Here is a 144,179-nt window from a genome sequence, read left to right on the forward strand (position 1 = left end):
TCTCCGCCGAATTATCGAGGCATTGCGTGTTGAGTGGCGGAGCTCAACGCTGTGCTTATGCCTTGATACCAGAGCGAAAAAATGAAAGTATTAATAAATTGTAAATTAATTACCCCGAGTGGGAATCGAACCCACAACCTGTCGCGTTTACAATCACACGCCAATAACGACTGGCCTTAATAACAATAAATTTATTATTATTTAAGTAAAACTAAAACTTTTATTATTATTTAAGTAAAACTAAAACTTTTATTATTATTTAAGTAATGTGGTGACTCTCTCCGGTTATTTATTATGAAAAATCCTATATCATCAGTACTCTCCACTTCGCAGGTTAAATACAAAGTCATCACCAGTAGAAATTTGAGCTTCGCGATCAGATCAGATTTACGGTGGTTGCGTAGGTGGAAGAACCAACGCTATGTTTCTGAAACTTGCTGTTCCCATGCTTACGATCATAATTATTTTTCGCCTGTTTGTTATATTTTTTTTTTGTATTTCTATGTTAGCAAGAAAGTCAATATAAAATAATTTACAATAACAAAAATTTTAACAACGTACCTAAAGGCCCAGAATTCTCACATTCGACACAATTTATTAAGATTTAACTTGAAGTGTAATTCCCGTAGTTTAAAATCACGCTTGTTATTACGGAAACTTTCAAGCTGCTGATTCTTCTGTAGATCAAACTCTTTGTTTTCTTTTCAACTACTAGGTATATCAAATGTTACATAAGCATACGCTTCTATAAATTCGAAAATCTGTATTTTCTCGTACACTTTGAATGAGTACTTGCTTTTTTTGCTGGTGTTTTCAAAACGATAGCGTTCTTAATGAAAATTTGAAGTTGGTGTGTTGAATTCGTGAGATTGTTTGTATACAGTAATTTACACTTTGAAGTTTTTAGTATCCTGCAGGATATTGTTGAAATTGTAGTTTTTTTTTTTCATTTTACTCTTATATGTTTTAATTTCGCTTTAGATTTTCGTAGTCGATATTAGATCAAAATAATAATACCTTATTTATCAACGATCGAGTGAATTTTTTGAGCTTCGTCCCATATGATAAGATCGGCATTACATAGATTTTATAAAAATATATTTTAAACAGTGTTATTTACGAGTATACTCGTATTTTTAGTGTGCCATAATATTCTATTCTATTTAAAAGTCTAAAATGTTATATATGGAAGTTGGTTTAAAATCATAATCAAATAAATTTACTGCACTAAAACTGTATAAACATTCATATAATATTTATATGAAAAGTTCTGAAAACCACAATTTGCGAAGCGATAAAATAAAATAAAATAGTAGGAGAGAATTGAGTTTACTCACAAAAATAAATATTCCAGATATCTTTTTATTATCTTTTTTCTATACCCCAAAACCCAAACTTCTAGAACATTCCAAAAACATTTTAATATAATATCGACCCAGAGTTCTGTCTTTAGCTACGTTTCACTAGAGCGATCTCCATTTTACAATCACACTGAACGATGTGCACTTTATCTCTTCCCCCTGAATCACGCTCTCACATTGTTTATTTTGCAGATTGGATGTAAAAAATTCACTATATGCAATATAGTTAATTGTAATATTGAAACTGTTTTATGTAAATAGGTCAGTTTTACATTAATTTACTCATAAGTTTACTGATATACTGTTTTTGTTGCATTTATTTATTTTTTCACAAATAAAGCAGCGGGAACCTAGTGTTAACACACTCCGTTCAACACTTTCTGCCGATTTTTGAAGGCATTGCGTGTTGATTGGCAGAACTCAACGCTACGCTTAGCCTCGACACCAGAGCGAAGAAATGGAAATATAAACGTAAATAAATATTTCACTTCCTCGAGTGGGCATCGAACCCATAACCGTCGCGTTACAGTCACACCCTTGTGCCGCTGCGTCACGACGGCCTCAAGCTTTTCGAATATATATTCACTTTTTAGTAGTAGATTTCATAACTAGAAATACGTCTGTAATGAAAACGTCATCATTTTATCATTTGATTTTTTATATAATGTTACAAATAAAGAAACTAAGAAATGGGTTTGATTCTCAGTGGGAGATTTGTATTTTTTCATTTTCTCCTCTCTGTTAAGATCACGTCCGGTGTACGGCGGCGTTGAACTCCACTACGTAACACGAAACCTTACCTTAAACCTGTAATGGTAGTAATGCTAAACGTGGGACCCTTAGTTTAACCTTTAAACAAATACAAATATCTGCATTCCATTAAATTTTCTCAACTTCGGAGTTCTTAATATCCTCGTTACTGTAGCGAATGGTTATTATTACTCTATTACAAAATAGTTAAACTTCATATAAACTGAAAGTGATATAAAGTTTAAATGTGTGTTCATAAAGTTGAGAAATATCGCATGAGAGTGGCTTTGAAGTATATAACTATATTACCTTCTATGAATTTAAAAAAATCGCAAGTTTAAAAATATATTAAAAAAAATAGTTATAAATATAATTGCATCAAAAATATATATTTGTACTAGTGGACCCGAACGCGGCTACGCCCGCTTGAACTATACGAATATGTGTGTGGTGACGTTTTCTAACAATATCGTTGCTTAGCAACGGCGTATAGCGACGGTTGTTATTAACATGGCGGAATAAATTGCATGTCAAATTAATAAGTATTTTAATATATTGGTATGTATCGAAAATATTACTAATATGAGAAAAAAAAGTATCCTATGTTCATCCCGAGACCCTCAAGTATCTCTATGTGAGTATTTTATCACAATTGAATTAGCGGTTTGGCCCTGATTGCGTAAAAGACAGACAGACAGACTATATAGGTATGGATATACCGAAGACATTATAAAAATCAAAAATCATTCCAATATATATAGAGATTTCATATAAATTTTAAAGTGACTGAAATTATGTTTGTCTACACCAATTTATTGCAATAAGATGGCACTAACTCACAAGCTTATAGTTGGTAAAGCGCTTCCATACATTATACGAAGATTTATACAAAAGCTAGTGATTTAGTTCGTCTCGAATGATCTATGCAGCCATTGAAAGCTGAAACTGATAATATAGAAAATATAAGTTATGGAAAATATATTCTTAATTTTCCTTTTTTTATTAAAAAAAACTATCACCCGCATTTTACAAAATTCCCTTTCTTCTTCTTCGTGTCAATGCTTGGAGAATTCATATCATATTTTGCAAGTATTTACCCACGTCGACTACGGCATCCTGCCTGCACCTGCTCACATGACGATCTGATGCCTCCATCAGATCGTCATGTGAGCAGGTGAATGGACATTTCGGGCAGGAGAGTAAGTGTGTCATCGTTTGTGGATTGGCGCCACAGTCACAGGATTACTTATCCCTCAGTTCGTACTTCCATCTCACGAGAAGCTCTTTGCATCGGCCAACCTGGCTCCGTAAACGATTAAGCGACGATTAAACGACGTAACGATTAAAATTTCCCTTAATTAAAATGTCTAAATAGTACGAATAGACTACGACATAAATTTCGACATAAATGTCAGACATCAATGTATGTACTCTTACACTTGTAGGTAAAGTGAATAGTGTCTTAGTTGTTGTAAGTGTACAGAAATTATATCCGAGATTTCCACACGTATGCTGGTGGTAATGTATGCGGATTCTGGTGGTATTTGTTCGTGGTCTGGTTGTATTGAAAATCTCAAACACGTTTCCATTTCTTTGCTCTGGTGTCGAGGCAAAGCGTTCTCGAGTTCTGCCACTCAACACGCAATGCCCTCAGAATTTAGCAGAAAGTGGGGAACGGACTAGGTTCCCTCTGCCTACCCTGCTGTGTGCGGAATACTGATTTTTTAATTTTTTTTAACTTAATCAACTAGATTAACTAGAAGCTGAAAAATATTTATAAAAAATCCATTTTTTTTATACATGGCGTATTATAAAAAGTTATTAAGTTATTACATGATAAGCACATTTTGATGTAACATTAAATAAAAAGGACATGAGGAGTAAAATGAATGGTAAGAAATGTCACAATTTGTAGCCTGTAAATTAATGAATCTACTCTATCTTTTATAGCTCCTTCTATGAAATGAAACTATAAAATGTCGTAATTAAAAAGATTAAAATGTTGAATTAAATAATAAAATAAAATGTCAGTAAAGAATTTAATTATAAATCTAAATTATTTTTACTCTTATAAAAATGGTTTATATACTATTTTAAAATAAATATGAACTTAAAGTCAATATAAGATTAACAAGTAAATTTACATAAAAATCTAAATATAAAAAATATACATAGAATTAAAAAGAAATAATTTTCCATAATATTGCAAAATTTAAGTATTAAATGTTGTTTCTGTTTCCCTTTAACAATAGTAACAGCAAGTTAAAGTATCAGGAGACTAAAGTTAATATGAAACAATTTTTCGGTTGTTATTGTTGGATGGAGTTTGAACAAGCTTCTAAATGTGCCTAAAGTGGATATAAATTATGCACTTTATGCTTTTACTTGCACAAAACACCGGTAAAACAGTATAACAGTACGTAATTCTAAAATATCCTTTTCGTCGACATTTTAAAAATAGCTTTTTAGTATTTTGTAGTTCTTTTAAAGAATATAACAAACTTAATAATAAATCACTCATTTGGTGGGTAGTTCTATATTTCTTTGCCTTTTGTCTAACCGGGCTAGGAAAATATTTTGTCTAAACGTACATGTATATATTAGTATTTTACAGCGTTATAATAACAGCGTCTAATTGTAAACGCGGTGCTAGTGGGCTCTCGGGATAATGATTATGACTAAACTATTCTCATTTCTCCGTTCTAGTAGACAAAGCACAGTGTTAAATTCCTCCACTGTGGAAAGCTGGGGACAGAGTCTCTTAATACTAGTAACACTCTGTCTACACTGGTATATACAGTAAAATGCGTGATGGTAAAAAAGAGAGATTTCTTATATCCAATGGATTTAGTTAAGAATATTCTGTCTAGAACGGTCTTAAAAAACGGAAAATATTTCTACGATTGTAAATTATTAAAAAAAACGTTGTAACGAGCAAAACTTATATAGATAGGTAGTATTTAGAGTAGTATTTTATGAAAATTGTACTTTCATGCGAATTTATTCGTTATTTTAAGCGAGCCCAGGTGGTGCTAACGGGTATTGTTGTTGCGGAAATTGCTGTCGGTTAGGAACTTACAGCATGCCCACGTTTTAACTGTAGCAGAACAGCATTGAAAATAAAATTATACACTTCTGGAAGAAAAAAATATAAGAAACATTTTATTCACTTTTGTTTTAATTTGTAATACTTTTAACGACGTTCAGTTACGGCACTCAACAAGCAATGCCTCGAATTATTCAGCGGAAAGTGAAGAAGGAACGAAGAAAAAATTTTATGCATAACTGCTTATTCCCAATATAAAATTAATCCAACAAATTTTTTGTTAATGTGAAAATTTGTGATGATGGATGTTTGTTCCACTTTCACGTAAAAACTATTAAACGGATTTTAATGTAACTCTACAGTTTTATAGCTTATATCAAAAGAATACACAGGCACAGTCAGTCAAGAACACATTTTGTATAATTTATGTTATAATATAACAATAATCTAAAGCAGGCGAAGCCGCGTTTGAATCGCTAGTTAATAAGAAGCATTCATAACAACATTTAATCCACAAAAGTGGTAAAACAATGGTAAGAATAATATTTCAGTATCCACTAACTACTTCCATCAGCAAATGATACTGAATCCATTATTTTTGTCCACAAACAGCCATACAAATGAAGAAAGTCCATTAAAACAATAGACCGCTTAGACAAATTGATAGTGATGCAAATGGAAAGGCACCGCCCTGGACTTCAGAACTTAATGACCTCAGTCAGGAGGTATGACGGCGCATTAACTAACAATAGCCTGAACTTCGAAGAGGAACTGCACCTCACGTAGCCCTTTATCCACCGCAGTAAACAAAAACATCTAAACTAAAAGCTTCCACATAGATTCACATTGTGGACGTTTCAGTTATAATTGTTAGAGTCGTTATATGAATTATTACTCGAGTAATTGTACTGTCGGTTTTCTGTTGCAAGAATTGATAATATAGATATACTAGCGGACGCGCGCAGCTTCGCTTGCTTATTGCTTAGGGGTGAATTCTAATAAACTTTGAAACACGTGTTCAATAAAATATTTTTAAGAGTCTCAATTTCAAATTTTATAAAAATCAGTGGCGATTTAAAGATTTTTCTATATAAACTTTCAACCCCTTATTTACACCCCTAGGGGATGAATTAAAATAAACCACGAAACTTATGTTCAATGAAATATTTTTAAGAGTCTAAATTTCAAATTTTATAAAAATCGGTGGCGATTTAAAGATTTTCCCATACAAACTTTCAACTCCTTATTTGCACCCTTAGGGGGTGAATTCTAGAAAACCATGAAACACATGTTCAATTAAATATTTTTAAGAGTCTAAATTAAAATTTTTATAATAATCGGTGGCGTTTTAAAGATTTTTCCATACAAACTTTCAACCCCTTATTTGCACCCTTAGGGGAAGAATTCTAGAAAACCATGAAACATGTGTTCAATTAAATACTTTTAAGAGTATGAATTTCAAATTTTATAAAAATTGGTGCCGATTTAAAAAAAAATCTATACAAACTTTCAACCCCTTATTTGCACCCTTAGGGGGAGAATTCTAGAAAACGATGAAACACGTGTTCAATTAAATACTTTTAAAAATATAAATTTCAAAATTTATAAGAATCGGTGCCGATTTAATTTTTTTTCCATACAAACTTTCAGCCCCTATTTTACCCCTTTAGGGTTAAAATTTTTCAAAATCCCTTCTTAGTGGATGTCCAGATTACGAAAGTAAACATCTGTCCAAATTTCACGTTTCTATCATCAGCGGTTACGGCTGTGCGTGCGTCTTACCTCAGTCAGTGAGGACAAGTCCTTTTATATATATAGATTATCAGTAACGTACTCGTACGTACGTGAGGCAGAATGTTCCTTTATCTATAGCGTAATAAAAGTTATATATGGCAGCAACCTATTTGCTTGTATATTAATGGCAAGTTAGAAATTGGACAAATTAGCATTATTACTGTTAAACGGATGGTTTGGTCCTCAATATGTGTTCGAATAAACTTGTTTTTAAATTATATTCAATTTAGTTGAGGATAAAAAATATTTATTTTAAACATGTGGTACCATTTGAGAAAATGAAATATTAACGTAACTAAACGTCGCCAAAACAGGATCTGGTGGAAATAGGGTGGACGATCTTAACGTGACGAAAAAGCATCAAACCATGCATGAACCTATATGAATTAAGCAGTTTTTGATAATTATACCACTATCTCTGTCTATATACCTTGTTATTTACATACACATATAGGCATATCTAAAAATAACTTATTAAGTATTTTGCGAAATAATTACAAAATTAGTAGGAATATAAATATTTATAAATCTCGTTTTAAACTGATGTCGACTTATATAATGGTACGAATAGACAACAACAGAAATTCCATAAATGTCAGACACTATTGTATGTAGTGTTTACACATGCACAGATTTTTTTTATCTAGATTGATTTCTCGATATATGGCGTTTCGAGCGTGCCAGTTGAGCACAATTCATTTCGCCAATGTCACGTTGTATGGAAAACACACGAAGGAAATTGACCGGTAATAAAAAAGATAAATATACACAATTATAGAATACATGTAAAAAAAGAGATCCTTTTTTATCTAAGTTAAGACTTGCCACTTGACACTTGCCACTTGACACTTGCAAGAGTTGACATTTGCCAATTGATAAGTCAATTGGCAAGTGTACAGAAATTGTATTGAAAATGTCAAAGGTGTTCGTAAACATTTTAACTAGACTAGACACTTGATAATCTTCATACAGTGGCTGATGCGATTATAGAGACACTCGTGTTCATACAGAGACACTCGGTGTATACACTAAGTGTATCGTGCGTCGTAGTCCGTACTTTAATATAGGCTTTAGGCTTTTAGATTCCTCCGTATTGGAAACTCTTGCATGCTATTTTGGACTTTGGCCGAGGAATTTCCAAACTTGATATATGAAGACGGATTTAAGATCCTTACGTTAGTTACTTGTAAGTTGAGGGAGTAAAGTTCGAAATTGGGACAAAATTTTAGTTTTAATTTACCAGATAATAAACGACAAATATATGTATTGTACATACGGATATCTAACGAAGATAACTAATAACGTATAAAAACTTATTATTTAGTATTTAAAGAATCTTTGTTTATATAACACTATTTTATAGTCTTACAAAAAACAAATATAGTATGTGAGTCATAACAGAGCAATGCTTTTATAGGAAATTGAAGAAAACACGACAGGATGTTCGTAGCGAATGCTGAATCTATTAACAGTAGGTACGGTACGGGCTAGCATGTCAGTCAGGTAATTTGTGGAGGAATTTCATATATGGGCACAATTTTTAGGAGATAGCGGTCAATTGGATAAATAACCTCATTCTTAGTATTAACTTAAACTTACTTGATAAATAATCTATTTATTCCCAGTATTTCGTATATTACTAAAAATATATTATAAAAAATATTTTATTACCAAAAAATGTTTATAAACAAAAAAGAACTGAAATTACTATTTAAAATTATTTTTCATGAATAATGTAATATTCAACAGTCACAATTGCCGAGGAAGTCATTAATTAAATCATTATGTACCTTTACTAATATATTTTTTTTTATAAATTATAAACATTGAATAAATTTAGTCTATCTTTAGATTTACCTCTACATCTCTATAACCAGCTGGCTTTAACAAGTACTTAGGTAGGTACAGGTTTACATCTCACGTTCAAGACTAAAGTCTATACTAGGTACCAGCTCGCTAAGTGCTGCGGTGCAGAAAGCCGCAGGCGTTAGGAGACGACAACATGTAGTGCATCCAACGCTTCGCACACTTCGACAAAATTGAATCCCTGTCGACGCCAATATGCGCACGTGAAAATTAGTCTATGAATATGATCGCCTTTGTAGCTTTTATGAAGGTAAATTCATTTAGAACCTCTTAGTAAGACTAACCTAAGTCTTATGTAAAACCTAATGGATGTACAAAAATAATATAGATTAATTATTATTTGTTTGTTTTTGTAAATTCTAATTATATAATATTTTATTTTTATTTAAGCATAATCGCTTTCAGGACAACAGAATTCCATCATCGCTGTGGTTGTGGATTCGATTCACACTTGGAGGAGTGAATTATGATTTATAAATATTTTAATTTCTTCGCTCTGGTACCAAGACAAAAGAGTGGCGTTTAGTACCGCCACTCAACACGTAATATCTCGAAAATTTGGCGGAGAGTGGAGAATGGAATGAGGGATGTAACGTGAAGTTGAAAAATAAAAGAAAAAAATACATATAACATTCTTTGTTTAGTAAAATACAAACCTAAAATCATTTGATATATTTTGATAAATAAAAATCAAAAGTAATATATAAAACGGTAAATATATTTAGATTCATACAAAACCCGACCCTCTTTAAAAAACGAGTAAATGGGCACTACCTAGGTAAGCATGCTCCACCATCGTTCGCATCGTCACTTACCACCAGGCGAGGTAGCGGGCAAATGCTTGCTTGCTTTATTTACAATAAAAAAAATAAAAAAAATAAACAACGTAAAATTAAATTTCCTATAATTTTAAGTGTACATTAACTTACTAAAGGCAGAGTAGAGTACTGCCATAAATTATTTGCAGTGCCTATTTTCCGCATTCAATATATTTTAGTCTTAATTGAACCTGGGACCCTTTAATTAGAAAGCAACGCTTAATGGAAAATCCAGCTTCTTTACTGCTGAATAATCATGGTAATAGTTTCGTTGAATATATACACATTAGCTATATTAATTAGCCTTCTATTTAAACCAAGTTTTAGAATTTCAGTGGATGCGAAATTTATCAAGACGGCTGGTAGAAAGGTCTATTATACTAGATTACTTTGGAACGTAAAGGTGACATTTTGCGTAGGAAAAGTGTTTTAAATAATATACTATCTTTGTTCTCTTTTTTTAGTGAAACATAATTCTTGTGTCCAAATACATATTTGTAGTAGTTGGTCTAATATTAGATTCACTCTGTATCCCATATAGAAGAGAATAGAGGGAACCTGGGAACCTAGAGTTAAGACTAATAAAGGATAATACTCGCGAACGTTTAATGGTTAATTGTACTATTTGTGGGTTAATATCCTACTCTCCGAATAGATATTTATGTTTAAAATATTATTCGTTAATTATTGGGTAAGTGAGAATATATAACAACTTCTTTATAAAAGACATCTTAAACAAAAAATATTATATCACTACTAAAATCGCATTGGAAGAACAATTACTTCTCTTAAACGCTTCCATTCTCTTCTCATTATATTTCTACGACAATGAATGTTAGAAAACAATCCTTCTATTTCCACTGAAACAAAAGTTTCTTTATACTTTCTATTGTAAATCACTTCCGCAATTTATGTTTTTTCCTAGAAATAATAACTTACGTTCTTTTTTATGGAAGCACAATCGCTTTCAGGAAAACAGAATTCCATTATCGCTGTGATTGTTTATTTTTCTTATGGGACGTACGTACGTACGTCATAACGCTTTTTTTATAATGGAATAATAAAAAAAATCGGTTAAACGTGAGTTGGACACGTCATATTAATAAAAAGCTATTTGTAGCTCCGTCCTCCACCTCAGACCTCGGTTTACCTTCGAAAACGCAGTATCAAAGATACTGGAGGAAGGTCATGTAAAAAGCATGAGTATCCCCCGGAGTACCCCGAAGCATGAGGATCCTCTCTGAATACCCCGCTAATATGAACGTCTCAGATTTTTTAAGTAAGTTAATTTACTACATAAATATAGTAGAGGGAATTCTGCCTGCCTCTGCCTATTTTGGTGCATGTAGGATACATAAGAACTCTGTACTAACATAGTAACTGTATAACGTTACATTCTGGTTAATTTACCCCTTTTACGCAAATTTTATAGTATTTTGTAATAGCTGTAAGTACTTTTATTAGGGCCAATGAAAACTATATTTTTCCTTCATTCCCACAAAGGTCCCATAACGAACTGGAATAGCCAAATAAGAAGGTCTTAATGTCGCTGTTAGCTGAGAATTCTCCCTTGTGAATGCTGGGTCATTAGCGCTGTGTTATTGCGAATTACCAACGGGGACCTTACTTATAGACTGTTCGTGTTTGTAATATATTGATTATTATTTTCGTTTTTTCAATTTCAGGCAGTATCCCGCATGTATTATGTAGAAGAAGCCTAGTGTTAAAATATTCTGCTTTCTTTTTCCATCGATTGTGTGCTTAGTGGCGGTACTCAACGCTGCGTTTTGTCTCGACACTAGAGCAATAAAATATAAGTACTAAGTATATTTATTGAATATGACTCAAAATTAAATGGAACAATAGTTAGTGAAAAATCATAATTTTCATCACTATATTGAAAAAATATGTTGTTTATAAATAAAACTAAATGCTAGCAGCCAAAATAACCGAGTTTTAATGTAATAAACTACAAAAAAAAAGTATAACGAAAACATTTAAATACTAAGTACCTGAATAAAAATAACCTGGAAGACTATCAGTAACAGACGGTATTCCTAGTATTCCATCTTTTGTGAATGTCCCTATGAACGCAGGACCCGAAACGGTTCGCAGGATGTCGTGTTTAATCTAAATTTTCCGTATATGTTGATACTTTGAGCTCTATATGATATTCTACGAAATGGATTCTGTTTACATACACAGCTAATACCCTATTCATATTAGGTATATGTATGAATTTTAAAGGATTACTTAGACTGAGTTAATATTATTTAGGAAACATGATTAATTAATATTAATTATTTCATCATCATCATCATCATCATCATCATCAGCCTGTCCTCGTCCACTACTGGACAAAGGCCTCTCCAAACGCGCACCGTTGAGCTCTTCAGCTCTTCGCACTTAGTTATTTAAATATTTTACTCTGATAAAGAAATATACAGATTTTAAACAGAAAACAAAAGTTGGTGCATTTTTTCTTACCATTTAAAATTTACCCTATATTAAATACTAGCGGCCCGCCCGCGGCTTCGCTTGCTTGCGTAGTTCACGGTTATTATTAATTTCTGTCTCCATGAGTACCTACGTCCTATAAGTGACGTCCATGCAAAATTTGAGACTCCTAGCATTTGTAGTAACGAAGTTTCATACAAACTTTCAACCCCAAAAACAACCCCTTAGAAGTCGAATATTGCAAATTCCCGTCTTAGCGAGCACCTACTTCCTATAAATAACTTCTATGCAAAATTTGGGATTCCTAGCACATGTAGTTTCTGAGGTTTCGTAATGAGTGAGTGACCTTTCGATTTTATATATATAGAAGACTATTAAAAGCTGAAGAAAACATATATTTTTTCTCCATTTTACAATCTTTTTACTGTATTAGTATATTAATATTATAATAAGCCCAATTTTGTATTACCCAAAGGAAAAAATAAACTTTTTAAAAATTTGATTAAAACCTTGATTAGAGTGTTAATTTTTAAAAGCTAACAAAGGCCTTAGAATCCATCAGGCATGTCACCGATCTTATTTAGATAAGTAGCCGTCGAAAGCTGGCCCACTTAGCGCCTGACTGATTACTGGTAATGAATGTCTCACTTTAATCTTTACGCAGCCTTCTAACTACAATGGTGCCTTGTCCACAATTTTAATACTGTTTTTGTTTATTTATAAGAGACTTAAAATAAAGAAAAAAAAAATAATAAATTTATTTTATTAACGAGGCTCTCGTAGCGCAGAGGCCTAGTGTGTGACTGTAGTGCGACGGTTGTGAGTTCGATCTCACGACTCACGAGAAGACAATCGCCTTACTTTTTTATTAGATGATGACTATATAAACCAAATATAAATCTACATAATTATTATATCAAATTACATAAAACACACTTTCCTTGTAGGGACCTATAAAATTTGAAGGTTACCTTCGATTTCCCTGGGATTTCATCACAAGAACCTGATTTGACGGCAATGATTTGCAAAGAACAAAATTCTTTCAAATAAATCAAAAATATTAAAAATTGGCTTACATATGATGGACATGGATAGAAAAACTTGTAGAATAGAGCCTCATCTTTTTTGAGATCGGTTAATTAAATAAACGTTCATGTCAAATACAATACAATTTTATTTTTAAAATAATTATTATAAAAATAAATTATTTTAAAAAGAAACATGTACAACGATTTAAAGGAACACGCGAGCAAATTATTAAAATTATTCATAATATTAATATTAATTCTAGGTACAAATCAGTATACGAGTACGAGTAGTGCCGACCGCTATAAATTCAATTTGTAGGGGGTGCGTGTTAAGCAAGCATTGGCGCTTAAATAAATTAAAGTGCCATCGACGCTACCAAATTTAGAGTGCTCGAATGTCACCAAAACAAACGTAAAGCTTTATTTACTGCTTCCATTTAATCATTTGGTAAATTACATGCACTCGATATTTCCGGTGGCGTAAATCATAATAATATTCAATTACTTGATGCTTGCTGTCTATACTGGTTCACGTCGTATCTCATATATAGTAGAGTAAGCAGAGGTAACCTGGAGACATAGTGTTAAGACACTCTGCTCTCGTTATGATATTTTCGTTTACTATTTTCCGCCAAATTTTTGAGAGATTGTATGTTCAATATGTGGGGATCGAACCCAAAACCAGTCACATATACACTTGTGCCCCTACGCTATGACTCGCCTGATATACGTAATATTTATAACAAATGAAAAAAACTAAAGTTTTTTTGTACTTATCACTTAATTACCATGCTGGATTAGAATATGCATATTTGTTACAAGTATTTCATATTCTAAATGTAATATGAAATTTATGATTAAAATGGCAAGTGTAATTGAGATAATATTTAATTCAAATATTGTATTTTTTTATAAAAAAAAAACACTAATTACATGTGTAGTGATACTATATTTAAATATAATAATATTTCAATATTTGTAGTTTTGCTAAACGTAAACTTTTTTTATAAGCTCATCGTTTAAGCCACAAAGCTTTCAATTAGAATTTGAGCTTCAATTTTCATACATCTATACATATAAATAGAATGGATGTGTCTGTCTGTGATTTTTAAACAACCTCGTTTTTTATGTATAACAAAATAATTTTAAAATTTTGTCTGTCTTTCTGTTGTTGTTTGAACAGCTGAACAGATGGTTATGGGATTTTCACTGATAGATAAAAGTGGTTATAGAGCAAAATATAGGCTTCTTTTTAATCCAGAAGTCCCGCAGGATCGCCAACCATTTTCACCCAAACCAAGCCAAATATTCAAACATGTTTATAAAATACTTAAATTATCTATTATTAAATAAATAATCGTATAGTTAAAGCGGACGAAGCCGCGCTGGATCCGCTAGTATTCAATGAAAATGTTATATCAGTGTACAATTAGTTATTGTCCAATTTCAATGTTGAAAGTTAAAATGCTATTACTATTTTCATTCTAACATCTAGATTACTTTTTATCCAGAAGCGATGTTATTTAAAGGAAAAAAAATAGACTTTGAGTGGTGCGGAACCACAACCGTGTAACACGACAATTGTGGTTCCGATCACCACTAGGGAGAATTAATTATTAATTACTTACTTAGCTATATACCTCTTTCGCCTCGTCCACTGTTCTCAACCTCTTCATACATGACCTCCGAGGGGTTCTCATGCTTTTCTTCTCACGTGACCTTCCTCCAGTATGTTTGATACTGTTTTTTCGAAGGTCAGCTGAGGTCTCAACTAGCAATGCCTCGAAAATTCGACAGAAGATGAGGAACGGAATCTCTTAACACTAAATTCTCTCTGCCTCTCCTTGCTAAATACGAGATACAGCGTGACGCTGAAAAAAGCTTTATTTTGTAAAAACTTAATATAATCATAAAATATAATAATTTATTTAACCATCCCATTTTCTACTTGAGCTTCTCTAAACAATAAATCCAAACAAAATTATCCTTTTAAAATATTGTCTAACCAAAATATTTGTTTGCTTTTATCTAAAATGATAAGGTTCCTCGCCTCCACCCGCGGGTACCTATTTTAGTCGCAGACGTCTACACAGGCAATTCAGCCTGAGCTTTTGTTATCGTTGCGTGAATAACGCAGGTAACGGCCGCAGTAACGGCGTACGTGCCCCGACATTCATTAGAACTGGCTAATTAAACCAGCCGTTGAGATTCCAACGAATTTGCCTCTAAGATACCACTTTCTTTGCAATTCTTAGGTGAACGTTTTATGAAACGGTGCCAGCTTTAAGTCTTTGCTGGAACTTGAATAATTTAGGAGGATATTTACGGTGTCTTAGGTCTGATTTCGAGCGTAACTCTATGTTAACTTTATGGGAGGTTTGTTCTAAGGAACTTAAGATATAAGAACTTGGAAAGTTATAAATATTATGAGAACGTTAATAACGTAGTTAATTATAACTGTAAAATTAATAAAATATAATTATAAAATGTTAAAATATAATATTAAATCAGCTTTACGCTGTATTCTAAAGAAAAGAAAATGTTTTAAAAGAAAATGTTTATTATTTTATAACTTATGAAGAAAATAATGGTTTCTAATATCTCCCTTAAACTTAAGATTTTACATTATTTTTTTTTTACTTTTTTTAAACAATCTTAACGTTATAAAATTTGGTTAAATTTATCGAAATAAATGACATACTCCTAATAAATTACTACTGGACTGTGAAAGTGACTAAAGTGAATCAAACGTCCACCGGCATCGAATATACATAAAACAAACCGAAGCCTTTCAGTTACTTCTCTAACAACATGCATGTTGCATTTGAAACTCGAAATTCTGACTCTCTGAACTAATACTGTACAATTGAGTCTATAGTTTTTATTTGTATTTTACCTTCTATAGCTAAAAAAAGAACCATAACTTTTAGTGAAACAAGAGTTAAAATGAATTTCATCATCCAGTTAATTTTATTCTAAATGATAAGGAAATTAGATAAAATTTAAATTATATTTACGTAATATCCTCAAAGCACTCTGTTTAACTAACTAGGAACGAACTCCTTTTAGAAGGGTACCTCGCTGTTATGATTATGCTTTGGATGAAAGTTAAACTTCTATTGAAAAGTTTGCTTATTAAATAAATTTCCAAACATTATGTATTTTTACTGGAAACTAAAATTTTATTAACAAATTATAAATGCTAGCACGGCTATAGTTATCTTCAGATCAATTTATATTTATTATTCATTTATTTCAATGGGAAACAGAAAACTAGCTATACATTAGTATATTATTTAGAATGCAAAGGAAAATATTTAGCTCGTAACGTGGGATTGACAAAATATATAAAGAAAACTTGACAGCTAAATATCTTTCACTAGTGGACCCGGACGCGGCTACGCCTGCTTCAACTATAAGAATATTTATTAAATATATTCATGAAATTATTTTCAATTTTCAATAGAATTAGTAAGAAAATATATAAAGAAAACTTGACAGCTAAATATCTTTCACTAGTGGACCCGGACGCGGCTACGCCTGCTTCAACTATAAGAATATTTATTAAATATATTCATGAAATTATTTTCAATTTTCAATAGAATTAGTAAGAAAATATAAATTAAATATTAAAATTATTTAATTAATTTAATAATTAAATAATCAAAAGAATAATAAGTAGATACACATTATTAGAAAAAAATATCTGAATTATTGAAATGAACCAACAAAAGGATTAAAAGTAACTAAAGGATAGGTATTCTCAATATTAGAAAAAGTACCTAAAGTTTTCCGTGCGTGCGTACATAGATATCGACTCTACGAAATAACTAAACATTTCTCTCTATTAAGTAGGATAATTTTAGCGGGCAATATCAAATAAAATAAGAAGAGAACCAAAGTGTAGTTTGAATTAATTATAAACAACAAATAATTACATAAACATTTACAATAGTTCGAAAATTTATAAAACCGTCAACGTCATCTGCCCGTTCGCGTCGGTCATACTGTGCCGCCCGCTAGGTGGTTAGGTCATTTGGAATCAGTGACATCTCCTTAATTATTTATTAGAATGTTATACAGCAAACTATAATTTCAATCTAGATAAAATGTGTGACTATTATATTTATGTTCATAAGGATGAATATCAAAATGTCGCGGTAACGGTTGCGTAGCGACGCGACGGTTGTTATTAACATGGCAGAATAAATTGCATGTCAAATTAGAAAGTATTTTAAAATATATTAGTTTATATGTGTAATGTAATGTTATATAGCCTATAGCACTTCGGAAGAATGCAGCTTTCATACAAAACAAAAACAATGAAAATCGGACCAGTAGATCCAGAGATCTTAGCGTTCAAACAAACAAACAAACAAACAAACAAACAAACAAACAAACAAACAAACAAACAAACAAACTCTTCCGCTTTATTATATTAGTATAGATCAGTTTTAAATTTACCCTTTCCTCTTCTATTAGATAACTTTTATTAGAAGTTTATAGAACATAACTGACAAGAATTGAAAGCCTGGACGGGAGTCCATATGTATTATCGAATTCAGTTTTACCAAACGATTAATAAACATCAATTTACAAAATAAACAAGTCATATAAAATAATATAAATAAAAGTAACACAATTTGTATACGCCAGTGAACTTCATGGGTGCCCTTAATCGTCAATAGACGCGAAACACTGAAGTCAACTGACCGAGGTTCCATTATGTCCTAGTTATCCTCTACACGCTCCACTCCAAATGATGACCCAATTTTATGATGTAAAAATTTTATCAGAGTTATAATGTAGGTTATAGTAATAATTTTACATGGGCTATCAATATCTCGTGTTTATTTTTTTCGACTTAAATGATTTAAACTTTACCGATCGATAAATATTATTTTATATGTTTTTTTTTTAAATAATATAGTACGAAATATAATCTATAAACATGTTAAAAGTATGACTGAAAGACTGACTGATTGAACTTAAAAAATGACTGAAATAAGTACATCTTAAGTCGGTACAACTTTCTTTGAACTTAAATTCTCTAAATTATCTCAAAAGAAGGCAAATTGTAATTGGCAATTGCCCTAAGTAGCTTACAATTGGACCCTACCCTGCTACGCCACGATGACATCATTTTAAAACATAATGTATATTTATGGTGTCAATATAATATACAATTAAATATACGAAGAAAATTATTTAATTTAAACCCCAATATGTAAATATATAATTACTTCCCATTGATTTTGAGTAGGTACAAGCAATATTGCGCTGAATAATTTCTATTATAACGAAGCTACGAAAATATTGAATTGGATATGAACACTAACAAATCAAATTATATAAGAATTAAAGTTTTTTTAATCATCTTCACTCTGTATCCCGCAATCAGCAGGGTAGGCAGAGGACAGAGAATTTCCGCCGAATTTTTCGAGACATTATGTGCTGAATGGCGAAACTCAACTCACTGAAGAAGAGAGAAGAAATGAAAATAGTATTAAATTAGTATTCCTTCCCTCGAATTGGGATCGTATTCACAACCTCACAACCACACAACCTAGTCTGCATTTGTTAGTCAATAAACTACGCCCACCAGAAACTCTAGTAAAATATTCATTTAAAAAACATATTTTGGCCTTTAATAGATTTCGATTATTATATTAATAGTATTTGTTATAAATTAAAAACTAAAAACAATATCCAAAAGCAACGACAAATTAGAATTATAATTCCCCAACCTATCTTATATTCAAAACAAGCAAGGCGTAATTAAACGCTTTCGAGTGACAACAAAATGTTACGCTATCCGTTGCAAATTAAATTAGCACTCGAGACTTGTTCTACGTAAACACTCCGGCCGGGGTCCTCAAACTGTCGACTTGTTTGTTGAATCAACGGAATTTAATTCCCTTATTGTCCCCAAGGTTCCGTTGGCCTTATAAAAGTTTTCACGAAATTTGGTTTCTACAATGGAAGTTAAATTATCATATAGATGTGTTGAACAGCATTTGTTGCGTTTGCGGGTGGGTGGCTATTACCAAATCGATCCACATTCGCCAACTTTGCATAAACGGTTACACGATATTTACATGAGAATAACACTTGTATGGATTATAGTATATACCGTACAGCAGGCGATAAAGCTTTATGAGGTAATGGGAATATCAAATTATAGATGCTTTGGCTTTTTTAACTAAATTTTCATTTCGGTTGCTAATTTTCATTTCGGTTGCTAATTTTTAGCGAACATTTAAATCATGGTGTAAATATCATCCTCTTAATATTAACAGTAGAAACTTACCGTGAAAACGTATTATAAAAAAAATATATATTTTATTTCTCACAACGTAGCACTTACGTAATTGAGTAATCAATGTTTCGGCTTTGTTTCAAAACAACATTACAAATTATTAAGAGTTTAAGAGGACACCCATAGCAGCAATTCCAGATAATTTGCAAGGGCTTATATCTTGTAAACATTATTTATTTTACTATCGACTTATACTTGTATTTTTATTCTTCTACTAATACGTCGATATGGAAGATGCTTGGAAATAAAGAAGAAATGATCCATCATCGACTGTATTTAGAAAATTAGATTAAAAAATCTTTGAAACATTTGAATATACAGCCAGACACTTTTTTAACGTTAGCGGTACCTAAGTGCATTATTTTTGCAGAGAAAAACTAGTGTTAAGACACTCCGTTTCCGAGGCATTCAGTAGCAAAATATACCAGAGCGTTACCAGAGCGAAGAAATGAAATTATTCATAAATAATAATGCATTTTCTCGGGAATCGGGAATCAAACCCATGCCCTAAAAAACTACCACTAACTAACTACCATATTAAACTGGAAAATGAAAATTTTCAATTATTCATATTTAAGGTTCGTGATGACATGGATATGGTTATGGGAACACTTTTCTTATTTTTGACTCACACCGACTCGATCTACAAGCAACTAGTATTGTGGATTAAAGCTGACGAGGTTGAAGAGCTTTTAGATATAATGAAAGGTGGTATTTACAATTTACTTTGTGCCAAGTTCAATCAAATAACATTTATTTTAAAAACTACGAGAATCTAGCTTCACGCTCTATAGCTTCACGCTGTAACCCGCACACAACAGGGTAGGCAGAGGGAACCTAGTGTTAAGAAACTCCGTTCCCCACTTCCTGCCTAATTCTGGAGGTATTGCGTGTTAAGTTTAAATTGCGCTCTATGCTCTATAAGCTCTATAAATATCATAATTATAATCCTGATAGAAACAATTAACAATTAAAATAATTTTAAAAAACCCTGTAAAATTAATTATTAAATTCCATCTTCTATAAAATAACGATCGAAAGATATTATGCAAAACCATTTATTTTATTTATATTTAATTTAAAATGTATACACTGTCTTGTCTTGTTTACATCTTTCATTTCCAGAGATAGAAATAGATAAGGTACGATAGAAAGAGAAATAATGGGTTATTTAATAAGTTTATGTAAATTATTATTGAATTTAAATTTAAATACAATAAAGAATAAACACTATTTGGTTTTAGGTCCGCTTTTCAACCAAGGAGAAGACGATCACAAGACGTATTTGCTTCAAGCAGCTTGTACTAGCACATTTCTACTAAATACAGATAATTGTTTAGCTCTGGCTACTTGTTTTCTGTGGTCGTTGCTACCGTTTGTATTGCATTTACAAGGGAAGTCAGTGGAGTTTGCAATCTGGTTCCCTTTTGACGTCAACGTCGACCCTGCGTAAATATTATTTAATGTATATTTAATAATGTTTATATATCAAAATGTAGAAAAGAATATTAGAATTATAAAGATTTTAAATGGGGAACGGAGTGTTTTAACACTAGGTTCCCTCTGCATACTGCTGTGTGCGGGATAAAGCACGAAGCTGATTTTTTTTAAAGATTTTAAGTTTGAAGTTTTTCGTGAGCTACTTCACTTCTGTAGTTTTTTACTGAAATGGATTATAATATTGGCTTATTTTATATATATTTTTTTGTAATATATAATAGGTTTTATTTCTTACTACTCTACGTTTGGTTTACAACATCATGGCTTGCATTTTGTAACACCACCATGGATGTTATGGTGTCCTTCCTCTTTGGACAATGTAAGACTCAATTGAGTATAGTAAGGTAAGATTTTGATTATACGAGTAAATAAATTATTGTATTTCCCATGGTGAAATTATATATTCTTTTATATAAACATATAAATTAAATAATTGTAATTTTAAAATAATCGTCTTATTTACAATATGTACATAATTATTTTCACAATAGTACTCGTAAAACACAAATAAACAATTTTAATTTTTTTGTCTGTATGTCTTCCTGTTGGTTCGGGCTAATCTTCGTACAGCTGAATCAACTTTTATGGAACTTTCACTGATGATTCAGGGGGTTGCGTAGCAACTTATAGACCTTTTTATCCAAGAATTCCCGTAGTAAAAATAAATGGACGTGGAAATAAATAAAAAAATACAATAAATGTTTTTATAAAAAGAAGAATATAGGGAAAGGGGGCAATGTACTATAGATTGATAAGAAATCTACATAAAACATCTTACTAATATTATAAATCTGAAAGTTTGTGTAATACTTTCGCACAAATACGTACCTACTACTGAACGGATTTGGATGAAAGTTACAGTAATGAGATTTATGTAACGATTTTGTTTATAACAATAATAAGTTTAAGCAGGCGAACCCACGCGCAGGTGGCTAGTTAATTAATATATAAAACACAAATTTTATGAAAAGTAATAAAAATATAATATTTCATTTTAGAAACGACCTCTTAAATTTAACTAAGAGAAGCCAAGAGGAACATTTAAGAACTGGGGAGTCTCGCACAGATATAATAAGCAGACGTTTTAGAAAGATATTACAGCATCACGTACAGATAGTGTAGTGAGTCCGAATAAGATTGTTCTAAATTAAGTTATAACTAAGTAGTGCAAAGAATATATATTATATAGTAACATTTACCCTTATAAAAATTGATATTTATTTATTTATTTCTTAATTTCTAAGCTATTTTTTATTAAAATTATCTACTAGATACCTCTACAAAAGTAAAATTAAAATTATGCATTAATAATACGCATAATACCTATATAATTTAATTTTAAATTAGGCTAAGGCTTTACCTTTAAATTCCAGTTATTGTAAATACAATTCAAATATATGGAGATATTCAAAACAATGTAAATTCTATATAAAACTCTTTGTGGTGATAATATATACCACAATTAATCGTTGCTTGTTGACCGAACAACGATGCTATAAATTATAATTCCAATATAATTTTCCCACTAACCACGAATAGAATTTAAAAAACATATTATTTTACTATAAAACGTTTTATATTTTTGGTTTAAAAATTTTATATAATAAATAAAAATAGTTTTTATTTTCTATATATTAGGAAAATATTTAAAAAACAAATATTTGCACACTCTTTATTATATGTAAATTCAATTGATTGTCAAAAGTTAATGAAACAGGTGTCTATTGGCCTTATATCATACAAAAAAATAAAACATATATATTTGTAATATTTATTTAAATTAATATATTATTATAGTTTCATACAAAAAGTTGAAGATATATTTAGCACTGCAATTGCCTACCAGTTTCTAATAAGCGGATGGATTATATGTACGTCGGTGTATAGAATGGTCGACGTAAGTATGCATTTGATGAAAGCTTTTATATTTTCATAGTCTTTAAGCCCCTATTCAAAGTTTCATCTATCTAGACTGAGAACTCAAATAGCTAAAAAGGAAATATGCAATAAATCGGCCGTTCTTTCGTTATAGGTATACCTACGAAGCGTAAGTTAGTTGTAGATCGTTTAGAAAACGTATAAATAATAATAAACGTAGCGAGATTCGAACCTGCCTACCCTGCCTTCTCTTATGCTTTGTGCAGGATACAGTGTGAAGCTGATTTATTTTATTTTATATAAATCAAGATTTTATTGTTTTTTTTTTAAAGATGAGTCCAGCATCAGTTCAATTTCTGTCTATGGTGTTATATATTTCTTGTATATTGATCCAGATATTTATGTATTGCTACTATGGAAATGAAGTTACGATAGAGGTATTTTCTTTGTTAATTCCTAAATATAAGATAACAAATCTGAGGCCAGTTAAGGCGCAGGAGCACAGGTGTGTAACTAACGTAAACGCTAGTTGTGGGTTCCTCACTCGAGGGAATTAAGTATTTATTTTAATCTGTATTAGCATTTCTTCGCTTTGGTGTTGAGATGCCTCCAGAACTCGGCGGAAAATAGGGAACGGAATGTCTTAGCACCCTGCGTGATTAAGCGTGAAGCTGATTTATTTAAGATAACGAAGCTCATAAGACGATAATAAAATTTGATGTTTCAGAGTGAGAATATTACAGTATCTGCTTATTCGATGAATTGGCTAGAGATAAATTTAAAGCTTCGACGTCATGTTATTTTATTTATGGAAAGAATAAAAAGACCAATACAGCCATTAGCAGGTCGCATTATTCCATTGTCGAATAACACGTTTGTTTCGGTGAGAAAGAAAATATAATTACCTACATGAATTATTATTGAATAGAGTTAAACATAACATTTACTTAAGTATAATAATTATTTTTACAGATTGTCAAAAATTCGTACACGTTCTATGCATTGCTGAAGAATACGAACGAATAACTTAATCACGAAAAACTATATATCTTCATAAATATCTTCATTGGTTGTTAATGTAAATAAAAAAATACATTATTCGTTTAGTAGAAAAAAAAAATATATTATTTTCTTTTTTAAACTAATAGTGACTAAATATAGCTATGAAAACCAAGGCGCCTAACAGTAAATAAATATTGTAGTATGGACCTACCTGTATAAAATTATCTTGCATTCCGATAATTAAAAAAATATTTATCATCCGCAAAGTGCAAGCATTAATTAAAAAATATCTATAAATAGAAAACTTTGTAATTTTTCTACTTCATGATTCTTACTTAAATAAAGTTCTACGCACCTACGCTAATACGTTTTTTTGCTTTTTAAGGCTAATTTTTTTTTATTTAACCACAAATGTATAGTATAGAAATAAAAAAATATTCACAATAATTGTCACCTTTCATTATATTAAGCAAACATGATACCTTAGGTATAGAAGATCGATATTTGTACACATATATTTAATTAGATAATTTAATCGTGTTAAATTACAATTTAAATGAGTATTAGTATTTAGAAAACAGATTTAACAAATACTCAATATCATGGATTCATTATTTCACTTAAAAATTATTGATGATTTCACCAGTCATAAATAAAATTAACAAAAATAGTTAAATTATAATTTTAAAAACTTTTCCAGCTTTGTGTCTATTCACCCCAGTTTACTAGTATCGCACTTTGCTCATAACATATATTATCTGTTTCAAATAATTTACTTTATGTAATCTGTATGATACTGTCAATACTTGAATAAAATTTGGTACCTATCTATGTCATAGAAAAAAGCATTTTGTCAATAATGCGATATTAGCCCAGTGTACCGTTAATCTTGGATAATATACAATAAAACTTTACGGCGAATTAAATTTTCATAAATAGTTAATCATGTTCCAATATATTTTAACGTTAGTATTATTTAATACGTATTATCTCAGTTTCGGATTACCCATGCCAGCGAAGGTAGACCATATACCCGTAGGAAATAAATTACAAGCTCTTGCGCAAACATGTGAAAATGTAGTTATTTCTAGTCTGATTAAAAGCCAAGTTGAACGTTGTAATGTTAGTTCTCCATTGGATATATATCTGGAGCCCAAATGCTTAATGTTCTTTGATATTAATAAGCAACTTTGTGAAACATTCGATAAATCCAAATATGATATACAAAGTGATTATTCATCTAAAATGAAAGAAGCACAAAATGTCCAAAGCTTATGTGAGCAAGCTGTATCATGGAAACCCAAATATCTACAAGAATACCCAGAGTTAGATCTGGAAAAAGTGTTTCAAACTGAAGTTATATGTGTAAAAATGTGTGCCACTAAAGAAAATCTCCTAAGTGTAGATGTCAATTTCTTTTGTAAATATTACAAGTGGGGGTCTGAAGCGATTAAAAATGTTACAGCACCACTAGCACAAATAAACAATGAAAAGGATACTGGGACTAAAACAGTAGAACCAGTAGTAAATCAAAATAATAAGGCTAATGTTGACATTTTACCAACTCTGAATAAAATTGATAGCAGCACACCATCTAAAAATGACAGTGAAGTTAAACAATTGGAAGAGAAACCTTTAAAAATAGAAAGTACTAAATCAAATATTCCGAATGCAGATGCCACTACAATTATTAATCATAGTTCAACCAATGGCATACAACAACAAAAGGCAGACATAGATAATCCTGTTAAAACTGAGCAATCTGCTGCTCCAATTGTGCCAGCTGTTAAAACTGAAATTGAAAAACCAATAATAGCATCTGAAGAGAAAGATAGTAAAAAAAATAATGACATAAAAGATAAAGATACTGTAATTGATAATCCTAAAGATGATGGTATTATAGACGATGATCAAGAAGATGATGAAGAAGATGGTAAGTGATGTTTTATTATTAATGTCATGATTTATTATTCTTTTTACAATGTTTTTTTAGTTTCACATTATTAGTGCTAAAACATTCTGTTCCCCCACTTATTACCTAATATTTGAGACATTGTTTATTGCATGATAGAACTTAACACCATGCTTTTTCTTAGAAATATTAAACATCTATAAACAAACCTTAGGTATACATGTGCCCTGTGCTTTTTTTTAAATTTTATAACATTATCATACCATATTGGGACACCTTTTCAACACTTACACAATTCTGAGTACTCTGATAACAGTAACTGTTGGATCCCTCTGTTTGATTTATTTTCCTTACTGTTTTTCAGCGTCTAACTGTTCATATGTCTGTTTTTCAGATCATCAATATGATCAAGATGGTGGCATACCCAAACCAATGTCTAAGTCCGAGGTGGATACTAAGATTGAAGGAAGTAAGTGTTTTTTTTTTCAGGTTACAGAAATAATCTAATTTTAATACTGTATTTCAAAATATTTGGCAGATGTGAATTTGATTATTGTCATTATTAATATATGTATGCTATATTTTTTCTTGCTATCTTATATTGTATATATACCTAACTAATATTTGTATGTTACATTAATATAATATTCGATTTGTCATTATATTAAGCTATGATTTCTAGAAGACCATCATTTCTCATTATAAACATTTCTAAAAGTAATTTAATAATAATACTTTCAGATAATAATGATTTGCTAAATTTAGCCCAAAATAATGATAACAAAGCAGAATCAGAGACTGGGAATGATGAGAAACGGAAAAAAAGTAGGATTGAAATTGAAAATGACACAACGTTCAAAATTTATAGCGGTCCGCAAATAGGTATTTAGTTCCTGATAGTTACTTGATGTACCAAAATTATTGTTAAGAACACTAATTTTCTATATTGGTCTCTTATAGTAGATTTTTTTTTCTAGCTTTGTTGTAAATGTTATTTTGGAAGCTTTTTAATCATTTAGCATTTTTTTTCTTTACTTTCTACTTAATTTTTCGCATTGTGTTGTTACCATAAAAAGCAAATTAAAATATATCACATCACCATGCCGAAATGGAACTCACAACCATTGATTCATAGTCATACACGGTGCTCTACTGATTCTCACTCGCTGATTACAGACTTAACATATAAGTTTATTAGTGCCTATTTATTAATTTTCCAAAAAAATATTTTATAAGGGTGGTAATGTTTAGTTTAGTATATTGGATTTAAATTTTCTTCTTTTTCATTATTTTAGTATTTTATACACAACCAGCTTACTGGGTCTAGGTGCATGTATTTTTATTTTCTTTGCTATGTAGTCTTTATATATTATTATCATTTTAACACTATATATATATATATATATATATATATATATATATATTTGTTATACATCTGCATGAATATGTAAGTAATAACAATGGTGGTGGTTACTACTGTATCTGAAACATGAAATAAGTAGGTGCAATACAGTCGACGAGTTGTGGCCCCCCCGAAGCTAGCTGTAGATGTTTGCTCAAATTTGATTTTAGGATTTTTATTACTTTTGAATATTTTCTTCAGGAAACTTAATTTCAGGGCGACTACGACTCGATGTATAGAGAATAAATAGGTTTTGCGATTTTTGTTTTACAATGCTTTCTAAAGTCTTTTTTGGAAATAATTCATAAAATGGTATACATTTTGTGAATTTCAATTATTGCATATTCGATAAGATTATCATGTATCATGAAGCAGTGCAATTGAGCATTAGTGATTTTCGGCGTTGATGAAAATTATCTATATATAATTAGTTTTATCGTAAAAAGAATATAAGTACTTACTTATGTTAAAATTGACGATAAGATATTAATTATCCTAATATTTAATCTATATAAATGTTACCTTTTATATTATGGATAGACTGAATCCCCAAAAATTAAAAAGCAATGAGTGATTAATGTCATTACATTATTTGTGAAAAAAAAAACAATATTTGTCATTCATTTTAAAACTGTTATTAATACAAATTGTAATTTATTGCTATTTTCAAAAAATATTAATGCTTCATAATTTGCATAGCAAATCCCTGAAATTTGACTGCTAGTTTATGTAGCACTTTAGTCTTAATATTCTTAACATACTTATGAGAAACAATTTCTTTATCATACTTTAACTTAGATTAAGAAATATGTCTTAAGATGTCAATGTATATTAATTTGTCAATTCTTATAAAATAGCCATGTATTAAGGAATTATAACAACAAAGTACATGGTTGATATCAATAATAATTACTGATTGATATCAATAGTTGTTATCGATTTTATCTTTACAAATAAACACAATTTGTGTATATATTTAATCAAGTGTAGCCTTGAGGCTATGTAAACATAATGCTTACATGATTTGGATGATGCTTTACTACATTTTATAAAATTAACATTTGATGAAAATAATAAAATTTATATTATACTTACTTTATTGTGCTAAAATATATAATAAATATGTAGTTAAAAAAGGTAAAAGTTAAAAAAATTATATTATCTCTTGTAAAACTAATCTTTGAAAAATGCAACGATTTTATATTTACCATAATTTTATTATCTTATTGTAGTTAAATTTTTATTGTAGTTATATAAATTTAATAATTAATATTTAGTACCGTATTTTTATACGCTTTTATGCAATCAAAAAAATCCAACATATTCCAGTAGTACAAAGAGATTTGTTACTATATTATAAATATGAAAATGTTTTTTTTTTCAGTTGCGGAAATATTTCCGAATTCAATGCAAGATTCCCTGAATGATGACGATGACCACTTCTTCCCGTTGTTCTTGACAGCGGTCGTCATCGTGATTATTCTATACATTGTGTATCATAACAAGAACAAGTTTAGTAAAGTGGTAAGTAGCCAATTTTTAGGGTAGTACAAGATATTCTTTATTTCGCTTGAGAAAATAAAATTATGTAAATATAAATATAGAAATTAAGTTTTACAATTAGATTGTCCTTTAAAAGTGGTTTCTTCTTGCATACAGTGGGATGATAATATGAATAAAATTAAAATAAGACTTATTTTAACCAATTTTTTGTGGTTATCCATTTACTGTATAAACTTTACTCAGTAAAATATGATAATTGGTAGGCTAACGTAAACAAAAATGACATCAGAACATATTATTTTACTTTTTAGATATTCTATGTTTAATTGTGCCTATATCAAATTATAATCGGTAAGATAAGAGTAAAAATATATTTCTAATTGAAACTTCTAAGACTGAAGTTAAAAGTTACAATTTTATTTAATAAACAGTTAGTCTCTAGTTATTTATACGTGTTTATACAGTTATTCATTGTAATTTGTAAATCGCAATCCACGATTTTCCGTGGTCGTTAAATTTGTTACGGCCTTAAAGTCCAATCAAACATTGTAATGGGTATATTTGTATTTTATCTATATATATAATCAAATTGTACTATTAACATTTACTATATATTTTATTTAGATAGATTCATAAATAAAAAAGTTATATCAATATAAATTATTTGGCTCTACAATGGAGAATAATCACAAAATTTAAATTCTAGCTCATCGTATTGTCTTTTAAAAACAAAAAATACGTGTGAAAGAATTATTTTGATATGTCTATTAGTTTTTGAGATATTGTCCTTTAAAGTAAGCGCGCGACGCGAGATTCCGTCGGGCCATAACCGACTCGCGTGACGTCACAGGTCTTGCAAAACTCGCTCGCTTAGTTCGTCTTCGTTCACTCGCAGTTCGCGCTCTTCTTTAGCTGGCGTTCCACCACAAATTTAGTTTCGTTTAATAAATAATATATAGATATATTTTTAAAATCTTTTTTTTTTCACAAACATAATGTAATAGCGAGCATTGTATTTTAAGATATTGAAGTTTTGATAGTACTTTGTCAAAAAAACAGTTCTATCTTGCTCGGTTTCATGGCGTGTTGTACCAAAATCTTTAGCTTTGATTATTTTTATTATGGTATCGATACTAGAAAGCTTGAATTTTTTCCAACAACACTTGGCTTGGCTTGAGCGTTACCACAAACTTAATCAGTACTTTAATAGAGAGACTACTCAGAACTTTGTTGGATTCATACAGGAAAAAAAAGAAGAGCTCTGCATTAGATTTGCGGCCTTTTTAGATTTGCAGAAGGCCTTTAACTGTGTGCCTCGTCAATGTATTTAGAGGGTATTGCGATTCAAAGGGAGCCCTGAGGCCTATATTGAGATTATTAGGTATATGTACCACGATCCCGCTTTGCGATTCGCGATGGTTAGGACGGCTGTTGGCGGCACCAAACCTTTTAGATCACAGTAGGGGGTTCACCAATGCTCGGCTCTTAGTTTGTTCTTATTTATTGTAGTGCTGGATACTGTCACGGCTCACATCCAGGACCAGCCTCAATGGCTGATGATGTATGCCGATGACATTGCACTCATTGAAGAGAACCAACTGATGCTGGAGCGTAAAGTGAACCTCTGGAAGGGTGCGCTTGACTTGAGGCAGTCTTAAACAAAATGTGTCGAAGTCCGAATACAAAGCCTGAGTCCTCATAGGTCCTGAGCCAGGCGTTAAGTTGAAAAAGTTTCAAGTACCTTAGATCCGTTATGCGCTGCCTGGGCCAAATGGTGGGAGGTTACTGGTATGGTCTGCGACCGCAGAATACCACCCAAGCTGAAGGGGCTGATATATAAGAGCATCATCTGACTGGTTCTTTTATACGGCAGCGAATGTTGGCCAGCACTATCTCGGCATGCTGAGGATCTCCACGTCACGGAAATGAAGATGCTGAGGTGAATGGGCGGCGTAACGCCGTCTGACGCATACGTTACATATTCATTCGAGGTAGTCTTGGGGTCCATGACGTAGCGGATAAGCTCCAAGAGTGTGGCCTAAGATGGTATGGCCACGTTGCGCGCCAGTTAGGAACTGTGTTAGATGCTGGTGCCCTGCTATGTTTATCCTGTCCCTGGAGCTAGACCTCCGAACGCCCAAGGATGCGGTGTTTGGATGTCGTGATGCAGGACATGAGTACCAATGGTCGAACCACTCAGGACGTTACAGATCGTGTAAAGTGGAGTAGGTTAAGCAGGAAGGCAGACCCTGGCAACATACGCCGGGATTAATGCCAAAAGAAAGAAGACTTGGTTGCAGTTGTTGAAGACTTGTCGCTCCGACGATGTAGCCCATTATAAATGTGATGATGATATATTGAATGATATATTTACAATCACATCTGCTGGCGGCACAATCTTCGCAGATTATTAGACGTATAAACTTATTGGTTCTTTTCATTGCATTCTAAACTGCAATAATATGGTTTAATACGTGCGCGGTGTTCTGCTGTAATCTACATTTGGCAATACATACATTACATACCTACTCTTTTAACTTATACGTACGCAATAGCATCATAGTGGCGTAGCTAGGGGGATGCGAGCGGTGCCGTCGCACCGGGCATCAAAAGGAAAAGGGGCATTAAAGTCAACGATTACTTTGTTTTTCTTTGTTTTTTTAGACTTTAAAGGGCACCACTACCATTTTAAAGGGCATCAAGTCCCCTAAGCCGCACCGGGCATCAAAAGGAAAGGGGTATCAAAATCGACGATCACGTTTTTTTTTAGAACTCACGAACGTCGACGATCACGTTTTTTTTTTAGAACTCATCAACGTCGACGATCACTTTGTTTTTATTAGACCTTAGACCATTTTAAAGGGCATCAAATCCCCTAAGCCGCACCGGGCAGCAAATACCCTAGCTACGCCACTGTAGCATCTTGACCATAACTCTCTCTTGCCGATCTACAATAATCACAATAAAAATATTATTCAGATATACATATATAAAAATATTAAAAATCTACATAAAAGTAAATGTACATCTGCTCAACTTACTGCATGTATTTAGTTATATTATTATTATATTATTTTCACTTATAAAACAATCTTACTACTTTGAACTGGAATAAAAGGTTTGGTACTTTTAACGCAAATAGCGCTACCTACAATATGAAACTAGTTAGGTTGGGTTACATTACAGTTTTAAATAAATAATTTCAAATAAAATAACATAAGATATTATTATCTATCCCTACCCCAAATCGACATAATATTACTAGTTATACAACAAAACTTATCTTCGCATTTTTACTCCTCGCATTTCTGCGGCGATGAAATCACTATTATTCGATAAATAATCGGCAACCATAAATCCATCTATTACGGGTAGGTTATCCGAATCCCTCATCCATTTTAATTAATTGGATTAACACTTTAGCACAGGTAAGTATCAAACAAACAAAGTACTGCGCGAGATCTCCTAACTATCACCGGCGACTAGCGAGTTGCAAGACCTGTGACGTCACCGCCGGCCGCGGGACTGTTAGCGGCATTTGAATTTTTTGCAAACTTCAAATGCCTGTAAAATCATAACTACTTGGTTTTTTTTAATGAAACAAAAACTAGTGTATTTGTATACGTAAAAACTTTACTGTAACGAACTTTGAAGCATTATTTCATACCTATTACCATTCCTCATTAGGAGCTACAAAATATATATTTTTTTTAGAATTATAAACTAGTTTTCAATGTATGGAATATTGTCTATAAAGGCTCGGAAATTAATTATTTTGACCAGGGACGTTATTTATAAATACCGGAACCGTTACCGGAACTATGTATCCGAAATGAAAAAACGATCTATAGCTGTAACCGAATTCTATATAAGTACAAATTTCTGATAATGGCGGAATGTAAATGAGATTTATTATAACAGGTAGCGATAAATACGACGACTCGACGACTCTGCCTGTTATAACAATCCTTATTTACATTCCGCCATTTTTGTTTGGAATTGATAAGTACAACAATATATCACAAACAGCGAAATAACTGTCACGAAACAAGAATGTTAAAGTTGTTGTTTTTAAAAAAAAACATATATTTCTATAAAAAGTATCCTATGTCCTTTCTAATCTTCCAACTCAGATTGATATTTATAATATTACTATGATCATTATCATCAAGTAACGTTTTATTACAGATTCTGGGTCTAATAGTAGAAGGAAGACAACCTGGCAAGCGTCGAAACAGCCGTGGACACGCCTACCGGCGTTTAGATACGTTAGAACAGGCCATGAGCACTAACACCGCCGCACCGCCAAGTAAAATTATATATTAAATGTATATTATATTATATGTATGTACTGTAGTCTATTAGATCACTTTTAGATAGAGAGACGATGTTCTTTTCATTTATTTGATTTTTTTTCTTTCTCTTATTCAATTAAAAAAAATAAACCAATTAATTAAAAAAATACGTTGAATTTAGTTTACTGTCAACGTTTTTATCTGAGTTGTAATTTTTTTAAGAAAAATTTACTCATTCAGGGACTATTTAGATATAATTTAGGCCATTAATAATTTCAAATGTATTTCCGTTCGTCTTTCAAAAACTTTCCGAAAATTATTAAAATTAGATCGAAATATAAATTTTATTGATAGAAAGCCATTGTAAAGCCGAATTTATGGTGGAATAATTATAATTAAATAATCTCACATCACCTAAATCAAAGTCCTTCATATATAACAAATCTATTGTAATTGATATAAATAGTACTAAATGCTTTAAAAATCATATTCCATGCAATAATATATATAAGTATTACTTGTTTTTGTCACCATATAAAATCTATTATTATTATTAAATAATTTTCTATTAAAATAACTCATACATAAATAAATGTATGGAAAATACAAAAAATACTAATGGCAAGTACAATAATGTGTGTTAATTACAAAAACGCCTCGTCTGTGATTGGGTTGAATTAAGTTTATTTAGTTATATAATTTAATTAAGTCGCTGAGATATTTACGCTTACTTAAACATTAGTTTTACTTCGATTCCAATATTTGGAAAGGTGTTTCTTTTAGATCTCAAGTTTCATTATAATTGACATCTGAATAAGGACATTTTTATTTATTTGTTAGCTTTTAAGCTTCGTATGGTGTGGTGGCTTTGAGTTTTTTTTTATGTAACTTTTTAAGAAAGAAATAAATACTTAACGAAAAATATATATCAATTATTCTGTTTTCTTATTTTTATTAAGAACATTATATTTTCTAGTCCACACCTAATAAAGTTAATTTTGACTAATAATTATTTAAAAAATAAACAAAATAAACCTTTTACGTTAATAATGTGAAAGCTTGCCCTTATAAACTTTATTATAATGTCAACATCATATGCATTAAGCTTATGTTTAAGATTTTCCTATTTTCCTTCAGATCATATAAACTACAAAGTAAATAAATCACCTGTGGATCTATATCCTATATTGATGGTTAATATAATCATAGATATAAGTACTTCAATAGCAATTGTTAGACATTTTCTAAATAATTTAGGAAATAAAAAAGCATACTATAATATTTCTTTCATATGTTTAGTGATTATTTTCTATATTAGTTATAAATACATAGTTCTAAAATGTTCGATTTTGATTTGTACTTTTTATTCTAAATAAAGATTTAATCTTAGATATTTTATTATTTATATAAAACATTAATTAATTACGTCCATTTCCTTTTTATAACAAATATATTTAAAAAATCCTACCATTTTAAAACAGGATGTTTATGTAATGAGAAAAAATTAAAAGAATGTACTACTAGTATGTTAAAATTATGATATCATAATTTTAACGCAAAATTGAAATACTATTTAAAATAGCTGTATCTGTTTAACACTCTCCGTCGAATTCGAGACATTGCCAGTTGAGTGGCGAAACTCAACGCCGCAATTTGCCTTTTTAGCAGAACGAGGAAATAATAAAAAAAAATCCCGAGTGGAAATCGAACCCACAGACGTCACTTACAGTCATATGCTTGTGTCACTGTTGCCGCCGCCACGGCTTCTATTATTTCATATAAAGCGCCATCTGTTACGTTTTATTTCAACCAAATTATATCTGCTTACAATGACAATAAGCAGTTTAATGTGTACAAATAGATGGCATTATAATTAGTTCTCGTAATGGGTAATTATATTAATTTCTAATGATAAAAAATTATGAGAGTCTATTTTATAAAATTATTTTGTAGTTTCTAACTTATTAAAAAAGTAATATCATTAAAAAAGAATTCTCGAAGTACCTGGAATAATTCATGAAAAGCTGGACCATGTATGTCCTGCTCGGGACATTTAAGTTTTGTCCTAAAAACCGGGATGTCATACATATGCTGCAAAAACATTACCATCCTTCTAGTAGAAAGACCAGCCACTGCTTTTCGACTTTTTGTAATATTATTACAATATAATATTGATATTATTGTCATGAACATTAAGATTTTATTTTGGGTTAACGATAAAAGGCAAAATTTAGAAATTGGAGTATATAATTATTATGACTTTCAATGGAGTTATATAATATACTGGTTAATAAGCGAGGCGGCTAATTTACTATAATAATAAAAAAATTTATGAATTTTTTAATACATTTTTATATCTACACCTACTAGTTTTCGATGTTGTAAGTTCCAGTTTACTAATTCATCAATATTTTGTATGAATAATCTGTTAATATTAAAGGAAGACTAGATAATTTTAAATCGTCAACAACGTTATATAAAATATATTTTAGTAATAATTATTTTTCTTATATTTTTATCTTCAAAATTAATATCAAATGACGTTACGACGAAAATAAACATAAACAAAATTTAAGCCATTATAATTTTTTTTGTTTTGTCAACACTCATATTTTACCTGTCCCGTCACTATCATTTTCAAAGGTCTTTGAGATTAAAATATCGTTGAGTACAAATCCTTCTTATCTTAATAGAAACGAAGTTAACAGACTTTGACCCTTAACAGTTCGTTTGAATGAAAATTATTAGAGGGATTTCAGTAATATATTTTTAAATATTTTATGAAAAGCTTTCTTAGTATTGTGGTATGAGTACCTAAATTATCAAAGACATTAATATTATTTTGCTTTCAATAAGAATCTTTTATTTTTTAAATGTGATATTTAAATATGACCTATGATAAATACATTGTCTGTTACTTAAAATATATTTATTATTTAAATTATTATTATATTCTACAAATATTTACATGTAGGTTTTTTTTATAGAAAAATAAGACATTTTTTATAAGTTATGAAATGAATAAAAAATATTTAAATTTATTATAAAGTTTTTATTAGTCAAGCACAAATTTTACAATTTAGGCCAAAACAAAGTGTAAAACGTATACAGATAAAAAATATCATTTTGGGTTAATAGAAATTATGATTATGAAATTCTATGCCAATCAATTTCGCCATTGCGTTACTTGTTTTCGTTACAAATATACAAATTATAACGTAATTAGCATTAGTGATATCATAATTTCCTAATAAAAACAGAAAGATATTTATTCAATACAAAAATACAAACCCGCTACATGAGCTAACAAAATATCTGTATAAAATTATATATAAACTAATTAGTTATCCCTCTGTGGCTAGTTACAGGTAATTTAGAGCACCGCTATAGCTTCATTGACGCTCTAAATAGTCTTTAGGTTGACAATAAATAAGGCTATGCTTTACAAATATATGACAACACAAGCACAGGACTATATCAACGGCTATGCTTCTGAGTATTTATTCTTTTATTTTTGACAATATAAGTAGAGTTTAGAAAGAAAAATCAGATAATAAATAATAACAGCAACTGATAACATACCTTATACCTATTAATTATGTATTTTTAAAAAGTTGGTACTACGGTAGGTAGACTGTAGACTATATAGATACAGATAAAAGAAAAAATATTTATTTATAAGTTAGTTTCTACTTACAGTACTTTTCTATATGACATTATTAATAGGTTCAATATTGTACCAAGAACCTAAGCTATTTCTAGCTCTAAATCTCTGACTTTTATGATATATAAAAGTTATCTTACTTAAGTACCTAAAGTTGTTGAATAAACTTGATTTCACCTTTCCATTGAATATATGTTTAAGCACATATATGTAGTTATTTTTACTAGGCCAATGTAGGTCTTGTTCCTAGGCAGTAATAAAAGTCTACCTAAATGAAGCTACCTGTTACATCCAACTTTAGTGCTTCATTTTCTATACTATCTGGCCTGACATAGTTATAGTCCAAGTTTTGTAAATGTTATCGAAAATGGGTTCGACTATCTTTATAATTCATTTGTGTCCTTTCACGTTCGTCCTTGCAAATGTATTTCTTTGTTATTTTGATGACAAATCATAATTATGTTTGTTACATATATCTTTGACTAGAAATTACTGAATTGTTTGTTTTTCTGACTACTCTAGTCTACTGTGACTCTGACTAATCTACTCTAGTCTTATCTTACCTTATCTTAATAATATATAACTAAATGGGTAAGTTTTTTCCACTTTCACACCAAAAACACTGAACGGATTCAATTTAAACTTTGCAGTAATATAGGAGATATTGTGCCCCCCGAAGGCATGGTCCCTTGGACCGTGGACGTGGACTTAGAATCACGCTTTCCAGTGATTTTTTTTAAACGCAACATTAATATGACTTCTCTATCATTAATGGTTGTTATCTTTAAATTCAATACATTTAATTTGGCTAAAGGGGGGGCTATATAACCATCACTTGATTTACATATATATTTTTTAATATTCTGTCGATTTTTTTTTATTCCATAGTAAAAAGTATATATATATATGATAGACAATTAAATAACAAAACCATAAGCATAACCAAACCATGAAGTCTTATCCATATTTGAAAATATCTACTTGTTTCTCATAGTGAAATAATTTATTATGCATACCTTATATGCAAAATTAAATTTTTCAACAATGTATTAAAGGATGTTTTATATAAGCTCACCGGGGTATCTAAGCTTTGAACATTGTCCATTTTTCCAGCCAGAGAATTTTATGACAATATTGAGAGTTCAGGAAAATTTATGAAAAGAAAGCTACTTTGCCAAGCAGTTTTCCGATGGAATATAAATATTTAGGACATATTGAGACAATATTGCTTCACAAATAGATATTACAACGACGTCCATCATAATATAATGTTAATCTTAAATACATTAATAAATAAAAACATTTCAAAGTATTATTCCATACTAAATTTACTTAGAAATCGGATAAAAAAAATTTAGTACATTGCGATATTTGAACCCCGATTTGTATGTGTAAATCACATAGCTAATTTTTCTTAGGTTATTTTAAATTGTGGAAAATTTTATGTATATTAACTTATTATATACTTATTGAACATAACATTTACCAGATATACGTAACACAAAACTGTCTATCTAAACTGTCAGATCGATTTCTTAAAGGGAAGCTGATACTGATGTATACTTAATTGTCTAATAATTGAATAGCTTTTGTACAATAGAATATTATAATTGATACTCATGAATGAGAAGGTTTATCTTAAGACGAAGGTAAACAGATGTCATATTTTTAATTAAAAAATTGTTTTGCTTATTTACGTTTATTGCGTTTGCTTTTTTTTTAGGTTCTATAAAAATATATTTTTTATTTTCAAATTAAATCTTAATGTTTAAAAGATATTTTTTGTTTTTCCACGCTCAAAAGCAAAGTACGACAGTAAGAACACACCTTGAACCAATTTTCAAAATTCTTGAGATCCGGGGCGATCTTTTTAGAACTGAAGTTATTGAATAAAAAAAATATTTAGAAAATATTGAAAATAATTAAAATGGTCTTCCATGTTTAAAAATCTTAAGAATGCCGTCTTAATAGAAATATGCATATTAAGATTTTTAAAACATATATATATTTGTGTTATCTCGGCACCAGCATCTTCTCACGTTTCTTTGTCACAGATATTTAATAACAGGGAAGATGAGCTACGTTTCTATTTTAGAATTCTCTCATAACTTAGTATGTTAGCCTAGCCTAGCTGTTGCCTTCGATTTTTATATTTTTTTATTATTTAAATAGATTTTTATTCTTTTTATAATTTTTAATATAAATTCAATTTGGAGCAACATAGCATAAAAAACGAAAGTGTATCGTTGAAAAAAAAGTGGCGTAAATGTTAACAAAATGCACATTTTTGTGACAAAAAATAAAAACGACGTAATTATTAATGTTGAAATCTAATAATTAATTTGAATTTAGATTAGGTTAGTCTTAACAAGTTTAATTAGTTCCAAACATAGTATTTTTAATTATCTAATGAACAAACTTATCTACCACGATTTTTATATGTACACTCTATATATGCGTATAATTTCACTGAGTAGGTGTTAATATTATGGAAACTTGAGTTTTATTAATATTCTAATATAAATTTTTCAGCCCACGCTGAGACTAGGATCTACTGTCCTGTTAGTGTCACTTAATATATTACTTACGTCCTCACTTTCAAGTTAGAGACTATATGCATACAGTCTTAATTACATATTAGACTATTAATCCTCAAAATTTCAGCTTTGCTAAAATGACGTAGGTCTGGAGGCCCTGGGATCTCAGACTATATCTATATGTATATTATTACACTATATGCACATGTTTCAAAACTTTACAAATTATAATCGTTGTCTTATTTTTACCAAAAACAATACGATGGCCTTTTTCAAAACAATAATGAAATTTATTTGATAACTGAATAGCCTTGTTTATTTTATTAACAAATATATTATTTTGAAACTTCCATGTTTTCATACGTGTCCAATAAATATTATTCCCAATTTTAAAAAAAAATCACTACAAATATTTACTTATTTTATGGTAATGTACTATGTTAGTTAAAAGACAATTTATATGACAGTAAGATACATATTTTTAAAGATTCTACATATAAACTGTTATGAAACGTGCTAAAATCGTGCAGATATTGTTTTTTTAAATGGCTCTGCTATAAAGAGAGCGGTTATAACAATTTCTTGAAGAAGACCTCATACATGCGTCGGCTTGACCCCATAACTTTTCATAAGCTCTCACATTGCGTATTGCCCAACATTACTTTTATTAAAGTCAGTTCAATATATGTAGGTACTTGTTTATTTCCGAAGGGATGAAACTTTCGATATCAAGAAAGTTTAAGAGTTTCTTATTAGTTGTCTCATACTTATTAATAGAAAATCAATGAAGGAATTTGAAAATCGTGAATGAATTGTAGCTAGAGACACTACTACAATACTACTACTACTACTACTAGTTGTCAAGCTGAAATTAACATGAAATATTCAAGTCTATGGTCCCTTGAACCACAGAAAAAAAATCAAGCTTCTAAGTCAACAACAATCAAAAGATATGAGAATCGATTATTATGTATGTATCAATTATACTGAATTTTGTATCAAATTCGCCGCGTAGTCATTATCTCTAGAGTATTTCCCGTGGGTATTTATGAAATTTTCAATAAAGTTAGAACTTATAATACAAACAAGAAAAAAATATATATTACAAATTTATATTTGTAGTGCATTTCATAAGCAAATTTCAACTTTAACTTTCAACTTTTATAAGTTGTACTTCTCGCCGACGCGACGTACAATTCTGTAATTGGAACGCATTCCTCGGTGGGCGATTCCGACTCGCACTTAACCGGTTTTTTGTATAGGTACATTCATCTAGTCAAAGGACGAGTCAGAGGACGAATCATAAACGGAAAATACATAAGCCATTAGGTAATGTGTCACAGAATATTTTGTTTTTCCCATAAGAAGTGGAAAATTTGCAATTATGAAGGTAACAAAAATACATTAAAACGATATAGGAAAAGTATGTAAAGGGTTTAAAAATTTTTTATTGTAATAAATTAAATGTATTCCAGCGGAATGTCGGAATTCTGTCTTGAGCACAACGCCCTGTTCATTCCGTTAAGCAAAATGAACTAGAAATGGAGGAATAATTAAAACACATAATTCTGAAATATCTATTAGATACGAGGCATAGGGGTACCAGTATGTAATTGTGAAAGCGACAGGTTGTGGGTTCGATTCTCACTTGGGGCAATAAAATATTAAATATTTTAATTTTTTTCACTCTGGTGCCCCTAACCTTTGCCTTTGCCTCCAGAATTCGGTGACAAGTAGAGTAAAAAATCTATTATATTATAACAAAATTTATTAAATTTTCTCTAATTTGTCAATAATAAATTCAAGAAAGACGTTATTCGCGTTTGTATAATTAATTATTTTTCATTGAAGGTAGTATAATAAGCATCTAGTTGTGAAATAACTATCTATTAAGAACACTATTTAACTTAAGGTTAAGTAATCGACTATGGTCATAAAAAGAGCATTATTCTTTAAACATCCTGACAGAAATTGTTTTTTTATTAGATATTATCTACAATTTGAGCGAAAAATCAAAAGTAATTAGAAGTATTTGAACAGTATTTTTCTACCCAGCTATATACTAAATATTGAAGAGATATTTCCTACGAAATTCTACAAATATAAAAATCTTTCATTAAAGTAACGAGGGAAAAAAACATATACCACGACCCCACATTTCAAGATTTAGGCAAACTTTTGAAATAATTTGAAATATTTCAGTTTGATGAATTTTTACTATAGTGAATGTAATACAAGGCTATCAATTATTACGTTTTCAATGAAAATATGATTATAATCTAAATCTTCAAATTTTATCGCTTCGGAAATTTCCCTGGTCTTTTGTGGTCGCTAAATGCCCCACTTGGACCCCAGCTCATCGCGTTTTAAGGGCTGTACTTGGTAGAGACCTCAGTATGGTAAGTACTGGTCTCCTTCTGTAAATCAGTTGTTGCATGGGGGTGGCCGTGAGGTGGATGCAAGAATTAAGCGTGACTGGCACTGCAGCTGTTTTCCAGGGGATAGAATAAGGCGATACGCGCATCTTGTTTGTTCTCTTATCGTACGACGATCATGATCATAGCTCGAGGAAGGCATCGAAGTTTTGGGTCTCCTAGGATTTCTGAACCACACGTAAGGCAACGTTTGCCTACAATAGTATTTATATAGGTGGAGCACTTTTTCTCTGCTTGAAAAAAAAATCTGTGAAACTAAGTACATGGCGAAGATATAATTAGATTTTTCTATTTTACTTATCAACTGTCACAACTCCAACGTACGAACTATATTGAGATAACGTTGTCTAGAGTTAACGTTGTGTAAACATTTAATGACGTCCTTTTACTCTAAATACTGAAGAACTACTTTATGTAGGGAAGTTGATGCAACTGTTGACCGCTGCAATTATATTTTTAGCTTCTTAGATCTTTTAAGTCTAGCAAGGTGGCCAGGGGGAACCTAATGTAGTGATATTTCATTCTCTAGTTTCCAACGGGTTCCTGTAAGTAAGTCGCGCTTTGACTTAGCACAGCCATTCAGCCTCTCGGTGTACCTCCCATATCACAGGGTAGAATGAGAGAACATAGTGTAAAGCCACATCCCGTTCTCTACTTTTCGGAGAATTTTCGAGATATTGCGTATTGAGTGGCGGAACTAAACGCCGCGCTTTTGTCTTAGTACCTTGGGGAAATTAAGAATGAATTATTATTTATTAGTTTCCTCGCTCTGGTGACGAAAACGGTGACGGTGACGGTCACTCAAAACGCAACGTCTCCAGAGATCAGCAGAAGATGGGCAATGGTTAAGTAATACCAGGTTCTGTCTTCTTTCTGCCTACCCTGCTATTTGCAAGCCTGCTGTGTGCGGGTTCTGATATGTACAAATATTTTTTACTATGACAATTATAATCTCTTCATAGAATACTTTGCAAATATGTTAGGTTTTTTTATTAATATCGGATAAAAAAGTAACCACAACGTTGACTCTTATTATTGAGCAAGTATACACAATATAGGTGCTTCATCGCACGTACGCTATCTTCTAGGTAATACCCGTCTTTAACGATTTGGAATATCACATATTTAGAATTTTTTTTCCTCCATTCTCTTATAATGAATATTAGTTTTGTAACATTTTGTATTAGATATAGTGAAGTAACAGAAAATATTATTTCATAAACATATTACGTATATGTCTATACGATAAACACTTGTTTAAATAATATTCCGATGCTAGTTTATTTAGTTATATTAATATTCTGGTATACGTAAATGACAATAAAAGATTCAAAAGATGTTTGTTTATAAAAAATTCCTTTAAAATACAAAAGTTTTCATTACCATATAGAAATCGTGTTTACTTAGAAGGACAATGTACTGTCGTTTAATTCGCTATTTACCAATACATATTCTAGTTTATAATATTGTATATTGTAAAACTTATAGATATTATATATTAGTGTAGGCGAAAGGAGCCTAGTGAAAAGACTCTCCTCTCATCGATGTCTATATTAGGTCGTCGTGGCGCAGCGACACAAGGGTGTGACTGTAACGCGACGGTTGTGGGTTCGATCCCCACTCGAGGAAGTGAAATATTTATTTACGTTTGTATTTCCTTTTCTTCGCTCTGGTGTCGAGGCAAAGCGCGGCGTTGAGTTCTGCTACTCAACACGCAATAATTCCAGAATTGGGCAGAAAGTGGGCAACGGAGTGTCTTAACACTATGTTCCCTCCGCCTACCCTGCTGTTTGTGGGATACATGGGTATAAGTATGTACAATTGTACATAAATATAGATATATATGTTTTCCTTTATATCTGCGTACAGTGAAATGATTCATATCAGGCAATCTAGTAATTGACTGAAAAACATCACTTTGAATTTATTACTTGCAGTTAGGAGGTTCTTCTTTTTTTTTGTTTATATCAAGATTAATTTATAACTATTTCTTTATATACATTGGTTAAAATAGTGATCGAAATATTTCTAAATCCAATAGGAACTTGCATTACCTAATTTGAATTGTTAAATACTGATACATAGCGAGTAAATTTAATTTAATTTATTTAAATTTAAAAAAATGTAATAAAAACAGAGTATTTTATATTATTATTAATATATATTTATTTACATACCTTGTAAGAATTATCAAGAATATGAGAATTATATATATTGAAACGGAATTTTTCTTTCCTATTACAAGTAGATTTTAATCTTAGCTTGTGCCTTTAAAGTTTAACGCATAATATGCGGGCTTTGAATTAAACACAATTTAACTTGATTCGTGAAATGGTGCGTGGACCGCTTGACAATGAAGAAGTAAAGAACCTATATAAATTGTTGCTTACGTCTAATATTACTGCATAGTTTTTGAAATGAAATTTCTTTATCCACATTTGTAAGAAATCTTTTAGCAATGTTAATAAAATCGTTACACTTTTCGACGCCATCTTAAAAAAAATCTATATATTTCTAGTCACTTTAGACTTAACTAAGACTTTAATAATGAATATTGAGGAATAACTTAATAAGAAAATATTTTAGTGATAGCTAGCAACATAATAAATAGAATTATTAAAATTAAATAGTGAAAGAGAGATATTTTTTTTTTATTGTTTTAAAAAATCATCACATAATTATGATTTTAATATATTAACTTTTCCTTTGTCTTAAGCATTAGCAAATGCTTTAATTTATTAAAGCTATCCATCATTTAATAATATTATGACTGTCAAGACATTAATTAATTTAGAAAAAGAAAAAAAAGAGGAAATAAAAAAACGTAACAAAAAGTTTCACTTAATTCGTATGTAAGCATTAACACACACTTTTTACTTTACTAAAGTTACATTTGAAGTTAAAATAAATGTTACATAAAGAGAGTTACAAAAATAGTTATAATTTTTAAAGAAGTAGTCATTATATCTTTTATTACCTACGAAGCTTTGTATTTGCAGCCAGTATAACACAGATTTGCAAAATTACGTGACCTCATATCTACGGTGTTAGTAATTCAGTTTCATCTTAATTAGTGTTTTGCAATGTAATCTTTAATCTTATAAATTTGTAGCTTCATGCTATATCTCACATTATAGCAAGATAAGTAGAGGACCCTGGGAACCTAATGTTCAGAAGCTTCCGTTTCCCATTTTTCTCTGAATTTTCAAAACATTGCATGTTGAGAGGCGGTACTTAACGCCGCGCTCTGCCTTCTTACCAGAGAGAGATTTCCTCGAGTGTATATCGAACCCACAATCTTTCACGTTTATCCCCACGCTGTTCCCCAGCGTCACGACTGTCTTACACTTTAAACAGTTTCAAAATTATTTGCAAAATTATACGAAAGCTTATGTTACTTATCATATAAGAAATTGCTATGTCATTGAATTAATTATATTACGCGACAGGAACAGATGTGCAATTTGATTGTATTACACGTGTTTGTTAGATATCTAAAGGATTTACGAAAGTAAAATGTTTTACCTACTCGCCATCCCTGGAGGGAGTGAAATCTAGAAATTTATTCTTACCACGATTTTTGAACAAATTTATTAGATTCTCAGGTCGTATAAATCAACAGCAGGTTTTGTATTTCAATAAGAGAATCCTTTATAGAAGTCAAATATTTAAAAATATGCATGAAATGTTCAATGTTTCGTATTCTTTATCTAAATCACGGTAAATTTTTGGCATTCCTTCGAGAATAGAATCCGTAAGTATACTGCTAATACATACGTACTTCTCAACTGCGCTACAACGGTGTCGCCTTCTTTCACTTATTATTTCAGATTTGCTTGTTTTATTAGTAAGGTAGGCAGAGGGAACCTGAAAGCTTAGCGTTGAGACACTCCGTTCTCATTAAGGTACGTATGTTCCCCACTTCTAGAGTTTTGACACTAGATTCATCTGCCTATTGCTAATGTAATTATTTATTTTTATTTTTTAAATAACCAAAAACTAATTAAATAAAAAAATTACATAAGAATAAAACTTTTTGCAAGTAAAAAATATGAATTTACTATAAAAAAGAACGTCTTAGTATATTTTCAATTTACATAACATATATTTTTTTCATCTTTTTCAGTTAATTAATTAACTACTGAGTATAAAACAGATAGTCTATCCCCGTTTGTAGGGTATATAATTGTTCGACCTCTCTTTGCGCACCTTAGTACGTAAAAGGTGCGCGGGCGCAAGAAACAGTGCCGCAGTCGGCGTTGTTACGCTAATTTTCTTTTATATATAAATTTATGTGCGCTGTGTTGTGTTTGATAAGATAATCGAAAATAAAGGTAAGAAGTTTAATTAAAAAATTCTATTAAAACGAATTCATTCAATTAAATGTGATTTTTCAATATATATACATTTTTTATTTTGACGGAATTCGGAATTTGGAATTCTACGTAGTAATTTTTTATGTAAAAAAAATTAATAGAAATCTGTATACAATACCATAATAAAATATGCACATTTGTACAATAATTATAACTAAATAATTATATATGAACAATTTTATATTTTTCTTAGAATATATTTTATTAAAGTCACATTTATAGAATAACTTTTAAAAGTTAACTTTAAAGATACGATATATTATGTAATATACACACGTAGTTATTGTATCGATCGCCTATAGAAAAGGAAAGAAATATATTTGGTAACAGAAATTATTTTGAACTTAACACTAATACCTATTTAAATTTATTGCTATATAATAGTCTTTTTATTAACATATAATATTGAATTATTTTCTTACGTTAATTTGAATATGACAAAAAATATATTATTTATATATGTATATTTACTATGAAAATAATATTTCACTATCGAAGTTCACTACTCCAAAAATCACAAATTTTGTTATCATTTTTAAAATTCAAATACGTATATCAAATAAAGACTAATCTTAATATTTTTTTTAAATGTAAGAAATATTGTTAAAATACAGTATACTTTATACATATCAGTAACCAATTCTTATACCACTAACTAATAGAGAAATGTCGATTGCATTACCAAAGCATATTTATTTCTATAAACGTTCACACGCAGTTGTTAAAAGTGAAACCATAAAAAAAATTAAATTAGTATGCTTATCTGCCCAAAATATAAAACAAAGGACAAAATAAATTAGATAAGTAAATAAGACAGGACAAGGACAAAATAAATAAGATAAATAAATAAGACATAAATTGTCTTGAATCGTTTTAAATAATCTGAATTTTTTTTGTAGGTAATTTTAGTAGCACCATTAGTCAAGCCAAACTCTGTAAAATATTGTTGTAGTTAATTGTATAGTATTAAAAAAATAATAATCAGCGGAAAAGCGGAATTCTGGAGGCATTGCGTGTTGAGTGACGGAACTTAACGCCGCGCTTTGCCTCGACACCAGAGCGAAGAAATGGAAATATAAACGTAAATAAATATTTCACTTCCTCGAGTGGGGATCGAACTCACAACCGTCGCGTTACAGTCACACCCTTGTGCTTTCGCTGCGACGGCCTCCAAAAGCCAGCCTAAAAAAGATATAAAGTAGTGATATCTCACAATTATATCACTATTGAATATTCGACACAGTCAGGTTTACATTATTATTGGGCACAATGCTTCATTATTCTCTGTTCTCGCACGTTTTTCGTCTACACTGTTATTACGGCTGATATTGTACGATTACGGGCGATTGTGAAAGATTGTGTTTATTTATTATCCTTCAATAAACTACTTCCTATGCAATTTTCCTTGATTGTTTGTCTATTTAATAAATGATGGAGAGAAAAGAAAGTAGATCACAGGTTCGATTCTCAATCGCAACAAGTAATTGTGTAACTATATGCCTTTATACTTCTATAGGTATATGTATCTGTAGAGTTAACACTCTAATATGTTTTTACAAGCTGCCTAATCACAATAATTTCATGGTAGTGTTAATGTAATTAAATTTCAATGTTTAAGTTTAACTTAAATTCTGTTATAGAGTTACGGCTTTTTGCTAGAATTTTGAAATTTGTTCTGGAAAATGTCATTAATATTTTTATTTTTAGCTTCATGCATGTAACAAGGTTGGGTGGCAACCTAGTCTTAAAATATGCCGTACCCCAAAACCACTTAATTTTCGAGACAGTGAGTGTTGAACGGTGGAAATCAACCTCGAGCATTGTCTTGATATTAGAGTGAAGAAATGAATATAATTCAAAATTCATCCAACCGAGTGGGAATCGAACTCACAACCACTGCACCAAGACAGCCTCAATAACAATTTTTTTTAAAACACAGTATTATAACTTTCGGAAGTAATAAAATTATATATGAATCCAAAATTCATTATAATCTAAAACCAACAATATAACTAGAATAAGGTCAAAAATATTTAAATTTCGTAGAAAATTGATAAAATATGACCTTGAAATACCTACATTTATTTATTATGGTACTTATGCGGTAAACACTATATATGCACCATTAAAAGATTTGAACTCGAGGTCGATTGAATGTGATCATAAAATCCCACACTATTATTAAAATAAAGGTTAGCGTACTAAATTACTTTTGTATTCGATAATATGAGATTGTAGAGCATCGTACTATAAGATTCGAAATAAAATAAGGAAATACTTTCAATATGAGGTCGGTTTAAACTTTACTGCTTTCTTTGAACATGGTTAAAATTATATGCAATTTTATTAATATACTAATTTATATATTCAGGCCTAAAAAGAGAAAATATTTTTATTGTACATAGGAATACGATAAAAGTTTAAAAAGATTTTTTATTTGTGTACTTTAGTGTAGGTATATAGAAGAAATTTAATTTAAAAAGTTGCACCACTCAATACACTATGTCTCAAATTTTGGGTGGAAAGATGAGAATGGAGTGTTTGGACACTAGGTTCTCCATGCCTACTTTACTATGCGGAATAAAAAAGAAAAACTGGAAATAAAATGTTATTTTATGTCCTTACATAATTACATAAAATAACATAACATCAGAATGTTATGTTATTTTATGAAATTACTCCATAGTAATGTTAATATCCTGACAGTACCTTGTTAAGGAAATAAGAAAATTTGATTGATATTTTCCCACGCCATTTTCTACTTATGCCTATGTGGAACGTAACTATTTTAGTGCAATTATATTTCTTGTACTGTGTGGTATGCTTTTGGAATGCTATGATCATTTTATTCATATGAAAAGTACTTTATACATTCAGTAAAAAAATATGTATGACTTATTTTAGCATAAAGTTATTATTATAAAGAGTTTTAGAGTAGCTCATAATATTTTCATCTAATCTTTATGTAATGTCTTGTCTAGTTTTTAGTCCAGTATATATAAAACCACGAAATATGTATGTACTGTTGTTTTATGTATTACTATTTTAAATAAATATACCATATTGTGGTGGCGCAGTTTTATTTATATATCTTCGCTCTCCAGAATTCGGCAGAAAATAGGGAACGGAGTGTCTCAACACTAGGTTTCCTCTGCCTACCCTGCTGTGTGTGAGATACAGCGTGAAGCTGAAAAAAAATTATATTACAATTATGTAATTTTATACGACTTACATGTAATATAATGACTTAATTATGACGAGTTAATATTCAGTCAGTCATTCAGTCAAAGTTTTTATTGCACTTTGCATAAATAGAGACATTAACGCTTATTACATGTATTTTAACCAGATAAATGTCTTGAATAACTTGGCAATGTTTTTAAAATGTATTAGAGCAATTTATTTGACAGAATCGTTAACTAGGAATTATTTATTTCACGTTGTTGTACGCTGTCGAGATACATACGTAGGTATACGAAATAGGCCTTTCTAAAATAGAAATATTTTATTAACGCTTTGATATTTTCTTGCAAAATATATATTTTTAAAGTGGAATTTTTATTTACTACGTAGATTCTGTTACAACCTTTTAGATAAAACCGTCAGAATCAACATTTAACAGCTGATTTTTTATATCTATTATGGCCCAGTAGAGCATATAGATTGTAAGCGTGATAGTTGAGGGTTTAATGCCCATTCTCACTCTTCAAGACTGCAACTTAACTGGGCGGATATTTGAGAATGGAGTTTTTTGTCACCTAATTTTTCACCTACCTACTATGAGGAATAAAAAGTGAAGCTACAAAAGAATTTTTATATTACACAACCTGTTCCGTAACGAGTATTTATTAAAGTTTCAACTACATGAAGATTTTTTATCTCATTAAAAATTATATCGAGTCTTTCAAAACATCTTTCAGACATAACAGTAACGTGATAATTGAATAGTATACGTGTACGGTCAGCGCAATACTCTTTACTATGTAACATTTAACAGAAATTAACGTTCTGGTTAATGAAAGTAGAGCAAAGATTTAGTTCTGTTGTTTTTTTTGTTTTTAAAGAAATTACTTACATATATCTCAATATTTAGAGGACAAACATGTATGGAATTAATGTCTATTGAATGTAATGCAGGTTAGCTGCCAGCTAATGTAATAGATTGTACCATTGATTTTGAAAAGAGCAACTGTTGAGTTTCTTGCCGGCTCTTCTCAGCAGAACTGCCTTCCGAACCGGTGGTAGCTTTTTGTTTATATATTCATTCGACAATTCAAAAGTGCTTATAATAATTGCCTATTTGAATAAAGAATATTTTGAATTTGAATATGCATTTGTTTAAATATATTTTGTTATATTTTATACCAATAATACTTAATTTATGTCTTACTAATTGGAAATTTTATAATTAATATGGTGAATATTTGAAAAACTTGTAACTTTGATAAAAGTTAAATTTATTTTAAACTGGCGACCCACTTGCGTCTTCGCCCGCTTGATAGTGGATTATAAATATAATTATTAATTTACTAATCTGTATTAATGTTAAATCGTTTTCTAACAATAACATTATTTTAAAAACAATATTATTATAATCTTAATTAAGAAGTAAGTTTCAGCCAATTCGATAAAACAGTCATTTAAAGGAATTTTGATGAACAAAATTCTTTATAATGGTATTACTTTTTTATTTATATACCGATTGGAATAAAACAAATATAACACAAGATATACACAAGATTAACTTAAAAGTAAAGGATTTTATCATCCGGATCATTAACCGAATATCCCAACACTAGATTAAAATAAATATATAAAAATATATGTAACATATTATTAATATAAAAGTTTAAAGAGAAATCTGCGTAAAGGTTGAAGTATTTATTAGAAACATGTTTAAACATGTTTGATGCTCACACGAGCGTTTTACCTTTGACGTGAACTCAGTCATTTCATACTACATTAATGAAAATATGTATCTATTGTACCCTTTTGGTACTTGCCCTTTGTAAAATCTTCTTGACTTGATCTCATGACAGCTGAAAACAAAAAAAATATTCCATATCTTAATAAGAGTGAATTTACTTTGGCAAATACATTTTTAGTACATTATACTTTAAAAGTAAAATAGATAAATAAATTTATGTAATTTGTAGAAATTACAGGGTCTATAATATGAATTTGGAGTGGGTCATAATATTTATTTCTATAATTATTACGTTACATATAATAAGTCAATTTAATACACTTTTAAATGTTTAAACTAAGCGTGCGCTTTAAAATGTTTTTATTGATTTAAACAAATATAATAAAAGAATTGGCTTGCAAGTTAATTATATATATTTTTTAGATCGCTACACCTTTCCGTTATTATTTCTTATTGCATATTACAAAAACCAATTGCTTTGTGAAAACAACCACAATAGCCAAGGATTTTTAACTGACAGACAATCGGCAAAAACTAATTATCTATATCTTAATGGGTATTTCTAGCTTTCAACTTGCTTCAATACCTGTGACACTAATATTTATTGTATAACATTATTTTATTATTGAATAATTCAATATAATGGACCTGAAAAATGTCTTTATATATATTTTAATTTGAAAAAATATGTGGATATTTTATATTTTAAGAATTTGCGTTTTGTAAAATTAAGAAACTAGTGCAGAGTTGGATAGATTTACTATATACTCACAGATTACATATTTTATATAATTTAGTTTACGTAGACTAAAATAAAAAAAAATTAAAATCATTTTTTTTATGTATTCCTTCAGGAACTTCTCAATTAAAGAAAACTCAAAATTTATACAATGTATTATTTTTTATTGTGTAAATTCTAAAAAAAACAAAAACAGCTCTTCAACTTCCTTTAATAAATCCTCAAAACTGGTGAACATGTTAATTGTATTTATTAACATAAATTATTATTAATGAATAATTGAAAATAAAAAAAATGCAGTAGAAGATATGCAAATTTTCTTCTGATAATTGCACCACTTTAATCAATTTGGGTAACAATTTTCATAATATGCATTAACGAATTTTTGAAAATGTTAGAGTACATTTTACAAAATGCTTGCGTTTTTCATTTCACTGTTAAGAATTGCTTTAAGTTAATAATTAATTAAATTCTTAAACGAAGTCACTTATCTATATAACGCCATTTTATAGCATTAATTATCCATAAGAACCCAATCATATAGGAGTAAAAGGAGTATACTATTTCACTCTGCATTTATAAAAAAATAAATAAATGTAAAATAATTTGAATTATCATAAAACAGTTTTTATTTGTGGAATTTATTTGGTCGATTTGAATTATGTAATTTATGCATATCTCAAATACTTTATTTAAAAAGAGAAATTAGATATTTAATATTTTTATTTCTATGGTCCGATGTCGAGTTCCGCCACTCTACACGCAATGAATCCAGAATTCGGTAGAAAGCGGAATGTATCAACATTAGACTCCCTCTACCTACTCAGCTACACACGGGATACAGCGTGAAGGAGAAAGAAAGGAAGAAGATATAGAAATACTGATTCTCTTATAGAGACAACTATTTTTGCCTCGATTTTAAAAAGTAATGCGCATAATATTGTTATATCATTAAATTTCTCAATAAAAATCAAAATTTGGTTATTTTTAGTAAAAAAAATTATATAATGTTTATTACGAAGAAACGACTGCGTTCCGAATTAAGAGTAAAAGTAATCTTTACCATAAAATTAAAGCTTACTTTCTTAACTGACCTTGCTCTACTGTTACCATGTTTGTAATAAGCGTTCTTGTTTTCGTTGCTTGAGTAATTCTAGAGTACCATTGTGGCACCACTGACATGGAAACCAACATATTTTGTTTTCTTCATATCTTTTTGATCTCAAGAGGCTGATGAAATTCATAGAAAAAAATAAATATGAACCTCTTGAGGTCTGTGCTAGTGCTCTGGGCAGTTTAGTTATGCGTACTCTACTTGTCCAAATTCTTATACAGTTTTTATAACTTTGGTCTTTAACATCTCTTTAGGGATTATAAAGTTCTGCTAGCCAAAAAAGGATATCTAGGGTTTTTTTACATAGAAAATATAGTTCTTTCTATAATTTTCTCAGTGTACGTAACGAGATATGGGACAGATAAACAAAAAAATTCATGCAATGAAAAAATCGGCAGGGAACCTAATGCTAAGACACTCCGTTTTCGATTTTCAGCCAAATTTCAAACTCATCGCAGCATTTTACCTTGTTACAAGAGCTAAGAAATGAAAATATTAATAAACAACAATTCATATCATCGAGTGAGAATCGAACCCACACCCATCACGCTTACATCACACGCTTACGCCACTGCTCTACGACGGCCTTATTAACATTATTTAATTGAGATTATATTACAGAAAATTGACCAAGATATTGCATACAAAAGTTTATTTTAGTAACAAATGTTCCCAAAATGTAAATACAATGTTGAAAGTATTCCGCAAAATACCTTTATCGAGCCCGTTATTATTACGATGAAATTAATTTTCATTCATAACGCTTTATGTAACTGTTTAAATAACCAGTTATTCGAGTTCGAATAAACTTGATCTACATTTGGACATGTGCCTATTGAAATTTTTTAACTTATTTTAATTTAAGACTTTCTCTAAATTCTTAATTACATATTTTCTATATTACATAACTGTATTACGTATATAATTTTATAGTGAATATATTTAGAAATGTACAATTTTTTTATTTTTTTTTTGCAACTTCTATTAAGAAATATTAAATTAATTTAATTAAGCTCGACTCCCTGAGTACTTTAAAGAATCTTATATCATTTAACAAGTAACTATATTTTCTATATTAAGAAAGTAATTTAATATTTCCTTTTTTAGTAAGTAAAAGATAATATATAGATCATTTTTTATCTTGAATGTAGCCCTACATTGTTGCACGATTTCTCAGAATGGACCTTGGCACCATAAAACTAATGGGAAAAATGACATAAACTTAACTCAACCGGCGTCACGTGCTCGTTACATTCACTAACCATTATTGCATATGAGTTCTTTTGAAATGGTATTTTACACTGGTATAATGAGATACGCTTTTAATTTTTTCTAAAAAATATATCCTTTTATAGATAGATATATTTAATTTTGACTTTATTTTTTAAGTCATCTTTTTATAAATAGGTTTTTTTTAGGTAAAATTATTTTTTTGGTAATAATTCTAGGATGGCCACATTATTGTGGGGTGGGCCCAACCTACCCAACCCCACCATTCCTGTCGTTTATAGTCAGTCATAAATGCCGCTTTATATTTACTCTTTAGCTTCTTCTAAGAAATTAAATGTTAACATAAAGGTTATGTTTAAATACTAAATGTAATCATGATAAATAAGTACCGTTGAGGCCGTCATGGCGCAGGGGCACAAGCGCTTAATTGTAACGCGGTTACAGGATCGATCCCCACTTGGAGGAATTGATTATGAATTATTAATATTTTCATTCTTCGCTGTGGTACCAAAAATAGATTTAAAAATAATCTGATATGGTCTGTGTGCGTTGTATATATGAATATTTAGAATATCAAAATTATAACAAGCATTATCATTGTACAAAATAAAAAAAAAACACTTATAAAATTTACAGTAATTAAAATTTGACATCAAAATTAAAGAATCTCTTTTATTATTATAGCACTCAATTAAATTGTTCACGTAATAAGGTGTATTATAATATTACAGTAAATTAGTTATTACAAATAATAATAACGTTTATGTAATAACAATTTACAAGAGAAGAAGGGCACATTCGGTTGGATATTGCATTTGAAATATTTAACTTTCAAAATATGATAAAAAGTATAATAATTTGAATTTGCGCCTTTTAGGAGGCTTGCGCGGTTTATTTAGACATTGACAAAATTAAAAATAATAATAACAAAAAATTAGATTAATCTAGAGTTAAACGGGAGCAGAGGATCCGTTCCTGATTTACCCAATCTTTACAATGTTAACTATAAGAAAAGTTCGTGATAAAATTAAACTTGCAATGTCGTCAAGTGTGAAGCTATAATTAAACTCATTGAATTATTTAATAATAAGTATAATTAAGCAGAATTAATTTTAGTTAGTTATCTTATATGAGATCGTTAATTTTATTGCAATGAAATATACATAAGTAATGTGTAAGACACGTACAACTCGATGGTATCTGCATTAATTAGTCTTTAAATTAAAGATAATAATATAATATAAGTTTTTGAAGTTTTAGTAGAAAAATAATAAGAGTACATTTTAAAGACGCGCGCGCACACCGTCACGAAAAACCGACACCATGAAATTAGGTACAAATGACATAATGTCAACATTTAAGTTCTTTTAATTATATATAAATATTTTTTGTGGTATTTAAATAAAATATATATAAATAGATAACGCGTTATAAAATCTTGCTTACTCGTTATTAATTTCTTTTTAGGTTAGATATTACGTACCGAAATCATCACGTCGAGAAAGTTTATACTGCAGATGCTCTCTAACGGGTTACTTAAGACCTAGGAAGTGCTCCAAGCATTCAATTATAGGACCTAGATATGTTACCTAGGATAGCTTGTATCACCTTAGGTCATTTGTAACGCACCATTATGAAGATATTCTTCCGTCATGATATGTGTTCCACATGTTGCTAAGCATATGGTTAAACTATCTTATATAAACTACGATAAGGGAGAAAGTAGGCCGTCGTGGCGCCGGCCAAGGGTGTAACTGTAACGCGACGGTTGTGAGTTCGATTCCCACTCGAGGAAGTGAAATATATATTTACGTTTACTTTTCCATTTCTTCGCTCTGGTGTTGAGGCAAAAAGCGCGGCGTTGAGTTCTGCCACTTAACACGCTATGCCTCCAGAATTCGGCAGATAGTGGAGAACGGAGTGTCTTAACACTAGGTTTCCTCTGCCTACCCTGCTGTATGCGGGATACAGCGTGAAGCTGAAAAAAAATAATAATAAATAAAGTATTGATGCATTAAATCGAATATAATATTGATTATTTATATTTGGAAAACTATTAAAAATACAATGCTTTTCATTAGTTTCACGTTTTGGCCCGCATAGCAGTCTTTCACGTTTCGCACGAATTCGAGACATTGCCTTTTGGGTGGTGGAATCCAACGAAACACTTTGGCCTAAGCATTTATTAAAGAGAAATATAAAGAATTGATTCCCTGAGTGGGAATCAAACTCGCAACTTTGTAGATGTTATCCCACTGAGCCATATTGGTTTTGTTTCGTTTTAATTTAAGGATAGATATTTTATTATGTTATTATTATTATAGTTCAGCCAGCATTGCCAGGGTTACAATAAGGAAATAATTTTATCTATCTAATCTTCTTCTCCATCTAGAGGTGTCGGCCTCATTCGATTTTCCTGCGGATATTTGTCGCTGAACCTGCTTTGATGTAACCAAAATTGTTTTCCGCTCTCTAAAAAGTGAATGAAAAATGGCTTTCTAAGAACTTATTTATATATTCTCTTTTTTTAGGAAAACGTAATACAATATCGATTATAGCTTTATGTTAACAATAGAACAAAAATGTACCTTTATTTTTTTTATTATGATAATACTAAAACAATATATACGCAAAACCTACATGCTCTAAATACTTATTGACATTAATTAAATATTTAAATGTTTTTTATTATTTAAATAATAAATTAACATCGTCGATTCCATTCTTGTTTCCCATATGTTGAAATGGGAAACTTGAAATTTTCGTAAAACTTTACAGCCCTAAATCATTAGGCTTTATGCTTATATTACTTAAATAAGTCATATAAATGGTACCAAATACCAAAAAACTTTTTGAAATTGAGACTTATGGGGAGAAAATGTACAGAAATACCTGTCTTATTAACTTTATATCAATGTCGAGACAAGACCGAGACACTCAAATAATGAGGGTTGATAGATTTTTGTTATCCAAAAATATTTTTTGAAACAGTAATTGAAAAATACTTATCCCAATATGAAACATCTTCATTGAAATGACAGATTCTCACAGAATTGTGTGACATTTTGGAACATATCACACTCGAATATCTTTTATTATTTAGGGAGTAAATGTTTCACTACGATTTTCGATTAATATAATTTTACAAGTAAAAGTCAAGAGGTTGAGATGTCGATTTCAGCCCTTTTTGTTTTATTATTTATATATGTGAATCTAATTGATAGTTAAGCACATTTAAAGATACAAAGATGATTTTGTACTTTTAAGATGTGCCCCAATAATTAAATAATTTCTACTGTTAATACAACCAGAATATCTCCAGAACTCTGGGGAAGATGGGGAACGGAGTGTGTTAACACTAGTTCCCCTTTGCCTTTGTGCGGGAATGTGAAGTGGAAAAAAATTGTTATCAATAAAAATGGCCAACATTCTTTTGCTGATTTCACTGGATGTTATTAAATAAAGAATTTTAAAACAAAATATTCTACCAAAATTGAAGACACTTAGAAATTTCCCTGTAATCATTTCTGTTTTATCTTTACAAGGACAGCCAGCCAGTTGTAAATCTTCAAAACATAAAATTAAACTTTCCGCCATCTGTAAGCACCAATAAAAAATATGCTAAATTTTAAAATAAAGAAGGTGTCTTCTTTCCTCTTCTCTTCCTCCTGGCATTAATCCCGGCTATTGCCAGGGTCTGCCTTCCTACTCAACCTACTCCACTTTGCACGGTCCTTTGCGTGGTGTATAAGAAAATATAAAAAAACGAGGCGAGGGTATTTTTAATCAGAGAATAAAAGAAAGGTCATCTCAACAATCGTCTGCTTGCCTACGCCTGCATTGTCGACTACTTTTTGCGATTCTTTGTCACGCTGTCATTACCACTGACCATTTGATAAAGGCCTTTATATAATTGAAGACAACGAGCAATAAACGTTATGACATTAGCAAAAAATAAAAAATATTTTATTTTTTACTTTGATTTCTGTGAATATATTATTTATTTATTAAAAAATATATAATAATATTATGAATTTTCATTCCAAAGGGTTTTATTAGATGTCAGCTAAACGTACAAAGCGGGCGTGTGTTACTTTATTGTGTTAAAACTGGTATAACAGCCAGTGTTGCCAGATTTTATTCCGGGGAAAAATGGAATTTTAAAACATTTTAAGTTAAAATGTGAGACTATTTCATGTTATAAATAGTTTTTATTACTTTTCCATTTATTTAAGTTTTAAATAAAGTTTTCAATTGTGATAGGAGAAGGAGAATAACATGTATTCAATGGAAGTACGGGTTTACCGTGTCGTATTACTTAGGAATACTAATGTTTATTTATGATTGTATGAAATTGTTAGTAATTAATTAAAGGAATAAAGTAATAAAGAAAGATGTCTTATAGTAGTGCCAATAATCCTTAAAAACGGGAATACGAGTATATCGATCCCGTTCGGTACATTTAATTTTGAGGTAAAAATCAAAAATGGGAAATCTGGTAACGCTGATGGCAGCTCTAAATTTTTTTTTAAGCTTCTTGCTGTGCCCCATGTGTGTGAGTAGACGGAAGCCTGGGAAAGTAGTGTTAAGACACTCTGTTGTGAAGACACTTCCGTATAATACTCTTAATATAAAAATATCATTATAAACATGTAAAATATTTAGGTATAATTGTGTTTTACATTACATAGATCAAATAGACACTAGATGAGGAGCTTATCGAGCAAATCTTTGAATATTCAAAGTAAAATAGAATATAATGAAAATAGGGACAACAGATCGTGCTCCTCTTTGAATTATATCAATAGCTAAAGCTGGCGATCACTTTATGAAATGAAGGTATTAGATATAAAAAAAATATTATTGAAATATATGTACGTATTTGGAATAAGATACAACGCTGTATCCACACAAAGCTGGTAGGCACGAGGAACCCGGGAAGTTAGTGTTAAGATATTCTGTTCCCCATTTAGACTTCCATCCTCCCTCCTTCTCCCACCTTCCGCTGAATTCTTGTTACATTGCGTGTGAAGAGGCGGATCTTTACAGTCGGTCTGATTACCAGAGCGAAAAAATGAATATTAAATATTTCGTTCCCTCGAGCGGGAATCGAACCCACTACCGTTGCGTTTACTTAACTAAACTTGACTAATTTCAAAAAACTATTTGCTATTATTGTATAGAATAACTTATTAGCTATATAGCTTTATTTTGCAGAACGTACAAATTTTTTTTTATATTTATAAAGTCCAACACAATTTTCAATCATAGAATTTTTGTTGATAATATATTTTATACAATTCTCTCTGATCTATCGCGAAAATTGCTACTTCTATTGAACATTGAATTCGTGACTTCTTTCATTGGGAGCTTACTTCGTAGATATAGACTAGGACATAGATCTATTGGTACCATACTAATTATTTTTTATCAAATATAATATAATATTTTTTTTTACTTTTCTTCTATTAAGTTCATCTATATATGGGTCATAATCAGAAAAGTGGACATTTTCGAATTCGTAACGTAACTGATAAGTAACAACACTGATAATCTTTGTTACGAAACTGATGTCATAAGGCATTATACACAACAAAATAAGAATATTATATCAATAAAACCATTGTTGTTTTTATTTAATGAGAAACAAATGAAAACTTTAAAGATTCAATCGTTGATTTAACAGATTATAAATGTAAGAAAACAACAAAGTGACAATATTAACAATATAATAATGCTAGTTCGTTACGTAATAAACTTATATTTCTAAAGATCACAAAGTTAATGATAAAATTAAATCCACTTTAAAATATATCAAAATTTGAGTTGTTATCGCTGGAATTAAGTTTAATTCTTTGTAAGTGTTTATTCCACATATCTTCATATTTAATAGGATTGGTCTGTTTAAGACGTTCTCTATATCTTTTATGTGTTTCAGCATTTGACATAGGAGCCATGACGCTTACTGAAAATAAAAAAATATTTATCAAAAAATAATAATCACAAAATCACAACTAATTTCAGGAAGAATAAAAAAATATTTTTAACTAAATCGGTTCAGCTGTTTCTGAGATTAGCGTGCACAAACACATAGACAAACAAGCAAACAAGCAAAAAACTTAAAAATCATTATTTTTGGTTACTTTACGTTATGAAAAGTCACTAACAGTTTTTTTCAGATGCCAGCAATTCTTTTTTCTTATATACATATCTTCCATATACAAGCACCGGCTCGATACAATTTTATTATAAACATATATAAGAAAACATTGGTACCGTAATTGTGAACTAGGCTTCATATATTCTCACTTTCGTTACGTAACGAAATATAACGAAATTGAGAATGAAATCTGAGAAATTCTAACCTTTTTAAATATTTGCTCATAAGCCACGTGTTGCATGTGCAAGCACTGAAGTTCTTTTTTGAGATTTTGTAAAAAGAAGCAAATAACATAAACAAGAAAACGAAATTATAGAATACTTACCAAAATAAAAGCCGTTTATAACCCTGAGATGTAATTTCACGCATTCCCTCTAAAACATTTGAACCCCTCAACTGCTGCGAGAACACTACTTGTTGTAGCTACGACAGCATTCACTTTTAGAATTACGGTGCCACAACAAAAAATAATATTAAACACCATCGAAAATAATTGCATTCATAATTTAATTGTACGTTATTAACCCTGAGTAACAAAAAAACAATATTTTGGGACAAATTTACTTAACTAATATATATTAATTATTAAATTATCTATCAATAAAAATAGTTCTATTTGATATTATGCATAAAGTAAAGTAATATAAACATATCTGAAATCAAATAAAACCATAAATATTCGTAACAAATCAATTCTTAAAAAGTAAAGTGGTGAATGGGACACGAAAAATTGTATGGAAGCATTTTGAAAGGTTTTTTGCAACTAACAAAAAATACTATTATTTGCCATAATACATTTAAAATATTACAAAAATCTTTAAGTTAATAAGTAAATTTATCTTAAATGGCAAAATATTTAAATTATCTTTAAAATTGTATTTTTAAAACGCATTCAAAGTAGCGGGACAAGAAAAGACACAAAATGTACACTTTTTCTGATTATGACCCATATATAAAAGGACTTGTCCTCACTGACTGAGGTAAGACGCACGCACAGCCGTAACCGCTGTGCGTAGAAACGTGAAATTTAGACAGATGTTTATCTTCATAATCTGGACATCCACTAAGAAGGGATTTTAAAAAAAAATACCCTAAATGGTTTGAAAGTTTGTATGGAAAAATCTTTAAATTGGCACCGATTTTTACAAATTTTATATTCAGACTCTTAAAAATATTTCATTGAACACGTGTTCATGATTTATTAGATATTTATGATTTTTTTTATAATATTTTATTTGATAAATTCACCCCTAAGAATGCAAATAATGCAGACAAAGCTAGGTGCGCCAGCTAGTCATTATATAATAAGCGACACAATGCGATATTTTGCATATCTGTACAAGTATACAATAAAGATCGCACTCTACTTGTTAAACTGGTTTCCGTGCAACTTTCGCAGTTATATAAATTGTTTTGTTTTCCTTTTTAAATATATTTTTATACTCTATGGCACAGATGTCTTATTTCAAAAACTATATTCAAAGTATAGCGGGTTTGAAACTAACATAAGATTATATATCAATTAAAAATTATAAAGCTGAAGTGATGCAATGGGCCTGCGTCTGGCTTAACACTAGGTTCCCTCTGCCTACCCTGCTGTGTGCGGGATACAGCGTGAAGCTGATTTATTTATTTATATTAATAATTAATAAGTCTATATTAATAAATTTTATTTAAACTTCACCAAGCTTAACAAACGTAAACATTAAATTTCTGCTCTACTATACTTTCGTTTATATTGAGCAACTAGTTCATTGACCACTGTCTTAGTGACACACTTCGTATATAGGAATTTCAATTGAATTCCTTTCTTCATGTTGTGAAGTATTAAAAGTAATCTCATACTTTATATTTTTTAGAACAAAAACATAAGATAGCGTGTGTATAACTTATTTGCTGCAAGCGTTTATTACGCTATTGCAGTTAATAATCATTTAATGAAATTATATACATACATGTTATTATACCGTCAAGACATGATAAATTAACTTAAAAATTTAGCATTGAATGTAAAAGGCTAATATTAAATTTTATTTATTTAAATGCATAATGATTAGTGTTAAATCTACTTATTTAAAAAAAATCAGCTTCAGTCTGTATCTCTCTCACAGAAAAGTATGTAGTGGAAAACCTAGAGGATATCTAATGTTAAGACATGTCCACTTCTCACGGATTTCAAGAGGCATTGCGTGTTGAGTAGCGTAACTCAACGCCGTGCTTTGCCTCCACCAAACGAAAAAAATGAAAATATTACATTAATTTTCCTTGTAGGGATCGAATCCACAACCTGCTTGTCTGGCCTACTTACTTATTCTTATGAATATAATTAAAAACGATAATTAAGAAATTTATTGAATAACTAGCAGACCCGCGAACTTCGTATCGCCTAACAGTCGTTTTTTTTTTAAATATGTATACTGCTATTCGCGACACCGGGTCAGCTAGTAAGATAAAAAAAATAAAAACTTAAATCATTTCTAATTCTTATAATATTCATTAAAAATGATAATAAAAATAACAATTTCTGATATCTTATTATGATGCCTACTTATTATATTTTATTTTATTTTTACTTATTTTAAATTCAGTTTCATTTTCATTATAGTACTTTATGGTACACGTTATTTTTTGTTTGGTTATCTGGCGCGTAAACAAACAGAGCAGATGGTTTTCCAACACGGGAACAGACACGGGAACATACAACAAACCATGCGAGAAACATGAGTTTTCTATATTAATACCACAAACACTTAATAACTGCCCCTGGGATTTGTTTATAGTCATTGCGAAAGCAAGCCGTACTGGAAACTGTAGTCTTTTAAGCTCGAATGGTATGTCAGTCGAAATCGTTGGGATGCGGGGTATCAAAACGTCTTCTCCTTTATATTTTTCTTTCAATATGATTGCTTCTATTACGTTATTCATTATTTTTTTATCGCTAATCGTGTGCCGTTACAAAGTTTCAGTTGATAAATATATTTAATTGAATATTGTGAGGCGACAATCCTGGCAAATCAAGTGAATTTAAAAATTCCGGTGGACAGTTCACGACATCATCTTCTTAGTTGGTGTATCAACTGACTTATGGGTCCTTATTTTGTCAGGAATGCCATCTTGAAAATTTATATTTAATTCATTTACATCAGTGTGTTAGAAAGCCAGTAAAGCTCTTTCGCTCAACCAATTATGGAATAAATAATCAGCAACATTTCAGCAACATTTGGAAGCACTTTATGAATGAGTTCATCTTTTGATTACGTTAACTGACAAAAACTATCAGGAAAGGTGATGAAGCCAGTCAGCGCATATATAGGAAGTTTGCCATTACCGATATCAATGAGTTGTTTAGAGAATATGTCTCCAGATTGATCATTTTGCAACATGACACGCATATTCTTGATTAAATGTAATACTTTGACATGTTTCCACAATTTCGAGGACTTTAAACATGAATTCAGTTCATCAGGTTATATTGAACGTGGAACCACTGGCAATCCTCCTCCTTATAATAAAATCATTGCGCCACCAAATTGATTGGCAAACTGAGTTTTTACAATAACCTTACAATATTGGCAAGCTGAGTTTATAAATCCAATAGCAACACAGCTGTAGGCACTGCTGGCATCAATTGATATATCGTAACAAAAAGCAGCTCGATTCAAATTTGCACCATTATCAGTCAACTATCGTGCTCACGTTCATTGCAATCTTCACATTTTGGGAGTACGATTAGATTCTTTTGCCTAAATTTGTCCACCGCCTTATAGAAGGCATGTTTACAAATACACAACACTTTATTAATATCATAGAAATTTGTGGCTTTTAGATTTAATAATAAAGATGCACAATGAGACGTCTAAATTTCAAGTGACATCTTACCATAGAAATATTGACAAATATTGACATTAATAGACTGAGATCCCAGGACCCCCAGACCTACATCATTTTAGCAAAGTTGAAATTTTGAGGATCGATAGTCTAATATATAGTTAAGACTGACGCATACTCTCTAACTTAAAAAACTTTCAGAGATAGTGCCAACTTAAAACACACTTCCAGTTGCGTTAAAGTAGAAAGTCTCTTTTTTTTCATTTATTTATGTACCACACAAGAAAGAAAGTACAGAAAACTTATGACAATAGAAAAAAATGTGTACAATGGATAACTTATCTCTAATAGAGATCTCTACCAGAAATCCTTGAATGTAGGGGATGGTAAAAGAAATGATTCGGGTGCGGTATTTTAATATAATATTAATAATAATAATAATAAAGCTACATACAAATATACATAAAATTAATCAATATTACTATACCTACATAAATATATAAAATGACATAAAAGAGTTGAAACAGAAAAAGAAAATTAATAAAAAAAAGACAAAGCGACTATTAAAGATTCTAATTGAGATTAAGAAATGTTGTTTTAATTTAATTTTAATAGTATTTAGAAAGGGATTGCCCGACAGTATAGAGTTAGGTAGTGAGTTCCATAAGCGCACTGCTTGAACTGAGAAGGATTTTCCATAGAAAGAGGTATTAAATATAGGGCACTCAAGCTTTCTTAGAGTTACACATGAGCGTACAGGTCTTTCACTTGGAAGTGTCAATTGAAAACGCTCCCTTAAGTAAGGAAGAGACTTTTTATATATGTTTTAAAGTAAAAAATGTATATTTCACATTCTTTCACGTGGACCTTTACTTCTGCCACACGTCATAAACGTTCTTTAAAACTAGGGCAAATTACATTAAAGTAAATCGAAAATTTTAAATATATTATTTACGGACTATTTCAAGACCCCTCTAGCCCCAGACCCTAAGCAACCAAATCAATCCGATGGCTTTATCATTTTCCCAGAAAGAGATATACCGTTATTTTTCTCTACCTCTGAAAGAATCCCATTTTCAAGTTAGTGAGTAAGCATACTGTCTTAACTACATGTAAGACTAATAGTCCTCAAAATTTCACCTTTGCTAAATTGACGTCGGTCTGGCAGCTCTGGGTTCTTGGGCTATAATATTTATACGATACTAATGTCACTCAATTGTTTTGCCTTCAGGAATCCAGCTACTAACATTTAAACTTTATAGTTGGGTATTAAAGTCCAAATTGACTTTTAAGTATATATTAATATATTAATACGAATCTTTTGTATGTGAATATAGAAAAATCATGTTTTTGGACCTTTTCTGGTAATTTTTTAAATTTTTCTCTCCGTTAGAACCATCCTCGTACTTCAAGGAATATTATAAAAAAAATAGCGAAATCGGTACAGCTGCTCTCGAGATTTGCGCTTAGTAACACATTCAGCGATTAATTTTTATAAAAAAGAAGATATTTCGTATATTTTTTTGATATTATAAAATTACTTTTGCCTCGTTCCAGAGTGAGATAATGAAAATATTAAATAATTCATTTCTTCGAGCAGGAATCGAACCCAGAACCTGTCGTGTTTATAGTCGCGTGCTTGTGTCACTGCGCCACTTTTTTCTGTGATACACATATATGTTACCGATTTGTGGATTTTCTTTTTAAATTTTATTTAATTTGTATATATTTTCTTAATAAATTTGCTTAAATTTATATCATTTGGTGTTAAACCATTTCAAATAATAATTATAGTATTACGTAAACGTCAAAACAAATGTTTATTACGTAGAGTAATTTATTTTAAGACGACTGACGAATTATATGTTATAAAGTTTAGCTGGGTGACTGGGGTTCCACATTGGATCCATTTTTTTTATGTCAACTGAAAATGCTCATCTTGTTCAATAACTTTTTCTAAAGCGTTGTATTGATATCTCTTATAGATTAGGCGGGCTGCTAGGGTCTCACATCAGGTATTCGGGCTATCAAAATAAATTATAGCCTATATGTAGGCGAAGACTAATAGCTATGCAACAAAAGAAGTTTCATTTAAATCTCCAGTCCAGTAGTTTTTGAGTTAAAAAGCCACAACAGACAGACAGACAGACAAGAATTCCAAAAATCATATTTTTACCTTCTATTAGTTGTATTGAGTCCCCCTGACGTGTTTTTTTTAGTTTATATTCAATGTACAGATTTTACCCTCTTTACAGTTTTATTATATATATAGATTATTATTAGCTTCTTATTAAGTTGCAATTTACAAGGGCTTTTTTTTATATGTATATATGTTTTTTGTAAGAAAACAAGTAATTAATTACAATGTCTTAATGAATAAGTTTCCCAGCAAAAGTTGCGGTAACAAAGGTGCAGGGCGTGGACATTTTGGTGCAGAGGCCGGCAATGACCTTTCTGTCTCACGATCTCGATTTATTACATGTTTGTTTAGCAGTCCAAATTCCATATAATAGAATTGTATCTAGTATGTTTGTTTTTAGATTACTATAGAATAGACCCGATTATTTAAGTACAGATATTAAAATTATATTTATTTCAATAATGCACCTATTTACATATAAACGTGACAGGTTATGGGTTCGATTCCTACTCGAGGAAATTAAATATTTGATATTTTCATGTCCTTGCTCTAAGAAAGTGACTGTGTGACTCTCGTGAAGCATTGAGCTCCTAATGGTTCCAGAATTCAACGGGAAATAGGGAATGAAAGTGTCGTAATGGGAACGGAGTGTCCCAACATTTAACTATTATTATATATATAATTTAGGTACCCAGGTTTTCTTTGCCTACCATGCTTTGTGGGCACAACATGAGAAAAAATTAAATATTTGATATTTTCATGTCCTTGCTCTAAGAAAGTGACTGTGTGACTCTCGTGAAGCATTGAGCTCCTAATGGTTCCAGAATTCAACGGGAAATAGGGAATGAAAGTGTCGTAATGGGAACGGAGTGTCCCAACATTTAACTATTATTATATATATAATTTAGGTACCCAGGTTTTCTTTGCCTACCATGCTTTGTGGGCACAACATGAGAAAAAATATAACAATAAGCGAACATTCATATATACCCAATTTATCATTGTTTGATTAATTTATCAAACTATTTTTCGTATAGGTTAAGAAAAAGCACTATCACTATTATTATATTACATTTTTTTTTTGCGTCAAACCTTTTTTGTATATAAAGGTCGTTATTATTATTGTGTGTACTTTATAAATTCAATAGAAACAAAAAGCAAAAATACATAAACATTGCTAAATCAAATTTGAATAGTGGCCGAAAATAGATCCACGTCAGATAAAAACTACCAAAAGCAAGTTACAAACTAAAATATAAAGCCAGTACACTTTTCAGCATAATATAAATAACTCTGTTAATACAAAATTTCAAATATTTTTAATATTAAACGTAAGAAAATTTTTGTGTTAGCATGTTAATGTAGATATTATGAAAAATTCTAAGATGTTCTTATAAAATATAATAACAAATTTTATCTGCCTGTGTTGAGAATACAAAGGAGAAGGTAGACTTTGGGTCTAGTTTGCAAGTAAAAAGCAACATGCTTTTATTATGCTCTCTTACATTTTTAAAGAAAAGAACTAAAAATATTTCGCAACGTACATAAATTGCACACAAAGTTAAAAAAATAAATTAAAAATCAAATCAAATCAGCTTCACGCTAGTGTTAAGACACTCCGTTCCCCACTTTCTGGCGAATTTTGGAGGCATTGCGTGTTGAGCGAAGAAATGGAAATATAAACGTAAATAAATATTTCACTTCCTCGAGTGGGGATCGAACCCATAACCGTCGCATTAGTCACACCCTTTTGGCGCTGTGCCACGACATTAAGTTTAGTTATACATTTCAAGTTTTTTCTATATATTATTAAAATTTTCTAAATATAAATAATAATAGCTTCAAGCATTTATCTCATTTCCTTTGATGTTCCGATTTTAAACAACAAAGTAAGAAGCATTAGGTATATCTATTTACATAACATTTACATAATAATAAAGCGGAAGAGTTTGTTTGTTTGTTTGTTTGAACGCTAAGATCTCTGGATCTACTGGTCCGATTTACTTTGTTTTTGTTTTGTATGAAAGCTGCATTCTTCAGAAGTGCTATAGGCTATATAACATTACATTACACATATAAACTAATATATTTTAAAGTACTTTCTAATTTGACATGCAATTTATTCTGCCATGTTAATAACAACCGTCGTCGCTACGCGACCGCGTTCGTTACTGCGACATTTTGATATTCATCCTTATGAAAATAAATATAATAGTCACTTTTAACATTTTATCTAGATGTAATTATAGTTTACTGTTTAACATTCTAATAAATAATTAAGGAGATGTCACTGATTCGAAATGACCTAGCCTTCGGGCGGCATAGTATGAGTATGACCGACGCGAAAATATTCTTATAGTTCAAGCAGGAGCCGCGTCCGGGTCCACTAGTCTATTTACATAATTTTTATTCATAATCTGGTAATATGCTCACACATCAAAAGGAACTCTTTTAGTTATCAGAAATCTCGAAATTACTTTGAAGTATAAATAAATAAAATTTTCTTTTAATTTTCCATAGACAAGGAAATTAAATACAAGTAATAATTTTTACAATGGAATTTTTAAAGTAAACAGTAAATTCCATTAGAAAAAAGTAAATATTATATGAAAAGACAGGTGTACCAGGCCCAAGGCCTTAACCTTGCTACTTTTCAAACATAAACTACGGCCACAATGACTCAAGAGGAAAATACCACCGCGACTTCCGCTTTAATATTGAACAATATTAGCATAAATAACAATCAAACTATTCTAGTCTATTGTTTATGAAAATTATTATTTCAACACGATTTGAATAATTCATTTCTTATTTATATCTAGACCTAATAAGACCTAATAATATTTTTTAAGACGTAATAAAAACAAGAGATTATTTGGTAAAATACAAATAAATATTATAGTATGTTTATGAAATTAGAGACAGATATGTTCGGGGCACGGCGTTGTGTTCCGCCACTCAATAGGCATTATACGAAAAGTGATGAAAGACTGGCGCAAAAGTTTTATGAAAGAAAAGTGAGTAGTAAAAGAGATTGGGGAAGATCTCGATTAGTCTCCGAAAACACAATATCGATGATATTGGGGGAAGGTCACGTAAAAATAATGAGGATCCCTCAGAAGCTACGTTTGAAGAGGTTGATGATGGTGGACGAGGCGAAAGAGGTAGGCAGGAACGAAGCATTTTGCGCTCCGTACTCTCTGGCTACCTCGCTAGGAATACAGCGTGTAGCTATAAAATATATATATTTTTTCCAAATAAATGGTTAAAACTTGTAAAAGTTAAATTAAAAACGTACGCCCAATCAATTTAATTTGAATACGAAAATTAAAAAAAGAAAAAAAATTGTATAATTGCAATTAACCCACGCTTGAGCAAGCTATCTACTTACCGTGTAATAATAGAGGCGTATATACTGTAATATCGACCATTTTTATCATTTACATAATTTCATAATTACATCCGCATATACAAAGATTCAACACGTTTTAATTTGTTAATCACAAATTATAGCACAGCTACAGCTTGGTTTTATAATTTCCTTTAATATCTCTCTCATTAGAGAGCAGGCAAAAAAAATCTAATATAGGACACTCCACTCTCCATAATGAATAATTTCGTTGATAATAATGTTATTATAAATAGCTTACAAAATAATGAAGACTTTAAATAGTCGTTTCTATAAAAAGTCTTGCAGTTGTTGTTAGAATCGTATCTAAAAGTGTCAGTTGTAAATACAATTAATTGTATTCTGTATAAGCAATTTATATTTATACAAACATTATAATTTTTGTTATTTACATTAAAAATATAATATAATACATTTTACATAATTCAAAACCACCTACTACATATGACAAAGATGTTTCCCATTTCATTTCATACTTTTCTCCTATTATATTTACTTGTAATATTGCATTTATATTTAATTCACAGCTTCACGCTTCACGTTGTATCCCGCACACAGCAGGATAGGCAGAGGGAACCAGTGCTAAAACACTCCGTTCCTTTCCGCTGAATTCCGACGAATTATTACTACGAGTATCATATAATATCTATTTTAAACTCTAATTTTGATGGATTTTAATATCGTAAGATAGAAAGTGAATGTAAATTACTACGTCGATAAGTGATGCAATATAGAACTACTGGTACTGCAGTGTTGGGAAAATGATAAGGTATCTCGTTGTCTATGCAAATAACATTGTGTAAATGTTTGAACCATGAGAAAAAAACGATCAAGGGCTTTGTTTCAATTATAAAATAAATATGGGATAATTTCATAAGCAACTATTTTATGTTTTTCCATGTCATAAAAGGCAACGACTGAAAGAATATGTTTTGTCGATATTTTTATATTTACAAAACAATGTCAACATAATATGCTTCAGACTAAAACTGTGTTGATTTTCTCTTATAAAAAAAGAAAGAAAACTCTATCTCACACACTGAGCATGGTAGGCAGAGAGAACTTAGTGTTGAGATACTCCATTACAATTTTTTCACCAAATTCTGGAGGCATTGCGTGTTGAGTAGCAGAACTGAACATGCAATGCCTCTAGTAACTAGAAGCAAAGAACTAAAACTAGAACGTAGAAATGAAAATATTAAATATTTATTTTCCTCTAGTAGGAGTCGAACCCACACCCTGTCGCGTCAACAGGCACACGCTTGCGTCCCTACGCCACGACTGGCTTCAAAATATTTAATAATAAATCTAATTTCATAAAGAAAAGAGATAGATGGGTAACAAGGTGAATATTTATCTATTAGTCCTGGCCCAACATTGCTTTAAAGGAAAAGCTCATTTTTCAAGAATTTAATTTACAAAAATAATTTAAAGAATGAAGTCGCCAGCAGCTTTATAACTTAAGACAAGTTGATGGATGATTGTTGATGGACCGTACCGTGGCGAATGCGATAAGGCTTGAAACTTATGAGGGATTTCGCAAAGAGTTTTAATAAACTTTATAAATATATTGCAAATACAAAATTATTGGATTGTAAATTAAAAAATATTATAAATAAATATATATATTTTTTATAACATTTAGCCTAGTGCCTATAGCCTAGTGTTATAGTCCTCGTTGTGTGTTAAGTGGCGGAACTCAGCCCCATGCTCTTCGACACCACGGCGAAGAAATGAAAATATTAAATATTTTATTTTCTCGAGTGGGAATCGAACCCACAAACTATCGTGTATGGGTACACTCACACGCTTACTCTTACGTGCCCCTGCGCCGAGACTGGCCTCTACATATCTGGGAAAGATAACAAAATTCATATATTCGTAAAATTGTCTGAAAAATTATACGAAAAAAACAGTTAAAAATAAAAACTATTAGAATTAAATCAAAATTGATTCAATACCTTAGATATTTCCTTAAAATAAATTTGGTAAGCATGCAAAAATAACTTCGAGATCAATGTTTTCTACCAGTTTTAGTTTAATACAATGCCCACCTATGATCTACGTTCTAAGTAATTATAATTATCCATCTACATTCTAATTTAATTTTAATTATTTTCTTATGAAATTCGTACCCACTACCATTACTTCTAATGCGCATTATAGCAACTGTGCCACCACTACATAAATTTATTATTTTCACTTATTACTATCGAAATAGTTTTTTTAGTAAATATATATATAAATAATACTGTCTAAATTTTACATAAATATTTTCATAGCAATTACCTAATGTAGAGCAAGTCATTATATTAGATTTGACCAATATGTCTCACACGTTTTGCGTAAGCGGAAGTTACTTTGAAACTATTCGTAATGTGTCTCTCTTATGTCAAAATTGTGTGAATAATAATTATTTATATATTTTTTTTATGTTTTTCTACTATGACAGTTTATTCTAATAAAAAGTTTAACATGGTATAAATATATATTTTTTTATTTTTAAACGTGAAATGTATCTGTACAAATTTTTTACACCAAGCGCCGCCCTTATATACCTCAAATTCGTATTTTTAACTTCAAATTCGCTTTTTTCATCTTAAATCCATTCAAGTTACAAAATCTAACATTTTAATCGAACTCTACCACCAAATTAATAAATCTAAGCTATTATAACTTACAACATAACAAAATTAATTCACTCCAAATCAATTTTACAGTGAAAAACCTATACATGCAAAAGTAAGTTTTTACTTAACTAATTCAGATTCCTACATAAGTCTTACAAAATAATTGATTGTCGTCAAAAATTCGCTCTATATTAGCGTAATAGGCTACTATAATATACTATATCAATTACACAACCAACATAGTTCTTGAGAAATTGCACCAAATATCTGTTAACGACTATAGTTAATACCATATAAGCTTTAAGTAAGCAATTGATATAGATTAATAGTTTTTTTTTTCTTTTTATAAACTACATAGCTAACTGTATAATTAGAGGAAGAAATTAGTCCACAGTTGAATTAATGGGTATAGGAAAGAATTGGGTAACTATAATACGTGACTGTATTGGGTTCTCGAGATATCTTATGTGTTGTAACTTGTCTGTTTATTTTGAATTTACTTTTTTTTTTGTTTAGTTTTGCGGTGTCTCCCTCGTGTAGGAGGTTAGGTTAGGTTAGGTTAGAGGGAACCTAGGAACCTAATGTTAAGACACATCTCATATAATTAATAATGTAAAATTTCACATTCACATATGCAAATAATTTAAATTTGTTTATTTTTTTGTTTGTGGCAAATGGAACCTATTGTTAAGACACCTCGTTTCCCATTTTCTGCCAAATTTTAGTGGCATTACGTATTGAGTGGCGGAACACAACGCCGCATATTGCGTCGACACCAGAGCGAAAAAAAAATCAAATATTAAATATTTCAATGAAAATTAATCCAAAATATAAATACATATCTGTAGTACCAAGCATTACTTAAGTAACTGATCTAAAGAATGCCCCTCGATAAGCCTTTTCAAATACAATTGATTATTTACAACAATCGCGCTTAACCTTCACCTCGATATAAAGGAAAAAGAACGGATAATTGCTTTAATGAAATGTAAAACCAAATTTTATTGTTCTAACTGCCATAGTCATTTATTATAAGAGTTTTGCAATGGAAATGTCCTTAGCCTGGTCAAATGTTGACTACGTGGAAAAGATCATACTTAATTGATATTTTTTTATTAGTTACACTCTCCGCCTTCTAGGCTTTGCGTGTTGAGTGGCGGAACTTAACGCCGCACTTTTCCCTTAGTACCAGAACGAAGAAATGACAATATTAATAGATAATAATTAATTTCTTCGAGTGGGAATCGAACCCACAGTTCATATACCGCTACGTCCAAATTTTTATGTCTTTTAAATAGCACTTTGCTTTCCTAAATATTGAATAATAAATATATGGAATGGAATAATAATAAAAATTACATTTTGTTTAAACTCGGTCTTAATTAACATTTAGTTAAGTAATACAATTAATTCAGCAAATTCTTTTAAGGTCGTTAGTCTCGCACTCCAAGTGCATAGTCATTATTCAACAGACAACACCCAACACTGTTACTTACATAAGAAGCTATATAATTGTTACATTTTTGTTACAGCTCGATGAAAATTTAAAATTTTTGTACTAAAATTACAGTTATCTAACTTTTTTTTCTTTTGTAATTATGATACTATAATTAAGCACACACACTTGTCTTATTTCTCTGTTATATCATCTTTTTTTTTAAGATTTTATTATCACACATCTTTTTTTTTTAAGATAGATAAGACAAAGAAAGTCGTCGTGGCGCAGCGGTAGAAGGGTGTGACTGTAACGACAGTTGTGAGTTCGATCCCCACTCGAGGAAGTGAAATATTTATAAAGAACGCCTAAAGAACTCAGCGCAAAAGAAGGGAACGAAAGTGTCTTAATGTGTAACATTTACCTGCTCTGGTAAGACAAAATGTGATCTTCAATTCCACCACTTAATACTCAACATCTCGAATTTTGGTGAAAATTGGAGAACGGAGTGTTTTAACACCAGGTTCTCTGCCTCACCTCCATCACACATCACATATTCGGGCTACGGAGCAAAGCTGAAAAAAAATATAGATATATTACATTTTAACGAAAATCTTATTTTCATTTCACAAGTTTCTATTGCACAAACTATTTTTAAGTACATCCTACAGTGAAATTCCAACTTGTTCCAAGTTTACTAAACTACGTTTCAACTAATGGTAAACTTATACACTTCCCAGAGCTTAATCTTACAAAACAGAAGGAAGTTTACGATACAAGACAAGCGTAATACGTGATATATAGCAACATTTAGTGATTTTAAAGTGAGATTTTTATGAGCAGTAAAAATAAATCGAGCTGAAACGAGAGCGTTTACAGCTGGAGACACCATTATCGATTTTACATTTCAAATATCTAATTCAAATATATTTTAAGAGTAACTTCGTGTTTTATGCTTTATCACACCTACGGAGAGGAGGTAGGATTTTTTAGATAAAATTATGATAAAATTAATATTAATTAAATTTATGGAAAGCGGGACAATAAAAATATTAGCAAACAAACTAGGTTCCCTCTGCGTACCCTGCTGTTTGCGGGATACGGAGTGAAGCTGATTTAATTTGATTTAATAAAAAACTTGTTACATATACTTAATGTATTTTTTTCATTTTAAATTTGGAAAACAAGTGTTTTATTAATAAATACATTTGATGACAAATTTATCAACTAATAACAAAAACAAATATATATAATTATATATTATTGTATGTCAAAGACATACAAGAAATACAAATATGTGAAATAAAAGTAAAAATTTAGATAACAAAGAAAGACTGCGTCGATACAGATAACAAAAGCCATACACTTTATGATACATTAGACGGACTTCCGGTTTCCCTCAAGTCAATTTCCTGTAAGTAATTTTTATGGCCCATATTTCTTTAGCTCTTCCCAATACAGATACCCTACGAGAAAGTAGGGTGCTCGTAAACATTTTACACTCGTATTTTCTAGTATAATGTTGAAAATTATATAGGAAATGTATTGCAAATTAGATTTTAATTTCAAATTGTTAACTTTGGAAAGTACTGTTTATTTGTATTCACGACTTTTCTACGAAACATGTTTGATGATAGCTAATTTTGAATTAAATGAATACTGCATTTTGTGAGGTACCTTCTAGGAGGGAATGCACACAATAACATAAGGAAAGGGAATCTAGGAACCTAGACACATAAGATAAAAATATATTCTTCTTCTACTATAAATATAAAAAAATTAAAATAATAGTAAATGTAAAAAATATTTTTAACTTTTTATGCAATACATTGTATGCAATGATCAGCTTTCAAGGTTTCCACCACAAAGAATTTTTTTAGATTAAAAGCAGGAAAAACATTCTTAGATTGTATATACTTACGGATACATTCTTTTATTTTTCGTAGGTCATCAATATTTATTTCCAAGGCCAGATCAATTAAAAAATTATTATTTTTGCTCAAAATGCTTAAAGAACGGAACGAAATGGAATGTAATGCGTTTCATTAAATTATACGATGTTAAATTCCGTTTCAAAGCCTTATGTAATAGCATTTAACAACAGAAGCTTAAGAAATAGCAATTCTGCTTATAGAAAGGGTCTCTCTTAATCCTTTTTGGATATATGAGTCTCTTGTACATATAAATTATGGAATGACTTGAGTTCGGCCAGCTTTGTAATAAATTACTTATGATTTCGTTACATCTATATATATAAAAGGACTTGTCCTCACTGACTGAGGTAAGACGCACGCACAGCCGTAACCGCTGTGCGTAGAAACGTGAAATTTGGACAGATGTTTACTTTCGTAATCTGGACATCCACTAAGAAGGGATTTTGAAAAATTTTAACCCTAAAGGGGTGAAATAGGGGTTCAAAGTTTGTATGGAAAAAAAATTAAATCGGCACCGATTTTTATAAAATTTGAAATTTAGATTTTTAAAAGTATTTAATTGAACACGTGTTTCATCGTTTTCTAGAATTCTCCCCCTAAGGGTGCAAATAAGGGGTTGAAAGTTTGTATAGAGTTTTTTTTAAATCGGCACCAATATTTATAAAATTTGAAATTCAGACTCTTAAAAGTATTTAATTGAACACATGTTTCATGGTTTTCTAGAATTCACCCCCTAAGGATGCAAATAAGGGATTGAAAGTTTGTATGGAAAAATCTTTAAATCGCCACCGATTTTTATAAAATTTGAAATTTAGACTCTTAAAAATATTTCATTGAACACATGTTTTGTGGTTTATTAGAATTCACCCCTAAATACGCAAGCGAAGCTGCGCGCGTCCGCTAGTTTAAATATATATGTATATATAGTCGACTGATCCTAAATACATTGCGTGTGTAAGTGCTACTGGGGGTTTCAGAATTCGGCAGAAAATGGGGAACGGAGTCTCTTAACACTAGGTTCTCTCTGCTTTCCCTGCTGCGGGATGCAGCGTGAAAAGAAAATTAATCATTTTTATTGTCCAGCTCTCAATACGCTGTGTCGGTTTCGGGTGAAACAAAGAGTACGCCTGCTATATGCGGGAATATGCGTGAAGCTGAAAAAAAATGTACTTTCACTTACAATAAAATGATAGAACAAAAATCTTTATTATTGAATTGTGTAAATTTTATATTAAAAATATGTCAAGCATTCATACAAACAAAAATAATTCCTAAAGTCACGTAATATCTATAATTTATTCAAAGCAATTTGTTTATTTGCGTGAAGAGTAATATTTAAAAGGAAACCATTTATTTTGAAAATGTGTGCCGTCTTCATAATTGGCGGTGAAACATTTTAATTACAAGGTCTTTGATTAAATAACTGTCTTATGACGTTTTAATAACACTTTTACTGGAAAGGAAGTGGCAAATTGATTCCACTGAGATTTATGATGCATACTTTAAAAAAAAATAGCTTCACGCTGTATCCCGCACACAGCAGGATATGTAGACAGAACCTAGTCTTTAGACACTCTGTTTCCCATTTTCTGCTGAATTCTGGAGTCATTGCGTGTTGAGTGGCAGAACTCAACGCCGTGCTTTGCCTCGACACCAGAGCGAAGAAATGGAAATATAAACGTAAATTATATATTTTCATTTTATTATATCAATATTAAATATATAAAAATTGGACCAACCATCGCTATTTAATATTTTTCTATACTAGAACTTCCTTTATTAAATGAACATTTTCAAATTTATTTTATTTTTGTTTCAGTTAAACATGCACAAATTAAAACTTTGCCTCGTGGCGCTATTCGGCGTGGCGTTGGGGCAGTTCGTGAACTTGCGGACTTCCCCCGGTCAGACATATTTACATCAAATTTCTCCCGCTACCTATCCTAGAGGTATTTTTCCGGCTCAAAGACTACCCGTCAATGGACTTGGGTAAGTTAGGCAATGGTGCTTTATTTGTAACTAGCATTTGTTTCATTATTTTTAATTTTTAATGATTAATTAATATTAATTAAATTTAAAAATGTATTGTAATATGTATATATAAGAATTCCTGATTCTAATTGTGAGTCCTACCCAAATGATAACCTTTTTTATACTATTTCATTGTAAAGTTTTAATTAAATTTGTTTGTAGATCCATTCCACCTAATGCTTTTTGTGTTTAGAAAAGGTTTAGCTGAGAAATGTAACTAAAATTGCTTATACTAACTTATTATATAGAAACGACGAAATTATCAATAAAGCCCTGTGATATGCACAAATTCTATAGTATTTAATACTAGTAGAGTAGCAGATACATATTGCATGAAGCTAATTTCGCACCAATTATGTTAACAGCTACCTGAAGACGATGGATGTAGAAGAACTCGCTGCAAAATTCGAAAAAAGGTTATTTTTATCAAAATTTTTATTCATATTATTACAATTGGCTTTACGAAATTGAAAGTAAATTTAATATGTAGGTACTATATGTGTCACTTCTGATTGTTTTTACAGTCTATGACATATATGACTTTGATTTTACTTTGTTATGTGAGCGAGAATTTTCAAAGAAGCATTAACGACGTGACAAAATTGGTTTATTGTGTCACGTAATTTGTACCCGAGCTCGGGTTCGATGTTCGTGTCTTGTTATCTTTTGAGGAAAAAAATCAAGCCTGTACATAGATTTCGCTGTATATAGATTTTTTAAATATAATAAAAAAAAACATCAACAACCCGTTATACGAATATAGTAAAACCTATTTTGGTACTATTAGAAAATTATGTTTTTTTTATTTGTAAGCACAGGTTGTGGGTTCGATTCCCATTCGAGGAAATTAAATATTTATTATTTTCTTTTCCTCGTCCACTCAACCACGCAATGCCTGCAGAATTCGGTGGAGAGTGGGGAACGGAATTTTTATAGCACTAGGTTCCCAGGTTCCCGCTGTCTGATTTGTCCGGGATATAGTGTGAAACTAAAAAAAAGAAAATTATGTACCTACATGAAATTGAAGGTGTATATTATATTTCTAATATATATTGTAAGTAAATTATAGATAAACTGAACATTAAGAAGGTAAGTAGTACTGATGTATAATATAAGTGTGTTTTTGCGTATCCTAACAATTGTCAGTCCTAACATTTGTGTAAATATTGCTAATCTAAACACCTCCTTAATATTTAATTAAAAAAAATTGACCCAATAGAATTATTTATTATAAAAAAAAATAATATGAAATATATTAATTTTAATTCTAACTTTTTATAATTTTAGTTTTAGCAACCCTCCACCACCTGTTGGGTCTGGACAAGACCCAGCTACACAAACATGTGGTATTGCACCGGCATTTTGTGTCAAATCCAAGTACCGTACAATAGATGGTTCGTGTAATAACCTGCTCAGACCTACATGGGGTAACCCACAGACGCCTTATGGCAGATTAGTTGCGTATAAATATGGAGATGGTAAGTTAAAGTTACTTGTTTAGTAAAATAGCAAATAATTAGATTAATATAATATCTTTAAGTCACCCTTTCCGTAGCACGAGAGGATTTTCAGAGATTTCCTAAAATAACTCGAGAAATCCTCTCTACTCTTCTATCCTCCCAAAGATAACAAAAGGCAAATTTACATTATCTAGGCCTATATAAAAATAATAGGGTTACATGAAAATTACATTATTATGACTGTCCTAATGGTAATAATCGCGGCGTTGGGTTCCGTTATAAAATAAATATATTGTGCGTTTTTGGTGATGTCTAAAACAATAATTTTTAACATGAATGTAAAATAAATGTTATATAAATTATTTTTACAACCATCGTTTAAAAAGTACCCATTCAGTACAAATTAAACCACAACGGCAACCAAAGAGAATTTTATTCTAAAAAACATTATGTTAAGTTCTTGTTAAAGTATATTTTTGAAACGTAATTTTAATTATTCTTGGTATTTTGATTGTTATTTTAATTTTAATATGAAGCTAAATTGCACTGTAAGGAATATTCTCTTTGACGCTACCTTAATATATTTATTACAGAATTTGTGACATAAATCTCGTATATATAAAATATATTTTTAGCTTCATAATGTATCGCGTACATAGCAGAGTAGACAGAGGGAACCTGGTACACTTCCTTTCCCCACTTTCCGCTCATTTAAAAAATTGTAAACGTATTGGATTTTGTTCTTTTCGGGTATTCGAGGGAATAAATATATTTTTAATGTTTATCTTATTTTTTATTGTTAGAAGACAAAATGTGTCATTGGATTTCGTTATGTAAATCTCATCCTTTGATTTGGCGAGAGTAAAGAATGACTCTCCATATTTTCCTTGCAAAATCAGTAAAGAAAAAAATCTACACTAATAAATAATCAAAGTATGTATATGTCTGGAAATTATACCTATTTTTATTAAATATAAATGAATTATAGATTTTAACTCTAAAGTTAAACTTTACAATGTATATTTACAAAAAATATTTGTGGTTTTAAAGAATAAATTGTATTTTCGATATTTTTACTTAATTTTCCTTTGAAAAAGTTTTTATTATTTTTAATCAAACCTAGAGCAATAAACAGTCCCAATTGTTGGAGCCTCATAAAATATTTTATGACAATTCTTAATCAAAAATAAACTTGATTTCAAAATAAAAAATACATAATTCAAAGTAAAACAATATATGTACTCGTATATCTAACATCGCTGGTGGCTACTTCTTCACGCAGATGGCTACTCTAATTCAATGAAAATGGTCATTTTGTCCGTAACCGGGTAGCGGCAGGGTTATTATTATGACTATCATATCATATTTCATAATTAGCTTATTATTCTGGACAACGGACTATGTTAAAGGAAACGTCGTATGTTGAGTGGCGGGTCTTAACTCCGCGCTTCGCCTCGACACGAAAGCGAAATGAAAATTTCTTTTCCTTGAGTGGGTATCGAACCCATAACCTGACGAGTTTACAGTCACATACTTGTGCCCCTGCCCCACGACTGGCCTCTATCTCAGGGTCATGGGTGTGTAGTTGTATATAAAATACGTTAATAAATCTAAAGTTATTGAAAGTTTATTTATCACGTACAGTTTTTTCTTAAAGTAAAGACAATGAATAAGTATTTATGATATCAAAAATAAGGTTGCATATGTAACCTGGTCCGAGATATCAAGGTAATAATTAAATAAGGTATATTTTCCTTTTTTATTTTAGGTATAAGTCAATTTCCACGATCTGTTTCTGGTGATGAGCTTCCAAACGCTAGGACTGTTAGCAATTTCTTATTCCCTGAAAAGAACCTAATTGACCCTGTGTGGAATCTAAACGCCCAGCAGTGGGGTCAGATTATAACGCACGACATGTCTCTGACCGCCGGTGTTGCACAAAGTCGTAAGTCTTTCTCTTCTTTCATGTATTATTAATTAAAATAATTGTAGGTATAATTTAAAAAAAATTTTTGAATTAATTGATTTCTATACATAGAAAATAACACTAGATTATACGTTATAATTGAATATTTTTTTTGTGTGTCTGTCTATCAGTACATTTGCATATGTATTACGTTTTTCTTGTATAAAATTTTTAAAATATATATTAGAGTCATTTATACGCATAGTTGTTACCTTAACATACTTGTTTATTTTTTAGATATCTGAAAAGTAAGGTTAAAAATTGGCTTTCAATTTGAGATATGTAGAATATACATGCGTACACACGTATGAATATGTATAAATGGTGATCAATTATAGAATTTAACATCGCTTATTTTTTTTATATTTTCATTGAAATATTACGAGTTCGAATCGAACTCTGGGAAATATATTTATTTATAAATATTTCCATTTCTTTGTTCTGTCAACAAAGCAAACGGCAACAGTTCATTCATTCCCTCGAATGGAAATCGAATCCACGACCGTCGCGCTTACAGTCACACGCTTGTATCCCTGCACCATGACGGCCAAAAAATATAGCTTACACTATAATATTCACTTTCTATTACAGGTTCAGGTGTATATTTGTAATGAGGTAGATGATATCGACTAACGTTTTTAGTTTGAATTGTTTTTTGTGTAATTGTCTAAATGTTTTTTTTTCACTTATCATTTACTTACAACTATAATATACAGCCCATAAGCTAAAAAAAATATTTACATATATGTATCTAGGCTTATATAAACATTATTCCTTTTATAATCATTCATATTTATTCCATTTCTTTGTCAATTTACTTTGTCGTTTTTGTTATTTGTGTGTCGAGTGAACTTAAACTTGGGAACGTCCTTCTTCGTTTATATATTTCAATTTTTTTGTAATTTAAATTTAACATATTTATATATTTAAATTAACAGATAAAGATCCATTAACATGTTGTGATGACAACGGTCAGCTCTCTGCAGACGCCCATACAAATCCCATGTGTGCCCCCATCATAGTACCACCGAACGACCCCGTCCACTCTCAAGTCGGCACTCAGTGTATGAATTTTGTAAGAACCGGCACTACGAGAGATAGAGGATGCACTCCGCCATATGCACCCGCTGAACCTGTAAGGTTTTTTTTTGATACTATTTTTTTTTAATATAGAAAACCAACAGACTATAATTCTTAGGTTAACTAAATAGCCTTATAAAGCCTCGCTTTTTAAACATCAAGATTTCGAGTTGCGGGACTCAACGTCGCTCTTTGCCTTGTTACCAGAGCGTAGAAATGAAAATATTAATAAATAATTATTCATTCCCTCAAGTGGGAATCGAACCCACAAACACAAGCACAAGCGTCTGACTATGTGTGTAAATAAATATACTTGTAGGATAGTAATTCTCATGTGTAATATAAAATTGGTCGGCAGTAATTTGTAAATGTAATAAAATGATGGATGGGATGCCAGACATCTTGTACTGGCGGTTTCGCTTTAGGTGTACAGAACTGACACAGATTTATGGTACCTTAATTCTAGTCGATAAATTATATCAAAAATTACTAAAGCGGCAAACAATACGCGAATTTGAATTTAGTAATTAAATACTTCTTGAGGCTAATGTATTTAATATTTATATTTTTTCTATCCCATACAGCTGGATAGGCACAGGGAACTTAGTGTTAAGACACTCCGTAGCTCAACTTAACGCCGCGCTTTGCCTAGACACCAGAGCTAAAAAATGATTATATTAATAAATAATAAGTATTTCACTTCTTCGAGTGGGGATCGAACCCACAACCAGTCGTGTTTACAATCACATCCTTGTACTTCCTTTTGACGATAAATGACTTTTAAGTAATTATATACTTTATGGTGGGAAATATTATCAATTTAAAATTAATTTCTACATCGAGTTTGTATGTATACATATATAATAGTGGACCGTTTTCTTATTAAAATATCAAGTAATTTACTATAAACTTTAATTTGAAATATTGCAAATAGAGTATAAAGATCAGCGTACCATAAAATTATACAAAAACCTTTTATAATAAGTACCCACCTACATCTAACGTTGTGTAAATACTAATTTAAATTATTTTATCTCACGTTTAGCATTAACATCTATTCGTTTAACCAAATTTATTGAAGTTATTTTATTAAATTTATAGTTATAAAAGATATTGTCAAAAGAATAATTTTAATTGTATAGTTTTTTTATTATTTTGTTGTTTTCGTTCCCCATTGACCGCTGGATTCCGGAGGCAATGAGTGTTGAGTTGCGGGACTTAACACCGCGATACCTCGTTACTAGAGCGAGATAATCAAAATATTTCCTCGACTAGAAATCGAAACCACAAATATATTTTTCATTTAATAAAAATCATATTTTAGTTGACAACAGTAACTGCTTACATGGATGTGTCCAACGTATATGGTAGCAGCGAACGCCAAGCTAACGCGATACGCGCCTTCTCTGGAGGACGCTTAACAACAGTTTTGCGAGGAGGACGACAATGGCCCCCACAGGACCCTAATGTTACACTGACTTGTGAATCGGCACAATCTCCAAACGAACCCTGCTACTTGGCAGGTAGATACTTCTTTTTTTATTTATTTGCAGAATAGCACGCTGAACCTGGGAACCTAGTGTTAAGACACTCCATCCGCATTAAGAAACTTCCGTTCCCCACTTTCCACCAAATTCTGGATTAGGAGTTTCTCGTTACCTTTTATTTGTCTTATCATTTAACCTTCGTTGTCAATTATTATTGAAAAAAATCCACTCTACTTAAATTTGAACGAAGCTGGATTTGAATTTATACCTCTTGTATCTAACTTAACATTTTTAAGAGTAAGCTAAATAATTATATCTAGCCAAAGAAAAAATATTTCCATTTTTGTATACAAAAAAAATATATATATAACAATTTTAAATGTTTCTTGTCAACAGGTGATATCAGAGTAAACCAGAACCCGCAACTAACAATCCTCCAGATCATTATTTTAAGAGAGCACAATAGAATAGCTGATATTTTATCCTCTCTAAATCCTCACTGGGATGACGAGACAGTGTACCAGGAAGCCCGACGCATCGTTATAGCTGAAATGCAGTACATTAACTATTACGAGTGGTTGCCGATCTTTTTAGGTAAGTAAACTATTTGAAAAATATAACAGAGTATTAGATTAAAGTACGTGAACGCGATAGGTTGTAGGTTCAATACCCACTCGAGGAATGGAAATATCTTATATTTTCTTTTCTTCGTTCTGGTGTCGAAGCAAATGGCGGCGGTATACGCAAATACGCAAATCCTCCACAATTCGGTGAAAAATGTAGAGCGGAGTGCCTTAACACTAACCTCTCTGCCTACCCTGTTGCTACGGGATAGAGCGTGATGATAAATACAAACTAAAGGGAAGGCCATTGCTATCTACAAGTTCATGTAAATGCCATAACAGTATGGCAGCAAAGCAAACTTTTACATAAAATATTTTTGTATAACACAAGGCTTCTCCTACGATTTGCAAGTTAAATTAACCTCGACAGAGCAGTAGTTGCTCAGAACTTGGGTGAGCAAATAGCATTTATGTATATATGTATAAACTTTTCCTTCAAATAAATACAGGTATACATCGCATGGAAATAATAATAATATGGTAATTTAATTTATACTTGAAAGTAAACAGTAAATTAATCTATTTTTATACAAATTTTTCTTTAATATTTTTAAAATATTTTAACTTGCCTTATATTGAAATCTCTTTTAAAATATTATTTAAATGTATAAGTAATTAATACTAACTAACTTAGATAATACGACTGGAGTTCTATCTAATTAGGCTATAAAAACACCCCACAACAAAATTTAAGTTTAGATATTTAGGTAAATCTTTGTTTGACAATACCTCTATAGAATTTTTTTTACAAAGAATCGCTATTCAAAGGTTTTCATTGGGGGAGAAAATATGCTAATTATACAAGAATGTTAATTAATTAGAAATGAAAAGATATTCATATTTACTACTAAGTGCTCCGGAGCGGCTTCGCCCGTTTGGACTATTATGAATATTTAACTACTATATTAATATTATTGAAGTATTAAAAGATAATTCATTATTATTTTAATATAATTATCTATTATGTTATGCACTTAATCGATCGTAATTTAAATGTATTAAGATATTATTAGATTTTCCAAGCTACATCGAATTGCACTTTATGCGTAAAGTACTGCATTTTAATAGTCCTGGGTTTACCACAAACACATATAAATCTATTAATACCAGAAATTACAAGTATATTTATATATACTTGTAATTTCTTGTTTCTATGTTTTTTATGTTATAGGTTATGAAAATTTGGTTAAAAACAAGATTATCTACCCGGGTGTACATGGATACGTAAATGATTATAATCCACAAGTCGATCCTACAGTGTTAGATGAACACGCAACAGCCGCGTTTAGACATTTCCACACATTGATAAGAGGATATTTGCAGTGAGTTTTCATTTAAATTTTAGAATAATATTTCACTTAATTTTATTTTTTCTTTTATAAATACCTTCAATTAGTTTTTTTTGTTTAATAAATACCTTTTTCTTAAATGCCTTCATCAAACCAAGTATTATTGTTCTTAATAAGTAGTTATTTTTATTCTGATATATCGTATAACGTTTTAATAGAAATAACCTATATAATAAAAGGTTTAAAAAAGGACAAAAGACTTTAGGCATGCCGCACTGCCCGTACTATGCATGTATATTATAATCTCAATAGGAAACAATACACTTTAAAGTTCGTTCTATTTTATATATTAATATTTAACTATTACTTTATAGTAAATATTATTTTAATAATAAATCATTAAGATAACAGTAAGAAAACTCATAAAATATATTTTCAAAGCTATTTCGTTTTAAAAATTTTATAAACGTAATAAGTATAGACAACCAAAATATAAGGATTTATTTAAATCGTACTTCCCTTACAGATTGGTCACAGAAAACAGGCACTTAGCAGGCCTCGTTCGTCTCAGCGATTGGTTCAATAGGCCGCTGTTACTAGAACTCGAGAACGCGTTCGACGACTTAACAAGAGGGCTTACCTACCAACCACAAGACTTCAGCGACCAGTTTTGGGACAGCGAAATTACGCAATTTTTATTTAAGTGAGTATTCATTCCTTTATTTTATTTTTTGTGCTTATAATTTGCCTTGTTTTATAAAAGAAATGTATTATAGATATACTAAATACTAGCGGCCCGCCCGCGGCTTCGCCTGCGTGAACTACTTTATTATTAATTTCTGTCTCCATGAGTACCTTCGTCCTATAAGTGACGTCCATGCAAAAATTGGGACTCCTAGCATTTGTAGTAACGAAGATTCATACAAACTTTCAACCCCAAAAACAACCCCTTAGAGGTCGAAGATTACAAATTCCCGTCTTAGCGTGCACCTACGTCCTATAAGTAACTCGTATGCAAAGTTTGAGATTCCTAGCATATGTAGTTTCTGAGATTTCGTGATGAGTGAGTGACCTTTCGATTTTATACATATAGATTACAGTTTTAGAACTAAATTTCTGTAATGAAATGGCAATATGCAGATAAAACCCATTCAGTATTTAAACTGGATTTTATTATACGTAGATACAGGTATGCTTTAAGTTTTTATATTTCTGTAATTTTAAAACCATATTACATATGCTTATAGCAAATAAACTGTTATAACTGTTGGTTGTAATAACGGGTTCAAATTATTACTCGGAGTTTTCATTTACAACCCAAGGCTATGTTTTGCGACATTGAGAAAGTCTAATTTTGAGGACCCCCAAAAAGTAAGAATTTAAATCGATTTACTTTGTATCTTCGTAATTAATATAGTAATCTTACGTCAAGCTACAAGCAATATTTATTTTGTGTTTCACTTTCTGCTGAATTCTTAAGGCTCTGTAGATCTCAAAACCGCGGTTTGCCTCGTTACCAGAGCGCGGAATATTAATATATTAAATATTTAATTTCTCCGAATGGGAATCAAACCCACAACTGTTGCATTTACAACGGCCTCAAACTTCATAATAAAATGAAATATTCAAAAAATATTTAATAAATGTTTTTTTTTCTACAAAAAATTAAAATATTATACCGGATTTATTTTATAACCGCTCATTATGCAAATGGATTGTATAATACAAGGGAAAGGAATGCGAAAGATTTGTAAGAAATTTCGAGGATTTTATTATTCATTGTATATTCTTAGGTAAGCAATGAAATAAAATTATAAAAATAATTCTCATATATATAATCTATACTTCTATACTAATATAATAAAGCGGAAGAGTTTGTTTGTTTGTTTCTTTGTTTGTTTGTTTGAACGCTAAGATCTCTGGATCTACTGGTCCGATTTACTATGTTTTTGTTTTGTATGAAAGCTGCATTTTTCAGAAGTGCTATAGGCTATATATATGTAGGGGTATTGCACTAGTCTTATTATATTCTGTATAAACACGCTATATCAGCAACCTGAATTTATTCACTACAAATGCAATTGTGAAATTATGTTCCACTATTGTTTTGTAGCGTATAAATAACCAAATTAAATATGCAATAAAAGAGTTCAATATTAAGTCTCGTATCATTAGCATCACCCTGATGCTAAAGCCCACATTGGTGACCCCGACGTCAGTCTGACGAACCCAACTACTGTCCGACGCAAATCTTTATAGGATTGGTGAGTGCACATTCTAACCGGCCTCCCACAAGCGGGTCTCACCGGTTAGAATTTCAAGAGGCAACGAATTACCAAGTCCTATATATAGAGATTTTCGGGAAGTTAAAGGGTCAAGATGTTTCACCCATTGATGCCTGACGCTCCGATACAGCAATAAGTTAATTTTCCCGGCCCGGGACTTACTCCATCAAACATAGAAACGCCACCAGAGATATCAGCCATAAGTATCGTAGCCAGGATACCTGATTTCTGGCCTGAAATGCCACGACTGTGGTTTGCTCAGTTCGAGTCCATTGTAAAAGCGCAAAAGCAGGGGGACGAAACTAAATTCCACTTAGTCATCTCGAAACTAAGTAGGGAATCTATTCAACACATAGGTGATCTGTTACTGAATCCGCCGTCCGAACAAAAGTATGACATAATAAAGCAAAGGTTATTGTCAATTTATGAAGAATCCGCTGAGCGTCAATTTCAAAAGTTAATAAGCGAGATGGATTTAGGCGATCAAAAGCCGTCACAGCTACTACGAAAGATGTCCGAATTAGCAAGGAATGCGAATGTCGCTGACTCAACACTACACAGTTTATGGCTTCAGCGATTACCGAGCTCTATAAGAGCCGTCCTTATGGTTAGTCAAGATCAAAAGCTCGAAAATTTAGCCGCTATGGCAGATAAAATTATGGAAAATATGAAAATTCACGAGGTATCACAAGTCGACGCCTCATCATCAGATTTCATTAATAATGAATTATTGTCACAAATCAATAAATTATCTATTGAAATCGCAGAAATAAAAAGCTCATTCAGATTTCGGGGGCGGCAAAGAGAACCATATAGAAGAAATAGAAGCAGTTCAAGATCAAGGCGAGATTCACGAGGCAGGCAACATAGCCTATGTTATTATCATTATAAATATAAAGAATTCGCCCATAAATGCGAGCCACCTTGCTCCTGGAAACCTCTTCAAAAAAACTCACAGTAGTGTTGACGGAGACGGACGTCAATGCTATTTTTCCATCTAGCCGTCTTTGCGTTATCGACCGCAAAAGTCGATATCGTTTTTTAATAGATACGGGAGCGAACATTTCAGTAATTCCGAGAACAAATAAAGCCTCAATATCAAATCAATATAAATTATATGCGGCCAACGGGAGCGAAATTAAGACGTACGGCGAAAAAACGCTTATATTAGATCTGGGATTACGAAGACAATACAGATGGACTTTCGTTATAGCAGACGTAAAGCAACCTATTCTAGGCGCCGATTTTCTAGAAAAGCATAATTTATTAGTCGATATGAGCCGTAAGAGGTTAGTCGACGGCGTCACAGGATTATTGAGTGCGGCAAGGATAATTAATACTAACGCACCTTCAATTACGACAATCAATGTCGAAGCGCCTTTCGCAGATTTATTGCAAAAATATCCAGATATAACCAGACCATTTTGCGCAAAAGAGACTCCTAAGCACGAGGTCGTACATCAAATAATTACTCAAGGTCATCCGGTCGTTTCAAAGTGTCGGCCGTTGTCAGCAGAGAAGTTTAAACTCGTTAAGAAAGAAATTGAACACATGTTAAGTATGGGCATATGCAGGCCTTCCAAAAGCGCATGGGCCAGTCCTATCCACGTCACGAAGAAAAAAGAAGGAGGTATTAGACTATGTGGTGATTATCGAAAACTAAACGCCATTACTAAGCCCGATCGATATCCTATTCCGCGTTTGCTGGATTTCACATATCTCCTGCCTAAGAAGACAATATTTTCGCGAATAGATCTCAAACGAGCATATAATCAAATACCAGTTGAAGATGTTGAAAAAACCGCTATAATTACTCCATTTGGCCTTTTTGAGTTTCCACGTATGCCCTTTGGACTACGCAATGCCGGCCAAACATTCATGCGTTTCATGAACGACATAATGCGTGGCCTCGACTATGTATTTTGTTTTGTCGACGACATTTTAATTGCGTCTGAGTCTGAAGATCTTCACCGAGAACATATTGAGGAAGTATTTTGCCGTTTAAGTAAACATGGTATTACGATAAATACAGAGAAATGCATATATGGCCAGTCTGAAATAGATTTCCTCGGTTACAGAATTTCGCCAGAAGGTATAACTCCATTATCAAGTAGAGTAAAGGCAATTGACGAGTATCCCCTACCGAAGACAATTCGTGATTTAAAGCGATTCCTAGGGATGCTCAATTTTTATCGTACAAGCATCTCGAACGCAGCTACACATCAAGCGCCGTTAAATAAATACATGTGTGGCCGAACTTCAAAGAGAGACAATCGCACAATCGAGTGGAACGACGAAACTAGGGAAGCTTTCAATCAGTGCAAGGATAGCTTAAAAAGAGCCATTGCGCTGATTCCACCCTCTCCGCACGCACCGCTGTCGATAATGACAGACGCATCTCAAACATGCGTCGGAGCCGTTCTGCAGCAACAATTAAATAACGAATGGAAACCTATTGCTTTTTTCTCCAAAGCTCTATCTCAAGCTCAACAAGCATACAGCACCTACGATAGAGAGCTGTTGGCAATTTATATGGCGATATGTCACTTCCAAAATTATTGTGAAGGACATGAAATTATTGTGTACACAGATCACAAGCCATTAACTTACATGTTTAAGCAAAAACAATCTGTTTCTAAAGAAAAAATATCACCGAGACGACTAAGACAATTAGACTACATATCTCAATTCACATCCGAAATTCAACACGTCTCCGGAGCCGAAAATGCAGTAGCTGACGCATTATCCCGCGTATCGCAGATTAATTGTCCAAATAAAATAGAATGGAGCGATATTGCGACTCAACAAATAGTTGACCCAGAATTAAAAAAACTGTTACAGAATGATAAGCTGAAATGGAAAAAAATCACCTTACCATGCAACAAAGAATTATACTGCGAAGTGTCAACAAGTGCAATTCGACCGTATGTACCGCGAGTATTTCGAAATGAAATATTCAGTACATTACATGACGTAACGCACCCAGGCGTCAGAGCGACGAGAAAAATGTTAACGTATCATTATTTCTGGCCTGGAATGAATAAAGACGCAAGTACGTGGGCAAAACAATGCGTATCTTGTCAAAAAGCGAAAATCACGCGTCACAATAATTCGACACTCATGCAGTTCCCCGAATCTGAACGATTTGAACATGTGCACATCGATATTGTGGGACCTTTACCTATATCTAATAATAACCGATACATTGTTACGTTTATTGACCGATTTACTCGGTGGCCGGAGGCAGCCCCGGTAGCCGAAGCTACCGCCGAAACAGTGGCAAGGAAGTTTTACAACATGTGGATCTCAAGATTCGGATGTCCATTAAGGATAACAACAGATCAAGGACGTCAATTTGAGTCAAATCTTTTCTCATCCTTGTCAAAACTACTAGGAATTAAAAAACTTCGAACAACAAGTTATCATCCGCAGTCAAACGGAATAGTGGAGAGATGGCATAGAACTTTGAAAACAGCTATTATTGCACGCGGTAATTCTACTAATTGGTCACAAGAGTTACCTACTGTACTATTAGGACTTCGCACCGCAATTCGAGATGGTAGTGAAGTCAGCCCTTCACAAATGGTATACGGTACGAATATTAAAATTCCCGGAATATTTTTTAACGTCATTAAAGAAAACAACATAACCTCGTCAGAAGAGTTTGTTCAACAGTTACGTCGTATTTTTCACAACGTCAAGCCAACATCGTATGAGCGGAAGAACAAAGACAACAGTTTCGTGTTCAAAGATATGAGTACATGCGACTATGTGTTTATCAGGACCGATGCTGTAAGAAAACCACTGATCGCACCATACGAGGGCCCCTACAAAGTTTTGGAAAAACATGAAAAATACTTTAAAGTTCAACGCTCCAACAAAACAGCTGTCATATCGATTGACCGACTTAAGCCAGCCTTCGTTATAAACAAAGGCGATGACTCCACGAATGCAACATCAGCAGAACGACAACAATGCGCAAACGCAGGAGCCTACGACAGCAAAACACCGCTTCAAGTCACTAGGTCAGGCCGAACAATTAAACCTGTAGTTCGATTTGGTTTTTAAACAATTAATTTTTGTTATTTTATATTTATTTTTGTACATTTTTTTCCCAAAGGGGGAGAGTATTGTAGGGGTATTGCACTAGTCTTATTATATTCTGTATAAACACGCTATATCAGCAACCTGAATTTATTCACTACAAATGCAATTGTGAAATTATGTTCCACTATTGTTTTGTAGCGTATAAATAACCAAATTAAATATGCAATAAAAGAGTTCAATATTAAGTCTCGTATCATTAGCATCACCCTGATGCTAAAGCCCACATATACATTACGCATATATACTAATAAATTAAAATACTTTCTAATTTGACATGCAATTTATTCTGCCATGTTAATAACAACCGTCGTTGCTAAGCACCGGTTTACAAAGTTTCTTTGTTGTTTTAAGTAAACGTCACCCAAAATGAACTTATATTTTGCTATTTATCCTTATAAAAATAAATATATTATATAATATTTAATAAATATTCTTATAGTTCAAGCAGGCGTAGCCGCGTCCGGGTCCACTAGTATATAATAATTAGATGTTAATTAAGTATTTATTGACTTAATTTCTTTCTAAGTTTTTAATTTTATGAAAGGTTGTGAAAGAAATTTTTTTTTTAGCTTCGCGTTGTATCTCACACATAGCAAGCAGAAACCTAGTGTTAAGACACTCCATTCTCTACTGAATTCTGGTGGGGTAGCGCCTTGAATGGCGAAACTCAACGCCGCACTTTGCCTCGTTACCAAAGCGAGGAAATGATTAAATTCAATATTTCATTTCCTCGAGTTAAACCTACGACCTGTCGCATTTACAGTCGCACGCTAGTACCGGTGCGCTAAGAGTAGCTGAATTTTATTTTTTTTGCAATTAATTTAAAACAAGTTTAACTAACCTAAGGTTTCTATTTACCTCACTATACATATAAATATAAAATTTATAACTAATTTAATAATATATACATTGTTTTTAAAAAAAAAGAATTAAATATTCAATTTAAATATTATTTTTCAAGCCAAGTAAAAATTTTCATAATACCTTATTAAATAGCTTTATCCATTTAATACTTTTGTATGTGAAACGTACGTGATCCACGTTTCACCTGTTCTGTTTTACGTTATAACATTATAGACTACAATTTCAATGCCTGCCTGGGAATTGTAATTCAGACTAAATGCAAATTCACAAGCAGAGTTCACATTAATCTATTTTAATATTTAAATACTTGTGTAACAAAAATAATATTTTAGTAATAATTGAATTTTGTTAATAGATAATATAGCCCAGTCTAACACAAGGGGGCTCTAAGCGCGACAGGTTGTGAGTTTGATTTCCACTCGAGGAAATATTTTCATTTCCGCCACTCAACACACAATGCTTTCTGAATTCGGCTGAAAGTGCAGAACGAAAGTGTATTATTAATGGGAATAGAGTGACTTAACATTAGGTTCCCAGATTTCTTTTACCGACCCTGATATATGCGGCATACTGCGAGAAGCTAAACAAAAGATAATTTTTCCATTCTAGAATTGAACCTGCGACCTACAAAATTTCAATAAACCTACCGGTACCCCAAAAACTTACACTATATTTCAGATAACACTATATTTATATATGCTATAATTCTTTTTCTAATTCCATAGGCGTAATAACACATTCGGTGGAGACCTTCGCGCGACGGACATCCAACGCGGCCGGGACCACGGCCTCGGCAGCTATATAGCTACGCGTGCCGCTTGCGGGCTCCCCGTGCCTAAAACTTTCCGTGAAATGCGAGATTTTATACCTAAAGAGGTTTGTTTTCACATTATTTTATATATAGTTTTTTTTTAGCTTTACGATATATCCTGCATGTAGCAGGGTAGGCTGATTGTGCGTAGTGTTAAGACACTCCACTACCTACGTTACGCAAATTTCAATGTTTGTGGGTATAAATATTTGTTCCACTTTCATTAATTACTAAACTGATTTAGATAAAACTTTACAGTAATATTGTTTATCGCAATAACACATATGCTACAATTTAACTAAAGATTTTGTATAATTTGGCTATAATGTAAAAAAAAGCAATTAAAGCGGGTGAAGCCGCATGTAAGACACTAGTTTAATTCACTGCAAGTACATATACAAATACAGAATAACTTATATTTATTTAACGAAATACGTCAACAATTTGCACTTCAATAATTTCATTTAATTTTAATTAGCTTCCTAACCTATACATAATAAATGACATTACAAAGAGGAAAATAATATGAACAATAATTATATTAATTGGATGATATATCTGTACATCTTACAATCCATCTCCATGGTGACATAATGATCTGGGGCTTCATGAGTTCAGATAGTTTTCCAAGTGTTACTAAAGCCGCAAAACTTTAGATGTACGTCATTTTCACTTTGCACGAGTTTAGTAGTTTTTTGTTTGTTTGTATTTGCCGAAGTATTTATATTTTTAACCGACTTCTGTAAGAAAAGGAGGTTATCAATTCGACTGTATTTTTTTTATGTTTGTTACCTTAAAACTACATAACTTTTGACTGGGTGAACCGATTTTGATATTTTTTTTTATTTGAAAGGTAAAGTTTCCCGAGGGATCCCATGTTTTTTTGGTCCATGTCTGACAATTTATGAGAAAATCACATAAGTCTTAATGTGTATACCTATTGCTCATTGGTAATACTTTAATAATATTTTTGTAATATTTTTAAAGTTTTATTGCATTTCAGTCATTTGTTTTAGAACCGTGAACTCTACTCGTCGTTGATATAGTTTTTTAATAAGTAAACTGATTTTTTTCCTATATATCTTTTTTTCCTTTAAAAAAACATCACAGGTACCTACCGCAGATAATAGAGTTAACATACAACAACAAATATAATAGACAAACAAAAATACTATCTTACCATATTCTTATATATATGTACTACGTTCAAATAATTACAAGCATCAAAACACTTTATACTTTGTATCCCCTCTGCTTACTTCTCAAAGGAAACTGCTTATATGGAATTGACAAAACTCTACTAAAGAATAAATAAAGTTTCGGGTAATTTAGTAACTTATTTAGGGCAAATAGTGTAATTAAATAATATTGATTTTATTTAAAATAGAATATATTTAATGAGCAGATTTTATTTCAACAATTGGTTGATAACTTTTCTTGAAATAGTTTGATGATGAATATATTTCTCTAATTGGAAATATATGTCATTTATATGATTTTTTTCAACTTCACGCTATGCAGGGGGAGGAAATATTTCCTGTCCTGTCCTGCCTTTACAGTCACACGCTTGTACCCTAGTGCCACAACTGGCCCTATATATATAAGATAGATGTTTGTAATTATGTATTTCGCCAAAGGAGTTACAGAAGCTAATTAAACGGTAGTAAGGCTTAGCGCGCACTGGTAACTTTTGTCACGGTGACAATAAATTTTTTGTCACTCACATGTCATCATACTTTTCTCCACTGCGCGCACTTGCGATGACAGTGACGAAATTTTTTACAATTGATAAAATGGATCTCGAAGAGATGGTTGTCTGTGCACTTATATTAAGAAATAGAAAAAAAAGCAAATGTAGAAAATGTTGGCTTTCAACTTTTCATTTGTCTTAGAGCAATGGCCTCAACTCAATTTCGTCAATCTGTATTGTCATTGTCTATTTCATCTTCATGAAAACACACGTTTTGCCTTGGTGATGAACTTGACGCCATTCTTGAAATAAAAATTCGGTGCTGCAATGCAACACGCTGCTGTTTCATGTTTATGCGGAAGACGACTAGTATGGAAACCGCAAGGGCGAGGTGACATTTAGTTGCTAATGCGCGCACGGGCATACAAATCTATGGACGCGGTGACAGTTGCGTCACGGGCGTGTTGCCGGCCTCCGCGGACAAAAAGTCACCAAATTGTCACGTATCCAAATGCGCGCACCTTCATTTAGTGTAATGTACACGGTGACAGTCACGCAACAGTCACGGTGACAAAAATCACTAGTGCGCGCTATACCTAAAAGAACATCGATCAAAGTTAAATTTATTACTATTTCATATCTATTGAAAATGCTCTATATATTATTTATTCTCAGAATTTCCTTAGTTTAGCAATTGTTAATAATATTATTGCTATTATCCAATTTCAATTTCTATTAGATCTTTTTTCTTTATACTAAATAACAGTCGTTACAGATGAATGATGCTTTTAACAATTCCATTAAAGCCTAAAAGGCGTCTAAAGAAATAGCGTAATAAAACATTTTTAATGCCGAAATTTTCTACAAAGGAAACATTTTTCCCGGTTATTATTTTGTAATATACCATACAGACAAAAAGAAAATCGCTTTGATTTTATTCATATGAAATTTTAACAATATGACCAATTTTTTTTTATAATTAAGATGAAATATGTATAAAAAGTTGTCTTGGCCCATGAGGGGATCGAACCCGCGACCTTCGCGTTATTAGCACGACGCTCTAACCAACTGAGCTAATGGGCCGTTTGACCGTAGATTAAAATAAGACATCGTATTTAATTTTAAATTGTAATATTATCAATAATAATGATTAAGCATTCTATAGCAAAATAACTGAAGAAGTAACTTTTGTTTCAATCGTTTTTGAAATTTTTAGTTAATTAAAGTGACATGCAGTAAATTAATTTCTAATAACATAAATAACAACCGTATTCAAGTTTATATTGTATTCCCCAGAACATTCACTCTTCACTTTTTTAATAGCTTCACGCTATATCCTGTACATAGTAGGATAGATATAGGGAACCTGGGAACCTACTTTCCGCCGAAAATAGAGGCATTCAGTATTGAGTTGCGGAACCCACGGGAACACTTACGTATACTCACACTTTATACTTCCCTTAACCGGTTATTATAGAAAATTTACACGTATTAAAATATTTAATAGTGAAATAAAAATTTTATAGGTCACAAAGATACAAAAGCATACAAAAAGAATATTTACGATGCAACTTTGTGGCTTCTCTTGAGAATTTAAATGTGCAAATGTTTCCGCTAAAGATGCACGACATGTTATCTCTTCTCTGAAGAAATAGCTCTATGATTTTTTTATGTATTTTTCTTTAAAAGGTTGTATTACAATGTTTTCTTTTTCTTACTTAATATCAATGAATGAAACGTCGCTGACAAGTGTTTGCAGCTCACATCTTTATTTTGACGCCCTGAAAATCTTACCAAGCTAAAAAAATCTGTTCACAATAAAAATATGTTTTTGAGTAGCGGAACTTAACGCCGCGCTTTGCCTTGAGCCGAGCGAGGAAATCAAATATTTTAAATTTTCATTTCCTCGAGTGGCTTTTGGGTATTTCTATGTTAATAAGAATGCATACTTGAATTTTTACCACTCATCGACCCTGTATTTGGCCGATAAATAGAATAGCTTTTTCTTTGAACTGAATTATTTTTATTTTATTTTTTTTGCCTATCCCGTAAAATGCGGGCGATGTGTGAAACTCAAAAAGAAGATACTTTACTAACACCTTAGGGATTACGTCATAGTAGCTGAACACATTTCAACCAAATTCGTTCAGTTTCTTTCAATAGTACACACACCTATATAAACAATTCATAACTATTGTATTATTAAACACAAATAACGTCTACAATAAATAAAATAAAATTTAACGAATAATAAAATTATAGACATATCTTTAAAGGTAAATAATAAAAATATTATATTTAAAATAATAATACGTATGTGATAATAACCATATTTTATAATAAACAAAAGTTATAAATCGTTTACGTACTTACAAATTACAAGGCAGATAGAAAAAACAATTATATAAACGCGGCGTTGACTTACGCCAACAAAAAAGCAATGTCTTGTAAATTAGGCGTAAAATGGACAATGGACTGTCTTAACACTATATACGATTCATACTTTGATATTATTATATGAAAAGAACGTAGCTGCTTCTTTGCATATTTTCTAATAATCAAAATATTTTAGTGCAAAACCAAATTTTTTTATTATTGGGAATAAATACCCACATTTGGAAATAAACATAAAACTGGTCATCCGGAACCTTTGGAACCCTCTTTTTGCAAACCAAGTTATTGGCTTTTATTAAGTTATACCCTTTTCTGATTGAAATTTTATCTTTATAGCGCTTATTTTATAACTTCCCGTATAGGAAGTACATGTTGTAAATAGAATATTAGGTTCTATTAGGTTCATTCTAGTAGGAAAAACTTCCTACTACATTTTGTTTCTAGATTTGTGGTGCTCTAAGGTCGTTTATTTGTATAGTACTTTTGCAGCAACATTTATCTCAGTCTGGAAAGAATTTAAATGAGTGTTTAGAACTAACTATGTGTAAGGTTTTGACCTAAAACTCGAATGTCTTTTTTAAGCAGAAAGGAGGGAAGATTTTCTTTGTTGAATCTTACAATAAATAATATTAAAATAAATATCATATCATTAATTAAAATTAATTATTAATACGTTACTGATTAAGCTTCACATAGATACTTTTGCTTAGATACTTGCGCAGGGGCACAGATGTGCGACTGTAAAAGCGACGGTTGTGGATTCGATTCCCACTGGAGAGGATGATGAAATATTTAATATTTTCATTTCCTCAACGAATTTTTTTTCCTGTAAGGGAGCATAGCGCGGCGTTGAGTTTCGCCATCGAACACTTAATTGGGAACTTAGTGTCTTACAATAAGTTCTCAGGCTCCCACCGGGTAGGTACTAGGTTGCTATGTACGGAATACAGAGTGAAGCTAAAAAAATATATAAATATAAATTTACATATATTATGTAAAACATTATTCTTTTTATAAACTTCTCTATAAAAATCCTGCACGTAGCAGCGTAGCATGAGTTTAGTTTGTTATTCAGATGGAAATTGAAATGTGAAAAGAGAAAAATTGAAATTTTTTAGTACTGTTTGCGAACGCGACATGACAGTGTTTCCTAAACTTTAAGAGCACACTCTGACAAGAATATTTATTCCACAGTAGAATATTTGTACTTGTGCCAATTTTAGTCAAGCGACTTTGCTATAAACTACTAAGAGTTCGCCACTTTGTCAAAGAGCAAAATAGATTTTTACATATGTGTTTTTGTAACTGTTTAAAAATATAGAGACATTTATATATGAATATTTTTTTCAGAATTTTTAGAATGATTATTAGAACTACGTAGAATTTAAAAAATCCACTATTTATTAGGTTACTGTGGTAAATAGTGTTGGTGTTACATTTATATACTTTGTTACGATATTCCTTTATTTATATGTATGTAGGTACACTGTTTATTTAGACCAATAAATTTAAAAAAAATAGAAAAAAAAAGATTGATCCCATATTATTATTTTTTAATACATTTTTTTTTACCTAAAATAAACCAGTATTGTATGTCTGTGCATATTTTATGTATGTTTTCGCAATAAACGATGAAATTACATATCGCTTATATACAGGGTGGAATTGTCTGCCCCACTTTAAATGAAACCACAGTTTTAACTACTCTATAAAAGCCTAATATAATTCGGAAAAAAATAATTCCCAAAAATGAAAAAGTTATTTTTTCAAACAAAATAAATGATAAAATTATCGTTTTAAAATAAAACGCCATTTGTAAAGTATAACATAGGCACGCACACACTTACCTGTCAAAGCGGCAACGTCGCATACGTATGTGTGCGTCACACGAAATACAGGTATGGATAAAAATCGTGAAATGAAAAAAAATTCCTACGTCCAAACTGTTGAGGTACCTTCATTAATTTCTTAGGTGTGGGTGTGAAATATATTACCCTATATGCAGTTTCAATAAAAGAAGCGCTGCCTCTTCCATCCTGTATATCCTATCCTATATCTTATAAAACAAAGTCGCTTTTTGTGTCTGTCTGAACTTTCTAACTCTTCTTCTTCTAAACCACCCAATGGATTTGGATGCGGTCTTCACCATTAGGTCGAGTATTTCTCAGGGAAGGTTTATATATAGTTTATTATTTGTACATTCTTATGTAAATTAACATAAATACGACAAATGTGTCTAAAGTCCTACCCGCTGAGACACTTTGGCGCATGCGCTGCTTTAATGGTAAACACTACATGAAAAAAATGTACTGGAGTATTGTTCCTCTTAATAAGATCTACAAAAAAGTCCGCGATGGCATATTCGTATCTTTTAAGAATAACGTGTAGTGATCATATTTCTGTCTAAAAATAGAAATTTCAATATATTTTTTATTGTGAGGGATATTTTTCCATAATGGTATTAATCCTTATCCTTTAAAATACTTTATTAAATTTCTACGTTAAACGAACATAAAATTTGCTTTTTAAACTATTTCGAAATTGCAAATAGTTTTAGAGAAAAACGCATTTAATTATTGACACATCACGCCGTTCACACATCAACTGTATCGAGTCAAGTTTCACTTATCCCGTACTCTCAGCATATAAATAAGTATATTAGTTACGTTGGCCATTTAATGTAGATCAAAACTGTCTTTTCTGTTTTTCATTTTAATAAGTACTTTAGAAGTTGTTACAATATCAAAAAATCCTTGCTGCGAAACGCGCCTCGCGACGTTATGCTTATACAAGCGAGTCCGCCGCGCCCGCCTGCCTTACACGACTCGGTGGTTCAGTGGTAGAATGCTCGCCTGCCACGCGGGCAGCCCGGGTTCAATTCCCGGCCGATGCATTCTATTTAATTTTCGTCACAGGCAGCCACGTAGTGCTTGCTTTTCATCAGGAACAGAATACCCTCTTCAGCATTAACCACAAGCTCGAAAAAAAAAACCCGCCTGCCTCTATAGCAACGAAGATTTAGATGCATTTGCACGTATTGGATAATTCGAGTTGAATGTATTATTTAATGTCATTTAACTATCTAAAAATAGTAATTTAAATATATTTTAATAAGTACTTGAAAAGATTAGTAGCACAGTTTTAAAATTACGGTACCTACTAAAAAATCCTTGCTGTGTAAAACAATTGGAAAATCCTTATTGAAACTACGAAAATGCGGGTTGCATTAGGGTTTAATTAATTTTCACATTATCTTAAATGCTTTGCAAACATACATTATATGAATAATTCAGTAGTAAAAGCGGGCGAAGCCGCAATAGGGTCGCTAGTATATATATATATATATATATATATATATATATATATATATATATATATATATATATATATATATATATATATCATACAAATATTAATTGTTTACAGAATGTAGAAATATTGAAAGCAATATATGAAAATCCCGAAGACGTCGACTTGGTAGTAGGAGGCTCTATAGAAAGGAACGTGCCTGGGACACAAGTGGGACCAACGTTCTTATGTATTCTCACCGAACAGTTTTACAGAACAAGAACTGGAGATAGATTCTTCTTTGAAAATGGCGATCCAGAAATTGCTTTCTCATTACGTAAGTTTACTATTGAAATGTATATTGTTATATTTTTAGATATAAAATGTTACATACTTTTAAATATAAAATATGATAATATCTTAAAATATCTAATTAATATAGCTACTATTATTTTACCCTAATAATTGTTATTAATAAAAAATAAAGTTTTTATTAAAATATAAAAAAACATATTAATATCATATTTGTTATTCAATTAGAACAACTGGATTCTATTCGACAAGGCGCATCAATTGCACGAATATTATGCGACAACAGCGATGGTATCCGTCACATGCAGCCCAAAGCGTTCCAGCAAATTTCATCTGGGTAAATATATACTTATATATATGAATAACGATATACTAATTTTGATGTAAGGATTTAAGTATTTAAATAGAAAGGTTTTTTGAAACTTCACGTTTTATCCAACACGCAGCAGGGTAGGCAAAGGGTAGGATAGTGTTAAGACACTCCATTCTTAATTTTCGACCGAATTCTGGAGGCTTTACGTCTTGAGTAGCGGAACTTAACGCCGCGCTTTCCGTCGACACTGGAGCTCAGAAATTAAAATATGAAACAATTAATTTCTTTAAATAGGAATCGGCCACACAACTTGTCGCATTTACAGACTTAAATCTTTTTTCCAAAAAATCATTTTCTTAATACAAAATAAGACCATTCAGAACGACCAGGCTCTATTTCAATTTTCATTAACTTTTGTTTAACTTTTACAGGAACATGCCCGTGCCTTGTGAGAAATTATCTTCAATTGACTTATCTTTGTGGCAGGATTTCAAGTACCAATAATGCGTTTTTATATTTATTATTTGTACATACTATAACAGTGTTAAAATAATTTAAGGTAAAATATAAGGTGTTTAAATAATATTTGTATGAGGCCTATAATAATATTAATAATTATTGTAAATGTGAAATAATTCCTGTAAATGGTATGTCCATGTTGTGTTTATTTACATAAATGAATGTTATATCTGTATTTATTAATCATTCGAAGCTTTGGCTTTGCTACTGAATAGATTTTGATGAAATTTTAATGAATTAAAATAAAAAATAATGTTTCTATGAAACTAAACTGCTAAAATTCTATAAGACATATACTACATGTACATACACTACCTACATATATGTAAGTTTATATAGTTAATAAAGCTAACATTTTGGAGAAAACTATTTTTTGTAATTATATAATCTATTCATTTAAAATTTCCTTCGCTCTATTACTAACTATGAACTTTAAGCTGTAATATATTTTTTTACTTTTATTTTTCCCATAATTGTTGCGTTAATGTATTCTTATAAAATATTTCAATTTTGTACTGTGTGTTTGTTTATAACGTATGAAATAATATTGTAAATAAATGTTTTATAAAGATATTCAAATTATTTAACTAAATCCTAATTTTTTTCTCGTACTAAATGAAAAATTAAATATTTTTCTTATTATTCTATTTTTTATATTTTGCCGTTCATAAATGTAAAACAGAATCTAATTACAAGACACTATCCTCCACTATCTCTTGTTACCAGAGCGGAAAAATGAAAATATCTCATTCCTTTAAGTGGAAATGGAACACGAAACAACCATGCTTATAATCAGCCGCTGAGCCATTGGACCACTGCGGCCTCTTAAATACAACAGAAAGAAAAGAAGGTGACATGTAAGTAATGACCTATGTCAAGGTCCACTCTGCTCCACTCTGGTCCACAAGAGGCGGAAAATGCTAACACTATTAACACGTAAAGACCCATACGTAAACGCTTACGTAAAGGCCCATAATTTTGGTTTATGACATATGGCTCGTATAAATGAGTTTATCGCCGTGATCAAGGTTTAATGCTAATCACCCTAAAATGGGGTAAGATAACAATCATTTACCATAACCCATACACAAAACTTCTTATTTACCATAAACAATACTAAATTTATTATATAGAAGTATCCTCAAACAAGATTACTCATATTTAGCTTAACTCTTAAGCAAAATAAATATTTATTCATTTGTATGAGGAAATTTTATCACCTTCACGCTGTATCCCGCACACAGCAGGGTAGGCAGAGGGAACCTAGTGTTAGGAAACTCTATTCACAACTTTTTTTTTGGGAAATTTTGTACAAAATTGATACTTTATGTATGTTTAAAATAATAAGAATACTAGTCTAGACATTTTTGAATAAGAATTTTCCTATATGAAAGCTCAGTGTAGCTTTGTTATCAGTAATATGGATTCTCTGAAATAAATATGGCGTCCATTCAAAGCAATAACATAACCTTTACTTTAAATAAATATACTTTATACAAACATAATGTGAAAATGAATATTAACGAAATTTATTATAACTTACTCCGCCAAAATATATCTAGCAAAATTTTATGGAACACAAAAAAAGTAGGAAAACTTTGAATTTCGTATGATTATTTAATTCTCGTATAGAAAAGTTTTATAAGGTTTTTTTACTAAAATCTTCAAATAGAATGGAGTATTACTTTTTTTAGATTACAATATATTTGATTCACGCTGTATCCTGCACTCAAGGAAGACAGATGGAAGTTGGGAACTTAGTATTAAGAGAAAAATTTTACACTTTTTGTTTAAAAATTCAAATATTTTTATATATTAAATTAATTTAAACTATTATGAATTTAAAATTAGAAGAATAAGAAACATTAAACAATTTTTAAACGAATTATAAGATTTCGAATTCTTAAATAAAGTATGTCTTGTAATAATTAAATTATTTAATAATTTTAAAGCGAATAAACTCGAAATTAAATTGTAAATTAATAATTTATAACAAGTTTATTAAGTTATATAATTAATTAGAAGTACCTATCATAATATATATAATTGAATACGTTCAATATGCTAAAATGTAAAGTTATTACTAAAACAACAAGGTATTCTGAATTAATAATGTTTATACTTTATATAAATAAACTATGTACTGCTGAGATAATACTGGTTAACGAATATAACCAAAATGAGAATATTTAAAATTTTGGTTGTTTTTTTACAATCAGACAATTGGTTTTCACTTATTAGCAAAAAAAACCGCCGTCGTCGTCGCTGTAAGTTAAGGCTATTGTGCTGTCGTCGCTGTGCTGTGGTGGGAGCTTCTCGACGGAGACGGAAGTACCGTCTTCATGGCGCAGTGATGAGACTTACCATATCTGAGCAGAGCAGAGAAATTAAAATTAGAAATAATAATATCTAGTAATATTAAAAACTTCATTTTGAATTCGATCCTTCAGAGATATTCCAAGCATAGCCCTTTCCATAGCACGAGCTCAGTGGCGTGCCATTGGAGAGGCCTATGTCCAGCAGTGGACGAGGACAGGCTGATGATGATGATGATGATGAATATTAAAAAAAACGACGATTCTTTCTTCATTCGATTTGCATTGAGTGTGAATGGTACCAATAACCCTCAGTATTCATTTTCTTTACAATTTATTTAATTATTTCTATAAAATTATATTAATCTCTTTCTTGAAAAGAAGTTAAACTGTGATTGAGGATCATCAATAAATTATTTTGCGAAAAGAAAATGACCAGAAATTGTTCCTTAATTCAAAACACGTACAGTCGTTATACCTCACGTTTGTTCAACTTTTACAAGAATCTAGGGACAACTAAGGTCAATTTATTTATATTTATTTATAAATACTTTATTGCACAAAGAAAATACAATTAAATTTGTAATTTAGATACAGTGCATAGGCGGCCTTATCACTATAAGTGATTTCTTACAGGCAACCTTTTTTTTTAACAAAAACTAATAGTACGATACAATTGGTGGCGGTTAACTTTGCAAAAAGATATTTTGTAATTTATTATATCCAACATATAAACATACGCTATTCATATATAAATACATAAATACATACATAGATGCAGACATAAATACATACATAAATACCGCACCTATAATTTAGAATAGATGGTATGCGCAAAAATTTACGTTATTTTCGCGTAAATTCGCGTATATTCTATTCTAATATTTTATCCAAAGATTTGAATATCTCTGTCTTTTTACTGTGAGCCATATGAAAATATAGTAAATATTGAATATTTTGTTTTCCTCTCTCATTATGAACTACGAAATAAATACAATTTAAATAATATAACTAATCAGTAACGGTGCCAGTGGTGGAGCAGGGGCACGCCTGTTGCAAATACGTCATTTTGCAATGCAAAATTATAACTGACATTGCATTTTTATGAGCACCTTTGACCACTGTAGGCAGTCTGGAAACTTTTAACCAGGTACTCACCTTATAACGGGCAAAAAGCTAAAACAAATAAATACTTACATACCTTGTCCTATAAAATAACAAAGATAGTAAACAAAGGTGTCCCTTTTACCATATAATTTATGGACTAAGACAACGTATCACCAAATAACACATGTGGGAGTTCTCCGCGTTATTCAGAAGTAATATTACAAAAATTTCCTATATTTTAGATGAAACAAATATTTTATTTATTTTGTCTTTATGAATGATGTATGATATCTAAGATATTTTAATAGGTTATCTCTATTTATATGGAACATGTTAAGGCTCATAAAATAATCTTTGAGATATAAAAAATGTCGTCAACATATCTTCTCTAGTTACAATTCGCTAGGACCAAGCTGAGCTTTAAATTTATATGAATTAACACTACAATTAGAACCAGAAAAAAACTTTTAAAATTATTTACTATTTATATATTTATATTATTTTTTTATTGATTTATAACAATAAAAATCAAATATAAAAAATATACATCAAATGCTCTACATCGGACTACGTCTACGATGAATAGTTCCGTGATATCAGATGAACAATATTGTGACCACCATTTTTGTTTTTTTTTACTGTGTGCTCCCTTCTTATACAATGATTTTAGATTTTAGATTTTATTTAAGAAATTGAATAAAAAAACAAAATATTAACCCACAAGTATAAAGAAGAGGTGTAGTTTTAAAATAACAAGAAACTATCGTAATAATATAAAGCTAACTTCTCGTTTCCTACGTTATTATAGAGTTGTAAGCGTTTACCATTATATCCATGTTACAGTTCAAATGTCACACGTTGATAGCCAGTGTCCTTTATAAACAACCCACGACTCTACAGATATATATATATATATATATATATATATATATATATATATATATATATATAACTGGACTTATATATATATATAAGTTTAGTTTTGTGTAAAGACAACAAACTTCTGCTGTATTGTCCAAATCCGTGAAAAGAAAATAATTAATTTCCCCGGGTGGAAATCGAACCCACAAAAGCTATTTTATTTCCATATACTCGTATTTTGTTTCGTATGAAAAGAGCACGATAACATGTAAAATGTTTTATATAATATATTGTAAACATTCTTCACTCTCTCTAACCCCATCATTTATCAACCACCTCCCGCTCTGAAGATTTACATTTAGACGGCTCTCATTTCAAATATTTCAAGGATATATTTCCTTATCTAATTTATTTATAAATGAAAAAAAAGGGAAAATAACTAATATAGAAAATGGAACATTTGAATTTCATTATAAGAATATTTTCTATTTTTCTCAACGGGTAATTTCCACATGAACATTGCGCACCTTGAGTTACGAGTACGTTCAAATTTTGGAACAGATTAATATTTATAAAACGAAACCAATAAAACACAGGTGTTGTATTTTGAAATTAATTTTGCAGACCATACAGGGGTTGGTAAGCTTTTACGACAGGTGGATGTATTTTTATAACAGCCATAACACCTTTGTTACAAGCATTTCAGTGGTCACAATTTTTCCTTATAAAAGTCTTTAATAATGTAAGAATACCTAAAAAAAATTTAGTGCTTATAGCCATAATATATTCAAATATCTCCAAATACCAAATTATATAATTCTGCTGTTATTACAAAATTATCTAACATAGTACTTAAAATAAACTATTTTTAACGCCTGACATAATCAGTTGAACTCGTAGGGATAATAATTGTTTTGGACATAATCGCCATCTCAAATTGTTTTAAAACCATTTCACAATATGTTATATTAAAAATAGGGGGATGATGATTGCAGGTTCAAGAATTATTTTTAAATTAATGTATAAGGCAAGGAATAATAATGCATAAATTGCTTTTAGCGTAGAAATATGCTAAACCTGTAGGCGACGAGGCGAAAGAGGTACAATTAATTTAAAGATTTTAGCATTTACTGAAGTCGGTACTCCACTATTGTCAGTTATTGTATTCTAAAATTGCTACGACGACAATGTACAGCAATATTTCTACCCCCTTACAGAGAGAGATCTCTACCTCCTTATGAGATGATGTTATAATTGAATGAGATTAAAACAAAAAAATGTACCTAGTGTTTACGGTAAAAAACACAGCCATTAAAAAAAACGATTGCAGCTTATTCAACTTTGATAAATTATTAGATTCAAAGCTTTAATCAAATTCTCCTAATAATGAAATTTGATCGAAACCAGCTGAAGCGGAAGATGGAATGTTAAAATGTCTACTTACATTAAAGGCAATTGTGCCCCGGATTAATTCTCTGCTTGAGCTAGTCTTTAAGAAATATCCGTTAATTTCTAACAAACTGTGCATTCAACAGAGTTTGTTTACAGTTTGCGCTTTTAAAGTAAGTAAAGATTGATTTTGAAGGGTAGGCAGAGGGAATTTAGTGTTACGACACTTTGTTTTCTATTTTCCGATGAATTCTGGAGGCTTTGCGTGTTGATTGGCAGAACTCAGCGCCGCGTTGTACTTCGACATCAGAGCGAAGAAATGAAAATATTAAATATTTAATTTCCTCGAGTGGGAATCAAACGACCTGTCTGCGCCACGAGCGGCCTCAAGTAAAAATTGTACTAACTTTTAATATATTTTTCAAAATCTTAGAAAATCTTCTTACATCAAGAAGGTATCTTTATTTTATATATTCGTTTCCATAGAACACAAAGATATTATTAGTTCTACAAAGGTTAAATATTGTAGAGCTTCTAAGTAATGAACCTTATTGTGGAATAATGAAAGGAACGTGTTTGCTGAAATAACTTTAGACTCAGACGATGCTAGTGATAGATAGATGCTATTTAATATATTTACAAGTATTATTGTAGCTAAAACGCGAATTGCATATTAAAATACGTTTATAACTTATTTTAGATTGTTATAATTAATATTGTTTATTTAATTACAGTAGTATGTCAGCTTTTTCTATAAAATAAAACATTTGAAATTTCATATTATTATAACATTAGTTGATAAGTACCTCTTACTCGTAATTTTAGTTATTTTTTTTCTCTTAACTTAAAAAGCAATTTATTTATTATATCTTATAATTTATTTTCGTTGATAAATTTGATACAGTTTTAAACTATTTACTATAAATATAAACATACTGCTTATTTTCATTTATCTTAGTATTTTTTAAGAGTCCGTAAAATAATAGAATTTTCTAAAGAATAGTCGAAAAAATTAAAGTTTTTTTTATGTAAAATAGTTTACTTTACATTAATTATTTGTGTAATCTTAGATATCAATAAAAAAAAACAATAATGAAAGCAATTGAATTTTAAGATTGGAACCCTATTCATTGCACGTGTGATAAAGGTCTGATTACGGAACCCGAAAGTGAGAAAGCTTGTAACCACCTTTACTTCTTTTTTACAGGATGTATGTTTATACATTTATATATTTATTTACCCTTTCAAAGTCTTTTAAGCTATAACGTAATCTTGAAGGTCTATTTCACGCTCCATTTATCCTTATTAAAATAGATATATGTGTCTATATGTTACTGATAATACTAGCAATTTAGACGGTAACTAGATCCCTTATAATCGAATTACTTAGTGTTAATCTCCAAACCGACCTCTATAGAGTAGAAAACAATCCACGCGGCACCATTTGATAAATCAGTGATAAGAGACTCTATTATCACACAAAAGATCTTTTATTATTTATATTATTTTTATTTTATTGCTTTTCTAAATTACAATAGACTGACCGACCAACTAATACGGTTAAATAAGTGATTGACTGATCTAATATAATAATCGAATTAGTTGTAAGGCCCAGCCATTAAATTATCTTTTTTTTATAATTAGGTTTAGAATATTCAAATACTACAATTTTGATGATTTTGCAAAATTTCAATGGCCGGTACGAACTGTTTAATACATTTCTGTTTTTTTTTTCAATTACTTTAGTTCACGTAAATCTATAAATAATTGATATTGACATAAAATAATATGATTTTTTTTGCTATTAATTATTTTTAATTATAGTTGCCTTGCTATATCAGTTCCTGGAGTGAGACCTCCCGGACGCCCAAGGAAGCGCTGGTTGGATGTCGTGATGCGACATGAGAGCCAATGGTCTAACCACCGAGGACGCAAAAGACCGTGCAAAGTGGAGTAGGTTGAGTAGGCAGACCCTGGCAATAGCCGGGATTAATGCCAGGGGGAAGAGATAAAATAATATGAATAAGTCTTCTTCTGCTTAATTCGTAATCTGTGCCTGTCACTTAGTATTTGAAAGATGTGTGAAAATAAAAAGGGGAGAATATAAAAGAATCTATCTACCTAGTACCTACCTACTAAAATAACTACTTACCTGTGAATTGATATCTGTGTAATAATAAATTGATGATATCAAAAATTGTATTCCATATTATTTATATTATATTTGCCTATGTGCTACATAAAGAAAATAACTCAAATAACTAATTAACATAACTAATTTACATAAATTAAAATAACTAACATATAACTAATTAAAATAACTAATTATCATAAATTTAGTCAATAAAAGTTTTTTTTTTTTTTTAAAATGCCTCATCATCACATCATTATCGGTTCGGTTCTTTATTTATGGCGCTTCGAGCGTGCCAGTTGAGCACCACATCATTATGCCCCAAAAATAAATAAAAGCCTATCCAATGACATAAAACAAAAAAAAATCATTAGATATTTAGCCAAAAGAATTAATAAGAAAAGTTGCTAGTATCTAGCATTTGATTTATAGTTCCATTATTGCCCTACGATTAATTCTTATTTGTATTCGACTATAAATAAATTGCGACCCAAATTTCTCCTTTGTTAACTATTATATATTTTTGTTCCAAATGAAACTAGTACAAAAAAGTGGTTTTGTGAATGAAGTAAATATGCTCGGTTTTAATCCAAAATTATACGAATATATAAAAAAAGCTAAATATGACATTTTTTTTGTATTTCATCTTCACGCTGTATGCCGCACACAGCATAGGCAGAGAGAACCTATTGTTAAGACACTCCGTTCCCCACTTTCTGCCGAATTCTCGAGACATTGCGTGCAGAACTCAACGCCACGCTTTGCCTCGACATCAGAGCGAAATGGAAATATAAACGTAATTAAATCTTTCACTTCCTCGAGCGGGGATCGAACCTACAACCGTCGCGTTACAGTCACACCCTTCTGCCGCTGGGCCACGACGGTCTCATTTTTTATATTTCAATATCAAATATAAACGTTTATAAAATACTTCTTACTTTACATATCTAACATAGCACAAAAAGGGTTTTCTATCCCTCGGTCTCAGAACAAAAGGTTTTCCTTTTCCACTAGTTATGCGTCACCGCTACGTGTCTCCAAACAATATGAAAATACTTCGTGTTTGTTTTATTAATATTACCAACTGACGTTTTCGTGTATTGTTTGTAAAGTAAATATATTATCTTATTTTCGAGCTTCACGCTTCATCTCACTGAGTAATATCAACCATAATAACACAGTGTCAAGGCACTATCGTTCTCAACTTTTACTGGATTTGGAAATATTTTTAAAATTGCAGATCTCAACCGTGCCTCACTTGTGAACCTGAAATGAAATGAAAACATTCTTCTGGTAGTTCTCTTAAGTAGTGATTCTATCCACCAACCAACGCTTTTACTGTTAGAAGACATGGTACTCACACCCACAGGTGACAAGACATTCCTAAAAACATTAAATTTACTATTTTTTTCTGTCTGGATCTGGAATTTAATATTTTTTTATAAAAGTAAACTGATCTTCAGTTCATTGAAGTTTATAAAAAGAAATCCAGATATAAGATTTACTAATAAGAAACTAATTAATATAATGTTTTAAAAACGACATATTTTAAAAATATTTTAAAAACGGCTTAAAGAGTCAAAGTACGACAGAACAAGTAATTATTAAGCTTTCATTCATTAAAATACGGCTCATTTTATTAGAATACGGATAGTATCGAAAAATGTTTATTTTTATATTATTTTAACATCTTTAACAGACACTTTTATATAAAACGAAATTTAAAAAAAAATAACATTGCCATACAAATGGTTGATATCTAAATATATCCAATATATTTTCAATAAAGAAATCATATATTGGAATCATATTATCATAACCACAAACAAAACAATATGTAAAAGCGATTACAATATTCGACATCTGTCGTTTACACGGTACATAAATAACGAACCTGTGTTAAATCCGATTGTCTAATTGTTTATTTATTACACTGTAGCATTACCTTGACAAAATATTAATTAATCATATTGATTGATATGTTATCATATTTATATATTCACTTGTTATATATGCCTAGCTTGCTATATATCTAAAGGCCATCGTGGCCCAGCGGCACAAGGGTGTGACTGTAACGCGACGGTAGTGGGTTCGATCCCCACTCGAGGAAGTGAAATATTTATTTACGTTTATATTTCCATTTCTTCGCTCTGATGTCGAGGCAAAGCGCGGCGTCGAATTCTGCCACTCAACACGCAATGCCTCCAGATTTCGGCAGAAAGTGGAAAGGACTGTTGATAAATATAAATTTCCATTTTTCATATTTGTATCTGTGTTATAAGTTCCCAATTCGTACTAAATTTTATAACTTTATAAGTACACGGGAAGTACCCTAAAGGGAAATATCAAAAGATAATGAATTTCATATAAAACGCAACAAAAGCAATGCAATAATGCCTAAAGAAGAAGAAAACTATTTATGGTGTGAAAGTTCACGCGTTCTCGAGATAAATAGTCTTGACAGACGGAACAGTAATCGGATAAGGGTTCCGTATTTTCCTTTTGAGGAAACCATAAAAATCACTTTTTTACTTTTAAACGTTTGATAGAATTTTGTACGTGTCTGTACCTATCTGTCGTCAACGACGGAATCGAATTTGCAATTCATATGCTCAATTGTCCACAGAAGAGTAATTTTCAGAAAATACATTCTCTTTCACTTACTTTATTTACGAGTACGTGGTCCAATATTGAAAAACAATTTGAAATTCATATGCTTAATTGTCCGCAGTAGAGTAATATTTCAAAAATATATTTTAATAATATTTATTATATACTTTTTTATCAATGCCAATCCAAAATAATTTTTATTATATATCTTTTCAAAGTTAGATATAAATTATACTGTTTTTAGTAAAATATTTAGTTTTCTCAGAAAATTGTTATTTATCTTAAGTTCAAAATGCAACTATAGATAATATTGTTGACCCTTTTAAGAGAATCAAATGCACCTTAGTGTATTTTACAAGTCTAACTCTTTAACTTCTAATCTAATAATAACACTAAAACCGAGAATAAGTTAAGAAAGTAGTAAGTTAATTTATTTATGTTTTGCTATTAATTATTAATAACAAATACTTTGTCAATTTTTCATTCATATATTAGGCAACGTAAACGCAAGTATAGATAAATCGTTATAAATTAATATAAATATCGTTTATAAATTTTAGGTAATTTTGGAGATATTTTGTTCAGATGACGCTATCCTGCAAACTGGATGTAATTATAATAAATTTGTTACCTAATTAAAAATACATACATTCACATTTTAATTCGATTACATGAGTGGCTCGTAGTAAATAATTAATTAATTGTTATAATTAAGCTAAAAATCCCTTATTTAAGATGTACTCTACGTATCTGTTATTTAAATGCTTTATAAATTATACTTTGATATTCAAATTTTTCACAACTTTCTCAATCTTAATTTACTAATTCAGAATTAAAATTACTTTCATCTTATAAGGAACGGCCGAATAAATATTATGGGGTCGTTATCCTGTTCAGAGTATAAAGTTTTCCTTATAGCTGGAATGAATGGGATATTTATATTCACATTGCAAATATATTGACTTTTACTTTGGTTTGTTCTTAATATTTATTCCTAATAAATAAATTTTAATACTACTTCATTGTATTATGTTTATGAAATTAATTTACATAGAAATTAAAATAATAAGAGTATTTATGTAACAAAAGCTAAAACAACGTATTTAAAGCTTTTATGTTATTTAAACCGGCTTATAAATTTAAAAAATAGTGTCGATAATAAATATAGCATAATAAATTGGGTGAAATTTCAATTTTCAAAACATTGATATTCTTTGGTTATACTTTTATACAGGCTATTCTGTGAAGCAGCTAAACCGAATTTTATTAAACTTTAACTAGGACGTAGCCTATGGAGCTTTAACGTAGCCTATGGAGCACTTCTATACTTTTTATCCCGGAATCCCATGGGATCGGGATATATGCGCAAAAAACCGTGTTAACTACCTTCCAAAATATTTTTAATATAGGCCTTATCCGTCAAAATAGGTATAGGATCTTTTCTTTAAAAGGTTAAACGAAAGCCTGGATGTTGTTTTCTGTTTTCATAATTAAATTTTTCCCTTTTTTAAAAACCCGCAATCAGAGTTTTGTACAAAAAATTGCCGCGATAACAAACAATCTAAAAACCAATCCCTGCCGTCGTCGCCACGATGCGATGCTCGGGCGTAAATTTACTTTCAATATAATTTAACGCCCTAACAACGGTACATCATATCCATCCATACCTATATTATAAATTCGAAAGTAACTCTGTCTGTCTGTCTTTTACGCAATGAGGGCCAAACCGCTAATTTAATAGTCATAAAATACTCATATAGACATACTTGAGGGTCTCGAGATGAACATAGGATACTTTTTTTCTCATATTTGTAATATTTTCGATATATATCAATATATTAAAATACTTATTAATTTGACATGCAATTTATTCCGCCATGTTAATAACAACCGTCGCGTTGCTAAGCAACGATTTGCAAAGTTTGTTGTTAGAAAACGTCACCCAAAACGAGCTTGCTTAATGCATATCTCTATTGAAAACTGAAAATAATTTCATAAATATATTTAATAAATATTATTAGTTCAAGCGGGCGTAGCCGCGTCCGGGCCCACTAGTATTATATAAAATTCACCTGCCATGAAAAAATACATATTTATTGATAATATATAATTTTATAATTACAAGCTACACTAAAATGCAATAATTAATACACATTTATAGACTAAATTATGAAATAACATTGTCATTTATATCTCATAGTCACTACAGCTTCACGCTGTATCCCGCACACAGCATGTTAGGTAGAGGGAACCTCCTGTTACGACACTCCCTTCTCTATTTTCCGCCGAATTCTACAGGCATTGCGTGTTGAGTGGCGGAACTTAACGCCGCGCTTTACCTCGAAAATAGAGAGTAGAAATGAAAATATAAATTTAAATAAATATTATAATCACTACATTTGATATTATAGGTATACCATCCGTAGTAATCAACGGCTAGCTTGCTGGGGTATGAAAACTAATGTTTAGTTTAGAAATGAGAAATTGTTTACATTGGCACAAAGTTCGTACTTGTAACAGCATGTAATAAACTAATATACATAACTATTTCAGTATAGAAATCTGCTTCACGTTGTATCTCGCACACAGCAGGGTAGGCAGAGGGAACCTCGTGTTAAGACACTCTGTTCTCCACTTTCTGTCGAATTCTGGAGGCATGCACGTTGAGTGGCAGAACTCGCCGCGCATCGACACCAGAGTGAAGAAACGGAGATATAAATCTAAATATTTCATCTCTTCGAGTGGGGATCGAACCCACAAACAGTCAGCTTTACAGTCACTCTGAGCCTCTGAGCCACGAATGGCCTCATAATATATACGACGGATATTTGTCTATAACAAGTCTATAACCTAAAATTGTCTTAACCAAGCGTAACAACTATTATAATATGTTTATATTTTCTCATTATCTACATGAATGAATACTCATAACGTGTTATCAAACTCAGGGTGAAATATTAAGTTACATTTCACGTAAATTAGAGAATATGACCCATTTCTCCGCCATTAATCCAAATGTATCTAGGCCACGTGGGTCTATTATATATTTTACGTTTGAACAATTCAATATCATTTAATAATAGTTATGAAAATTGTGCATTTTCATAACTATTATTAAATGATATTGTAGTCTTAACCTTACTGAAATATATAACTAATTGAAATTATAAAAATCCAATCCAATAATATTATATTTCTTTCAGTTTTCTTTTTTAGTGTTTGAAAATAATGTTAAGTTTAGTTTTTTTTTTATTTTGAAGGGAGGAATTCTTTGCCGCGTTTTCTTTTGGCAGAATGATGAAATATGATGAAAATCAATGAAAAACCAAAACATGTTGTTGCTTGTTAATTAAAATAATTCAAATAAATAGTTTTTCGAACCTACATAGAGCAAAATAATTTAACCTAATGTAGTCGAGGAGATAAAATATTTATTTCATTTCTTCGCTCTGGTGTCGAGGCAAAGCACGGCGTTGAGTTCTGCCACTCAACACTCAATGCCTCCAGAATTCGGCTGAAAGTAGGGAACGGAGTGTTTTAACATTAGGTTCCCTCTGCCTACCCTGCTGTGTGCGGGATAGAGCGTGAAGCTGATCGCTGTCATGATAAGAATAAGAATGCTTTAACCGGAGTTCACGACCTCGGGAGCTCGAGTTTATTCGTGTTTTACTTGCATTTGATTGCTGCCTCTTTGACAACGGCTAAATTCTTTTTAAATTGAACGCTCATTCTTAGACATTTGGTTGTAAATTTCAGACGAAAATGTAAAATGTTTTTACATTTATTATTTTTGACTCACTTTCACTCCTTTCTAACAAAAATGTGAAAATATATATAAATAATACTTTGAACACAACTGTGTACAGTAATTTAAACATTTTATGGTAAAAAAGATATTAACTTTTTAAAACACAACAACAACAAAAGTTATACTTCCCATGTCTTATTTCTTCTATTTTATATACTTCTAAATAGATTCTAAATTAGATATCTATCTATCTATTTATCTATCTATTTATCAAAAGAACGCAAAACATAGCACTTAATACTAACTTATTAATAGAAATCAATAAAAAACGAAACGGATACTCAAATGCGTTTCCTTTTTACTTTATGATACGGAAAAGTTTATATTATAGCATAAAACACATAAGAGCCCTATATAAGATTTTAGATGGGATACTTTATTACATCTTTGGGTGGGTGGTGGATGTACCCACAGTACCATATATTTATAGAACTTTTTATATAGACAAACGTACTGCTTTGCACATTTGTGTGAATAAATAAGTATTTAACTAATGAATTGAAGGAAGAAATAAGCGGAAGTTGGCCTTTGACGCGACTTGGAAAACAAAATATATAATTGCTATATTCCGTGACTGTAAGCGATAGGTTATGTGTTCGATTCCATATGGACGTAAACAAACTGAGTTTTTTAAACATTTTTAGAATGAATACTTTCATTATTAGAAAAACGTATAAAAGAATTATATGGTTTTTAATAAAAATAGTTTTTGATAACAGAATTGCATAGATTTTTTTTTTCAGCCTCACGCTGTAGCAACGTAGGCAGAGAACCCTAGAGCTTTACGCTACCCTCCACTCCCCATTTTCTGGCCAATTCTGAAGGCATTGAGTGTTAATTGGCAAAACTGAACGCCGCGCTTTGCCTCGACACCAGAATGAAGAAATGAAAATATTAAATATTTAATTTCCTCGAGTGGAAATCGAACCCACAACTAGTAGCGTTTACAGTCAAAAACATGTGCGTTTGCGCCACGACTGCCTCATTCATTTATTCTAATTTCAAACCACTATAGAAAAAACAGCAGTAATTAACAGAGAGTAATTAGGTGCGTGGTGGAAAGCTTTTATTTAATTCCTAAGTAAATAAAACTCAACCGCTGCCTAATGTGTGTTCTGTCTCGAATGTTCGCAAACATTTAACCAAATATTTTCGAAGAGGCGTACCGAATATTTTCCAAGTACAAGTGAAAGTTCCAAATTTCCTGCCATCTTAGGCTTTAATAGGTGTCACAAGATTTCCGAATTAATATTAATAACTGTACAATTATTCAAGTTTTGCCTACATTTTGCTAAAACATATTTATACTAATTATTTGAAAATAATGTACTTAGAGTGTTCACGATAATACGATTATATTATAACATTGTTAAAATCAGCTTCACGCTGTATCCCGCACACAGCAGGATAGGCAGAGGGAACCAAGTGTTAAGCCACTCCGGAACGGAGTATACATTGCTATGATATTAATGCACATTACCATTTCACTACTTGTTGCTGGAATATATATCTATACTTACTTAGATATGTAGTCCAGTTCGTACTTTACTAAAAACTTTCAAGCAATAGGTTGCCTTATCCTCTCAAGTGAGTCCAAGTTTTTAACTAGAATTAAGGTTATATATTAAACTATTAAAACCTAAGCTCAATAAGTGACTAGGGATAAATCGTCTAGAACTCGTAAATAATTCTCGAAGGATCAAAGGTTTTGGGATTGAAATTAGGAGGATTTATTGTAACAATTTAATATGTTATTTAAAATGAAAAATGTGTTTGCGACTAAATATGTATTATAAATAACACTATATAGTTTATATATATATAAAACTTATTTCAGTGGTTTCAACTATGCTCATATATATATATACTAGCGGACCCGGACGCGGCTACGCCTGCTTAAAATATAAGAATATAATTTCTATAGAAATATAATTTCAATCTAGATGAAATGCTAAAAGTTACTATTATATTTATTTTCATAAGGATGAATATCAAAATGACGCGGTAACGAACGCGGTCGCTTAGCGACAACGGTTGTTATTAACATGGCAGAATAAATTGCATGTCAAATTAGAAAGTATTTTAATTTATTAGTACATATTTGTAATGTAATGTTATATAGCCTATAGCACTTCTGAAGAATGCAGCTTTCATACAAATCAAAAACAAAGTAAATCGATCCAGTAGATCCAGAGATCTTAGCGTTCAAATAAACAAATAAACAAACAAACAAACAAACTCTTCCGCTTTATTATATTAGTATAGATATATATATATATATATATACTAGTGGACCCGGACGCGGCTACGCCTGCTTGAACTATAAGAATATTTATTAAATATTATATAATATATTTATTTTTATAAGGATGAATATCAAAATATAAGTTAATTTTGGGTGACGTTTTCTTAAAACAACAAAGAAACTTTGCAAACCGGTGCTAAGCAACGACGGTTGTTATTAACATGGTAGAATAAATTGCATGTCAAATTAGAAAGTATTAGAATTTATTAGTAGATATGTGTAATGTAATATTATATAGCCTATAGCATTTCTGAAGAATGCAGCTTTCATACAAAACAAAAACATAGTAAATCGGACCAGTAGATCCAGAGATCTTAACGTTCAAACAAACAAACAAACAAACAAACAAACAAACAAACAAACTCTTCCGCTTTATTATATTAGTATAGATATATTACATTCGTAGAGCAAATTTATATACTTATAGCTTTAAACAGCATCCCACACATAGCAGTGTAGGCAGAGGAAACCTAGGAACCCAGTGTTAAGACACTCCGTTCCTATTAAGACACTACCATTCCGAGCTTTTCTTCTTCATATGATTCATTATTTGATTATTTTCTTGTTTCAATAAGCAAGAGAGTATCTTGATTCAGATAATGTCTGCAGTAATTGACCTTTCATTTGTTAAGGAGGATCGATACTCACACGTGATTACTGTAATCTAAAGGAATTCTAGGAATCTTCTATAGAGTTAAACGTCTTGTTATTTGAAATATTTTATATTAATTTTGGACTTGAAATTTAATTTATATTTGATATTTGTCAAGAATACTAAGATAATTCATTAACTATTTTAAAATGATTAGTTGTGGGTTCGATTTCACCCATAATGAAATATTTCATATTTTCATTTTTTTCACTCTGATGTCACTGATGTTTGTTTTTTCACTCTGATGTCAAGTTCAACACGCTATTCCTCCAGAATTCGGTAGGAAGTGAGAAGGATGTCTTAACACTAAGGTCCTCTGCCTATCTTGCTGCATGCGGGATAAAGCGTGAAACTGAAAAAAAAAAGTGTTTCTAGATATAACTTGTAAATATACAAATAAAATAAACATTGACTAAAAATGAATAAATACAATTATTTTATCATACTAAATTTATCTTTACTTTTAACACTAAAGCTAAAATTTATAGCGTTATAAAATGGAAAAATTACATCAAAAGCCAGTTTTTTTTTATGTAGATTAAGATTCATAGAATTATATTTTTATAATATGAAAAAATTAAAAAGTATTACATACTAATTAACTTTATAATTTCAGCATATCGTAGAACCTCTAATTGTTAATCTTGAGTTTACCTCAAAGCGGTACAAATATGAACACCGCTAACCTTTTGTTCTAAACCTTTTGTTAGAACAAAAATCTTTGTACAAAACAACATGTAAATTAAACAAAGAATTCAAAAGTCTTTTCAGTGCTTAAAGTAATAAATAATGAATTTGCTATGACTTTACACTGGAGTCCAGTTGTGGTGCAGGGGCACGAAGTGTTGCTGCTAACACGACAGGTTTTGGGTTCGATTTCCATTCGATAGAATTAAATATTATTTTATATTTTTTCATATCTTCGCTCTGGCAAAAGACTGGCGTAGAGTTCCGCCACACAACACACAATGGGAGAGGAATAGGAATAAATAGAAAAGGGAGAGGAATAGGTAGAAGGGGAGGATATGAAAAAGAAAGAGGAAGGGGGGCTAAAGAAGGGGACACCACTTTTACGGACTGGAAGGAAGTACTGTGATGTAAGTGGTACCCCGAGATTCCGGTGTCCCCGAGATTCCGGGTGTCTTAATTCTATGTTCCCTCTTCCTACCCTGGTGTGTGCAGGATACAGCGTGTATAACATATTATTTCCTTTAAAGATAAAAATTTCTGATCGTAAACTTTGGCTTCGTGTCGGGGATCTCAAGTATTTTCATTGATTATCTAACCTAAGTTCTTTCTAAAGCACCTTACAACTTTCTGATTGCTTTTAACTTCCTTCTTTCGTTTATATGAATTGAATAACTTTATATGATAACTTTATTAAGCCAGAACAAATTGCAATCAACCTATTCATTCATAGGCGTCATTGTTTTTGTACAAAAATTATAAAAACAAAACTTTCGTATATTTTATTCAGTTTGCAATTGTCAATATGCACCTATTGAAATATGACTATAACAGAATAAATTATATATTTTTTTATATTTTTAAATTATTATGCCACAAAATAACCCTATGTTTTTTATAAAGTAAATTCTAACACATTGACATTTCTTATTTGAATTGGCTTATTATTATTTTTTTACATTTCAAATCACATGAACATAATTAAGAATATCCTTTTAAAAGAAGGCATTCGAAATTACCATATTAAATAATTGAACATTTAAGACAGTCCACTTCTTGTTCTCACGAATACCAGGACTTGCATGTTGAATGGGGGTACCCATGCATGCATTGTCTTGCGATAGTAGATATTGAACAACAATGCACTCATCGTGTTTAGAGTCAGATCCAGCCCCACTACGATATAATAGCCAAGATTTATTTATTTAATAAATAGAATTAATATTAAAATTGCTTCCAACGATTTGAACAAAAGATATGAACTTTTGCTATAATTTCCAAACGGAAATTAATATAAAAACAAAAGTTTTTCTTGAAATACTAACTTAAAACAACAAAGCAATTTGCTACAAGTATCTATTGTTTATTTGTATGATAAGTTAAATATTATTATACTAACTATTGTGGAAGTTACAAGTATTTACAATACTCCGAAGTTTTGATTAAGTTCAAATTAGAAGTTAGCCTGGAAACTGGACACGGCTCGCCACTTTGTAATATTAAAGTATTAAATGGTAATCAATTAATCTATTTGATAATATTATTATTCATTAGGATGTCCGCTGTGCCCTCTTTTAAGGGAAGGGTTTCGTAAACTTTGTCTTAAAGTTTTAATTGCTTCCTTACAATCACGAAAGAGAATTTTTAAATTCTTCATTAAGTTAATTTTCTTTCAGAAATTATTATTAATCAATAATAATTATAAATTTTACAACTTTACACAATTGTTATATTGTTTTTATTTTCATTTTCACGCTTTATCCCGCATGTCAGACGGTAGGCAGAGGGAGCCTAATGATAATCCACTCCGCTATCCACTTCCCGCTAAATTCTGCCATATCGTGCTTTGCCTCGATATCACAACGAAAAAAAATATATATTAAATATTTGAATTTTCGACTGGAAATCAAACCCAAAACCTGTCGCGCTTACAGTCACGTTTGTGCCCCTGCCCCACAACTGACCTCATTAATTGACGTGACATTATAAAAGCCATGACAACGCACCGTAAATATAAAAGTAATATTTTTGAGTTCGAACTCTACTTTATAAAATGAATAATATTTAATTTCTCTCTCTAGTTTGACAAACGTGACGTTCACTTCCGCCATTTAACAAGTAATGTCTCGAATTCAGGTGGAAAGCCGGATTGTCTTGAACATTAGCTTATCTGTGAATCTGATACTATTTGCACTGTCCAGGTTTAGTGGAAAAACAGGCGATAAAGAAGGTATTTTCCAACCATTTTTAACCTCCACATCTCGAAATTTTGCAGTTTTCGAGAACTTAGCTAATTTCTTTTTCTAAATATATGTGTGCAATGAAATGGTCGAACTATAATTTTTTACGTTTTTTTCCACCGACTTATGCTGTTTTTGTTTTATGTGGTATATTCTGTATGGAATTTGTAGAATAGAAACCTATTATTTCAACGAACGCTACATCTGTTATATACGACCCTACCCTAGGTAACGGCTGTACTGTATTTTATTTCTATTAAGGTCATATATAGTACATACAAAAGTTGTATAATCGTATTCACTTTTGTGTAACAGGTTTTTAAAGATCACATATAGTGATCTTTTAATTTAAATAAATATATTTTAATTAAGTTTTAAAATAGTGGATAAAAAAAATATTTTAATCTTATAATTATAATGAACTCAAAAACAAGTTGAAATTCGACTCGGCAAAGTATGTAGGTAACAATTAGATACTCCATACATAAATATTTTTTATTAGTCTGTCATATAAAGTATATTAATTTAATACACTAAATGTTGATATTCTAAGATGTACCTACAAATAATTCAAAATCGAATACAACAATAGAAAATAATTAATTTTAATTTCGAACTGAGAAATAAAATTTGTGTAAGGCATGATCAAAGATAAGTTCATATAATACAAGTTTCAAAATTTGAACATTCAGCATTAGAGATAACACAGCTAATGTCAGGATGTCAAGTTAGTAAAATGAAAATTGAAACTTGGCACGCTCAAAACTAAAATAGATTTTCTTGGCAACAGATAGCAATAAAATAAAATTTAAGAGTTTCATTTGACCATAGATATTTGTAAGAAAATGTCGCAAGTGGTATATCTCACAGGCGAATGAACGTTTTTGTTATATCGAAACATTCTAAATACACCTGCACCTTAATAAATTATATCTACGAAATATAGAAAGTGGGGATAGTGGAGGAGTGTCTTAACACTAGGTTCCCTCTTCCTACCCTGCTGTGTGCGGGATACAGCGTGAAGCTGATTTAATTTTATTTATTTTTCATTCTGCTACTTTTTAACACAAATTAAAATACAATTTAAAAAATAACTTAAAATTCTTCTAAGTATATTAATTAAATATTTATAAATAAAAAATTAAATTATGCTGAAAGAACTAAGTCAACTATACAAACAAACTCAATTAAAGTTTAATAAATAACCATTACCGTCAGAAAAACTTAATTCTTAATCGATTTCACAGAAGCTTCAATTATGTAGTTTCTAGAGGCAGAGGCAGAGGAAACCAGTGTTAAAACTCTCCGATCCTATTTTCCGAAGAAATTGGAAATATTAAATAATTCATTTTTTCGAGTGTGAATCGAATCCACAACCAGTCACGTTTACGGGCACACTTTGTGCCCATGCGCCTCAACTGGCCTCAAAAAGCCTTCAAAGTTTATAAGCCGATTATAATATCCTACAAAGATTACCGTGGCAGCGTGGTCAAATGTCTCATTATATTAGATTCGTCCATTAAGCTCCTTTAATAATGCTTTAATCGCCCTCCTGACATAAAAGCTAATAAAAATCTCGTTTAAATATTACTCTTGGTATTTATAATAGTGATTTGAGGTTGTTGTGGCGCGGTTGTCGGTTCGATTCCCATTCGAGGGAATAAAATACAAAGGCAAAGTGCAACGTTAACTCCAGACTTGGGCAGAAAGTCAGGAACGGAAACTATTGGTGTTATAATAAAACAGATTAATACAGTACGAATAAAAATTAAGTTCCCAGGTTCCCTCTGCCTACACTGCTGTGTGCAGCATACTACGTAAAGTTAAAAAGACGATAATTTTTTATTAATATTATGCCCTAAAATGTACAATACTACGAAGAAAATAAATATTATACCAGAAACAAAATTATTCTAGATAAAAATCTAACACATAGATTGCAAATTAAATCCGCACGACAAAAGTATCTGTGTCGAGCACTCAAATAGTGTGTCCTAGTTAGACCTTTATTTCGCTTATTCGTACTGTACTTTCAAAGATGAAGAAAATAAGGAAAAAATGAATTTTCTTCATTTAAGACTTTCAGTACTTATGAAGAAAGTTTTGGGTACTACACAAGCATATTCATTGGACTAGAGATTTTATATAATATGCCAGAACAATCTAACTTGTATATTAGCTTTGGTCCAGTGCTCTAGAAGTCTAGATAGTTAATTTGGTTGCGGTCATATATCAGTGTGTGGCCGTCAGTGTATAAATTAAAGCTCAAGGAAGCAATGTAACTCATGGGAGAAATACCATTTTTTATATTTTACATCTATATATATAAAATCGAAAGGTCACTCACTCATCATGAAATCTCAGAAACTATATGTGCTAGAAATCTCAAATTTTGCATAGGAGTTATTTATAGGACGTAGGTGCTCCCTAGGGAATTTGCAATATTCGACTTCTAAGGGGTTGTTTTTGGGGTTGAAAGTTTGTATGAAACTTCGTTACTACAAATGCTACGGGTCTGAAATTTTGCATAGACGTCACTAGGACGTAGCCATGGAGACAGAAATTAATAATAACATAGTTCACGCGGATGAAACCGCGAGCGGGCCGCTAGTAAAAAGATAAAATTGAGCATTACTTATGTTATTACACAACACTCCTATCTCGAAATGTTTCGTATAAATCTTTTCGAAGTCAGATATGCTGAATGTTTTATTATTTGAGTTTTACATTTTATAATGAAGATATTTCTTTTATGTAACTTTAATACCTTTTTTAGCTTCACGGAATATCCTGCATATAGCAAAGTAGGCAAAAAGAAGGCTCGTTTGACGAAATTTTCTCGCGTTTGAAAAATTTGCTTGACGGAATGACTTCTCTGTTCCCCACTCTTCGCCGAATTCTGGCGGAATTGCATGTTGAGTGGCGGAACACAATGCTCTAGAAATAAAAAATATTAAATATTTCATTTCCTGGAGTAGGAATCGAACCCAGATTCTATAACGATTACAATCACACTTTTGTGCCCCTGCGCCACGACTGGCTTCATTTAAATCAATATTTTGTTAAGCTTTAAGCGCATCCTAAATTGAGAGTCGAATATATTGCATTTGCAAAGCAAAATTCAAAAGCGAACAAAATTGAATTGTGCTGTTTCTAGCAAATCCCATTCCATTAACAATGACCATTAACAATGATTGACCAAACTGGTCAATCATTGTTAATGGTCTTTGATAGACGTTTGTCATCTAATTTGTATAATTCCTTGACATACGTTCTAATTTTAGTATTGCAACTTTAGAAATAATGTATTTTATAATATTGGTAGATTGATAGCTACTATATAAGAGAATTCTTATAACTATATAGAGATATTTATATAGAAAAATTAGCGTTATACAAAGTTAAATTACAAAAAATATAAAATAAATAATACTATAATTCTATTCCCATAACATAAAAGAATATAAAACTTTTTCCCGCATCGCCATTATTCGTGATCTTTGAGCATTACGGCGATGGACCAAACATCGGAAGTGATGCGTACCCAGCTGTGCCTAATGGAGTGCGGCCCGGAACTAACAAGTGACCACAGGCATACTGTACATATTATATATTTGATTAAATATTAGTACAAAATTACGTAGAAATTGTATGAAATGAAATTTATATAACAAACACAAATAATAAGTTAAAATACGTAATGCCTCCAGAATCCGGTAGAAAGTGGGGAACGGAGTGTTTTTACACTAGATTCTCTCTGCCTACCCTGCAGAGTGCGGGATACAGTGTGAAGCTGATTTATTTTATTTTAAAGATTTTATGTTAACAAAATAAAAAGACGCTTTTATTTTGCTTATTTATTCTTTCTTTCTCTTATTTATTTTACTGTGCGATTGTAAGATTATCTAAGTGTTTTGTTCTATAATATTAAAAAAAAACGTATTTTAAATACTACTTTAATATATGAGCAATTATTGTGAACTTCAATAAATCCCTTTCATAGATAGGTTGGAGTCTACGAGAAGTATTCAATAAGATGGATATTCTTACGGTTTCATCATAATATATTCTCAACTCCATTTCTCCGTTTCTTCGCAAGAATACCGATATTATTGAAATGTTTAAGGGAGCCCAAGCTGGGATTTCGGGATTTACTAAAGCGCAGCAGACTAATATACTAAGGGGTTCGTTGTACGCGGTTAAGTACTTCCACCAAATATGAGTCCATATACATATATGGCCGCCGGTCTAGGATAAGCAATTAGATTAGTAAAAAAAATTAATCATCTGAAATTCTCGGGCGTGTCAGTTTAAGGTAGAGTAAGATACTCGACACCAGAGCGAAGAAATGACAATATAAATGTATTTAAATATTTCATTTCTCGAGTGATGGATAGAACCCATGACCGAGGCCTTACAGTCACACCCTTGTGCCGCTGGGCCACTTGTTATTAGAATAATTCACAAACATATATCATTCGTATGCAATAGAAAACAGACTTAAGTATTCAGTGAGTAATCAATCACACACGCTTCACTCGGCAATCGTTTTCATACTTTATCCATTTAACAGTAATTTACTTTTATGTATAATATTTACTCATAAATCATTATTTAAGTAAATTTTTCAAATTTAATTATAGAAAACCGTAAAATTTACAATTTTTATTGAAGAAGATGGCCACAAGTTCAAATGTGACACACGTATAATTATTGTTATTATATTATTAAATACGTTATCCCGAATTTTGAATTTTCGCGGGTTACGTATATTCGAATTTCAAATTTTTTATAGCATTATGTTGGTACTCATGTATCTCACTTATGCCGACCAGTCTGGCCATTTTGAATGTCAGTTGACTGTTGACAGCTGTTTTGCTTGCAAGTGTTTTGGCTCGTAATTTTTTTATTGTTTCATGATTCAAAAATACTTTACAGAAAAGTGTTGGGAACGCCGGATTTTCAAAAATGTATAGGTACTACTAAGTGTACGCAATAAATAGTTTCATTTAAAATATGTCAACGTAAGAGTTAAAATAACAATAGCATCTAATTATCACGCTTTCCCATTTAAATAGGGACCATAACCAGCCCGAAGGTTGTCTGGTTGTCTGGTGTCAATTGTCTTTCTTTTTTTATAACCACAGATTAAAATATATTCCGTAAAAACAACTAAATATCAAGTAATTTCTATTCATTTAACCATCACCGTTCACAGTTGTTTACACAAAGTAGATGTACCTAATAGCGGCAATAAACTTAATAAGACCTTGTTAGAAGTACGATTAAGAAGATTAATAGTGAAATTAGCCTACAGCTCTATAGAATACAGGCTTTATCTTTTTTGCTATTAAAATATTATAATTTAAGATATTTTTCTTTTTAAATTTAATAATGTCAAGAAAATTTCACTGTATTTCAAAAATTTTCAATACGATACGAAGGCAACTTGGATAACTGTGAATTTGTTCGTTTCACATTCGTTCGTGATCCTGTTGGGTTGCCTCTTCTACAGATTATAGGATCACTCTTATAAGGAATCGACTACATTTCTATTTACCCGCAAAGTTGAGCACTAAATTTTTAAATTTTAATCAAAAAAAAAAAAAAATATAAAGATATTTTATACAAATATTACGTACGGCACGGTAAAAATTGTATTATGTATATTATTTCGTTGTTACTTACCTTTTTGTATAGGTATAATAGGATAAAAGTGTTTTTGCTTAAGTTGTTGCTTCATATACATGAAGATTAAAATATGAATAAACGCTACTTTACTATATTTCACATGGCATTTTAATTAACTATAAATCCCCTTTCCAGTGGATGCGATGCACTTTAAACTGTAAAGTTCTAAATTTGTATAGACAGGTTAAACTTACTCTCGACTTTTGAGTGAAGCAAGATAAACTCACTACTAATATTAATATTATAGAAATCAGCAGTAAACATTAAATTAAATTTCTCTAGATACGCTAATTTTGATAGGATTTTCTATACAATCGTATCTTTACAACAATTTGGCTTACGTTATTTACTAAAAACAGGCCAAGGTAATTGCGAACCGTAGAAAGCATTTGGTTTACAAATTGTCTGATTATCTTGAAACCTTCACGAAAATTAGAATCACGAATACGTAGAAAATAACGAATACTAAAATTTTATAGTCATTTAGATTCTAAAGCAATGTCAGTTAGGCCAAATCTATCATCTATATATATAAAATCGAAAGATCACTCACTCATCACGAAATCTCAGAAACTACATGTGCTAGGAATATCAAATTTTGCATAGGAATTATTTATAGGACGTAGGTGCTCGCTAAGACGGGAATTTGCAATATTGCATGAAACTTCATTACTACAAATGCTAGAAGTCTCAAATTTTACATAGACGTCACTTATAGGTCGGTAGGTAGCGACAAGAGTCAAGGGACAAGACGCCCGCCGATACAGTCAAGTTCGCTGTAAAGTTGTTTGCAGTACAAGTAACAGAGTCGAATTTCATATAGAGATACTTGAGGGACTAGGGATGAACATAGGCTACTTTTTTTTTCATATATGTTATATATTCTCGGTATATATGATTAAAATATATTTCTATTTGAAATACTATTTATTATCTGACATGTTAATTACAACCGTCGTTTAGCATCAAAGAATTTCGTTATTTTAAAATAAGGTTGCCCAAAATGAGGTTTTATTATTTTTAATATTAAGAATTTCATTTACTTACTTTTACTTATTTTGTTTGTTCATTTCAATTACTCAGTATTTTTTTTTTTAATATAAAGTATTTTATTTCTCTTCTTTATATCTACATATGCACATAAATGACATTTCATTTAATTTTTTTATTAGATAAAATTCAATTATTTTAGTAGGTACATCTGTTTATAATTAACAAACAAGTATGATTTAAACTTGATATTATTACCAATGTGTTTTTTTTTATTTTATGATCAAATGCACAGCTTAATCTATTTAATGCTAAAAAATTGAATTTGACACACTAAAATTTCTATTAGACTAAACACAAACGTATGTCCCCGGCAATACAAAGTTAAATGGAAAAGGTCAATAGTAATAAAATAGCTTCCTTATCACGTCTACGTGTTTAAATTCGGAAAAACAGGATTAGAGAATTACTCTGACACATATGCAATGCTTCCTTTTTTCCTTTTTTTTTGTATTGAAACACTGTATATCGTTTTTTTAACACATGTCTAGCTTTTATTTGAATTGAAGAAGCTAATAAAAACATGTATGGATTACTTTTTCATTCACTTGATAGTGTTATTTATTGTAATATTATTGTAGAAAAATTGCCTTATCATCGAGTGTTAAGAATCATTAGAAATTGTTAAACTAGTACAATTACTTAGGGTAAGTATAACTTTACCCCATAATAATTGCTTACCATGGGCATAGGAAAAGGGGAAGCCGGGTGGTCCGTGCGTGAAATTTTTTTAACAAAAAATATGCCCAGAAAAATTAAAAAAATTACGTTAAAACAAAAATTCCTGTAGATACGCTAACTTGCTGTCCAACACAACCCCAGTTGCGAAATAACATTCTTTCCTTACTAAACATATGTACCTATATAGATTCCAAATCCCTTTATTACGCGCGAGTAATAAAAACCCTTGTTTGTTACATATTACAACGCTACTTTATCTCCTGTCCTGGAGACAAACTAAAGCTAAGCTTAAATAAGGCTTAAATAAGCATTTTCATTTCACAAAATTAAACTGAAATTAGACAATGACAATTTGTCAGCGACATCTCTTAATTAATCTATACAGTTACTCCTCTCAATCATTGTTCTAACTTTATATTAGAACGTATAGTAAATATAATTATTATTATTTTTTAGCTTTACGTATCTCTCGCATCACATCAACAGTGTAGACGGAGAGAGTACAGACATTGCACTCTCAGCCAAAATTGCAATAATTGCGCATCGCGTAATCTAACACCGTGTTTATCACAGCGCCACGACTTTGAAGAAACGAGACATTAATAACGATATTTTTAATTATGATTCTTCCTCTTTAATTTTTAGTGACCTTTGATTTGATTGATTTTTAGATAGATATTTTAATAATAGCATTTATCAACTAATGAACACCTCCGAAAGATATTTTTTTAATAAATTTATCTACTATTAAAACAATAATTCCAAAAATAACACATTTAATAATTACGTTGTCGCCTGCCTCTGTCATGACAAGTCTTGTTATAACAAGTCTAAAATTTTTCTCTGATTTTTTTAAATTTTTTTGAAAATATCACAAGTTATATCAAAATTTAAATTCAAAAAATCATTGAAACTGTCAGATGAATAAGCAATACTGCCCTCGTTAAAATTAACAAGTTGCTAGAATAGTTAGTGATGAATAGACTTAATAAAAGTGAAATTGTTGATGTATTTCTTTAGTTCATATATTTTTATTTTGTTTTGCTTATTTCGTGGTTGCGATCCCCATTCGGGGAAATGATTATAATAATGTATCTGTAAGGAAAAAAGTAAAAAATAAATTTACATACAAATACATTTCTAAGAGCTAAAAATAATATAAAAATAAATTTCTAAACATAAGAATTATTGAATTAACAATAATATCATTATTATTGAAATGAATTAAATAAACGTCAACTTTGAGGGCGGAAAGGCGTGGGCGTTAAAGTGAAGAGAAAAGTAAAGTATTTGTTATATTTTTGGCACAACCGGATATCTATAATTTAGATAAAATATTCAACTCTTTCTTCTCAAAAGATATCGTGGAAATATTAAACCAGCTCCTATATTTTGTAATTTTATACCTTAGAGTGTTTCTTTGGCAAGTTTGAGAGAAAATAAATGATTTAATAAATCGTCACATTTATTTTTTTAGCTTCTAAGATAGTACGTTTTGACTTCCTATTCAAGCTAGAGAGATTGCGTGATGAGTGGCAGAAGTCAACACTGCATTTCCCAGACCGGAAAAATAAAAATTAAAAATAATTCATTCCATTGGGAATCGAATATACTACGGTAGATTAGATGATATTCTGTATATCTCTATCTGCGCAACATAAATAAAGTTTTAAAAAAATATAGACAATAGACTTTATTTTCTCCACTTTTTCCAAATTCTAATTTCTTTTTTTAAATGTAATTATACATTTTATAATTATCATCGGTACCCACATTACTATTTTAGCCATGTGAAGGTAATGGCAGGTAAAGCATGAACTTTTATCATTAACGCACCTATGATTTAAAACTGCCAGTAGAAACAATATTATAAAAATATTTCAATACAAAATAATTGATTATTCAATAAAATATGAAAAAATAATTGATGATCTTAAAAATAGCAAAACTTTCCAAATTCATATCTCTACTAATTACTTAAAGACAGAGTTATATAAAAACTTTGCCGATAAATTTATTTACATTCTGACGTTTTAAAGTGCTCTAAATTTGTTTTAACGAGTGACACATAATTAATGTGAAGGAGTATTTTCCGTTATCATCGGGATTGAGAACTCTTATTAAGTTCTTTATACGATTCTATGTTCATAAAGTCAATTGTTATTTTCTTATAATATACTAAAATGGGTAAAAAACAAATAAATATAAGATAAAGATATTTTTGAGGCCAGTCGTGGTGTACCCCTACAAGCGTGTAACTGTAACGGGATAAGTTGTGGGTACAGCAGAAAGTTGGGAGCTGAGTGTTTTAGCACTATACTCCCTCCGCTAACCTTGCTACATGCGAGAAACAGCGTGAAGTGGAAAAAAAATTCCCTTTGTAATTAAATTATCACATAATTCATTCAAATTGTGTTAATGTTATAAAACAAAAAGAACATTAGGAAAACGTGGCGTCTTATTCCGTTACGCAAAATACTGAACAGCATCTTAAAATTAATAGCAAGAAATGATGAATTTCCATAATAAATCATATAAAAAATAATAGTAACAGTAATGATATAATATACATGTATGTATATTTTGAAAGCAATTTCATTCTTTTCAGGGTTTCGTACCTTGAGAGGAAAAAACGGAACCCTTATAGGAACACTTTATTGTCCGTCCGTTTGTCAAGACTCTTTGTCTCAGGAACGTATGAAAGTAATTGGGGTATTCATTCACCCTTTACCTTTCCAGTATTAAGGATTTTTTTTGTTTTTAAATTGCATGTTAAGTGGCGACACTAATGGTAAGCTAAACTCATGTAATTTACGAAATATATCCTAAGCTATGTTCTCAAGAACACTCTAGGATTCTCATAATATATAGTGCATTGATTTAATATTTAATGATTAGATATTTTGTGTAATACTATCGAAGAAAAAGAAACATTCTTATATTCTTTTTACCCAGAATTTTGTAGAATATAAAAGATATTAAAGGTTTATTATAATTGAAATAAATATTAGTTAAGCAACGTTACGAGAAATAATTCATCTCATAGTATTAGGGGGATTCTTTCTTGTGCCACATAAAGTATCAGTCAGTTGTCAACTGATCTCTATTGTTATTAGGTTTCCTTATCCAGGTCAAACTTAATTGAAATCGATGGGAAGTTACTGATATATAATTACTTTTTTGTCTTTTCCCCTAGAGCATTAGGGCCTACAAACTGTATTTAGATTTTCTTTAATACAAATAATTATTAAAGTCGTTCATGGCGCAGAAACATAAAGTGTAAGTGGAACACGCACGTTGTTGGTTTGATTCCCACTCGAGGAAATGTAATATTTAATATTCAATACATATACATATATGTATATGTCCAAGACAATCTAAGTTTAATATAATATTTAACATAAATTATCTATATTATACCCATTATACCCTCTGAATGGAATTAATCTTACAATATTCAAATGTATTCACCTGCAATTCAGAAGCGCACTCGCCCTTCCTTTAACCTTCAGAATTCTTTTGTGACACGTTAACTTTTCGAACCAAAAAAATTGGTCCAGAACGACGCGAAAAAACTGAAGCTTTTTACAAAAAGCATAGTCGCCGCCATTTTCATTGATTTCCTTTTTTTTTCTTCATATTTACATATATGTAGCTATATATAGTTTTGAAAATTTTTAAAACCGCGAGAAATGAAATATTTATTTAAATTTATATTTCCATTTCTTCGCTCTAGTGTTGAGGCGAAGCGCGGCGTTGAGTTCCACTACTCAACATGCAACGTTAAAATTCGCCGGAAGATGGGAACTAATTGCCTTAACACTAGATTCCCTCTGCCTACCCCGTCGCGTGCGGGATACAGCGTGAAGTTGATTTTTTAAATATTTTTTATTAAACACTCATGTACTATTAATCCAGATTGTGAACCCAAGATCGTCGTATAACATTACGAAATTAAGTATTTAATACGAATTGAACCATAACGGCAGGAATGTTAACCAGAAATAACAACAGTTAAGCTCTTGTAACTCTATATCTATGAAACGTTTATTTTAATGATTCTTAGTATTTTGATTATATCACTTTATTCTTAATATGCTAAATTGTACTGTAGGGAAATTTCTCTTTGACGCTTTCATATTTTCTTAATATGAATATACAAAAACAGCATTTTGTTATGTATGTATATATATTATAAAATATATTGTAGAACATTTTGAGAATAGCACTTTTAATGAGCTTTCTAAATATATTTTTTTATTAATAATAAAAAAAAAATTATTGTTTACTAAACTCTAAACAAAGAAATGGCTAAGTCGAAACAAACATAACTTCTCTGGCAATTTACCAAAACTTTCGACTGTAAATCATTCTATGAATGAATAAGGATTTTAAAACAATTAAAGTTTTCTTAGGTAGAATAAGAATTGAAAGGTATTTAAATAATACTTTTTATAATAAATTACTCTGTGAGAACATGGTGGAGCAATTGAGACATGAATAAGTGTTCGAATGCTACTCGAGGGTATTAAATAATATAAATTTTAAATATTTATCCCAATTTTTTAGTAACACAAAATATACCAATTTCAATATCCCAATTTTTTAGTAACACAAAATATACCTATAACAAGATTTCTTAATATAAATCACAATGCCTCTGCTTTGGCAAGAGTATAGAACGGCTCTACCTATTTACCTTGCGAAATGAAAAAAAATGGAATAATAATTAACTTAATCATAAATAACCTTCATTGTTTAATAAGAACCATGATTAAAATATGTCGCTGGTGCACTATTATGCTTGTTGTTTGAAGCCAGTCGTGAACGAAGAAATTTGGGAACGGAGTGTATTAACACTACCAATACAAATAAGTTCTTTACCATAATCAATACTACATTTTAAAAAGATTACTGATATTAAGCTTTAATCTGAAACAAAATAAATATTCATTCATTCGTGTAAGCAAATTTTATATAAAACTGAAATATTGTAGTATGTTTAAAGTAATAAGAATACTAGTCTAGACTCTTTTAAATAAGAATTTTCTTATATGAAAGCTCAGTGTAGCTTTGCTATCAGGAATGTGGATTTACTCAAATAAATATGCCATTTTATTCAAAACAATAACATAACCTTATATATATATATATATAAATATACTTTATACAAACAATGTGAAAATTAATATTAACGAGATTTATTTTAAGTTACTCCGCCAAAAACTATCTAGCCAAATTTCGAATAACACCAAAAAAGTTAGAATTTCGTATGTTTATTTAATTCTCACAAAGAAGAGTTTTACGACGGTGTTTACTAACATTTTCAAATAGAATATTTATATCTAATTTGAAAAACTGAAGATAAAAGTCCTAAATATATTTTTTTCACGCACATCACACATCGCAAGGTAGGCAGAGAGAGCTTGGAAACCTAGTGTTAAAACACTCCGTTCCACTTACTCAATCATGACACTCGTTCACTACTTTCTGCCGAATAATGAATTATTAATATGATTATATTTCTTACTTAGTATTGATATGATCTTTTAAATTAGTCTATTCATCCTGTCGTTTCAATCCGCTATACTCGTTAATAGCTTGTGTTTTGTTCGTAAATTTAAATATTTTTGTAAATTAATATCACAATTTTATAAATTACATATACAATATGAATTTAAAATTAAAATAATAACATTTAACAATTCTTAAACTAATTACAAGATTTCGAAGTTATCTTAAATGAAGTTTGCCTCGTAATAATAAAATTATGTAATAGTTTAAAACGATTCAACTCCAAATTAATTTATAAATTAGTTATTTCATATTAAATTAATTAAATTATATAATTAATTAGAAGTACCTATTATAATTAAACACGTTCACTATGCTAAAATATGAAGTTATTACTGAAACAACAAGCTATTCTAGTGAATAATACTGGGTGTTGTTGATACTTTATGTAAATTAACTACTACTGATATGGTACTTGGGGGGTGGATCTAGCCACTATGGGAATATATAAAAAATTGGTTATTTTTGTCATATTTTCCAACCGGGTGGTCGGTTGTCATTTATTGGTAAAAAACCGCCGTCGCAGTGACTTGAAGTTCTTGTGCCATCGCCGTGCTGGGGTGTGAGCCTCTCGCACCTCCCAGGTCGTGGCGCCGTGATGACACACTTGTCAACAACTTATCTAACTGGGCTGAGCTGTCGAAGAAAAGCGCGGTGTTGAGTTTCGCCATTCAACACGCAATGCCTCCAGAATTCAGCGGAAAGTAGCACTAGGCTTATTTATTTATATTTAATTTAATTTTTTTATTCAACTAGGGTTGTTGTTTACCCTCGTTTTTTGCTTACTTCACAATTTAATTACTCCAAAAAAATTATATTCTGATTTTAAGTTGTTACTTAAAAAGAAGTTAAACTGTGATTGAGGATATCATCCATAAATTATTTTGCGAAAAGAAAATGACTAGGAAGTGTTACTTATTCTAAGCACGTACAGTCGTTATACCTCACGTTTCTTCAACTTTTACAAGAATCTAGAGACAACTTAGGATTCAATGACAAAGAATTAGTTTAAGAGAGAAGAATCTTTTATCAAACCGTATAATTGGAGGAGAACCAGGGTACCGACATAGCTCAAAGAATTGGTAAGCTGAAGTGGCAATGGGCGGGGCATATCTGTCGTAGAGCCGACGGCCGCTGGGGCAGAAGTGTTTTAAAGTGGAGACCCCGTACAAAACGACCGGTGGGACGACCCACTGCCAGATGTGCCGACGACATAAAGAGGTTGGCGGGAAGCGGATGGGTCCGAAAAGCTGACGATCGAGTGTGGTGGCGAGACTTGGGGAAGGCAGTCCAGCAGTGGACAAAAGATGGCTGTTGATGATGATGATGATGATAATTGGATATAATTTTGTGTAAAATGTTTATTTTAAAATACTTATGATAAATGGGAAAAGACAATATTCGGCTAAGTTCACAAATATCTCATCGGACTTATCGCATCCGCGCCTATTTATTTAAATTTAACTTTATTATAGTTGTTTCGAAATTAATTTTGTTTAAAATAATTTCTAAAATATCCTCTACTAGTTACAAACCTTTTATAATATCAAATTAAAAGCTTAGATGATAACAACATAAAATAAACAACAAAAGTTTATTTTATGTTGTTATCATCTAAATGATTGTGTAGATAAGAGTTATATGAAATAAATGTAAATTGTTACAATGGTAGTTTGTAACAACATTTATTTTAAATGTCTGCTATTTAACGAGTAATTAATATAATAGTTATTTACTGTTAGCGTTTTAATGTTTTATTTATTTTTCTATCAAACTTATATAATTATATACTACTTATGCTTAGTGTAGATATATTTGTAGAACATCACATCTGCTTTGAATTACAAAAATACCGGAAAGCGGAAAACGGAAGGTTTTAACACTGAATTCACTCCTTCTACCCTGCTATATGCGGGACACAGCGATACAATAAATTTTAAAAATTTAATTTTTCTTTGAAATGTATTTTTGGAGTGAATTATTTCAGTCGAAAGAAAAACACATATTATACTAAAAACAATTGCCGTTTTTACTACACAGCAGAATACACAGGAAACCTAGTTTCAAGAACAAGACATTTCTTTTCTCTGCTATCCGCTCAGATCCCTACAATGTGTTTTGAGTGGCGGTACTTAACACCGCGATTGGTTTTTTCAACATTAAGAATTTTTTTCAACTGCGATACGATGGCTTCACGTGTAAGTGGTAGACTACATGTTATATATAATCAATACATGTATGATTTGTACAAAACAAAAGAACTGAAATTATTACAACAAAAAATATTATAGAAAAAGAAAATATATTCATACAAAAATACTATTTTCATGAATAAATATTGACATTTTGTATTGACACAGTTACATAGGCCGTGCAAAGATATGTACATATATGAAATTGCTTTTAAAATATATCTGTCTTTCTTGAACTGAATATATATAGTTATATTTTTGCTGTAATTCCAACATATAAGTAATTATTATTATTATTATATCAAACTACCGCCAACGAAACGAAATCTTACTTAATAAAATGTCATTTTCAATTAACTCCCTCTCTGTATCAAATAAAATATATATATTATTATTGATGATAATTCAATAATATTTATTAAATTTCGTTATGTATATTGAATTTTAGAATTATTGTACGTAGGTACACACTAAACTATTAAAATAAGTGAACGGTTTTTCAACTATTACTAATGTAAAAAAAATAACTTAAGTAAGTAATCCTGCCTCACTGAACCTCTGCTTCAATATTTAAAAATTATTTAATTATTGAGATGCAAGGCAGCTTTGAGAAATTAGTGTCAAAATATAAATAATTATCTCCATTTTTCTCTCATTAAAAGTAATTTTCAAGCATTTAATCATTTTATATATTAACTAAGACCTACACTTTTATGTGCATTTCATTTGCTTGTGCAAATTGCATTCATGGTTATATAAACCGATGTTAAATAATAATTTATGAACCTTAGAGAGTACCTAGAGAACTAGGGTAATCCCCAGTTGCCTATCCATCTATTTACATATAAAAAAGCAGGCAAATAAATTGCTAATACAGTATCTTTAGGTTTAGTATTTGACCTCAATTTCGATTAAATTTCACAATTTACATAATATTAATAGAAGATTACTACGTTTGGTTACCGATTGAACAGTAATTATTTTATTCATGAACCTGATTTCAAAATTAATATTTAATACATTTATCAAACAAAATGAACGAAATTTATTTTTCTGCTCTAGACTTGTATTAAGCACAATAAACATAGATATAGAAAACGAAATGAATGTTCGAAGGAATCTTAATCTATCTTTCTAATGTTTTATCTAAAATTTAAATATAGTTAGTTGAAAGAAATTATGTAAGTGTGTCTATAAAAAGGGGCAGAAAGCAGACGCACTACTGTTAATGGAGGATAGATGGATGGAAAGGCTAGTAAAAAAATACTTAATTATAAGCAATGATGGTCAATTGAAACGTGACAAAATATCAATTTTACGACCACACCAGCAAGGATCATTTGCAAAAATGTGTTGTATCTATAATATTCAGTGATGAGGAGCATCATCTTCAAATATCTGTCAAATTAATATCGACGGGAAGCTGACAACAATCCTATAGTGGGAATAGAATCTCCATATCTTATGTACGTCAAGATTTTGATGACAAGTAATAAAATGTTTGTAAAATTTCGAAAATTCTTTTCTTCTGATTGGTCTTCTCTATTATATAAAATAATGGGCATTTTTGTAATAACAAAAAAACAAAAAAAAATTAATAGATTTACACTCTAAGCTGACAATATTAGGAAGTACTAAAATAAAGTTTATTTACGTTGATATTTCCATTTCTTCGCTCTGGTGTCGAGGCAAAGCGCGGCGTTCTGCCTCTCAACACGCAATGCCTCCTTTTTGGCAGAAAGAACACGAACTGGCAGAAAGTGGGGAACGCAGTGTCTTAACACTAGGTTCCCTCTGCCTACCCTGCTGTGTGCGGGATACAGCGTGAAGATGATTTTTTTTTTTAAATAAATTAAAAAATAGACTTTATCTACATTGTTTCGTGTTCAGTTTTAGTCATATCAAAAGTTTTAATGGTCCGTGAATATCATCATCAAGAGGCACAAATGGGTCAAACATTTTCATACATGACCAGAGATATGGGACGAAAAGCTATAGTAATATCATTTTGTGAGATAGAGAATACACGGGTCAAGTTAATTGAAAAACTTTTATAATGTTATTCGCATAGTTCATTCAGTCAATGAGGAAGTAAACACAACAGAAATATTATATTTACATACATTTTCTATAATTCGTAGTGTAGGGTATACAAAAAACGAACTGTAGCTTTGTGGAATACATAAGACGTAAAATCTCGTTGTGTTCATTTTCCCGTAGGAGTTTTTAGCAATCCTCTCTTAGCTTCCTTACACTCTCTAAGGAAACACTTGCGGGCGGCTATCCCTTAGTGATTCGGTACCGGAAGACTTATAAATCTATATACAAATAAATACAAAATAAGGGATAAAAATCCGTCAGAAGGCTGTGAATGTAATGCGACGGTTGTGGGTTCATTCCCTACTAGGGGGAATGAATGATTATTTATTAATATTTTTATTACTTTGCTCTGAAACCACGCAACATGTAATGCCTCGAAAAATTCGCCAAAAGTGGGGAACGGAGTGTATTAACACTAGGTTCCCTCTGTCTACCTTGCTGAGTGCAGGATACAGCGCGAAGCTGATTTATTTATCTTTTAAAAATAAAAGTAAATCATTGTAATAAAATAAAACATTTACTTATCTGTTATCTTTTGCTCGTAATACATTTATGGTATGGCGCGATGTTAAATCAAGGTTCGTGGAATCAAGTCAATCGGATATTCATGTCTATTTACGAAGAGTTAGGAAAAGATATTGTTTTAATCATTGGCTTTTTATATGGAACGATATAAATAATAATAAAAAAACATTCTAACAATTTAGATTATGGCAATCGGTTCGTCTGTACGATTGTTTTGGGTTGAATTCTCAATTTTTTTTTTACTTTAGATAAGTATGCAATTTAATACGAAATTTTCAGGAAAACTCATATAATTTAAGTTCATAATATATTAAATAGAATAGTTCATGCTTAAGACAAGTAAACAAGAAAATAAACTAAGAAATTACACAATCGAAATTTGTTTTGTTACTTAGCTGACCAAAAATATGTAACGATAGTATAATATTACATACAGATACTGAACTCGTATTTCAAGATATATAATTTAAGTTACAAACGAATAAAACAGGATTGAAATTGGAAACTTTAAGAAATAAAAACAACCAGAAAAGTTTTTTATAAGTTAAACAGAAATAAAAATGTAACATCTTGATCTTTTACGAGTAATCTTTTACCTACTTAAGTTTTTAATGTGATTTAAGTCATAGACTTCAATTTTTATTGAAGCTTGGCTTCTAGCTTGAATCTAATAAGATTTCAAAGCTAACAAACAGTAAATAATATATTTTTCTCCAATTAATTTACCGAATAAAATTAAAATATCTAACAATATCAATTTACTTTAATTGTAACACTTATTTGTGTTTTTTCAACATAACCATTTAAAATCTTAAAGGCGCTGTATAGGTGACCATTTCGTATATTTTTAATAAATTTATCGCTTCAAACATTAATTAACTTATAATTAAGACTTCAAGTTATTATTTGCCTTCTTTGATAAAAGAAATTATAAAATTGTTGTCTTTACAGTAAATATACCTTCGTCTGTATACTTATTTAATATCGTATTATTTCTTTACAAAATTATGGTTAATAATGAAGACGTCTTAATAGATTTAGGCTTTTTATTCCATTTTATAGCGATCAGGTTGTGAGTTCAATTTTATCCTCACTTGAGGCAATGAATTATTTTTATTTCAAGCATGGAATTAGTGGGTCAAATAGAGAACTTTGTTTTGTGGTTGATAGTTCTTTATCGGAGAAGGTTATAATCTACAGTTTTTTTAGCTTTACGCTGTATCCCGCCTAGAGCAGTATAGGCAGAAAGAACCTAGTGCAGAATATTGAGTGACTGAAAACATGTCTTATTTTTCAACTTTATTCTCCCCTTTGTGATCAATAACCTTTATTCCAATTTAATTTATAAAAAAAAACTTTTTTCACCTTACTTCGGTTTTACTTGTAAAAGTTTCAAATTTAAATCTCCCAGTAAGATTAGATAAGATTCTTTTATTCATTTCCAGGGGTGATTTTATGTTTTCTTACTTTATATTACGTTCAGTCAGTTTCGGTCTATTGTATTCAAATGATTGAATTTTCTTTTACGATTAGAACATACTAAATATATTTTGTGTTTTTAATTTGAACTTAGTGTGTGTAACCATTTCTGTTTTACATTTTGTTTTTCATGAAATTATGTTAAAATTTATTTTACTATAATTTATATAACTTGCTTAACATATAGAAACTTATGTTATTAAAATCAAATAAATATATAAACCTAATAAATAATTTTAAGGTTGCAGTAAATTGTGAGTAGATTTTTATGACGAAGTAAAGTAATAAAGTTATACAACCCATAGTGATTTCCGCATTGCCAAGCTATACTTGGAAATGTTTTCACTCAGTTTGTGGAAATTGACATATTTCAACAATGAGAGAGAAAAACCAGACCAATTAAATGAAATCGAAGGACGCGTGGGACTGTGTGTGTCAACTAGGGAAAAATAACTTAGTTGTGATATTTGAAAATAAATATCTGAGAATATAGTAATACTCTTATAATAATAGAGTATAATAATAGAGAGGCCGAGAGGCAGAGGCCGTGGCGCAGCGGCACAAGGGTGTGACTGTAACGCGACGGTTGTGTGTTCGATCCCCACTCGAGGATGTGAAATATTTATTTACGTTTATATTTCCATTTCTTCGCTCTGGTGTCGAGGCAAAGCGCCGCGTTGAATTCTGCCACTCAACACACAATGCCTGCAATATTCGGCAGAAATTGGGGAACGGAGTGTCTTAACACTAGGTTCCCTCTGCCTACCCTGCTGTGTGCGGGATACAGCGTGAAGCTGGAAAAAACAAATAATAGAGAAGAATATCATAATAATACATTAATACTCTCTTTCTACAGTATTCGAAAACGGTACATACTGTCAAATGTCAATCTCCGGTCCTGTCATAGTAAACATTTCAATTAACTGAAATTGGTGTAAAGATGGAATTTTGGTAAAAGCCTTGGTTTTTAATTAAAGTTATGAGGTGAAAAGTCGCATATTATTCTTTTTTTAGATTTGTCTAGTAAACGATAAGTGATATAAAAATAATTAAACTATAATTGTAAGTTGTCATTAAATTACTTACAAAAATTAACTAAACATTTTTTTTATTATTTGATCTATATTTTTATAATAAACTTTAGGAAGGAATACATAAAAAAAATTATCTATAACAACAGTTTCTTATTGATATCAATTCACATCCAATTAAATATTTATATCAATCAGTAAAATACCCAACTATGCCGCAACACCATACATTTAATCTAAACGTATATATAAACAAAAAACAAAAAAATATAATTTTGTATGTCTGTAAATAATTGCCTTTTCCGACGATCGTGCTTTTTTCCCACGATATCGCAATGAAAAACGAGCCAGAACCAGGTAAATCAGGAAAACGGTTTACTTTTTTAATCATACTTTATTTAAGTAACATTCTTTCTTTCAAAATTACTAAACTTAAATATTTACATGAAATTTCTAGTGACTTCGTTCAGAAATAACAAGAAGCGGTATACTCTATATGCGGTTTTTTACAACTTCCTTACTAATTTTAAAGTTTATGAAAATTATGAAACCTAAATATCTTTAGCTTTTTAGTGCGGCGTTGAATTTCGCCGAACGGAATGTCTTGACACTAAGTTTTCTCTGCCCACCTTGCTGTTTGTACATGTTTTGTCTTTATTTGAATTTCTCTTCAATAAAAGACTCAACATAAAACTTTTATTTCTTACGTGATAAATATATCAACCAGAATGAATCAGAGATTTATTTTGCGTTGAAATAGTAGTTCTTTCTTGACAAGTTGAACAGAAGAACTTAAAGAGCAACTTGTTTATTATATCTTATAATTTATTGTCGTTGATATATTTGATACAATTTAACTAACGCAACTAACAAAATAACTATAAATATAAATATACCGCTTATTTTCGCTCTTTTTAGTATTTTACCTGAGTCAGTAAAAAATAATGAAAGCAATTAAGTTTTAAGTTTAGAACCCTATTTATTGCACGTGATAAGGGTCTGATGACGGGAACTCGAAAGTGAGAAAACATGTAAACACTTTTACTTCTTTTTTACAGGACGTATAAACATTTATTTACCCTTTCAAAGGTTTAAAGCTAAAGAGTAATCTTGAAAGTCAATCTCAGTGACTATTTACGCTTATTAAAATATATATATGTCTATATGTTACTGATAAAACTAGCAATTTAGGCGGTAACTAGATCCCTTATAATAGAATTACTTTGTGTTAATCACGAACCTGACCTCCATAGAGTAGAAAACAAATGATAAATCAGTGATAAGAGCCTCTATTATCACACAAGAGATCTTTCTTTTGTTTCTAGATAAAAAAATTTTTACACTGGTCAGTGCTTTTCTAAATTACAATAGACTGACTGAACAACTTATACGGTCAAATGAGTGATTGACTGGTTTTCTAGTAATATAATAGTAGAATTAGTTATAAGTTTCGGCCTTTAATTATTAAATATCATAAAAAGCATAAAAATTTTAGCCAAGTAGTTATAGCCATTATAAATATTAATGTAAAGGGCTCAATAAACGTAATTTTTCAAAAATTCCGTTCCTATTAAGACACTTTCATTCCCCACTTTTCCACAAATTCTGGTGGTTTTGACTCGACACCCGAGCAAAGAAACAAAATTTCAAATATTTTCATTTCCTCGAGCGGGAATCAAACCCGCAACCTATTGCGTTTACAGTCACACGATTGTACCAGTGCGCCACGAGAATGTCGAAAAT

The 144,179-nt window shown here is 30.7% G+C and overlaps 3 protein-coding genes and 1 non-coding gene across 6 annotated transcripts; 3 read left to right on the forward strand and 1 right to left on the reverse strand.

Moving 5' to 3' along the window:
- Positions 1–18,931: 18,931 nt before the first annotated feature.
- Positions 18,932–24,283, forward strand: LOC146539943 (4-vinylanisole receptor-like). Its single transcript, XM_085207506.1, has 9 exons — positions 18,932–19,281; positions 20,018–20,147; positions 20,684–20,888; positions 21,161–21,283; positions 21,938–22,060; positions 22,737–22,836; positions 23,150–23,254; positions 23,545–23,700; positions 23,790–24,283. The coding sequence occupies exons 1-9, from the start codon at positions 19,099–19,101 to the stop codon at positions 23,841–23,843; spliced, it is 1,179 nt and encodes a 392-aa protein (XP_085063632.1). The 5' UTR covers positions 18,932–19,098; the 3' UTR covers positions 23,844–24,283.
- A 342-nt stretch (positions 24,284–24,625) lies between these two features.
- On the forward strand, positions 24,626–34,320 carry LOC146539944 (uncharacterized). Of its 2 annotated transcripts, XM_085207532.1 has the most exons (5): positions 24,626–25,752; positions 26,126–26,200; positions 26,473–26,613; positions 28,518–28,657; positions 32,825–34,320. In XM_085207532.1, exons 1-5 carry the CDS (start codon positions 24,765–24,767, stop codon positions 32,960–32,962), a joined length of 1,482 nt encoding a protein of 493 aa, XP_085063658.1. In that variant the 5' UTR covers positions 24,626–24,764; the 3' UTR covers positions 32,963–34,320. The 2 variants fall into 2 exon arrangements, with proteins under 2 accessions (XP_085063658.1, XP_085063659.1); XM_085207533.1 differs by lacking the exon at positions 26,473–26,613.
- Positions 34,321–45,770: 11,450 nt separating this feature from the next.
- Pxd (Peroxidase) lies at positions 45,771–102,165 on the forward strand. 2 transcript variants are annotated; one of them, XM_085207451.1, is made up of 14 exons: positions 45,771–45,901; positions 77,309–77,478; positions 77,886–77,936; positions 78,808–78,998; positions 80,749–80,925; positions 81,885–82,081; positions 83,351–83,549; positions 83,910–84,107; positions 85,308–85,458; positions 85,952–86,128; positions 93,407–93,557; positions 101,003–101,201; positions 101,405–101,513; positions 101,921–102,165. In XM_085207451.1, exons 2-14 carry the CDS (start codon positions 77,315–77,317, stop codon positions 101,991–101,993), a joined length of 2,037 nt encoding a protein of 678 aa, XP_085063577.1. In that variant the 5' UTR covers positions 45,771–45,901; positions 77,309–77,314; the 3' UTR covers positions 101,994–102,165. The 2 variants fall into 2 exon arrangements, with proteins under 2 accessions (XP_085063577.1, XP_085063578.1); XM_085207452.1 differs by lacking the exon at positions 77,886–77,936 and having other exon boundaries at positions 101,921–102,159.
- TRNAI-AAU (transfer RNA isoleucine (anticodon AAU)) lies at positions 96,192–96,265 on the reverse strand. The gene has a single exon. It is a non-coding gene; the product is annotated as a tRNA-Ile (tRNA).
- Positions 102,166–144,179: the final 42,014 nt, after the last annotated feature.

The sequence above is a fragment of the Heliconius melpomene genome, chromosome 3 (assembly GCF_056956725.1).
Source record: "Heliconius melpomene rosina isolate 202511_hmr_F chromosome 3, ASM5695672v1, whole genome shotgun sequence".
Classification (NCBI taxonomy): Eukaryota; Metazoa; Arthropoda; class Insecta; order Lepidoptera; family Nymphalidae; genus Heliconius; species Heliconius melpomene.

Coding starts and splice junctions, on each gene's coding strand:
- LOC146539943 (XM_085207506.1), top strand. CDS start 19,099: ATGGAAGTTAAATTATCATATAGATGTGTTGAACAGCATTTGTTGCGT. Junction 20,889..21,160: donor GACGTCAACGTCGACCCTGC/GTAAATATTATT, acceptor AATATATAATAG/GTTTTATTTCTTACTACTCT. Junction 21,284..21,937: donor ACTCAATTGAGTATAGTAAG/GTAAGATTTTGA, acceptor ATTTCATTTTAG/AAACGACCTCTTAAATTTAA.
- LOC146539944 (XM_085207532.1), top strand. CDS start 24,765: ATGTTCCAATATATTTTAACGTTAGTATTATTTAATACGTATTATCTC. Junction 25,753..26,125: donor AGAAGATGATGAAGAAGATG/GTAAGTGATGTT, acceptor TCTGTTTTTCAG/ATCATCAATATGATCAAGAT. Junction 26,614..28,517: donor TTATAGCGGTCCGCAAATAG/GTATTTAGTTCC, acceptor TTTTTTTTTCAG/TTGCGGAAATATTTCCGAAT.
- Pxd (XM_085207451.1), top strand. CDS start 77,315: ATGCACAAATTAAAACTTTGCCTCGTGGCGCTATTCGGCGTGGCGTTG. Junction 86,129..93,406: donor ATTACGCAATTTTTATTTAA/GTGAGTATTCAT, acceptor CTAATTCCATAG/GCGTAATAACACATTCGGTG. Junction 101,202..101,404: donor AGAAATTGCTTTCTCATTAC/GTAAGTTTACTA, acceptor TTATTCAATTAG/AACAACTGGATTCTATTCGA.